The following is a 136,552-nucleotide window of genomic DNA, read 5'->3' as shown; positions in this document are numbered from 1 at the left end:
ATGGAGGGATGTCATATTTATTTATTCACTGATTTGCAAAGCAATAGGGTTTGGACAACCTTTGTGTGAGTGTGTGTGTGCATGTGTATTTGAGTGTGTTTGTGTGTTTGCATGTGTGTTTGTGTGTCTACGGGCATGTGTGAAAAAGCATGTAAGTGTGTGGGTTTCATTTCTAAACTGTTAGTGAAATTAAATAGGTTCCAGCTTATGTAGGAGTGGAAAGTGACAACAAAAAAGATACTATAACTAGAATTAATAGACACTGCATACAAACTATACAGGCCTATATAAATACATGCATCATCAACATATATGGAATTTTCATACATGTCTGTTATCTTATTACCTAAGCAGCAAATATGAATGTGAATTTGCACAACCTACAGAGAACAGAGAAAATCTAAATCTTATGTGGATGAGCAGCATTAGCCAGAGTGTGTGAGAAACAAGCCATTGGATCTCCGGGTTCCCATAATGCCCTGGGCTACTGACAGGTAGAGCGTCGGTATGCTTCTCTCCTCCCCGACACATTCTGTCAACAGAAAAGTCTGTCCACTATGAGGACTGACTCCCAGCGTTGGGTAACCCAGCGTTAATGCCCTTCTCCTAGTAGTAAGCCAGCATTAGTGCCCTGCTCCCAGGGTAACCCAGCATTAGTGCCCTACTCCCAGGATAACCCAGCATTAGTGCCCTACTCCCAGGGTAACCCAGCATTAGTGCCCTACTCCCAGGGTAACCCAGCATTAGTGCCCTACTCCCAGGGTAACCCAGCATTAGTGCCCTACTCCCAGGGTAACCCAGCATTAGTGCCGTACTCCCAGGATAACCCAGCATTAGTGCCCTACTCCCAGGATAACACAGCATTAGTGCCCTACTCCCAGGATAACCCAGCATTAGTGCCCTACTCCCAGGGTAACCCAGCATTAGTGCCCTACTCCCAGGATAACCCAGCATTAGTGCCCTACTCCCAGGATAACACAGCATTAGTGCCCTACTCCCAGGATAACCCAGCATTAGTGCCCTACTCCCAGGATAACTCAGCATTAGTGCCCTACTCATAGGGTAACCCAGCATTAGTGCCCTACTCCCAGGGTAACCCAGCATTAATGCCCTACTCCCAGGGTAACCCAGCGTTAGTGCCCTACTCCCAGGGTAACCCAGCATTAGTGCCTTACTCCCAGGGTAACCCAGCGTTAGTGCCCTACTCCAGGGTAACCCAGCATTAGTGCCTTACTCCCAGGGTAACCCAGCATTAGTGCCTTACTCCCAGGGTAACCCAGCATTAGTGCCCTACTCCCAGGGTAACCCAGCGTTAGTGCTCTACACCCAGGGTAACCCAGCGTTAATGCCCTACTTCTGGCAAGAGGCCACGTCCCCTACTTCCGCAAACGGACCCAAATCACAAATCACAGTGGCTGTCAACATGTCAACCCTGACCCAACATGCTCGTCAAGCCACAGAGTCACCTTGTATGGATACTGAGAGCTGGCCCCCAGGACAGAGAGGAGCTGCCACTGACTCAAACAAAAATACAAATGTCAACTTAGTAAAATAACTAAGCGTTCACACGCTGCCGCCCTACAGCCAGTCTGTTATTATTTCCATATGTATTTATACACTGGCCACTATATTGCAATGTGCACAAATAGCATTACAACACCCATGGTTGAGTGACATTATATAAACCTGAATTAAAAATAACAAAAATGTTGTTTTCCTTGATACAGTGGAATCTTGGTAAATTCCACACACACACACACAAAAGTTGAAATAAGATAATCCCCTTTGCACCACCTCTTTGTAAAGTTGTTCAATCACAGAAGACACGCTTGGCGAGCAGTGGCATTGTCTCCACAGCAGGGATGTGTAATCTGTCTTACCTTAAGTCCCAGCCCAGGAGAATTTACGCACTCTGTAAAAACAGCGCTCCACAATGCCGGCTTCCTCTGGTATCAACCTTGAAAAGAATGTCATTGCCTGCCGCTGGGACAGGTGCGGAGGATGAAACAGATCATGCATAAAAGCCATTTAATACCTGTGCCTTGACTGACATCTAGTGGCTAGGCGTTTAATATCGATTCATCACACTGCACGGAGCCCTTCATGTTTGCAGGTGCATGTTTGGGTGTGAATATTACGCTCTTTCAGATGTGCCACCTCTTACATCAAGCCCAAATGATTCAGGCGGTAATAGGGACGGAAATGAATGCTGTTCTTACCAATTTTCACTCCAATAATTTAACAAAGCCGCCCAAAATTCTTCTCATATTGAATATTGAAAACAGAGCATCTTGCATTTAAGTGCAATGACAGACTGAACCCTGCTCTGTCTCAGTTACTTTATTGTATTTCAGAACATTAACAGTGCTATTCAGAGAGAGGAGGTGGGGGCAGTGCAGAGAGAGAGAGAGAGGGAGAGAGAATTGGGGGGAGGATAGGGCAGAGGGAGAGTAAAATAGATAAAGAGAGAGTGAGAGGGGAGATGAGACAGGGGGGGGTGATGGGGCAGAGAGAGAGAGGGAGAGAGAGGGGGAGGACAGAAAGGGAGGGGGGATGACAGAGAGAGAGAGAGGGGGAGGACAAGGCAGAGAGAGAGAGGGCAGAGAGAGAGAAGGGGGGATGAGGCAGAAAGAGGGGGGGAGGGCACAGAGAAAGAGGGGTGATGGGGCAGAGGGGGGGGGGAGAGGGCAGAGAGAGAGAGAGGGTGGGAGGGGGTGATGGGGCAGAGAGAGAGACAGAGGACTGGGCTCACAGACTGATGGTAGGTGTCTCTCTAACCCAGACTCTCTAACCCAGCTCTCTAACCCAGACTCTCTAACCCAGCTCTCTAACCCAGCTCTCTAACCCAGACTCTCTAACCCAGGCTCTCTAACCCAGCTCTCTAACCCAGCTCTCTAACCCAGGCTCTCTAACTCAGGCTCTCTAACCCAGGATCTCTAACCCAGACTCTCTAACCCAGCTCTCTAACCCAGACTCTCTAACCCAGGCTCTCTAACCCAGGCTCTCTAACCCAGCTCTCTAACCCAGACTCTCTATCCCAGACTCTCTAACCCAGCTCTCTAACCCAGGCTCTCTAACCCAGCTCTCTAACCCAGCTCTCTAACCCAGGCTCTCTAACCCAGCTCTCTAACCCAGACTCTCTAACCCAGCTCTCTAACCCAGCTCTCTAACCCAGGATCTCTAACCCAGCTCTCTAACCCAGCTCTCTAACCCAGGCTCTCTAACCCAGGCTCTCTAACCCAGCTCTCTAACCCAGCTCTCTAACCCAGGATCTCTAACCCAGCTCTCTAACCCAGGATCTCTAACCCAGCTCTCTAACCCAGCTCTCTAACCCAGGCTAACTCTCAGTGACTCACATCTCAGGCGGTATTGGGCCCAGGCCAGAAGCAGCTGCCAGCAGCGTGTCTGATCATAGCACCTCCACTGCCAGTCTTTCTGTGCATAAAGCATGAGAGGTCACCACAGACTTCACCTGAAGCTCCACGCCCTGCCAACGAGAAACCGTAAAGCACAAGCCCTGGACCCACATTACTGTCCATCTCTCGGCACCATTAGCCGAGAAAGCTAACGCTAAACCCGCAGAATACTCCTGTTCATGCAGAATAAACACAACACATATTTAAATAATTGGCAAACCTGTAAACTGCTACCAGAAACCTTTTCCGTGCATCGTCTGGGATAATCAGATGCCACTGTGTTTTGCATACAGGAAGATTAAATCTACTGGCCCCTGAAGCGTCTGGTTGTTTCCACAAGCTGCTGTTTGATTCATTCCAAAGTGGTAATAAATCATAACCAGGGCTGCCAGTTTAAATCACTGCAGGTCACACGGTGGAGACAAACTGGTGGCCCAAGTCATTGCTCTCTGATGCCATGTTAAAGGCCACACCCTCACACCGGATACAGGTGTATTTTTGGGGGCATAAATACAGGTGACGTGGCTGAAAGGTAGAGCAGCAGGGTTTTGACCAGAATATGCGTCAGGATCAGGAGTCTTACCTCACCGATCTCTCCACGGTTCTGACCGCACATCCTCCCGAGATGGTATCAAAAAATGCAGGCCTCAAATCCTAATGTCAGCAGGCCTCGGCCTACCTGATGCAAGCTGTTCATTTCACACAGCACACAGCGCAGGGCACATGGCACAGAGCACACAGCACAGGGCACACAACACAGAGCACAGGGCACACAACACAGATCACACAGCACAGGGCACACTGCACAGATCACACTGCACAGGGCACACAGCACACAGCACAGGGCACACAACACAGATCACACAGCACAGGGCACACTGCACAGATTACACTGCACAGGGCACACAGCACACAGAACAGGACACACAGCACAAGGCACAGAGCACACAGCACAGGGCACAGAGCACACAGCACAGATCACAGGACACACAGCACAGGGCACAGATCACAGATCACACAGCACAGAGCACAGGGCACACAGCACAGGCCACAGGGCACACAACACAGGGCACAGAGCACAGGGCACACAGCACACAGCACACAGCACAGGGCACAGAGCACAAAGCACAGAGCACACAACACACAACACACAACACACAACACAGAGCACTGAGCATCTAGCAGCACAAGTTTTACAGAGAGAGCAGAGATGATCCCTCATGGCCTGATGGAGATGAATTATGATTTCGGTTTTCCTGAGACACCCTTTCCAACCACAGGCCACATCCACCATTACAAACCAGAGGAGTGCATGCCTTCAATTTTCAATTAATTCAAATATAAATAAATGAATTTAAATAGCTAAATAACATAAATGAACAGCAATTGATCCTTTCTCTGATTGCATCAGAAAAAAAAGGGATTATGGCTACCATTTTACACAGACTTCTAGTGAATCATTAATAAAATATTATTGGCACTTATTAACATTATTAGACTGAATGTCTGTCATTAACAATAACCAGAATAAATGCAGTCAATGCTCATTATTAACCGCTTGTTAATTAAGGGGCACATGGTGGAGTGTTGGTTAATTTTATCATGTTCTTATAAGAGTTAGTCATATTATTATCCTGCACTTTGACAGCTACATGGCAGCAGGGCGAACGATAATTAAGCCAAGACAGCTGAGCCATTCGTCATCCATCTGAACTGGAGGTAATGTTTACAGATGAGTCAGATCATCAAGTTAGAGACTGAGAAGCCATGGAAATGAAATGATATATCATATGGCCATAAACCTATAACCCTGGTTGATGTCATTAATTTTCAAATAAAAACCATTTACTAGTACAGTGCCATTTTTCACAATGTAAAATGAAGTATACAACCAGGACAACAGGCGCCATAAAGAGGTGTTGATAATGAAATCCTGCAGAGAAAGGACCGGGGGGATGGGATGAGTACTCAGAATGGACCGTGTAAGGGTGGTGAGAGGGGGCAGTTCCCTGTAGAAGGGGTTGAGAGAGGGGGCAGTTCCCTGTGTAAGGGGTGGAGAGAGGGGGCAGTATCCTGTGTAAGGGGTGGAGAGAGGGGGCAGTTCCCTGTAGAAGGGGTTGAGAGAGGGGGCAGTTCCCTGTGTAAGGGGTGGGGAGAGGGGGCAGTATCCTGTGTAAGGGGCGGAGAGAGGGGGCAGTTCCCTGTGTAAGGGGTTGAGAGAGGGGGCAGTTCCCTGTGTAAGGGGTGGGGAGAGGGGGCAGTTCCCTGTGTAAGGGTGGAGAGAGGGGGCAGTTCCCTGTAGAAGGGGTTGAGAGAGGGGGTAGTTCCCTGTGTAAGGGGTTGAGAGAGGGGGCAGTTCCCTGTGTAAGGGGTGGGGAGAGGGGGCAGTTCCCTGTGTAAGGGGTGGAGAGAGGGGGCAGTTCCCTGTGTAAGGGGTGGGGAGAGGGGGCAGTTCCCTGTGTAAGGGGTGGAGAGAGGGGGCAGTTCCCTGTGTAAGGGGTGGGGAGAGGGGGCAGTTCCCTGTGTAAGGGGTGGAGAGAGGGGGCAGTTCCCTGTGTAAGGGGTTGAGAGAGGGGGCAGTTCCCTTTGTAAGGGGTGGAGAGAGGGGGCAGTTCCCTGTGTAAGGGGTGGAGAGAGGGGGCAGTTCCCTGTGTAAGGGGTGGAGAGCAGAGAACACCTCACTCTCATTTTTCCATCTTCAAATGAATCGTGCGATGCCATTCTTCTTCGATCTGTTCTCGGACGTATTTGTATTTGTGGAGGAATAAATAGAGCGTATACAAAGACACATGCAGAATATAAAGAGTCCTGTCACTCTCACCCTTGAGGGTAAATGAAGACATTCAGTATTTTGCTCTGAAATTGTGTTTATACCCGAAGTATATAAACCGAATATAAGGATTGATTGAGACTTCACCTTATTTTGGCTGTGGGACGAGTGTGCATTGGAAGTGAACAGGGAGTCTAGTAAGACTGCATTCCTGTTCCATCTGTGCCTTCAGCAAAGTGTCCATCAATCCCAGAATTCTGGGCAGAGCTGGACCCAGCGCACGTGCTCTACGGGAGCTTCTTAGCGGCTGTCGCCAAGCATTTTGAAACAGGAAAGAAATTAGAAATGAAATGCTTTGCTGGCCAATGGCAAGTGTATATTTGCTCTTAGTGATGATTTAAAGTAAAACTGGGGAATAAGTGACCGATATTACATTGTCAATAAAGCACCACCCTTCATACTGACGGGAGCTTGCAAGCCTGCACCATGACAACAGAAAACAGCTGCACAAATACAGCCAGGTTTGGTTTGTTTACATTTGGTCATTTACCCCAGTGTAATTTACTGTGACGTAAATGAAATTCTCTCCCGTTTCTACATTTAATGCCGTTCAGCTTTGGCCGTTGTCGCCACCTGGAAGGTGAACTTAGAGCATGCAGTCGCAACGTCTCCCTCAGTTCCTGGAAGTAACTACATGCCCAGCTGAATCGCTCCAGTCGTTTTCCTGTAGATGTCAGAATCAGTGTGTTTTCCCACACAATTCTCCAGGTTCTGCCAGCTAGCCAATTAAACAATAATGTGAGACTGTTTAGTGGTTGTCAATCAGAAGTAAATCTGTGATCAATACAAAAGGCCACACCCCCTCAGGCCTCAAGTTCACCTGTTCAGAAATATTATACGTTCATATTTTTCCATTTATAATACTGGAGAAGTTAGGTCAACATTTGTTTCACATGATGTTGACCTACCTTTAAAAAAACAAACTGACAATGATAATGATAATGCAATCACAAAATGCTACAGATTTGTAATTGTTGCTAGGTAAGGTAACTAGTAATTCATAAACACAACAAAGTCTGGAGATCATTGCCACACCCGACTACGTCTGTCCGTCAGGTTCAAATGCTTCAGGTGCAGAGGCTCTGAGAGAGAAACCTGTGCGAAGGAGGAATATCAGAACAAAGAGGGGTCACTTTTTGAAGGAAATTGCGTAAATAATGAGAAATGTTACAGATTGAAAGAATCATACAGAAAGTAACTGAGCCCCTGATTAGCAGTCAGTGGACACCTCCCCGAGGGCGACTCTCAGCATTTAAACTGCACCGCCTGGAAAATAAGGATAGAAAAAGAAAAAAAAAAAGTGCAGTGAGGAGCATTGAGAAGTTTCTACACGTCCACATTTTAATGCTGAGAAATATCAGTAAGGTCATAGCAATTAAGCAGGCTTATGTCTGCTCATTAAAGGCATTTAGAAATATCAAGACCATGAATTATGTGAAACTAGATGTCCAAAAAACTGTACTGAAATGCATGATATATGCTACTTTAAAATTCTGGCAAAAATTCACCATCCATAGAAACTAAAATATCTCAATTGATTCTTGAAGATCAGGATTTGTCCATAATACCTGATGGTGATGTTTGCCTCAAATATGGAACAAAAATCTTATGCTTGTTTGGCGATATGATACTGGAAACTTATGGCAGGTTGGTGCCACAGTCTTGACATTTTAGACCTGGCACCCCCTACATATTTGGGGGGGGGTGGGGGGTGGCAGCATCTTTTTTGCATTTAATTTAATGTATGAGCAGCACATTTACTTAGTGTGGAGATATAACTGCAATTCAGGAGGTGCAGGAGGTGGAGCCAGCAGGCCAGTGGTTTCCACCCTCCTGTTCTCCCCTGTCGCCAGAATGTTTACATCTACCTTAAATGAATTTGTGTTTATATATTTTGTCTTGGTTATATGTAAACTTTAAACTTATATATTTAACCTTTAACTTTTTTATTCACTTTTGTCTGTAGTTATTCACTTTGCATGGAAAGTGGTTCAGAAACTAGCTTTATGACGAGCCATTATGAACATTTACAAGTACATTATCTAGGGAAGAATTAATGTACCAGACTTATTTTAGTATTTATTAATTTAAAGATTTAAATATTCTTTGTTTGTTATATATTACTTGTGATGCTCTTCCTGTTCTGACCTCAGGGGTTAGTCTTGTGATGCGCTTCCTGTTCTGACTTCAGGGGTTAGTCTTGTGATGCGCTTCCTCTTCTGACTTCAGGGGTCTGTCTTGTGATGCACTTCCTGTTCTGACCTCAGGGGTTAGTCTTGTGATGCGCTTCCTGTTCTGACCTCAGGGGTTTGTCTTGTGATGCGCTTCCTGTTCTGACCTCAGGGGTTTGTCTTGTGATGCGCTTCCTCTTCTGACTTCAGGGGTCTGTCTTGTGATGCACTTCCTGTTCTGACCTCAGGGGTTAGTCTTGTGATGTGCTTCCTGTTCTGACCTCAGGGGTTTGTCTTGTGATGCGCTTCCTGTTCTGACTTCAGGGGTCTGTCTTGTGATGCACTTCCTGTTCTGACCTCAGGGGTTAGTCTTGTGATGCGCTTCCTGTTCTGACCTCAGGGGTTTGTCTTGTGATGTGCTTCCTGTTCTGACCTCAGGGGTTTGTCTTGTGATGCGCTTCCTGTTCTGACCTCAGGGGTTTGTCTTGGGGTCAGCAGCTTGTGTATTCCTGTCTGCATCCTAAAGGACCCAATTTCCCCAAGAGAAAAATTTACACCTGCAGAGAAAATTGAAATGTTGGCGTTAGTGGGGAGTCCAAGGAGAGACACATTCAGAAGGGAATCAAAATTGAATCTTAAAATGGCAGTCACTGAAAATAGGCATACATCTGAAAACAAGCAAAAGCAAATTGATAGCGAAGGCATTTCAGCAGGTAATAATCACGCAGAAGAGATAAGAGCCCAGGATACGCAGCAGCTGAAATGAAGCCTGAACAGAATATAAAGATGGAGATGAACCATTAGACCTCTCTGTGGCTCTGCTAACTTTTTTATCGGTTGCATTTGAGTCACCTGCGCTGATGCAGTGCATGCTGGGAATTCTGTAGATCCCTGCTACACTCATCTGACTGCGGCAGGCCTGGTCTCCCCAGCAGGCACTGCACCTCCTCTCTCCCCAGCAGGCCATGCACCTCCTGCCCCCCCCAGCAGGCACTGCACCTCCTGCCCCCCCCCCCAGCAGGCACTGCACCTCCTCTCTCCCCAGCAGGCCATGCACCTCCTGCCCCCCCAGCAGGCACTGCACCTCCTCTCTCCCCAGCAGGCCATGCACCTCCTGCCCCCCCAGCAGGCACTGCACCTCCTGCCCCCCCCCAGCAGGCACTGCACCTCCTCTCTCCCCAGCAGGCCATGCACCTCCTGCCCACCCCCCCCCCCCAATAGGCACTGCACCTCCTGCCCCCCCCCCCAGCAGGCACTGCACCTCCTCTCTCCCCAGCAGGCCATGCACCTCCTGCCCCCCCAGCAGGCACTGCAGCTCCTGCCCACCCCCCCCCCAGCAGGCACTGCACCTCCTCTCTCCCCAGCAGGCCATGCTGTCCACACGCTGAACTTAACATGCTGTCCACACGCTGAACTTAACACGCTGTCCACACACTGAACTTAACATGCTATCCACACGCTGAACTGATTGACAGGTACGCCTGAGCTGTCCAGTCTCATCTCAGAGGCCTTTTCTGTGTGGAAACAGGCAATGCTGAGTACTGAAGAACTCTCCTGCCCCCCTGTGGCCATACAAAGACAGTACCTGACACACATTCAACAGGACAGTAGATTTCACAATCAGGATCTTAAACTGCCTACTGCACATTATTCATACATAGCTCAGTTCTTCCAGTACTCACTTCCTATAATGTCCTACAACTCACTAAATCCTGCAGGTTATTTGGCAATTTCTTCTCTGCTGTTAATAGTGTAGTTTATGTATCATTTAGCTCATACTGAGAGTGGTTTACGTACGATAGAACTCATACTGAGAGTGGTTTACGTACGATAGAACTCATACTGAGAGTGGTTTACGTATGATAGAACTCATACTGAGAGTGGTTTACGTACGATAGAACTCATACTGAGAGTGGTTTACGTACGATAGAACTCATACTGAGAGTGGTTTACGTACGATAGAACTCATACTGAGAGTGGTTTACGTACGATAGAACTCATACTGAGAGTGGTTTACGTATGACTGAACTCATATTGAGAGTGGTTTACGTATGTGTGTGAGATTTACTCACTCTCAGCACCTGTGTGAGAAATTTACTCTTCCTGCACCTGTCAGTGAAATTTACTTGCTCATTGGCACAGTGGTTAGCACTATTGCCTCACAAGGAGGTTCCGGGTTTGAGTCCGAGATCCTTTCAGTACGGTGTTTGCTTGTTCCCCCTGTGTGGGGTTACTCCAGTTTCCTCCCACATCGAAAGACATGCATGTCAGGTAAGGTACACTCCAGCCATTGCCCTTGACCAAGGCACTAGCCAAAGAACTGGAGTTGGTCCCCAGGCAATACACTGTGGCTGCCCACTGCTCCTAAGGATCAAGGATGGGTTAAATGCAAAGGACAAATTACCATACCGGTTCGATAAAATACATCATATCTTAGCCAGCAGAATTTCGCCAAAGGATGAATCAGCTGAAGTTTGCCAAGGGGATGAAAAGTGACACGGAGTTGGCTTGTTTTCTGTTAGACTCGGTTTGAGGTCTCGTCGGGGCAACGTAATGTTGGGCTGGAGCAATTAATTGGAGAAATTTACCAGTAGCGCCCAGTGAATTTGCATGTCTGTGACTGGGGAACTCAAGGGTGAGTGGGCGGGGCTGAGGAGGGTTAGGGTTAGGGGAGGAGGCTTCTTTGACTGTAAACACAGGCAGAAAGGCTAAAGAATCCTGCATAGGCCTTTAAGGTAGCACCTTGGCTCAGTTGCCTGCATAAATTTCCCCACCAATAAAAACGATGACAAGAATGCTTAATGAGACCTGACAGTGAAATGTGGAGAACGCAGACCAAACGCATCAAATGCAGCAAAGAAAAAAATGCCCCGCAGGAAAACAAGAAAATAAGCAGCCAGCATTACATTCCACTTCCTGTCTCCTGCAAGCACCTCCTGTTTAAAAAGGGTTACTGGAGCAGACACTTCCTACCTTCAAAAGGAAAAATCTGAAGCCTGATTTTACCGGGGTGCATGGCTGGTGATAAAACAGATTTGATGTGCAGAACTTGAAAGGATTCATTTCAGCAGAGCAGACTTTCATCCAGATGGGAACACGGATTTCAGTTTTACGTACCTTCCATTAATAGAAAAGAATCCAGGAGTGCCCCCGGACACCAGCAGAGTTTCTTAGGACAGCAGGACCAGCTGAATCACCCCACCCTGCAGGATCAGCCGCCTCACCCCCACCCTGCAGGATCAGCCAAATCACCCCACCCTGCAGGATCAGCCGCCTCACCCCCACCCTGCAGGATCAGCCAAATCACCCCACCCTGCAGGATCAGCCACCTCACCCCCACCCTGCAGGATCAGCCACCTCACCCCCGCCCTGCAGGATCAGCCACCTCACCCCCGCCCTGCAGGATCAGCCAAATCACCCCACTCTGGAGGATCAGCCACCTCACCCCCACCCTACAGGATCCTGCACCCCTCCCCACCCCTCCCTAGCCTATAGTTCAGCTCACTATACCTAGTTAGGATAATATGATTATGTTAGTGTATCTGGCAGGATTGTTTTTGTCTGATTAGGTGTGATTAGATGTGATTCCAGTGCTAGTTTGTACTTGGTAGGATTCTTGCTTGCTGAACAAGCTTACTCTACAGGGTTGGAGTCCTGATCGCTGTGGTCACTTCTGGCACTACGATCCTTACTTCACTCTAGTGTTTCTTTTGCACCTCTACATCATGAACCTATGCACTTGTTGTACGTCGCTCTGGATAAGAGCGTCTGCTAAATGCCTATAATGTAATGTAATGTAATGAAGGGCCCCCCACCCAGCCTGCCCTCGCCTGCCGGCGCCCCACCGAGCCACCCCTTGCCTGCTGGCCCTCCACCCAGCCCCCCCTCACCTACTGACCGTCCCCCAGCACTTGCTCTCCTCTACATTCGTCCCCTGATGGAGGACCTTCCCCAATCAGTCTGGAGGGCACATTCACTGGCTGTCTTCACTGACGTCTAAACGCTCACCTTTTCCCACTACACCACGCATCCATTTAAAAAATAAATAAAAAAGAACCTGTCTTTTCATCTCACAGGTCTGGAGTCGGGCCCAGAAAGTGAGATGTTCTCCAGCTCGAGTGGCGTTCGCTTCTGTAAAATGCACTTCTGTAAATCGCATTGGCTAAAAACGGATTCAAAGTGACAAAACTGTAAATGGCCGGTTATTTAACTGAAGCAATTCAGGCTTGACCAAGAACCAAGTACCTTGGTCAAGGGTAGAACAAAAAAAAATTGTAAACATGGAAATTTAATAAACATTTATACTAGGATATAAAAAATATACCCAGCAGATGTATTTTGTGAACAACTACATGTCTATGTAACTTGTAGTTCATAGTTAGAACTGGAGGTTTGTGTTTTACCATCAGAGTTCAGTGCATCACAGTGGTGTGGAGTCAGGCAAGATCATGTGAAAGCTTGTTTCAAAGCATTTTTCAAAGCATGTCAAAGCTTGTTCATTTATTTCAGTTTTTGCTTGCTGTGGTTTTGTTTTTTTATAGAAAATGGAAAAGAAAATGCCTTGTACAAACATTTAAAAATGACTAACAGAAAGAGGCTGTACAAACGGATGAGGGAGAGAACCGCGGGACAGTTCAGGCACTCTGACCAGGCCTGAGGCGGAGCGCCTTCTGGGCGAGGCCAGCGGAGGCGGGGCTGCATTAGTGTTTGAGCCAATCGGCCGCCAGCGTGTTGCCGGGGGAGATCCTGCTGGGGGCGTGGCTCCTCAGGCACCCCTTCTGCCCCGGACACTGTCCACAGCCAATAGCGCTGTCCCTCCTGTCTTTCCTCATCATCATCATTAATTCTTATTTTCATTATTAGCATCATCATCTCAACTACTATCACTGTTATCACCGTTATGACCCCCCCCATGCTGCCCCAGTACAGTGCTACCCTTGGAGAGAAGGCCCCGCTGGGGGGGGCCCATTTTCTGAGGCAGGGCACATGCCCCTGGTCCAGGGGGCAAAGCCTCAGTGGGCCTGTATCAGGGCTAGTGGGTGGAGTCAGGGTGCAGAAGTGCTATTTATTGCGCAGAAGCTCCAGCTGGTCCTGGTACTCCGTGAACAGCCTCTGGAAGCGCAGGTTCTGCCCGATGACCGGGAGCACCTCCAGCAGCAGCTCCCTCTTCCGCAGGCCCTGCGCAGAGCAGACACAGTTAGAGCCAGACTGCGTCTGCGCAGAGCAGACACAGTTAGAGCCAGACTGCACAGTCCTGCACAGCACAGGCCAGGAAGTACACAAGTCACTTTATTAAACAGACACAGTAAATAATGAATTTATAAAGCATCTTGTAAATAAGTACAAAACCACAGACAGAACCGTCATCTCTGTGCTCCATGTCCTAGCAGGGCTGACGACCAGCCAATCAGATTACGCTCACTGCAGCAGGCCCAGAGGATAATGGATAGGCCTGGATCGGTGCAGAGGGGCAGGGCCCGCTGCATGCTGGGTAACAGTCAAACGGAGCCGACTCACCAGAATAGAGGCGTCCCATGCGCTGCTGGTGGACCTGTGCACCGGGCCCAGCAAGTCCTTACACAGCTCCCTCAGCCTGTGCTCAGGACCTGAAACACAGCCATCAATCACTGAGCCGTCAATCACACAGAGCTGTCAGTCACACAGAGCCATCAGTCACACAGACCTGTCAATCACACAGCCGTCAATCACCGAGTCTTCAATCACACAGCCGTCAATTACACAGCTGTCAATCACACAGAGCCATCAATCACACAGAGCTGTCAATCACACAGCTGTCAGTCACACAGGGTCCCGACACAGCTGTTCCACCAGGAGCAAGCAGTGGCGTGGGGCTCACACAGAATCATGCGTAGGTCCAGGTCAACTGGACACACTTTTGGACCATTTGGCATGCTTATTCAGTCTTGAGAAAACCCTGGAACCGAAATTACACTTTACAACCATTTCTCTATGACCTGGAGTGATGTAGACACGGTAAATCAATGTCATTGAGTCATGCTCTCAAACTTTTTTTTTCTCTTAAAAAGGATCAGAGATAAGTGTGCTTTTGGTTTGAGGGGTTTCTTATAAGACCAAATAAGCATAGGTCTATAAATGTATGGAAGTAACCTGGGTGTACCCCAATGAGATTGAGTGCCCCCCACAGCAGTGCCAGGGGTGGGCAGCAGCGAGGCAGCAGCAGGGCTCACCTTCGTTGACCAGGAAGCGGGCGTAGATGAGCAGCCAATGGCGGTACTCCTCGCTGGAGCGCAGGGCGAGCGCAGACGCCAGCTGGCTCTCCAGGTACGCCAGAGTCACGCCCTGCTGCAGGTGGAGCGGCACCGAGCTCAGTCTGGAGGCAAGACGGCCTGCACTGGAGACACACACGCACGCACACGCACACGCACGCACACGCGCACATGCACACGCACCCACACGCGCACATGCACACACACCCACACGCGCACACATACACGCACACGCGCGCGCACACATACACGCACACACACATACACGCACACACACACGCACACACATCAGTGTTTCCCACAGGATTTTGTGAGACTATGGTGGGTGGACCTCGGACCCTCTAGGGGGGTCCGGAGGCATGCTCCCCCGGAAGAAAATTTTGTACATTTTAAAGTTCACCTCTTCAGGCTGCACCTCTCCCCATCCCTCCCTACCTCCCTGTAATCTCTAAATTGACTGTAAGCTTAGGGTTGTAACTTGGTAGCTGTTTCGTAGGTGACTTAGTTAATGCACTCGTCTTTACTGCTTGTATTTTTGCATAGACTGCGTTGTTGCTGTTCTCGTTTGTGTTAGTGTTAATCAGTTTATCCTTCAGGGTCCAAGTTGAACTATGCGGTTGTTCCCTGCACTTGGACCGGTACTTCTCTCTAGGGTTTTCGACATACTTGTTCCTGGTTATGGTTATACACTTTGTTGTACGTCGCTCTGGATAAGAGCGTCTGCCAAATGCCCGTAATGTAATGTACTTCGTACGAAGTATACTGCCTACTTAAGGGTGTGTGTGTGTGTGTGTGTGTGTGTGTGAGTAAGGGTGTGTGTGTGTGTGTGTGTGAGAGTAAGGGGGTGTGTGTGTGTGCATGTGTGTGTGTGAGAGTAAGGGGGTGTGTGTGTGTGCGTGTGTGTGTGTGAGAGTAAGGGTGTGTGTGTGTGTGAGAGAGTAAGGGGGTGTGTGTGTGTGCGTGTGTGTGTGTGAGAGTAAGGGTGTGTGTGTGTGTGTGTGTGTGTGTGTTCTTACTTCAGAGTGCGGCCCTGCATGAGGGCGAGAGGTCCGGTGGTAACCATGGCGTCCTGAGAGGGCAGGCAGGTTCTGTAGTCCGCGCACTGCACCAGCAGGTCCTGCTTATCTGCTATCAGGGCCCTGAGGGGTGGAGCAACAACCCGCCAATCATTCACAGCATCCCACTCTTCATCTGACCCCTGACCCCTGTGCCCAGTACCCAAGATGCTCGCTAAGGATGATTTCACAGAGAGTAGATTAGTGGTATTGGTGCTGTTGCTGGGGGTGATGTGTGGGTGGATTAGGGTGGTATTGGTGCTGTTGCTGGGGGTGATGTGTGGGTGGATTAAGGTGGTATTGGTGCTGTTTCTGGGGGTGATGTGTGGGTGGATTAGGGTGGTATTGGTGCTGTTGCTGGGGGTGATATGTGGGTGGATTAGGGTGGTATTGGTGCTGTTTCTGGGGGTGATGTGTGGGTGGATTAGGGTGGTATTGGTGCTGTTTCTGGGGTGATGTGTGGGTGGATTAGGGTGGTATTGGTGCTGTTGCTAGGGGTGATGTGTGGGTGGATTAGGGTGGTATTGGTGCTGTTGCTGGGGGTGATGTGTGGGTGGATTAGGGTGGTATTGGTGCTGTTGCTGGGGGTGATGTGTGGGTGGATTAGGGTGGTATTGGTGCTGTTGCTGGGGGTGATGTGTGGGTGGATTAGGGTGGTATTGGTGCTGTTGCTGGGGGTGATGTGTGGGTGGATTAAGGTGGTATTGGTGCTGTTGCTGGGGGTGATGTGTGGGTGGATTAGGGTGGTATTGGTGCTGTTGCTAGGGGTGATGTGTGGGTGGATTAGGGTGGTATTGGTGCTGTTGCTGGGGGTGATGTGTGGGTGGATTAGGGTGGTATTGGTGCTGTTTCTGGGGGTGATGTGTGGGTGGATTAGGGTGGTATTGGTGCTGTTTCTGGGGGTGATGTGTGGGTGGATTAGGGTGGTATTGGTGCTGTTGCTGGGGGTGATGTGTGGGTGGATTAGGGTGGTATTGGTGCTGTTGCTGGGGGTGATGTGTGGGTGGATTAGGGTGGTATTGGTGCTGTTGCTGGGGGTGATATGTGGGTGGATTAGGGTGGTATTGGTGCTGTTTCTGGGGGTGATGTGTGGGTGGATTAGGGTGGTATTGGTGCCGTTTCTGGGGGTGATGTGTGGGTGGATTAGGGTGGTATTGGTGCTGTTGCTGTGTGGGCTGGGCTCTGTAGCCATAAGGACAGGAGGCAGAGCTCACCAGGTCTCCAGGGAGGAGCTGAAGCAGTAGGACTTCCCGTTAGACAGGCTGATCACAGGCACGCCCTGTGGGGTGAGCAGGGACTGGGAAACTGTGCTGTCCGTGCCTGTGCACAAACACATCATACGGCCCGTTCAATGAGCTGCCTCTCCACGACCCTGTGACCCCACGATGACCCCATGACCCCAGAGATCTACTAACCTGATAGGATGGTCTGTAGGGACTCATTTTTCACAAGAACACTCTGCTTCTGTACGTCCCTGTAAGAAAATAAACAAACATATATTCGAACCGGACAACTGAACAGAAAAAATTGCTGAGCTAAATGTGACTGAGAATGAAGTTAAATGTAGTATCCACAGGAAGTATCCACAGATATATGAGTAGTGTTACTGTGAGTAGTGTTAGTGTGAGTAGTGTTACTGTGAGAAGTGTTAGTGTGAGCAGTGTTAGTGTGAGAAGTGTTGGTGTGAGTAGTGTTAGTGTAAGCAGATGTATGAGTAGTGTTAGTGTGAGCAGTGTTAGCGTGAGTAGATGTATGAGTAGAGTTAGTGTGAGTAGTGTTAGTGCGAGTAGTGTTAGTGTGAGCAGTTGCGTGAGTAGTGTTAGCGTGAGTAGTGTTCGTGTGAGCAGTGTTAGTGAGTAGCTGGGAGGTCTGTGGTTGCGGTCAGTGGGGAGGCAGGGGGAGGAGTCAGGGTGGGGGTGTGGTCTTACCAGACGGACAGCGTGGCGCAGGCGGTCAGCGCCATGACGAAGGAGGCGGAGCAGTGGAGCGCAGACATGGGCGCCGGCAGCAGGATCGCTGGGAGGAGCCGCCGCCCACAGGCAGAGAACACCGACAGCATGCGGTCCTCACAAGCCACTGCGATGACATCACTGCACACAGAACACACGCCACCGCCATGACATCACTGCACACAGAACACACGCCACCGCCATGACATCACTGCACACAGAACACACGCCACTGCAATGACATCACTGCACACAGAACACACACCACCGCCATGACATCACTGCACACAGAACACACGCCACTGCGATGACATCACTGCACACAGAACACACGCCACCGCCATGACATCACTGCACACAGAACACACGCCACCGCCATGACATCACTGCACGCACGCACGCACGCACATACGCACGCACGCACGCACACACACGGGGCGGAGTCTCAGGCGGTACTCACCTGCTCCCTGCTGCAGTCAGGATGCGGCTGGCCAGCAGCGTGTCCCAGTCCCGCCCCTCCCGCGTGCAGCGCAGCCGGCTGAACCGAACCCCGCCCACCGTCGACACCTCGTTCTCCACCTCGATGTACAGCGAGGGCTCAACGCTGATCTGCGCGCACACACACACACACACACACACAGGTGAGTGATCTCTACAAAGCTGTTAGCAGTATTTGTCGTACAGGTAAGACAGAGGAACGAGAAGCTGTGGCTCGACAAAGATGGCAAACAGTTTAGTTTTGTGATCATTTGTGGAACTGAAACGGTGGGATCATTTGAAACGGATGTGTCACGACTTCCCTTATGGGCATGGCTTGTTGGCTAAGGGGTGTGCAGGTGTGCACATGAACAAACTGACACACGTTCATAAGGGCAGCACAGCCGAGCATGTGCTTCATGCACAGCTGGTTGTGTCATATGTAGACAGACAGAGAGAGCAGACAGACAGACAGCCAGACACAGCAAACTCACAGGAGACAGACAGACAGACAGACAGAGCAGATGCAGAGCAGAGCAGACAGACAGACAGACAGACAGACAGAGACAGGCAGGCAGGCAGACAGGCAGACAGAGACAGGCAGGCAGACAGACAGACAGACAGACAGACAGACAGACAGACGCAGAGCAGACAGACAGACAGAGCAGATGCAGGGCAGGCAGGCAGGCAGGCAGGCAGGCAGGCAGGCAGACAGACAGACAGACGCAGAGCAGACAGGCAGACAGACAGACAGACGCAGAGCAGCAGGCTAGCGGGCTGGCTCAGGCTCACCTGCAGGGAGAAGGCCTTCTGTGGCGTAGGGGTGGGCAGCTTAAAGAGGGCCACAGGGGGCGCCACACGCACAGACTCCTTCTCTGTGGACGGGGGGGCCTGGGGATACATCAGCAGCCTCAATTACCCAGAATCCACTACTCAGTCCCAACAGTCACTCAGTCCCAACAGAGATTGAGTTTAAATGCTCAGATTGAGTTTAAGTGCTCAGCACCGGCAGTCGGGCAGGGAGCGGCACTCAGCTCACCTGCAGCAGGGCCTGCTGGGTCACCGGTACGCCCATTTTAGAGTCTTTCCTGGGCCGGCCCTTCTTCTTCTTCTCCACCACCTCTGGGCTGTCCAGCTCCGCCTTTCGCTTGTTGAAGCTCAGTGATTTGACGGCAGCAATTTTGTCCTCGCTGTCGCTGCTGGTGTCGTCCTTGGATTTGGAATCCTTTAAAGTGCTGACGTCTTTCACTCTGCTAAATAATACCTCAAATGTAATACTCTGTGCAAATGTAATAATCAAAAAAGGAATAAACAGGGTTTCCTTACATTAATAGCACATTTATAGATGTTGGTTAGGATACGAGTCCTGCCCCCTTACCTGTCCAGCGAGCCTACACTAACGGCAGAGGAGATTGTCACCCCCGGTGTGGCCTTTGACCTCTCAGTAAATCGGGAATCCAGCGCTTTCATCGGCTCCATCTTGGCTGCAGAGGTTAGCAGAAGGCTAGTCTTCATGGCGGTGGAGTTCACTGCTGGAGCAGAGGCACTAACACTGCTGGAGAGAGAGACCGTTTCAGAATTCCCCCACCCAATTTAACCGCCCCCCCGCCCCCCCACCCCACACACACACACACACAGGGTTCTCCTGATTTACCCCCGAACTGCTCATGCTACCTGGCTCCCATTTAGCTCCCAAAGAGCAGCCTTTCCAAGCTGGATGACAGGGAGGATGCAGCCAAAGGAAATGATAATGCTAATGTGCGTTAATGTTAATGAGCGCTAACGCTAATGTGCGTTAATGTTAATGAGCGCTAACGCTAATGTGCGTTAATGTTAATGAGCGCTAACGCTAATGAGCGCTAACGCTAATGTGCGTTAATGTTAATGAGCGCTAACGCTAATGTGCGTTAATGTTAATGAGCGGTAATGCTAATGAGTGCTAGCGCTAATGAATGCTAGTGCACAGTACATTTAAATTTCCTAAACTGTTGTAGTTCAGTGCCCCCCACCCCCCCCCAGCATTCTGCTCAATGGCCCTGAGTTACTGACCCATCTTTGGGCTCCTCTGGGGGCTTTCCAGGGGGGGCAGAGGGGGGGTCCTGGGCGGGGCGCAGGCCCAGCGAGTTGGCCGTGCTGGAGTCAGAGGAGAGCTGGGGGGTCAGCTGGGACGACATGGAGGAGCCGGGAAGGATGGGAACGCTGTTGAACAGGGCAGGCGAAAAATCCCTGCAGGAAAAAACAGACAACACACAACTGCATCAGTAACTAAACTGAAGCTACACACGGCACACACTAATAACAGTCATGAAATACAGTGAAGCAATTACAAAACAATGCTAATAATAGTTACAAACTACACTACAGAGAGAGAAAACATTGGTGCATCAGGGTGCAGAGAGAGAGGGTGCAGAGAGTTGGGGTGCAGAGAAATGGGGTGCAGAGGTGCATCAGGGTGCAGAGAGTTGGGGTGCAGAGGTGCATCAGGGTGAAGAGTTGGGGTGCAGAGGTGTATCAGGGTGCAGAGAGATGGGGTGCAGAGAGAGAGGGTGCAGAGAGAGAGGGTGCAGAGAGTTGGAGTGCAGAGAGATGGGGTGCAGAGGTGCATCAGGGTGCAGAGAGATGGGGTGTAGAGGTGCATCAGGGTGCAGAGAGTTGGGGTGCAGAGAGATGGGGTGCAGAGGTGCATCAGGGTGCAGAGAGATGGGGTGCAGAGAGTTGGGGTGCAGAGGTGCATCAGGGTGAGGAGTTGGGGTGCAGAGGTGCATCAGGGTGCAGAGAGATGGGGTGCAGAGAGTTGGGGTGCAGAGAGAGAGGGTGCAGAGAGTTGGAGTGCAGAGAGATGGGATGCAGAGGTGCATCAGGGTGCAGAGAGTTGGGGTGCAGAGAGATGGGGTGCAGAGAGAGAGGGTGCAGAGAGTTGGAGTGCAGAGAGATGGGGTGTAGAGGTGCATCAGGGTGCAGAGAGATGGGGTGCAGAGAGTTGGGGTGTTTACCCGGTATCCAGCTGAGCAATGCAAAGCGGGGTGATCCGTCTCCTCCCGTCCGCCGTCCTCGTCTCAACCTGTTTCTTCAGCAGGTTCTACAACAATCCAGCAAATTTAAACAGTCAACTTAAAATCCAGCTAACAAGCCCCCAAAATGTACAAATACAACAAATTGGGGATTTAGAGGTTGGGATTAAAGGGTATAGAGGTTAGGGGATAGGTTTTAGGGGTTTAGGGCTTAGAATTTAGGGGTTAGGGGTGGCACAGCCCTACCTTACGGATGTCCTCCAGGGACTCCCCGTTGACCACGCTGGTGAGCTTGGTTGCTTGCGCCTCCAGGCCGGGGGCACTGCGCCGGGCGGCCGGCTCCTTGTCCTGCTGGTACTTCAGCATCTCGGGGTTCTCGATGATGGTGGTGGACAGCTGGGGTTCGGTGGTGATGGCCAGGCTCTTCCCATAGATGTTCTGGTGAATGGAGTTCTGACAGGAAAACAAAGAACTTCCTTACACTGGAGAAGGAGAGAGGAGAAGATTCTGGAAACACAATGTTCAAGGTTCAGGTCCTCAGTGAGACCCTGTAAGGACCCAATAAATCCCTGAAGACTCAAATGAGTGAACATCATGCGGAAGACACACATCAAGCAGTTCTCAGGTTTTCTGTGTAATTACATGCTGGTAAACTGTAAACACTTGGCACAGAGGACTGCATCTCAGGATGCACACCTTGGTAACAGTTGTCAAGTTGACATGACCTCACATCTCACATCAAATGAAAGCCTGTACACACGGCGGACAAACAACATGAAGACAAAACATTCTTCAAGGGGTCTGCACCTTAAGACAGCCCCTCAGAATCCCACCTGAGCAGGGATGCTGCTTTATACAACCTGGGGAACATCTTTCCCACACGACAGCAGCGCTACACTCCGGTACCTTCTCGTCTTCATTTAGGGGGTCCCCCAGCTCGTCCTGAGAGAAATCGAGGAACGCCACTGTGCCATCCATGGAGCACACCAGGATGCCCAGGCCATTCAGAGTCCTGGAGGGAGGGGAAACACACACCTGTACACTAGTATCCGATCCTGTGCACACACATGCACACACACGCGCGCACGCACGCACGCACGCACGCACGCACGCACGCACCCAAGCAAGCACACCTGTACATGAGTATCCGATCCTGTGCACAGGCACACACACAACAGTGCACTGACACACAGGGAGTAAGCCTGGCACCAGCACACAAACAGCAGCAGGCTGAGAATGAGAGGCTTACCATGTGATATCCATGATAGACTTATCAAACAGGTCATGGATCACCACTAAGGGGCGCTTCAGGGATGTGAGCTGAAATAAATAAAACCAGGAGTAGAATTAGCAGTCATTCATTATTCATTCTGACTGACATGCCAGAGGCTCATGGCTGCTGGAGACCAGAGCAAACCCACGTGGTCTCAAACAAGGAAAAGCTTTACATGGTGCCACATCTTTTTTTATAACATAAATACTTAACTGACTCGATAATACCCAATATACTCTGCTGCTACTCTCCTGCTCTAGGATTCTCTGAGCTGGTACATCCTGCTCTAGGATTCTCTGAGCTGGTACATCCTGCTCCAGGATTCTCTGTGCTGGTACATCCTGCTCTAGGATTCTCTGAGCTGGTACATCCTACTCTAGGATTCTCTGTGCTGGTACATCCTGCTCTAGGATTCTCTGAGCTGGTACATCCTACTCTAGGATTCTCTGTGCTGGTACATCCTGCTCTAGGATTCTCTGTGCTGGTACATCCTGCTCTAGGATTCCCTGTGGGGACTGGCAGCGTTCCTGGCGGTATTCCTCTTACCCAGACGGAGACGGAGCGGTCTTTGCTGCCCACAGCACAGCAGCAGTACGGGCAGCTGGGTTTGGGAGAGCTCCCGTTCTTCTGCTTCTTTTTAAAGATTTTGGGGTTGAATTTCTGCACAGAAAGGGCGTTAGCGTTTAGAAAGGCTAAAGACTTCTCCACAAAAAAGAGGAAAATAGCAGCTGAGCAGAGCCTTGGCCTCTGATTGGCTGATCACTCACCACCACAGTCACAGCCTTGCGGTGGCCCACAAAGTCCATGTTGGTCTTCCAGCCATCCCGCTCGATGATCTGCGCCGTGGGGCCCGAGTTGTTCATGGCGTGGGCGGAGACTAGATACTGACCGTCTGGAGACCAGCTGAGCCTCAGGACATGAGTGGTCCCTCCGCACTGACACACACACACGCACGCGCACACACACACACACACACACACAAACATAGACACACACAGACACACACGCAGTACTCAGATGTCAAACATACATGTGATAGATTATACATGCCTGCATAGATGGGCAGCCATCTATGAAGGATAAGCATCCAGTCATGTGACTTATGGGCGCTTATTGGGGCTAGCAGTTGCAACAATCGTTTGCTCGCAGGCTATAGCACTGTACCAGCACGCAGGCTATAACACTGTACCAGCATGCAGGCTATAGCACACTGTACCAGCACGCAGGCTATAACACTGTACCAGCACGCAGGCTGTAGCAGCACGCAGGCTATAGCACTGTACCAGCACGCAGGCTATAGCACTGTACAAGCACGCAGGCTATAGCACGCTGTACCAGCACGCAGGCTGTACCAGCACGCAGGCTATAACACTGTACCAGCACGCAGGCTATAGCATGCTGTACCAGCACGCAGGCTATAGCATGCTGTACCAGCACGCAGGCTATAGCACACTGTACCAGCACGCAGGCTATAGCACACTGTACCAGCACGCAGGCTATAGCACTGTACCAGCACGCAGGCTATAGCACTGTACCAGCATGCAGGCTATAGCACACTGTACCAGCATGCAGGCTATAGCACTGTACCAGCACGCAGGCTACAGCACTGTACCAGCACGCAGGCTGTACCAGCACACAGGCTATAGCACTGTACCAGCACGCAGGCTATAGCACTGTACCAGCACGCAGGGTATAGCACACTGTACCAGCACGCAGGCTGTACCAGCACACAGGCTATAGCACTATACCAGCACGCAGGCTATAGCATGCTCGTGCCACGCCCAGCCTCACCTCATTGAAAGGCTTGGTGATGTTGGTTTCCAGCTGCCAGTCCATGGTCCTCCACACCTTCAGGCTGTGGTCGTCAGCCTGGGAGGCGATGTACTTGCCCACGGGGTCCCAGGTGAGCCCCTTCACCAGGCCGGTGTGGCCCTTCAGCGCGGTCACCATCTCTGGGGTGGGAGGGAAAAGCAGCTTCCTTTCCGGTTAATAAGCCAAGATTCTGCAGAGAAACCTGCTCCACTGCAGCCTCAGAGCCTGTTCCACTGCAGCCTCAGAGCCTGTTCCACTGTAGCCTCAGAGCCTGTTCCACTGCAGCCTCAGAGCCTGTTCCACTGCAGCCTCAGAGCCTGTTCCACTACAGCCTCAGAGCCTGTTCCACTGCAGCCTCAGAGCCTGTTCCACTGCAGCCTCAGAGCGGTGCAGACTGCCTGCAGCACGCATCCTTATTTACAGCAGATCGGCGCGGACATGCTGACGCTGCACTTTCTCTAATTAGAACGCCATGGTTACCTGGGCCAGCGCCGGCCTCCGATCGCACAGAGCAGGACGGGCTACTCACCGGGGAACTTGCGGGCGTTCCAGATGACGATGGTGTTGTCCACGCTGCAGGACGCCAGCCACACATCATGAGGGGACCACGCCACGTCCATCACATCTGAAAACACACACACGTCCATTATGTCTGAAAACACACACACACACGCCACGTCCATCACATCTGAAAACACACACACACACACGTCCATTACGTCAGAAAACACACACACACACACACACACACACACAAACACACACACACACACGTCCACTACGTCTGAAAACACACACGTCCATTACGTCTGAAAACACACACACACACACAAACACATCCATCACATCTGAAAACACACACACACACACGTCTATCACATCTGAAAACACACACATACGTCCATCACGTCTGAAAACACACACACACACACACGCATCACATGTGAAAACACACACCGCTAACACTGTGCCTAAGCAATAACCATTACATGGGTTTTCACCCAGAGAGGTGCTACTGTTTCATAAGGCTGTGCAGCTCAGCTCACTAATTCTCACTCACTGTTCTAAACGAGCCAGCCAGACTGTGCTGAACAACCCAGCAAGACCTCGCTGAACAACCCAGCCTGACTGCGCTGAACAACCCCGCCAGACCTCGCTGAACAACCCCGCCAGACTGCGCTGAACAACCCAGCCAGACTGCGCTGAACAACCCAGCCAGACTGCGCTGAACAACCCAGCAAGACCTCGCTGAACAACCCAGCCAGACTGCGCTGAACAACCCAGCAAGACCTTGCTGATGAACCCAGCCAGACTGCACTGAACAACCCAGCCAGACTGCGCTGAACAACCCAGCCAGACCGCGCTGAACAACCCAGCCAGACCGCGCTGAACAACCCAGCCAGACCGCGCTGAACAACCCAGCCAGACCGCGCTGAACAACCCAGCCAGACCGCGCTGAACAATCCAGCCAGACCGCGCTTGAACAACCCAGCCAGACTGTGCTGAACAACCCAGCCAGACTGCGCTGAACAACCCAGCCAGACTGCGCTGAACAACCCAGCCAGACTGCGCTGAACAACCCAGCCAGACTGCGCTGAACAACCCAGCCAGACCGTGCTGAACAATCCAGCCAGACTGCGCTGAACAACCCAGCCAGACAGCAACTAGTCAACAGTCAGAAATGTGTGTTGTTCACATCCCTTAGTCCTAAGAGGAAAAGAAATTTAGGAGCACTTCTACTAACTGGAATGCATTTGTGTGCTCCTCAGTTTTTCAGCTTAGGAGCACATGTGTGTTCAGAGAGCAGAGCCCTGAAACAGGGCTAACACAGATTAAGGAGCCCATTCCCTGTGATGTCACAAGCTCACCCCCTGTATGGTTCCTCAAGATAGTCACACACCGCCACTGCTCCACATTCGCCAGTTTGCTGCTCGACCCGAACACCGTGCTGGGTCCAATATACCTGTGGAAGTTTAAAACACAACAGATACATGTCAAAATGCTACACTCATAAATGTTACAAAAATAAAATACATCAATGATAAAAATTTGATTTGATAATTATATGGTGGTGAATATTCCAGATGCAGCTTTTTATAGGCATTTTGAGAGGCTCAGATATTATGCTGCAAACTGAATGGCCCATTTAAAGGGTACGTTGGATAAATATAACATCCAATACAAAGATCAAATTATGCAACTCTGAATAAAGTTCAGTCTGTTTAAAAATGAAGAGCCTGCGCAGAGAGGAGGAGGTGTAAGGTCACGTACGCTGCCCTCTTCCACACCATCACCAGCTTGTCGTCGCCTCCAGAGGCCAGATACACGCCATTGTTGGACCAGCGCACACAGTTCACACAGGCTGCAGAAAACACAGTCATCGCAATCAATCAGATTTTTTGCACATTTTCTATGAACACACCATGCACCACACTAAATTTGTGATCGAAAAGAACAGAAATACACTGCAACGAGAGAGGACATACCTAAGTGATTGTCCATCTGGCAAAGCATCTTGGGAATGTTCTCATTTTTTTCATCCTCCTCCCGGAGGACTGGGGACATGTTCCATATCACCACCTTTCCAGAATCCTCTCCTGTCAAACACAGTATGAATATATGCATCCATCCAAACCATTTAAAAGTTTAAACTTCTGAGTATTTCTCATTCTTCAAAAATGATGGCCACCTAAAATGTTTTCATATTTATTTTCCAGCATCTTTTTGACGATGCTCAGGTTTCTAATCCTAGGAAATAAGCACACAGGAACTCTGCGTGTGCCCATGCAATGCCCCTTACCCTGCCCGCCAGTAGCAAACTTGGTTCCTTCTGGATGGATGTCCACAGAAAATATAGGCTTTCCTGAAAGAAACACAGAAATAGGTTTACGGGCTTCACCAGTTAGATTTTTTTTAAATTAGGATTTTTAAGTGATCAACCTAGCAAACTACCCAGAGAAACAAATTATGACAAAAAACTCTCTGATCATGATAAAACCAAAACTAGCAAAAAGGTGTTTTTTAATGTAATTTCAAATCTTATTCTTAAATCCTCTTCAAAATTGTGTTTTCATGAGTATAGGAACCTATTTGTATAGATATACAACAGTGGCAGTCAGTGTTGTGTGTTCATTAAAATACTAAACACGACAAACATGACAAGCAACACCATAGCCATAAAGTTAGAAACTGTTTTCCAGTTTAGCTTTGAAACTCGTGTTGATTTTGACAAACTGGGAACAATGATTCCCACCATTTTGAATTTGCTTCTCGGTAATGTTGCATTTTAAGCCAGTTTGCGAGAGAATCGAATGTGCCTGATCTTCCACTTCTCTCATCACTTGGTTACAGTTTGTTGACATCAAATCCCCAGAGTTGGTTAAAATGAGCAACAAACAGCAACCATCGCGCTTTTTAGGCGAACTGCTTTCTCTAAAAAATGTTTGTAACACTGTAGTTTACTGACGTGAAAACAAGTTCGGATCATAGTATACGATACGAGCTCATTCAGCTTGTTAATGCAACTTCAAAATGGATCGTTTGCCCGTGGACGGTTAGCGGACCTTGTGTGACATTTGTTAGCTGACTAGCTAGCTACAAACAAACGTGGACACAAAATACGATATTATATGTTTTAAACAAAATTACTGACGAATATGGTCGTTTCTGTTAAATATACTAATGCAAATGCGCTTTTAAGTAGGCGTGCATTCTAAACAGGTGTCCAGCACTCATAATCTTAAAGTGCTCTCTACTCTAGCTAGCCTGTACGCTGGCTACCAAAACAACAAAAGCGCAACTTGGGTCTAAGATTCCAGCACTTACCATTGTGACTGACCCAACTTGGTTTCAATAGCTTCATTTCCAGCGCGTAGCCCTGAAAATAAAATAATATCTTTGGAGCCGGCTGCGATATTCCCCCCTTCCCTTCTGTGTTGCTCTGTGGCTGTCCTCACACGATACCCACTCTTGAATTTGTGTTTAGTTTGTAGGAAAAGCCGTCCGTTACTTCTGTCTTTAGTGAAACTCCATTTCGCTCTCCCTCTTTCGCATCCCTCAGCTCCTGGCAGCAGCCGCAGCAGCAGCAACACAGGAAGTATCCGACCTTTCACGGTGTTCCCCTGGAAACACATGCCCTGCGAAAGGTCAGGTCCGTGATCTCCCCTTCACAGGTTTTTGTGTAACGTCTGCTGAAGTTCCCTAGAGTTGTGTTTTGTTTGATACAAAATAATGCGCTCTAAAATAGATGGTGTTATCTGATCGGACGACTCTCTCATAATAAAAAAGTAATAAAGCCAAATAACCATACCAATTACAGTACAAATAATATTTTGCTTAGGTTTATAACTCAGATTATTCACAACGGTATTTCGCTGCTCTTCGTATACATTATGCTTAGGGACACATCACAAGACAGTTATTACCAAACGATGCAAGCAAACAGAACCAATGCAATAATAAAAATGCATAAATGTCCAATCTCGTGGTAGCTTTGGACTATACGTTATTAATGTGGCATACGGATTTGGCACGTACTAAAATTCCACCACTAGTTAGGCAGCTATCGTGAAGTTTTGCTTCAGTCGTGTGGAACTCAACATGCCACGTGTTGTTTTCTGTCGGATAAGGTCGACTGTGGCACAAGGGTTTAACTTGTGGCGAGTGTATGGAATCAAGAGGACAAAAGGTCTTGTAATTCGTGGCTCTGTTAATACGCATCGTTGAAAGTTAATATCATATGCACTGCTGAATTGAGTCTTGACATATCGACGAGCTAGCTAGTTATTCCTGGAAACATGTCCACCCTTGTTTCACGCACGGTGACTAAATTACTCTCCAGACAATGTACAACATGGTGAGTTCTGACGAATTGAACGTTTTGCCAAGTGTAAATATGTATCGCTGTTAGGTTATTTTTGGTGAAGCTCAGTAACTGACTGTAAAGATGTACGGGATGTTATTACGTCTGTGTAGATCGCATGCGAGCACGATACTCGTGCATCCGAGTGCATTGTGACTGCCAGTTACATCGACAGCCGTGATTGCAGTAACCTCTGCTTTTTTGTTTTTGTTTAGCCCATTGACAAGATTTGATGCTCATCTCAGATATAGCCACTGGTTTCCCTCAGTCATGGCCCTTAAGACGTCTCCCCCTTTAAGGTTTGTGTGGAAATGTCGTGTTCCTATAGTAAATCAACGTTCCAAAGTTAGCCATACCTGTTCATTCTATGGAGGAAATCACGGTAAATATTTAAAATGTAAAAATGTTTTTTGGCTTCTACTCTAACCCTCGTTGTAATGTGAAAATAAACAGAGCAGAGCCCACAAAGAAGAAAAAAGTAGACCCAAAGCGCGAGCAACAAAGGAAAGAGCGCCTGAGGAAGAAGATCAAGAGACTGGAGAAAGTCCCCCCTGAGCTCATACCTATCGATGACTTCATCACTCCAGTCAGATACCGCGATGAAACCAGGTGTATATCACAATCTCACCCATCACATAGACCAGGTATATATCACAGACTCACTCATCACACAGACCAGGTATATATCACAGTCTCACTCATCACACAGACCAGGTATATATCACAGTCTCACTCATCACACAGACCTGTCCTTAACTCTGTGACTATCAGTTACAGATTTGTCATCGGTTTGCATTTCAGGGTTCGTACTCCACCACAGCTGCCGTTTGAAGAGAGGGAGCGCAGGGCTCTGCTCCTGAAAGAGTGGTCCAGGTACAAGCAGTCTCAACACGAGGCTGAAATGGAGGCCATCACCCAGGCTTTGGAGGCCCAGAGGGAGGCCCTGGAGGAGCTGAAGCTGGAGTCAGAGGAGCTGTACTGCGCTGCACTCAAACCAGACCCATTACTCCTGCCTCTCCATCAACAAGGGCCGAGCTACACCCCCCCCAAACACAGCTATGAGCCACCCGAAGGCAAATACAATGACATCACCAAAGTCCACGTCCAATAGGGAACACTGACACTCTTCTGCATTTATGTGACCTTTTTTACAGCACAAACAGCATTGAGACCTACATTACATTCCCAGACATATTCAGCCCACTTTGAAGAAACCTTTGCGGTTGCAGAAACATGTGGTTGAAGCTGCAAATGAATGCTTGCAGAAGGCTCAATAGCGTAGGAAGGTTTCAAAGGTGCTCAACAGTGCAAGCCAAAACTTAACAACGTATACTCATCCTTACTGTTCAAGGTGTTCATTTTGATTCAGTAAAAAAAAGAAATGTGACTGTCTCAAATTTGAGAGTAAGGGTAAATTAAGGATGCCTGTTTAAATTGTATTTATTGTTTTGTATGATGTAAAACGCACTGTACACAAGGAGTCTTGTGAAATAAAGAGCCATATATCCTGCAACAATAATTACAGAGACCGTAACCTCAGTCTGAAGTGACCATTAACATGCAAGACATGTGAACTCTGGGGGACTTTACCCTGAAATTGAGAAGCAGAAATTGTTGTACATCGAGTGGAAGAACATTTAAATAAGGGGGTTACATTCACCATGGTCCTTTGCCATTTTGGCTGTCTTGACAAACTGTACAAAAATGAAGTGGATGGGCACACAGGATCTTCAGGTGCGCAAGGATTCATGAGTCCTGGGGCGTGTCCTGGGGGAGAGGCAGGTGCCAGTCTGCCGGAGGTTTCTGCCGGAGTTTCCACACAGGAGCAAACGTCCTCTGCCTGGCCACCCGTGCTCTCTCGCTCTGCTGCAGCAGGGCCTGTAGCAGAGGGACCAGTTATGGGAATGTGCATCAACTGAAACATTCTCCGTCCAAAAGGCTCAATGTACGACACAGTCTTTGCGGTCACAAGCCCACTGGCATTTTCATTTTGGCTCCTTTTAAGGTACTGTTGTAGCGCATGGAGGAGCCTACAGTCTGGTAACAAATCCAGACCACGCTAGTGTCTATTGTGGCACACCGTCACACAAGCCAACACACAACTCACAGCTCACTGGGCACCAGTGATCCCCAATGATTGATTGGGTGCCAGTAATTTCAAACTGAACGCGAAATGTCTTCCTCTGACTTATGTCTGTGTAAGGCCAATTTACAAACCGTGGTGTGACATCACCTGCTTCAGAGGGAAGCGCATGCTTATCTGAACCCTCCTGAGCTGAGAGCAGAGGCTGTGATGGCTGTTTCAGTGTGAGCAACCTGAGCAGTACCAGGGCAGGTGTGTCCTCACCTTAGTCTCAGCACTGGGGCTCTTCTCCCAGTCACAGCAGGCGTAGTAGTCATCCTTCCACTGCTGACAGCTGGGGGTGGAGCCGAAGGTGTAGTAGTGGTGGAAGCGATTCCACAGGCTTCTGCAGTGTCTGAACTCACTCCAGTACTCCTCACAGGACCGAGGAGGCTACGGGACGGAAATAAAGCTTTTCTTTAGGGACAAACTTTAAGAGACAAGCTTTGATCAAATCTAGAAAATAAGATGTATAAATGAGCCCCTCCCATCGGGATATTGAAGGTAAACACCTCCTTAATCACCTGTGATAATAAATATAAAAACCCAATTATCTGTACTACCAACAGAAATGATTTTCTGCACGGGGAGCAATTTAAAAAATAATTTAGTGGGTGAACTGTTGACCATTCCGAAAAGAAAGCAAATCAGCTCTCTGTCCTGTGCTTCAGTAAAGATAAAGGCAGCAAGGGACAAGGTCAGGATTATTTCATACCCGGATCTGCACCTGAAGAAAACTGGCGAAACATGTATGGTGCTTAAAAACGTATATAACCATAACAGCATGACCACAGGCCCAATCTGAATGTTGTGATAAGCACATAATAAAAACGGTTCAAAGCCGACACTACCATTTTGCTATTGTTCTGCAATGTTTCTGCAATCACAGCTTTGTTTCGTCGGGGCCATGCCATAAGGTAGGGAGGCCACACAGCGCATTTTTAATGATAAATCACCATACAGCCAGCAGGAAAACTCAGCAGGCTAACAGGAGAAAAACACTGAAAGAGGTGCAATGACAAAAGATACGAATTAAAACAAGAGTAAAGAGTAACAACAGACAAGAGTAATCTGTATACTCTCGGTATACTGGAACGCCTTTGTCCGACTACGTCAACAATATACAGCTAGCAGGATAACTAGCCAGCCCGTGCGACGCAGTGGGAATTATTATACACTGTTCAAACTTCAACTTCGAAAGGGATTAACGTTACTGTCAAAATGTGTGAGCATTAAGCTAACGAACCACACACACTTAGTGAGTGGATCACGTCCGTGACATGTCACAACATCAAACAGATAGCTGGCATGCTAGTAAGTGAATTATAACACAATGATTAAATGTTTAACTGGTAAGAAGCCATGTAGAAAGTGGGCTACATTCAACTTAACTCCTCTATAGACGTTTACTCCGGAAAGTAACTGTGACTGCCTTAATCATCGTGGTTTTTAAAGGAAAAACCATATCTTACCCTCCAGTGAGCATTAACGCCTGCCATTCCGACAGGAACAACATACAGCAAAGACCATAGAACAACGTGAACTAGCCAATCAACGACTCAGAAAACATGTTAAGTCCTACCTCTTCCTTGAACCATGTGTTGTAGTTCTTCTGGCGCTAATTTGCGGAGTGAAAGCAGGGAGAACAAGGAGCTTCATAAGACTGTTCCATACAAGGGATAACAGCAAAGAGACAGTGCGATTTTATTTCCTTCGAAGGGAACTGAATCTAATCTCTTGTCATTCTGTATTTTCTGACAATATAGGACAGACGTCCGTTTTCTTTTAGTAGCCAATGAGGATGTCTACCAATCACGGAATACGTTGGTACTACGAACGGTAGAATACCGACGGTAATTGGGAAATATTTTATAGCAAAACGTCCGGGGGCTATCACCGTCATAAATGTAGAATTTACTGTTATTGTGAATGTATCCATGTAGATGACTTGTACGTATTTCTTGTGTATTACTTTAAAAGTGGAATACAATAATTATAATGGAAAAATAATAACTGAAATTCACAAAAGAAAGTCGACCCTATATATTAATTCAAACATTTTCTGGTTCATGTAAGCCATGAAAATGTATTTATGTAAGTACTTGCTAAGTTTGTTACTCAAACTTAATAAAATCATTAGATGAATCCTTATCTGAATCTGGGCCCAACAATCACACTGAATAATCTGTTTTGTATGAGTAGAACAAGGGCTATGAAAGCACAGATTTACTCCTCTAGTTTTATTCAAAACACTCATTTATTGTATTGTGTGCATATACAAATAGTACATTTTCCCCTCGTTTTCAGCAATTGGTGATCTGGAATATAAACTTGATAAATAACACCAAAAAAAAAAAAGATTATTTTTTTAAATCCCAAGGCTGCTCCACTTCCTTCAAGGATACAGCTTTTCTCAAACATTTTAATAAACTTACCGGACCAATGCTAACCTTTAAAAATGCAGTCATATTCTCAAAGAAGAACTGCACTGTTCTGAAGGATATAGAGTTGTATTAACAAAAAATGAAAATGAAAATTAATCCGTTAGGTGAGAAAGAAAACGTATTTTGTTTTAGGGTTCTGAGATTACATGAGGAATTTCTTTGTTATTCCATGTAGCGATTGCAGTTGCAGTCTCTGGTCAGCCTGTGCACAGTTGTGTCCGTAGCTTCTCTACGGTTTCCTTCCTTTCTTGCGTAGAGACTGTCCCTCCCCAGAGAAAGCGATGAAACGGCTCATGGTGTCCTCCTGCAAAGCTCACAGACACCAGTCAGTTACTGTCAGTAGAGTCAAAGCACAGACAAGTGCCCCTTATTTACCGACTATTGCAACCAACAAGCATGCAGGTGCTAAACAGGAATGTGCTTCAGGAAAAACATTTAAATATTTAGCAGCTTAAGCTATATTTGCCCTGTGTCATATTCCAGCTGTTGGTTCAAACTTCCAGGTTCGGCTTCTGCTAGATTATTATTTTTACGTCACCGCCATGCATACATCATCAGTCTTCTTGGGCTGAGGTCGTGAATTCCTGATGAAGGAAATCCGCCCGATTTTGTATTCATAGTTGGGAATCCCCCTGCAGAGGAAAAAGGGGCACAGGCTGGGTTCAGGACATTTCACAGCGTTCCCACTGAAACCGTAAAAAACAGCATATGGATGACTTTCCCTTTGTGTGAAATCATTGATGATTCTAAAGAGCTGGATGAGGGAAGGCAGCAGGGGCGCAGGAGAGATTTTTGAAGTGGGGGGGGACCAAACTGTGAGCAAAAGAAAGATCTCAACTTTTAAGCTTATACAACTACCCCGATCCGGGGGGACGAATAGGGGTCCCCACGAAACTGGGGGGGACGTATCCCCCTCGTCCCCCCCGCCATCTGCGCCCCTGGATGGCAGTATATCTCTGACTTTTTCAATGGCACACGAAAACCCTGAGAACAGAAAAAAACATCTGGGGCTCAAGATCTCCAGACCTTCTGATGTCACTGGGATCGAGGGGAGCGGGACTGGGCTCAATGCCTTTCTTCTTGCCATCCAGACGATTTCCCGAGCCAGTGAATGCCTGAGGAGAAAGCAAAATAAACCAATAATGCCAGTTCAGTTAACTGTGAGCTCAGCTATAATACACTTATTATAAACCAGCTCCATCTCCAGTCCAGGAGGACCACGGTGTCTGCAGGTTTAACTGCAGTTCTCATGGGCCACTGTGCCTGCTGGGTTAACTCCAGTCCTGGAGGGGGCGCTGTGCCTGCAGGCGTAACTCCAGTCCTGGAGGGGCCCCCCGCCATAACATCAGTAGAATTCCCTTCCCCTCCCAAAAAAGCCAGTCACTTGTCTTAGCCCTTGTAATGTCTTGTAATTCTATTTATTTAATCATAACATTACTTCTCTCCCTCTTATCTTGCAGGTCTTGAAGAAAGCACCTTGATGGTGACGCGTAATTCATTGTAACCTTGCCCATATCCATCTCTACGGTGTTTGCTTACCATGTGAAATACATTGTTGTAAGTTGCATTGATTATTACACCTGCTATACAGAGTAATTCTTCACATGTAAGATCATCATAGGCTATGTGTAATGCTTTGTCGTGCTTGTGCACTTCAGGGACAAACATATTTTTAACTTACACGGAATCCAAGGTCCATTTCGGCATAACTGCTGGGGTCACCCTCTTCCTCCTGTGGAGGGAATGAGGAAGAAAGATGCTTCATGAAAAATCCAACTAACCGATCTTTGTATGGAATTATGTGGCAGGCTGGCACATGCAGACTGGCACGGGCAGACTGGCATGGGCAGACTGGCACGAGCAGACTGGCACAGGCAGACGGGCACAGGCAGAATGGCACGGGCAGACTGGCATGGGCAGACTGGCACAGGCAGACGGGCACAGGCAGACTGGTACAGGCAGACTGGCACTGGCAGAGTGGCACAGGCAGACTGGTACTAGAGGAGTGGCACGGGCAGACTGGCACAGGCATACTGGCACAGGCAGACGGGCACAGGCAGACTGGTACGGGCAGAATGGCATGGGCAGACTGGCATGGGCAGACTGGCACAGGCAGACTGGCACTGGCAGAGTGGCACAGGCAGACTGGTACTAGAGGAGTGGCACAGGCAGAATGGCACAGGCAGACTGGTACTGGCAGAATGGCACAGGCAGACTGGCACAGGCAGACTGGCACTGGCAGAGTGGCACAGGCAGACTGGTACTAGCAGAGTGGCACAGGCAGAATGGCACAGGCAGACTGGTACTGGCAGAATGGCACAGGCAGACGGCCACAGGCAGACGGGCACAGGCAGAATGGCACGGGCAGACTGGCACAGGCAGACGGGCACAGGCAGAATGGCACGGGCAGACTGGCACAGGCAGACGGGCAAAGGCAGAATGGCACGGGCAGACTGGCACAGGCAGACGGCCACAGGCAGACGGGCACAGGCAGAATGGCATGGGCAGAATGGCACGGGCAGAATGGCACGGGCAGACTGGGACAGGCAGACGGGCACAGGCAGAATGGCAGTGACGTACTGAAGGCTCTTCAGGATGCTGGGAGCGGCGTTCTGGCTCTTTATAACCCAGCGGTGCATCAAAATCCACCTGCATAAAAACACACCCAACGAGGTTTAACCCACAGAACATTCTGTTAAACTCTTTATGTATTTTCATTCATTCTATTTCACTTCACAGCAAGCAGGAGGTCACACTGCTTAGTTCCATTTAAACATTTAGTTTTCTAAAGAATAATCTTCCTCTTTCTCCATAGTTAGGACTATTTGACACATATTTTATTTGTAAGTGACATAATCTGTGTACTTACATTCATATCACACTCAATGATGGATACTGCCTTATCTGGCTTGGTCTCCATAACCCGCAGTTCATAGATCTAAACAGAGAATGGGTTAGGGGTTTGGGTGTGAGACACACAGATACCAGCACAAAAGCCTTATGTTCTCTGAAAAACAATTTTCCAAACCACTCCACTCCTGAACTGCAGAACAGTATGAAAACTGGTCTGTACAATGACCGTGATTAAAGAAAGGTCCTTGCGAATTTCAGAAAACCATTTCCATGGCCAGGGATTGTACTCCATCTGCCCATCAATGATACCATCTTTGGGGTGCTACCTCCTCCCCATTTCTTCCACTCGCAACGCAACAATACCTTTTCATTGTAGTTTATTGCAATAACATCCCCAGTGGTCAGGCATGCAAAGTTTCTTAATGCATTTTCCAATCTACAGATGCACAAGTTATGGAATAACACTGAAGCAGCAAACAGAAGAACAAGCATCACCCTAGAAACTCAGACAATGACATATCAGAATTACATAAGCATGAACACACATACTTGTACGTACTGGTAATTCTAAATAAATGAAACAAATGCTGAATTACAACCAAACAGTGGGTGGTTTTAAAACATTCTTAGTATAATGGAAAGACTAACGCTCAGTAACTACCTATCCAGTAGTCCACAGTAATCTGGGGTTAATCCCTAGTGGGGCACCATTTCTGTGCTTAACCTGTTGTGCTATGCTTCAGTAAGAATCCAGCTGCCTAAATGTGTAACATGTAGTGTTGAGTGAGGTTGCTGCTTTAGACGTGTTAGGCATTAGTGTTGAGTGAGGTAGCTGCTTTAGATGTATTAGGCATTAGTGTGGAGTGAGGTAGCTGCTTTAGATGTGTTAGGCATTAGTGTTGAGTGAGGTAGCTGCTTTAGACATGGGGTAATAGTTAATGGTTTCAATGCTCATATCATTCAAGAAGCTGAGAAAAGGATACACTGCTTTGGGGTTGGTGATGTCCAGGAAATCTGGACTCTGGGGCTGGAATTTGGAGTATGTGGCCACCATGAGGTTAACACTTTCCACCTGCACCAGTCCACCCTCTTCCAGCAGCAGGTTCTGCATCATCTGTGGGGGAAAATGTGACACAGAAGAACCAGCAGTGTGCACATCCATCATAGTTACAGGTACACAACAAAAATATGTTGGTAATGTGTAGAAATAGCATCCACAAGCTGTGGCCGGCAGTAAATCGTGCCCGTTTACTGCAATAGCTGCAATGCTCTTCCTAGGTCCTGTTCTACTGCGTGAGCAGCCATGCTTCCACCACACCAGTCTGTCAGGTTCCCGGTAGAGACCGGACTGAAAGCACCTTGAAGCTGAGGTACAGGCTGTGAGTGTGTGGCTATGTGCACATGCACAGGGGCGTAAGAAAGGCTTTATCGCTCCCACATTAAGCGATGAATAACATGCTGGATAACATGTTTCCATCATACAACAAATAATGAAAAGTCATCATATCACAAACAAATTCAAGGACTTGAATTAAAAAATTATGCTCAACAACAATAATGCTTGCAACCTCAAAAAGCTACCAGAGATGTGACAAACCATGTTGATAATGTGAAACACAATTTATGCACTTGAGAAATCTGCAGTGAAACTGTGCCGCTCACCCAGTGAGGAAGGTAGCAAATTCCTTCATCAGCAACAAACTCCAACACACCGCAGTGAGTCATCCGATCTGAGTTCTTATTGGTCAGCTTGAACAACATTGGATATGTGATGTTAAGACGGCCTGCAATAGAAAGGATCAGATCGTATGTCATTTGTGATTATAAATTCAAAACCATATTAGAAAGCAAACGTTAACCTGAGATGTCAAGCTCTGTATACTTACTGAGCTGGTCAAGTGCAGAAGGGGGCATGATGACTGAAACGAAGAAAGATCATGTCTGCAGGAGTATTACTTGCACAAACACAGTGGCTGGCACTACATGCAGAAGGACTGTATTCAAGATATAAAACAAAATTCCCTAAAATACCATGCAACAATAACATAGCGCACTGATTTCATATCATACATCACAATCAATAGTCAACTCAATTGTTTCTGCGCGGTACAAATAGCTGTAAGACAAAGGCAGTACTTTTTCCTCCCTTTTCCACATCAGATCGGTCATTGGGTCCAGCCAGCATGGACACAGAGTAGCAACGGTATTGCGTGGAGAAACGGTTTTGGAAAGCCCGCGGAATTGGGTGGTCAAACATGTTGAAGGAGAACTGTCAAATTAAGAGAAAACATTATCAATAAAAACATATTGCATCCAAAAGCACGAACGTGAATTAAGTTCGCTATTAAGCAACTTCTCAACTACCTAATGACAGCTAGGCACATGTTGTGTCAAGCAGGCTTTTCGCAAACAGACATTTCTTTTCATTTTTGTAAAAATATGTTAGAACGTTAAATGTTAGTACGTTCAATTAGCTTCCGAGCTAGGTGAGTAGGTGGACTGTAGCTAGGCTGGCTAAACAACCCCAATCGATTAAGACTAACATCAGCAATGGCACAAAATATCGATAGCGAGCTATCCTGCCTAGAATCCGTCCAGGTTCGATCACCTAGTTTTCTATTTATCACTTCACCAAACTTGCAAAATGACCGCTTGATTTTTATGTAATGCAAAGTTAGCTAGCCAGCTAACGATACATTTTTGTCAACGGTGACAGTGCATCTTTTTCTTTATTAGTTCTTCGCGACAATACAAACTATACCTGTTAAACTTTGTACACCGGTATAATAATTCTATAATTAAGCACATACCATGTTGAAAAGTTAATTACGTGTAATGAACAATGTAATTAACGAGTAACTGTGGTAGTCAGATCCTCCGTCCCTCCTGAAACCAGCTCTATCACACTGTCAGGAATGCGAAGCTAAAGATACTGCCACCTTACGGAGCGCCTGCGCTCTGCAGTTTGCAGGAAGCTGTCCGAGACGCAAGGAAATGACGACAAAGACATAACAAACTAGGCATAGCCAATCATAACAGACAAGCACAAAATCCCCCTCCAAATTTTTGCTCAGAGTTTCACACGATTGGTTTAAACGTTTGTTTTTGGTCGACCATGCACTACAGAAATGTATTCAATTGGATAGATTAATACCTTCTTTGTACCACAATAGGTCACATAATTGACAAAGCGGTTTCCCATTGGTTATTTTTATTTAGTTTAAGCCAATGTGAACATAAGTAAATTTGGCGCCAGAGTTTTAACAAGAAGTGTCCAGCTAGCTACCAGCGGACGTAAAGTGGTAACATGTTATAGCGTTTTTATTCTTCGTTTGGCGTTTATTTTACACAAAGAAATTACGAGTACCGAGTCGTTATCAATTTAAACTAACTTGTATCCAAAGGCTTAAACAGTGAACGAAGATAAGCAGACATGTTTGTGACTGATATTCGGAAAGAATTTTATGACGTTGTTGTCAACCAGGTGAGTGCTGTGTTCAGTAATTAATAAACGTTGGCAAATGTACTCCGCTTGTTTTGTGAGGTTTAATATTTTCCCCCACAATTTTCCTTGTTTATAGCGGGTCGCGCTCTTGGTATCGTCAGATATCGACGCTCTGTGTGCGTGCAAAATATTGCAAGTAAGATTGGTGTCCTTCTTTTACACTGGCCATAACGTTATTTATATTTTATTCTATTTAACTCACTAGTAGTAAAACTGATATAGGAAATAACATTTCCATTGCACAGGCCTTATTCCACTGTGACCAAGTTCAGTACACCCTGGTGCCGGTGACAGGCTGGCAGGACTTGGAAACTGCGTTCCTGGAGCACAAGGAGCAGGTAAAGTTAATGTAGCCTACTGTCCTACCGCGTCTCTTCCGCTGCGGTGTCTTGCAGTAGCTTGCACAGTTAGCTGCTTATTTATTTCTGGTCTTATTTCCATTCGTTTACCTATGACCTGATTGAGCGCGTGTTCTGTGGCGCTGTGATATCACATTCCTGCTTCATTACAGTTCAGCTATTTCCTGTTGATCAACTGCGGAGCGAATGTTGACCTGCTGGAGACGCTGCAGCCTGACGATGACTCTGTTTTCTTCATCTGCGACACGCATCGGCCGGTGGACGTGGTGAACGTGTATAATGACACACAGGTAGAAGAGGCAGCAATGCACCGAGGAAGTTTATGGGTTGTGGGACCGTAAGCAGCACAAGTTTAATCACTTCATTGAAACTGCCGACCCTTCTACACAGATTAAGTTGCTCATCAAGCAAGATGACGACCTAGGTGTCCCTGCCTATGATGATATCTTCAGAGACGAGGAGGAAGAGGAGGAAGGGGAAGATTCTGGAAATGAGAGCGATGGTGGCTCAGAGCCTTCTGGGAAAAGGAGGCGTTTTGATGAGGTGGGCGCAGGTTTGCGACGGGGCGGCACTGCTGTGTTTAAGCCATCCTGTTGTCTTCATATTATGTCTTGAATTGAATTGAATTTTAAGCTCTAAATCAATATTTTTCAACCAGGCTCCCATCAATTATTTGATGAATAACAGTTTTCCAACTTCCCAGTCCAGAAAGGCTGTATGTTGTCAGTCTTTACCACTTGTTTTACTACAGAAGTGACCCTAACCCTACGGAACACATCATAATAGTTTTTTTGTTTGTTTTTTGCTGTAATTGATGTTGTGCCACTTAACTTTGATTATGACTTCTGATTTCATAACTGCAGGGTAAAAAAGACTTGAGACCATCTTTGTACCCTGATTGTGTACCGCTTTTATAAAAAAAACTGGTTGGGTCACTCCAGGGAAGGTCATCAAATTTCAAGCTGAATAAATTAAATTTCAAGGGTTTTCATTGCTTTTAAGCTCAGGTCAGTGAATGCGCTGTGCTGTTGAACGCGCTGTGCGGTGCTGTTGAACGCGCTGTGCGGTCCGGTTGAATGCACTGTGCGGTTGAACGCGCTGTGTGGTTCTGTTGAACTCGCTGTGCTGTTGTACACCCTGTGCTGTTGAATGCGCTGTGCTGTTGTACACCCTGTGCGGTTGAACGCGCTGTGTGGTTCTGTTGAATGCGCTGTGCTGTTGTACACCCTGTGCTGTTGAACGCGCTGTGCGGTGCTGTTGAATGCGCTGTGTGGTTAAATGGTCGTGTTCGTCTGCCGTAGGGCGCTTTGGAGAGGAGGATTGAGCGGCAGAGGGAGCGACGCAGTTGGGAAGCCCGGAGGTAAGCGGCTCACTGCATAACAGTCTGACTGAATCGCCCGCTGCATAAGAATCTGACTGAATCACTCGCTGGGTAAGAATCTGACTGAATCACTCGCTGGGTAACAGTCTGACTGAATCACTCGCTGTGTAACAGTCTGACTGAATCACTCGCTGGGTAACAGTCTGACTGAATCACTCGCTGGGTAACAGTCTGACTGAATCACTCGCTGGGTAACAGTCTGACTGAATCACTCGCTGCGGTGTGATTGAATCACTCGCTGGGTAACAGTCTGACTGAATCACTCGCTGGGTAACAGTCTGACTGAATCACTCGCCGTGTAACAGCCTGACTGAATCACTCGCTGTGTAACAGTTTGACTGAATCACTCGCCGTGTAACAGCCTGACTGAATCACTTGCTGTGTAACAGCCTGACTGAATCATTCGCTGCGTAACAGTCTGACTGAATCACTCGCTGCGGTGTGATTGAATCACTCGCTGTGTAACAGCCTGACTGAATCACTCGCTGTGTAACAGTCTGACTGAATCACTCGCTGCGGTGTGATTGAATCACTCGCCGTGTAACAGTCTGACTGAATCACTCACTGTGGTGTGATTGAATCACTCACTGTGTAACAGCCTGACTGAATCACTCACTGTGTAACAGCCTGACTGAATCACTCGCTGTGTAACAGTCTGACTGAATCACTCGCTGCGTAGCAGTCTGACTGAATCACTCGCTGCGTAGCAGTCTGACTGAATCACTCGCTGTGTAACAGTCTGACTGAATCACTCGCTGCGTAGCAGTCTGACTGAATCACTCGCTGCGTAGCAGTCTGACTGAATCACTCGCTGCGTAGCAGTCTGACTGAATCACTCGCTGCGTAGCAGTCTGACTGAATCACTCGCTGCGTAGCAGTCTGACTGAATCACTCGCTGCGTAGCAGTCTGACTGAATCACTCGCTGCGTAGCAGTCTGACTGAATCACTCGCTGCGTAGCAGTCTGACTGAATCACTCGCTGCGTAGCAGTCTGACTGAATCACTCGCTGCGTAGCAGTCTGACTGAATCACTCGCTGCGTAACAGTCTGACTGAATCACTCGCTGTGTAGCAGTCTGACTGAATCACTCGCTGTGTAACAGTCTGACTGAATCGCGTGAGTGTTCACTCGCTGTGTAACGATCTGATGATGCAATTTTGTTTCGTTTAGGAGGGAGATCTTATTTGAATATGAACAATACGAGTATCACGGAACTTCTGTGAGTATTGCTTGATCTTTAATCGTTCTGTTGTGCTTACTTAAATGGAGATGGATGACCATGTGAAATGCATTTTTGTAAGTTGCTTTGGCTGAAAGTATCTTTTAAATGGCTTAATTATGAATGGATATGATGGGGAAAGATCTTTCTCTGAAAACTTCCTGTATTTTCTAGTCTGCCATGGTGTTATTTGAGCTTGCATGGGTCATGACTAAGGATACCAAAGATATGCTGTGGTAAGTGAGAATCTGTGATTCTCATTCTCATTTTTATTCATATTGTAAGTCATCATTATTCAGGAACACAGTGTGACCAGAATCTGGAACCAGTGTTTTTAGCCTTTGGATAGAATGAGCTGTGGTGAGATGTAATGATAGACATGCAAAGTTAACTATACAGACCAGCACCCCTTCTGTAAGGCTAAGCTTGTGAAGCCCCTGGAAGTAAGCCAGTACTGCGCGTGTTGAGGGCAATGCATTGGAGCTCCATTAAAGTGAATGTACTGGATTTAATGAACTGTGCTTCTGTATTCTTTAATTGTACTTTTCCTCTTACAGGTGGGCCATTATTGGGCTGGTGGATCAGTGGGTGCATGATAAAATCACTCAGTAAGAATCTCCCATTTATACACTCCTCAGGCTAACTGTCAGTAGTGGGTTAATTACTTTGAATCCTGGCAATGTTCCAAAAAGTGCATTTTACATGTTCAGCAATTAGACGGGAAGTCATTTTTACCAGCGTGTTACAGGCTGTTACCAACTATCTAAGCACCGAAAAGAAACTAGATTGAAATGTGTGTGTGTTCTCCATCTTGACTGCACGGTCTGGCTGCCTTCCATGCACTATAACAATTTTTTTCTGGTTCTTTTTCTAACTTCTGAATAACACCTGATTGGTTGCGATGGTTCTCTGTCCTGCAGTATGAAGTATGTAACTGATGTAGCCAAACTGCAGCGTCACGTCTCGCGACACAACCACCACAATGAAGATGAGGAGAACTCCCTGTCCATCGACTGCATGAGGATCTCCTTTGAGTACGAGTATCCTTCCAGGCCTGGTCCAGGCTGTGTATGAGTATCCTATGGTCCTGGTCCAGGCTGTGTATGAGTATCCTATGGTCCTGGTCCAGGCTGTGTATGAGTATCCTATGGTCCTGGTCCAGGCTGTGCATGAGTATCCTACAGGCCTGGTCCAGGCTGTGCATGAGTATCCTACAGGCCTGGTCCAGGCTGTGTATGAGTATCCTACAGGCCTGGTCCAGGCTGTGTATGAGTATCCTACAGGCCTGGTCCAGGCTGTGTATGAGTATCCTACAGGCCTGACCTTAACTCCCTGTGCAGTCTGCGTTTAGCCCTCTATCAGCACTGGTCTCTGTACGAGAGCATTTGCAACTCCTGCTACACCTCCTCCTGCTTCAAACTCTGGTCTATGCATGGCCAGAAGAAGCTGCAGGAGTTCCTTGCTGACATGGGGTGCGTCATTCCTCTTAGCAACCTAACACTCCACATATGTACATCATTGTGATTAATGCTTTCCAGCTGGTTACAGTGAATGCACTAAAAGTAGCATGCTCTTTGGTTCTTAGTGTCTAAAGCAATTTGATCTTAGAAGCCATATTTGAGCAGCTGAATGAGGATAACCGTGCATTTCCTTTTCCAGCCTTCCCCTTAAGCAGGTCAGGCAGAAGTTCAGCTCCATGGACATGTCCATCAAAGAGAACTTGCGGGAGGTCATAGAAGAATCTTCCAGTAAATACGGGTAAGAGCAGGGCTTACCCAGACTGCCTCACGCAGCACTCTGTCAGTGTCATCGCAGGTAAATCTCACCTGTGCCAACAGAATGAGAGATATCCGCATCCAGACATTCGGAGTCCATTTCGGCTTCAAGAACAAGTTCCTGGCCAGTGATGTGGTGCATGGTGCTGCCGCCCTGCTGGAGAACGTAGAGAAGGATGAGAGCGGCAGCGACAACTTTATCAAGGCTCTGGACTGCCTCTCCAGGTACAGCGCTGGGGATGTGGCTCTGAGTGTAATGTAATGTAATGAGAGTGTGGGTCAGTCGATCAACAAGGTTTTTGGTATGGGTGGGGTTTGTTGGTTTGAGCGGTGGTTGGTATGGGTGGGGTTTGTTGGTTTGAATGGTGGTTGGTCAGGATGGTTTGTTGGTTTGAGCTGTGGTTGGTAAGGATGGTTTGTTGGTCTGAGCGGTGGTTGGTATGGGTGAGGTCTGTTGGTTTGAGTGGTGGTTGGTAAGGATGGTTTGTTGGTTTGAGTGGTAGTTGGTATCGGTGTGGTTTGTTGGTTTGAGTGGTGGTTGGTATGGGTGAGGTCTGTTGGTTTGAGCGGTGGTTGGTAAGGATGGTTTGTTGGTTTGAGCGGTGGTTGGTAAGGATGGTTTGTTGGTTTGAGCTGTGGTTGGTATGGGTGTGGTTTGTTGGTTTGAGTGGTGGTTGGTATGGGTGAGGTCTGTTGGTTTGAGCGGTGGTTGGTAAGGATGGTTTGTTGGTTTGAGCTGTGGTTGGTATGGGTGTGGTTTGTTGGTTTGAGGGTTGTGGGCGTGTCTTGTGGCTGTTTTAGATTTTGTGACTCTGCTTCCTGTAGGAGTAATATAGATCGCCTGCACCGGGGCATCGATTTAGCCAAGAAGAAGCTGATGGCTATCCAGCAGACTGTGGCCAGCTGCATCTGTACCAACCTCATCCTTTCCCAGGGACCTTTCCTGTACTGCTACCTGATGGAGGTGAGCCTGTCTGTGGTGATTTTGATCCTGAATGGTAGAATACTGAGGACCTCCAGCATATGGCTGTGCTGTTAATGCCTGATAAGTAATCTAATTATGTGGTTCCCTTGCCCTGTGGAAGCCTTTCCTGTGCTGTTGCACTGAAGTGAATATCAGGGGAATATCCAGGCCTGAGTGTAGGATAAGGTGAGGGGTTTGGGCTTGTAGGGTAAGGTGAGGGGTTTGGGCTTGTAGGGTAAGGTGAGGGGTTTGGGCCCGTAGTGTGAGGTGAGGGGGTTTGGGCCCGTAGTGTGAGGTGAGGGGGTTTGGGCCCGTAGTGTGAGGTGAGGGGTTTGGGCCCGTAGTGTGAGGTGAGGGGGTTTGGGCCCGTAGTGTGAGGTGAGGAGGTTTGGGCCCGTAGTGTGAGGTGAGGGGGTTTGGGTCCGTAGTGTGAGGTGAGGGGGTTTGGGTCCGTAGTGTGAGGTGAGGGGGTTTGGGTCCGTAGTGTGAGGTGAGGGGGTTTGGGCCCGTAGTGTGAGGTGAGGGGGTTTGGGTCTGTAGAGTAAGGTGAGGGGTTTGGGCCCGTAGTGTGAGGTGAGGGGGTTTGGGTCTGCTCTGGGGGTGAACGTGCCCGTTTGCAACTGCAGGGGACCCCAGATGTGAGGCTGTTCTCCAAGCCCATGGCTCTGCTGCTGCTCAGCAAGTACCTGCTGAAGGCCTTTGTTCGCTCGGTGAGTTCCACCATCGTGTGTGTCAGCCGTCATTTTACCCCCAACGCCTGCTTGTTCATTTCACTCTAAACACAGATGTAAATACCTTCTGGATAATGCTGTCTCCAAATGTCTGCCAGCTAAACATGGGCCTGCCTTTCTTCATAGACTAGGAACAAGCGTTGCAGGCTACTCCCACTGGTCATGGCCGCTCCTCTGGACGTGGAGAAGGGGACAGTCATAGTGCTCGGGATTCCACCAGAGTCTGAGACGTCTGACAAAAAGAAGTAAGGTGTCGCTGTGTATGTCAGCCATGACTGTAGACCCCTCCGTTTCTCTCTGTTCACAGCTTGGTTACTGTTGCTGTGGGGAAAACGGGAGAGGTGCTGCAGTGGGAAAGCTCACTAGAGAATGTACAGAACAGGAGCACAGGCTCAGTGTGAGCTCTAACAGGAGCACAGGCTCAGTGTGAGCTCTGACAGGAGCACAGGCTCAGTGTGAGCTCTGACAGGAGCACAGGCTCAGTGTGAGCTCTGACAGGAGCACAGGCTCAGTGCGAGCTCTGACAGGAGCACAGGCAGGGCATTGTGTAACGCAGTTGGCTCTGTAGTTTTTTTGGCAGGGCGTTTGAGAAGGCTGCAGAGAGCACCAGCTCCAGGACGTTACACGACAACTTCGATATGTCCAGTGAGTAAGCGGATTACCTTCATCTTCAGTTGCAGTTTTATTACTATAATGCTGGAGGAGTCATGGAGGTTCTTAAATGGAAAAATATATAACCTTTTAACTGAAGTACTTGTGTTCACTTCCATATTTCACAAATGGCATATTTTAGACGTTAAAATAAATGTAACCTGTTTTTACAAGGTCATTATAACTGTTCTGATTACTGTCTGTTGTACTGTGGTGCATTTTATATGTAAGATGGCCACTGTGGGACATAGGGGGGTCTGTGACCTTGCCCCTGTAGAGCTTTAGTTTCTCCCTAAAATTGGCTACAAATTCAGACCCATGGCCAGTGTAGGGGGGTGTGAGTTTAGTCATGTTGGGAACCACTGTGGTGTGAAACCATATTTTCTGTAACAAGCAAATTATTTATTCCAAAAGGCTCCAGTAGATGGCAGCCTACTCTCAGAACTTCCAGCTTGCCTGAGAGGAGGTGTCTGAACTTCTGATCTGATTACTCACAAATGCGGTTTCATAAAATGAACAGAAATAATGGTTACCAGAAAGCATGTGTTGTGTGTGAATGGGTATGGGTTTGGGTTAGGGTTTGGGTTCAGGGTTGGGTTAGGGTTTGGGTTTAGGGTTGGGTTGGGTTCAGGGTTGGGTTAGGGTATTGGGTTGGGTTCAGGGTTGGGTTGGGTTCAGGGTTGGGTTAGGGTTTAGGGTTGGGTTAGGTTTGGGTTCAGGGTTAGGGTTAGGGTTAGTGTCAGCCTGAGCTAAAGCTTGTTTCCCTGCTTCTTGTCCCGCTCCAGTTATTGAGCTGAAGATGGAGGACAGGAGCAAGTTTCTGGATGCACTGGTCACCCTGCTGTCCTGAAGGTGAGGCACCGTCGCAGGCTATGCCCGCCCGCAGCCAGGCCAGAGTTTATTTCAGCTCAGCCCTGCAGTGTCTGCTGGAGTGAATCACAGCAGCAAAATGCAGCTCTTACTGCAGCTTTAGTGTTCCTGAACACTGCTGCAGTCACTGCACACGCTCCACTGAGCTGCAGCTTTAGTGCACCTAACCCTGCAGAAAACATCCGCTTCACATGGTGTTATGTGTTCATTGCTCTGGTGTTGGTGGTCTAATGTAATATTTGTTTCTCCTTTCTTTCAGGTCTTTGTTCTGGAAAGTTTGTCTGTTTATTTTTGTGTTTTTATTTTTGTGTTTGTGTGGGGTTGTTTTTTTTCCCATTTTTAATCTGTTTGTGTTCTGTAAATAGTGATTTTTTTTAAATTGTCATGTTACAAATGTTTGAATAAATGATTTTATTAACCCAGAAATCTTTTCTCACTCTACATACATTAAGATTACAGATGTGTCCATCCCGGGCTCTGTTCTTAGGTCACGTGTGGAGCTTGCGCAGCTGGGTGTTTGCTGTAGGTTTGTGTGCAGCTGGGTGTTGCTCTAGATTTGTGCGTAGCTGGGTGTCGCTGTAGGTTTGTGCGTAGCTGGGTGTTGCTCTACGTTTGTGCGTAGCTGGGTGTTGTTCTAGGTTCATGCATAGCTGGGTGTTGCTGTTTGTTTGTGTGTAGCTGGGTGTTTGCTGTTCGTTTGTGTGTAGCTGGGTGTTTGCTGTAGGTTTGTGCGTAGCTGGGTGTTGCTGTTCGTTTGTGTGTAGCTGGGTGTTGTTGTAGGTTTGTGCGTAGCTGGGTGTAGCTGTAGGTTTGTGCGTAGCTGGGTGTTGCTGTAGGTTTGTGCGTAGCTGGGTGTAGCTGTAGATTTGTGCGTAGCTGGGTGTTGTTGTAGGTTTGTGCGTAGCTGGGTGTAGCTGTAGGTTTGTGTGCAGCTGGGTGTTGTTCTAGGTTTGTGCATAGCTGGGTGTTGCTGGTGAGGGTGAAGGCTGTTGTATCATTCCTAGGCATTCTTACCCAAGTGCTGTAGGTGCTACCTGTTTGGTGGTTTGTTACTTGTTTGCTGTTATAAAGTTCTTATGCCGACTCCTCATGGATTGACCCAGCTGAGACCACCAGAGAGCTGGTGACTTTCCAGAACCTCTCATTTCTCTTTCACTTCATCCAAAATCATTTCAGTTCACTCAGAGAACCAGAGAGTAATGCCTAATAATATGAGCAAACTGTGGAACTGCAGGCGGATGGACACGTCCACAGCACTGCAGCAGGCTGAGACGGTGAACTGCTTTTGTGTGTAATGTGCTGTATGGCATTGGGTTGAGGGGAAATTAGCCTGTTATTAATATTCTAGCGTCTGCAGAATGGGTTTCTGCTAAATCTCCTAAATATTCCATTATTCCTGCTGATTTGCCCTGGTCCTTGAAGAGGGCCATGTCTACCGTGCTATGTAAAGTGTGCACGTATATGACTATATTAACGGCACGTTAGAATGAGGTGTCATGAAAAGGGTTAAACTACTCCAAAGACCCTTTGTTTACCTCCCCCCCCCCCCCCCCCCCCTCCAAATTTGTCTGATTACAGGGTGGGTCTAGTTTACTTTCTAGGGTTGTAATTACGTTTGGAGCAGAAGGTCCAAGTGAGCCAAATAATTGTTTACTTGCACTTGGCTTGGAAACGATGTGCTTACGGAACTGTGCTGCTCTCTGCCACAGGGGAGCCACCCCCACCCTGTGTGTGCACAGGATTGTCTCTAGTGCTCTTGTCCTTACAGGGTGTGGGGTTCAGGGTGCCCTTGTGTCAGTTCTCTTTAGTGTCCACTCTCCTTACCCTGTCTAATTGAAGCTCCGCTGCCTGACCCCAAGAAACCTCCCGGGCTCCCTGATGCGTACCCCCCTTCCCAGATATTCCCAGCGCTTCTGAACCCCAAACACACTCGTCTGGTATTTTCAGTAACGGCACTGAGCATTTTCCTACAATGTTTGAGTGGAGAATGCATTTGTAGGGATGGTGTTCTCCATACAGAACGTCCCCAGACCTCTGATATGCTTGGGTTTGCCCTGGTGGGCTGTCCTCTTCCCTTCAGGCCTCAGGTTTTCCACAGGGTTTAGGTCCAGAGACTGATTGTAAAACCCCGATTTTGTTTTCACAGAACCATTTCCACTTTGATTTTTTTGAGGTGTGCTTGGCGTTGTCATTGTCCAATCGCAAGCCTCCTGTCAGGCCACCTGGCTGTTGTCCACATGCCTGGTGGAGTTCAGTAGGTCCCCTGCACCAGAGCATCAGAGGTCCAGCCTCGTGATGTGATGTGGGGACGAGGTGCTTTTCCTTGTATGCATCCCTTTTCCTCATGCAACCCTTCCAGAGAACGAGCTGGTGTGGAGACAAAGCTGTTGGGAAGGAGAAGCAGTTTTATGGTCGACATTAAAACTGACTGAAAGATGCAGCTAAACTGTGCAGTTCTTGAGCTGTGATCCTTTTTGATTATTTCCATTACGGTGTCTAAGTGTTCATGCATTTCTGCGATCCCATCAGCTGATTTCTGTACACCAAAGACCATCTGTCTTTTGATTTGACAGTTCATTCAGTTCATTTGTCTTTCCTGGTGGTGATGGGTTAGGTGATTTTGTAAGCGTGTTGTTTCCTTTTCTATACCAAGTGATCCCGGAAGTGATGAAAGGGCATATGCTCCTTAACACTGGATGAATTATAATCTTATAATGGATTTAACTGATTTTATTTAAACAAATATTCAGGATAGATGCCTTCATGTCCTTTTATATGGCCTTTTCCCCATATTTACATCAGGCTGTCAGTAATTCTGCCCCTGACGGACAGTCACATCTGGCCTCGGTTTGGTTCTGTTTTATTTCTGCTTCTCCAAGTGTGGCTGTGAAAGGAGGTGTGCTGTTCAGTCAAAATGTGGCTGGTTTACATTCAGCAGGAAATTCCAGTAAAATTCTGAAGCACGGCAGAGGTTTTGGGGGGAAGCTGTTTAATGGCCATGGGGGTCTAGGTGTGTTTGCTGGGAGTTTCCCATTAAAGGCTGGGGGGGGGGGGGTCTTGGCTGAATTAGCGAAGAATAAAAGTGCAAACCTGTGCAACAGTGTGAGGCGGCCATTCTGTTTTGTTGAATCCAGGTTCGCTGTAGCGTCAGGCTTTAGCCCGTTCCGCTGGGTTTCTGACTGTGCCGTGAGTCACTGTGCAGGAGGGAAAGTCTGAGATTCCTCATGGGATTAGTGACACTCATGTCTGGGACAATGGAGCGCCCCCCTGCTGGGCACCACACGGGGCTGCTTTTCTGCTGTTTCCACAGCACACAGCCCGTCTGCGTCCCTAAACCTGGCCCCCAACAGCAGCTGGAGAAACTCCACTATCACCACTCCACTCACTGAGGTCCACGGGTCCACTATCACCACTCCACTCACTGAGGTCCACTATCACCACTCCACTCACTGAGGTCCACTATCACCACTCCACTCACTGTGGTCCACAGGTCCACTATCACCACTCCACTCACTGAGGTCCACTATCACCACTCCACTCACTGAGGTCCACTATCACCACTCCACTCACTGAGGTCCACTATCACCACTCCACTCACTGTGGTCCACAGGTCCACTATCACCATTCCACTCACTGAGGTCCACTATCACCACTCCACTCACTGAGGTCCACTATCACCACTTATGTTCACAGGTCCTGCAAATCATTTGAATACACACCTGGTTTGTTATTGGCTCTCCAACTGGAGCAAGCTGTGTGATTGGCTGTCTAGCAGGACACAACTAGAAAACAAAATTACATAAATATACATCATGCAATCTGTGCTATCCTGTGCTATTTAATAATTACTTATGAAAAGTGACTTACTGACCATATAAGCTACTGTTACTGCTAGATGTCATAGAGACTGTGTAGTGCATGACATTACATTACTGGCATTTAGCAGACACCCCTATCTCGAGCGACACAGCTTTTGCATTTAGCGGAATATATACGAAACCAATTTAGGTTAAGTACCTTCTTCAAGGGTACAATGGCAGTATCCCATATGGGAACTGAACCTGTAACCTTTAGGTTATGCTCACTACACACCTCCACCTTCAGTTCAAAGCCATTTTATTTGTATAGTGCTTTTTACAGAGGCACTGCCCCACTGCTTTGCAGTACAACATTAGGCAGAAAATGGGCCATAGTTCAGATCTGATCTATGATGAATATTATGCAAATGAGAAGCATTAAAATGGGCATCCTGACCGAACCCAACCGGGCCCAAAGGCAGGCTGTGCTCAGGCTGGCCTGTTTTCAGATTTGTGATGTTCCGATTGGGCACTGGCCCACTGCCAGCCCAGAAGTTTACAAATGGTAGCCTAGCAACACATCTGCCAGCTGTCAGTGACAATTGACAACAATGATGCAATGCTACCAGTTTTTATTGTGTTCCTTTATTCTCAATTCAAAAATTAAAAAAGCCTTGACAGCACAGAAGCAATGAACTTATTCATGTAATGATTAACAGAAGGAAAAATGGCACAACAGCTTGCTGGCTAGCCTGTTCTGATCATTATGAACATTAAAATATGAATTATTCCTCAATTATTCCTGCACTTCCTTAAAAATAGTCTAAAACCCAAAATAAGTATTAACCCTGATTAAGCAGTTGACTGGCTTTTTCAGGTGGCTTTGCTCTTGAAATTCTGGTGAAATGTCACACCATTAACATTGTGAGCTAAAAATATAGCACTGTGAATAGTAACATATTAAGAGTTTCCTGCAAAGTGCAATTAGTGTCAAAACAATGCCCACATTTTCGCTCCGGATCCTGTCTGCGTGCTTCAGAACTGGTTTGTTATTCATTTTCCCCTGATTGCAGTTTCCCAAGCATTTCAGAACGTGCTTTCCTCCCTCCCCCACTGAGAACATGGGGCTGCTGTAGTTCTTTAATGAATTAATATTCATTATTAATTCATTAAAGAAAGAGACAATTACGTAGAGTGATGTGATTTTAAGTTTTAAAAAAAAATTAAAATATAAAATGGACACAGTATCTGCTACTGGATTCAGGACCTTGTTAAAAATGAAAACTGCAGATGCCAATGCTCTGTGCAGACCTGTCAGGAGTCGGGCTTGTGTGTGTGTGACAGAGTGGGGCTTGTGTGTGTGTGTGTGACAGAGTGGGGCTTGTGTGTGTGAGATGGAGTGTGACTTGCGTATGTGAGACGGAGTGGGACTTGTGTGTGTGTGTGTGTGCGACAGAGTGGGGCTTGTGTGTGTGTGTGTGACGAAGTGGGGCTTGTGTATGTGTGTATGTGTGATAGAGTGGGGCTTGTGTGTGTGTGTGATAGAGTGGGAGATCTCACTTCAGATTCATTACTGCTCACACTGCTGGACCTCAGCCCCCCCACCCCCCAAGCTCCCCCCCATCAGAGTGAGATCATCAGGAAGGGTGAGTTGACCCTGAAAGAGAGAGCGTACTAGTGCGGTACATGCATGTGCATGACAAAAAAAAAACCACGCCCCACCAAGCCCCTTCCTTCCTCCCCTCTGTCTCATTCTCCCTCGGTACAGAATGTCTGATTACACTCTTAGGCTGTGACAAATCTCTGAGTCACAGCTGGATGACTGCCTCCCTTAACACCACTGCACCTGCTGTTTGGACAACATCCTAATTTTGACACCCCCCTCAGTACCACAACCAGAGTTCAGAAAATTACCACTCTACCCCCACACGTGTAATACCAGGACACAAACCGATCTGGACCAGGCTCCTTTCTTCTTCATATGAGTGGTAGTGGATATGTTGAAGTCCAGTCAGAACTGAAAGTAAATGATGTTTTGATTGGTGTTTCTGTTTTGGGCCTCTCAGACCTGGCCTGGACCTGCACCCCCCCCCCCCCCCCCCCACCAAGCAGCACTGTGTTCCTAGACACGCCCGGGGTGTGAATCGGCCAATGGAACTGGCCCCCAGCAGGAGGGGATGCCTGAGAGATGACATCATGGTTTGTCAGCAGCAGTAAGTGACTCTTGGCCCTACTGACCAGTCTGAGGTCAAAGGTCAATGCCCACGTCATGAGAAACAGTCAAATCCAGCCCCTCTCCCAAGCTGCCAGGGTCTTCCAGGGTCAAGTTTACTTTTTAAAAGGCTGGCCAGCCTCGTAACAGTGGCACTGTTTTACAAACAGGTTCAGGAAACAGAAAATACATAATTTATACTCTATTGTTTCTGTATAATTTGTTTTTGAACTTGCTTCCTTAATATCAAACTACATGTGATTTTGTCATGAGTATAATAATAATTTTATTTATATAGTGCTTTTCAGAACATGGCACTCAAAACTTTTCAAACCAATAGAAAAAAACAAGGAAAAGATAAACCAAAGTAACTCATGAAGGTAAATCTGGACCAACAAAACATGGACAGCTTGAAAAGGATAAGGGAATATTGAAAAACACAATAAAATAAAAATAACATAAAATGAAAACTTAATTCACCTGATGGCCAGTCAAAAAAAAGCGTTTTTAAAAGTGACTTAAAACTGTCAACTGTCTCTGCCTGTCTAATGTTAACAGAGTGAATTCCCGAGCTTGGGAAGCTTCAGAAAGAAAGATCAGCTTTAGTTTTCAGTCTGGATCACAGGACAGTAAGGGTGTTCACCTCAAATTCTTCTTGAAAGGAATCTGCAGCTTGTGTTTAAAAAGGATACACTGTCATTACATCATTTAAATAATAACAAATTCATTATTTATTACTTATGGCTTTCACTTAAGATGGTTTAGAGCTCCTTCATGCCTTTCAGCGCCAAATACAACTAATGGATGCGACCGCTTCATGAAGCAGGCGGCAAAATCACACAAAAACTCTGCACAATATGCCCTGCTATGGTAGAGAGAGCTGTGTCCGGGTGTATGAGTCTGGGTGCTGGGTGATGCCTGTGTAAAAGCATCATGCTCGGGGAGCTGTGTCCGGGTGTATGAGTCTGGGTGCTGGGTGATGCCTGTGTAAAAGCATCATGCTCGGGGAGCTGTGTCCGGGTGTATGAGTCTGGGTGCTGGGTGATGCCTGTGTAAAAGCATCATGCTCGGGGAGCTGTGTCCGGGTGTATGAGTCTGGGTGCTGGGTGATGCCTGTGTAAAAGCATCATGCTGAGTTTGTGCTGTACAGGCACAGCTCTGTACTGCTGTGGGCCTGACTGTGGACCATGGGGGCGAGGGGGGGGGGGGTTCAAGGGGGGAGGGGACAATATCTGCCCAGCAATAAAGTTTATGTTTGTGCAGAACACTATGGTTATGAATTAAGGTTCAGTGGCTGGAGTGTGCAAGTGTATGTGAGGATCCTGAAAAGACGAGCAGGAATGTCTCTGGAATTTCCTTTATTAAAAAAACCCATATGACCACATTAGTCCCTGTAACTAAGCAACTGCAGACTCTTTACAGTTGCCATGGCGAGGAGCCTTTCAGTGACGTTGTCACACTGTTTGCCTCTTTTCTCTCCTCCACCAAAAAGCTGGCGGGAAGGCTCTTTTAAAGATGCCTGACCCCCCCCCCCCCCCCCCCCCCCCCCGCTTCTGCCCACCCAAATGACTAAATGCGAATAGACTGGAACTAACAGCCACACAATAAACACTCAAACTGCTGGTCTCTGCCACAGCAGATAGGATGCAACCATGTTTGGCCTGAAAATTCAATGGATGCAACCTTTGAAAGCCAATTATAGAGTCTAATTAAGGGGAGATTGTTATTACATCCAGAATATTACAACAATACTGCAGTGAGAACATGTGTTTTGTTTTGCAATCTGCATAGACCATGGCTTTTGACTTCCACTGACCACGTGGATATGCTTTTTCTTTCCCTGTTTATTGTTGAGTTCTGTTCTCAAAGTGTTTGTCCTTTTGTCGTGCACATTTTGAGCCTAGGCTACATATAGGCTAACAGAGTGGTGTGTTATTAATATGTGATATGCAGACAGTGGACAGGTATTTGAACTCGTGATTGGAAAAGATAGGAGTCATGGGGAAACACCATAACTGTTGGATTATAATTTCAAAATACCCCATAATTGCAGTTTATGCAGCACTGCCACGTAATAATGACTTATTGTTCGTTCATAATTGTTCTCAAAGGTCGGCGTGTTTTCTGGTTTAATGAGGGCATATGACTGGCTAAGCGTCTTATGTGGTAGTCTTAAATATAATGCGCTTTGAATTTTGTTCAGAAGATTTAGAGCAGGGCACATTTATTACTAGCAGGTGTTTTACCCACAATAAAACCGCGCCATTTCGAAGAATATTTTTCTCAACTTAAACTTAACAATACTATTGTTAATTACACACATTATGCGATGCTACATTATTTCCCTTATGCAGACGCTGGCGTCGGATCAATTGCTTCTTCGCGTGCTTGAACTTGTTCTACTTTTTACCAATTTACACTACGTGAAACGGCGACGTAGCCAAGAGCGAGCAAACGCACGGTACTGACCATGTACATTTCCGAGAGGGGTCGAGTAAACGCTATAATAACAGCAAATAGTATGATGGGGGAATTTGTAATGGAATCTGGTGTAGATGATATGGGGAGGTGCTTCCAGCAAATTCTAAAAGGCGTCTCGCCTCTTTCACTCTCGCCTCTTCAAGTTGCATGGGGGATGGGAGGGTGTTCGGTCGGGTATTGTGCGTTATGCTGAAGAATCCTTTGAGTGAATGGGTATTGTCATGCGCGTTTTTATGGCTTACCGAAATACTTTCTCCTGCTGACAAGGGGGTCAGAGGGCCCGCTGTGGGAATTCGGGGCACTACTTTAGCGTCTGTGCGAATCTCTGGTTAAATAATAGTGACTAACAAAGTCAGCCATATTGAAAATCTCAGGGAATGGATAGGCAACTGAAAAACTTTTTTGAAAAACATCAGTTTGCCCTATGGGAAATGTTACATATTTCAAAACTTACATCAATTTCTGTATATTAAATGTACGCAGACTCCAGTTTTACCATACCCAGCGTAAAAACTTTAATACCATTCCAAGCTGAAGTACCAACCTGATAAAGTAAGCTACCCTGATAGTTGTTTGACTGTTGTATCCGCTATAATGCTTATTTTTAGGAGAACACTATTCTACATTATCAGCCTAATCCGACCCAAACCTGACCACTGCTTTCTTTTCTGTTTTCATTATTACAACAAGCTGTTTTATTTATAATAGGCTACTAGTTTATGGTATATATTTTTTAAATATAACAGCACAGCCCAAATACACAAACGGGTAATTACAATGTATGTTTATTTCTAAAAAATAATAATAACACCACAACCAAATGAGTCCGAAGTACAGCATAACTTTCGTCAGATACAAAAATAAATGTTTCCGGAAGAGAAACAGAATGCAGTTTGCTGGAAAGGCCTGAACTACAGACAACACAGTTGAGTTTTTTTTTTTTTTTACACATTCGGCATTGTATTCCCAATTTAAACAACGCAAGTAACCTAGGCTATATGCTTGTGTATTTTTATCCTACAATAATACTTAACAACATTGTTTGCCATCTTCTGGTAAAAGAAAAGAAAAATATACTTATGTATTCCCCGTTATTTTAAACATACCTGAGGTTTATACTGAATTGCAAATTAATGTCGCTGTCTTGATCGCGACCCTATTGGATATTCATTAAAACCTTTGGAGGGAAATCCTGAACACACAAATTCAGGCAAAAACAGATCCCTGTGGGCTCCAGCCATTACGGACATTATATTTTATCTCAGAAAATCCATGTGAAATATAAGATATCTATTTGCTGCGAGAAGCTGTACAGCGTAGGCTATTCACGTCGTGGCTGTATTCACAAATGCATATAAAATGAAGCGGATATATGTTCTTTCAGCGTTGACCCCTTCCCCTTCTGAAAAGAAACATCTCGAATAGTCTGTACAAAGGTGAACAATTCAAAACGCTAAAGCTAAAATCCAACAAAAGTTTCTATGTAACATGCATGACACGAGCTCTGCACTAGAAATGCAGGTACCTAAAATACAAACATCTGTGTTTCTGTCATATCACTACTGTATGGATATGCTCGACATATAGTTGGACAATCTCCAAAACGTGTCTACTATAAGCGGGTTACAACGGTCTCCGTAATTTTGTATATTATAATGCGAGTTGGCTGAACTGTAAAACTTTACATAATTTTCAGTTCAAACAGTTCAAATTTCAGGTGCAAAACGTTGAAGATCATTTTATGTCAAAAGATGAAACGGATAGCCACTAATTAAACAGGTGCCGGAGTGAAAGCTAAACATAATTCCTTTTATCATAGTCTCCATTCGGCGTGGCTCTTTTCGTTGGCGCATATTTGACTGAATAAGAGGAGTTTTCAGACGCGGGGCAGGAGCAGCACAGCATCGCACCGCCAAGCAGTAGCAGTCCGGTGGCCGCCCATCCAATGTAGAGCGCGGCCCCAATCTCTCGCTTCTTCGACGTTGGGACATTAGGATTGTAGAAGTCCGAGATGATGTTGTTAGCCATCCAGCACAAAGGGACCAGGGCGAACACTCCGCTTATGATGTAGATCACCCCACCGGCGTTTACCACTCTAGCTTTCACTGTTTCTGCTTTGATGCAGTTTGTGCACTGCGCACCGGCAATCGTGACCATCAAGCCCAATACGCCCAGTACGGAGGAGATGATGCTGAGTGCTCGCGCAGTCTGTAGGTCAGTGGTGAGCGCGAGCACCGAGTCGTACACCTTACATTGCATTTGGCCCGTGCTCTGTACCACGCAGGACATCCACAGTCCTTCCCAGCTGGTTTGGGCGGTGACGATGTTGCTTTCGATGAATGCTGACACTTTCCACATGGGCAGACCGCATGTCACCATCACAAGTAACGAGCCGATAACGCACAGCGCTAAACCCATGATCTCCAAACCCGCGGAAACCATTTTCACTTTATATTGTTTTGTTTTTTTGTTTTGTTTTGTTTGTTTGTTTTTAAAGATTTGAATGGTTCTTGCTTCTCTCCACGGGTATTGTATTAACCAGATACTTCTTCAGTGAAATCACAACTATTTAAAATCTTCTTTCCTCAGTTGTGAAGAACGTGTTCCGTTTAATTTAAGGGCACATCGCTCTCCCGTATTTGTTTCCTATAATGCAGCTCTGTCTTATTCGCTCAAACCAAGGTGTATTTCAAACTGGAGCACAATGATAAAGAACTCCGGATATTTAGTTGGTGGGGTGGGCGACACTGCAAGTGTTGAACACAGAGGAAAAACTTATGACCAATCAGGTTGTATCGTATCCCCTCTTGGCCAATGAAAGGGCAGAGGTACTAGAAGAAAGGGGACAAAGGGAGGTTGCGCTGGAAGAGAGCGGTTACTTGACAGTGAATAACGGCGCCGGCCGTGCAGCCGCAGGACGGGCACGAGACGCGAGGATGAACTTTACAGCGCGCGGTCCTGGAATTTACTCAGCTTGTAAAAACATTCTCTGAAAGAGGGGTTACATCCTTGCCCACTTAATACAATAATGACGGCTAATTTATATTTACACTCACTGCATTATTGCTAATGTCGTTTAAACATGCAGTCATAGCAGACAGGAATGCGTTTGATACAGCACAACTATATAATCAGCTGTTTAACTGATTACATGTTTTTTTCTACTTGAAACATTTAATTGTCTGCCTCAAGCACCAGTCGATATTAAACAAATAATGATTAAAATTCTTAAATAGTTTAGCACCATCTTCAGAAGTTCATCCTAGTGTACAGATGTACAGTATGTTGCTCATTATGATTCATGTAGCTTTGCTTTGTAACGCAGGGCTTTGTCTTCTCTAAACCGCATCAGTTGTTTTCTTGTGTGCTTAGAGCCCATCAAGGGGAGAAAATGATCTCAGCCTGCTCTATACCCATGGGAAACAAGTGCGTGCGATACATTGCGCTGATATAATAGTTTCATTTAAACTGCGAATATTTTAATATAGCCTACTCATTTGTTTAATAATTCAATACATTTTAGTAAATACATTTTAATATCTTTAATATCTTTTACGAAGCGCCCTGTGGGGCAGCCGAGAGTGTGACCATATTACATAATGTCCTCAGCATGCAGTTCTGAAACTGACAGTGGAGGAGTCGCCAGGAATATAACACTTGATAAATGTAACACGGTCAATAACTTAATGAACAATGTCCTTTTGGGGAGACCTTAGACATTTTAAATGATGTTTAATATTTATTAAATAAATTAAATGTACACTTCAACGTGTTTGAGTTTTTAATTTAGTTCAGAGTTTAATCTTAAATATGTTCAGCGAATTAGCTTGCTGCGTTGACATAGCCTGATCTTCTGGATGCTCCCAAGTGATTAATGGAAAAGAAACAGCTTCCTTGTAACAGACACTTATAATACGCACACACCAGATTGGTCTGTATGGTGGGTTATTTCCTTCGCAACAACTGGCCGTTAAGAAACAAACAAAAGCAGCTTTTCTCATCGATTTGGATGGTACTACAACTCGCTTCACTGTAAAGTACTAAGTTGCTTGTACGTCAATATTTATATAGGCATAGTCTTTTTTCATCAACGAGTCCCTATGCTTCGTAATCTGATGATATGGCTGGTCTCACGTTACCATTGCAAATGTATTTCCTTGATTTTTTCTTCTCCTTAGTCGCCTTTGTGGTCTCGGAGCTCAGTTGGTCAAATTAAATTCTACCTATAGGAAGAAGTCTAATGTGTAAGGTTAGTAAATTTGTGAATTATTAGAAAAAGAGATAGTTCAAAACAGTGGTAACCAACCCTGTTCCTGGAGATCTGCCGTCCTGCAGATTTTAACTCCAATCATAACAAAGCACACATCATTCATTAGCTAGAGATTTCATTGAGCTGCTGATTAGTAGACTCAGGTGTGCCAAATTAGAGTTGAAATGAAAACCTACAGGTTGGCTGATCTCCAGGAACAGGTTTGGTTACCACTGGTTTAAAACATTATACGTGACAAGGGACACTAGGATGAATCTCTCTGAATTGTCTGAGCTTATTAAATATGTAAGAAATGTTGGAAAACATTCCAGTCAAATTTTCATTTGGTTGTAAGATTGTATGATGAAAATATTCGCCACTCTTGGAATGCATTTTATGCATGTACTATTCCTAAACGGTTCTATCAAAGTCAGAAATGTTGCATGAACATTTACTAGGAACATCCCTCCTGGATTTCGGATACCTTTAGCTCTCTGTGTAAAAGAAAATCTCTAGGATTTTTACATCAGAGGCATTTCTGGAATATATTTTGCCTGGCTTTTGTTAGTTTGCTTCCTGGTCACAAATGAATTCCAAGCTACTCGTAAGCTTACCTTAACCTTTGTCAGCTGTTCGACTATATTTTTATTATTATAACATGCGTTACATAAAATGGATCAAAGAGAGGAATTCAGCATAACACACAATCTCTGGGTTTTTTATTAATGTTTGTGATCACAGGTTTCCATTCCATCGGCATGTGAAAGATTTCCTGCTGGAATAAACAGTAAATATTCTGCCACTGGTCAACAGGGGGCGCTGTGGGGAGACTGAGAGAGGTGTGTTAAAAAAGAACCACTCCCACAAACCCTTCTATACTTGTATTTAATAACTGATTATTTATTCCTGTGGTACATCCTGTGCTTCTCCGGCCAAAGAGCCTCTAGGAATGAACTGGTGCATTTCAGTGTTTTCAATGCAGGTGTGAAACTAAACAGGATGTTGTTACAATCAGAAAAGCTCAGCAGATGCCCTAATCCAGTGGAGCTCCACTGTTCCCTATAAAGATGCACACCCCACCCCGTCACAGTCTTACAAACCTACAAAGCTTACAACTTAGAATTTCTCATTCAAATGGAAGATTTTAAACTCTTAAACACTGATCTTTTTAATACTGCTTGTACTTATCTAATTTGATCTACTTGTTGTCTGATGTGTGATTGCTGTATGTTGCTGTAATCAGGGGTGTAGCACAAAATTCTGGGCCCTACACATAAGAAGTCTCTGTGGGCCCCCATTTTTGTTTATGACGGTGGATTAATGCTATAAAATTAATCTGTTCATGTGTACAGCCTTTGGAAACATGGCACTATACAAACGGTTTTGGAGTTACTTCGAATGTATTTCCTTGCTTCAAGCGTAGGTTCTTGCTTTGAGTGTACTTTCTTTCTTCGAGTATATTTTCTTAATGCGAGTGTATTTTTTTTGCTTAGGGTGCATTTTCTTTCTTACTGTGTATTTTCTTGAATCGAGTGTATTTTCGTGATCACAAATTCCCTAATGCCCTTTTACCAGCCAGGCTAATGCCAGCTGGTTGTCAGAAACTTCTGTAAATATCTACAATATCCTTCATTGCACGCGAAAACCGTGCCAGTCGAAAACATACGCTAAAACTGTAACCGTATGATATTTAAATTTAAAAAAGAGAAAGTACACTTCTTAAAAATTTCGTGTAGCTACTTGATGGCAATTGCATGCCTGATCATATCGGAATGATACAAGGAGACACGACCAGCAAAGTATTCGTACTTCCATCAGTTTTTCAGATAAAATGCAGTATGTTCTGTTAAAGGCTATTAATGAATGTTATCAACAAAGAATATCGTCGTGGTTTCAAAAAAAAAAAAAAAAAACCATACCAACATACCGAACTGCTGGTTTCGTTATTTGGAAAGTGGCTTATGTGTGTATTGTTTTTGTCTCTTGTCTTGCTACTCTGTAAAGTGCCTTTGTGACAGTTCTCTCAAAAAAAAAGCGCGATACAAATAAAATTGAATTTTATTCGCTTATGCATGCGTGTAAGTGACTGTAGACTGTGGTAACATTTATAAATACTCAGACGTTTGATTGCGAAAGTGGAGACTATGAAAGCCATATTGGCTCTGAGCTCCGTCTCCTTAAAATGGCATCGCCTTCGGGTTTAGAGCCGTAATGGCTTCAGTCTCTCGACATTCTTTACTGTCCCACCCACACGAACAGAAAATGGGCATTATGGGATAAGGGCGGAATATATCTGGGAGGTTCCGGATCCCTGGACTGGCCTGGGATAGACTGCAGCAGTGAGAAAAATCTAATCTAAAGTAATTTATTTACGTATACATTCCCAGAGGTAAGGATTCAACACATTAACCAAGTTCATTTGGATTGCTGTTGTTTGCAGCGTTAAGAGTAACACACAAACTTGGCAACAATGTACACTTGTGTAATCAGTTACTGCTGCGGCGAGAAGTTGAAGCTGTCCAGGAAAACTTTTAAGTGTATTCATAGAAATGTTGAATGTTGCAAAATTCGCTACACTGATATTAAAAATAGACCTATAAGAGTGTTTTCTTTCTTTTTATTTGAATCTATTGTCCTGAAGCGCGTGGCGTTTTAGGATTGCTCAATTTGTCTTTATATAGTGTTTTTTCTTTTCTCCCGAAACTGGGTGTGGACGTATTTTGGAAATTTTAAAGTGTTTTTGGGACCAAATACTGTGTACCAGACCAAAATGTCCATAGTTATGTCCATATGTTAACTATGGAGCACCCCAAATCTAAAGGTTGTGACAATTTTGAGATTTCAGTATAATTGGCAGAGTAACCACTGCGCTATAACTGTTTATATGTAGAGTGCTAAACGCGCTCGGTCGCTTAAGGTAACCGTAACTTTCAGACGTAGGCTGTTTTGCGGTAATAGGTTCTTGGAATTGGGATGTTGATTTGGCGTTGGCGCAATCGTACCAATGGTTTGATAGGACTGTCAATTAATAATACCTCTGCAATTTGGCAGCAGTTAAGTGACATTTATCGATTAATGTGCCCATTTCAGATAATTTCGAGGAAACTACGTCCATAGTCTGTTAGATTTGCTGTGCCATGGCTAAGGGCCTCTTGCAAATTTCTGTAGCTTCTGTGCGAGTTAAAAGCATCCAGTGCGAGAAATTCCTTTGGCTCCAGATCACCCTCCCCAGTGACAGCACTAAAATGGTGAAAAAACGCTTTAAAATGAGCGAATCGAGTCTAGTTTATCTGTGTATCTCGGATCACGACATTAAATGTAATTGACTGCATTTTTAGGAGACAGTAAAATAGTTTTGCTTCATATCTCAGCCAATTGGCATAATTACTGCAGACTGTCCTCATAGTCACTGGTGCATAGCTCCTGTTTGAGTGGGATGATTCGGCTGAATCAGGGAAGCCCCTTGGGTCGCGCAAGCTGCTTATTGTGTTCTGGTCCATTCTTTCCTGTCCCTTTATGTACACTTTTGTAGTGACACCCTTTCATGTACTAAATGTTCTTACTGAGAAAGAAACCAACCTGGTAAAGAGTGATAAGTCATTTGCTGTTGCTTTAATTAGATTAACCTAAAAAGAGCTCACAAATGATGAAGACATCTTTTATTTGACAAACCCCTTAAACTTTCTCTGAACCCCTTATTTTCTGCATGTTATCAGCATGATCGGGACAAAAGTGTGAAAGGAGACATCTTTCACCATAAATCAAAGAGTGTCATTTCCCCTCCCTCCTTTTTAGAGGAGAAAAGGAGAAAGCAAAGCATGAATTAGATTTCTGTCAGTCTGTTTGAGTCGGGCCAGTTTTTCACCTTGCTTGCTTAGTTCTGGATCAGGACTATTGTACTAATTAAATTTTTTTTTTACCGCTGGTCATTTGCATGCATGAGCTAACATTATGCTGGGAGGGAACATAACCTTGCTGTATTGTTTAGGGTGCAAGGGCACATAACCTCGCTGTATTGTTTAGGGTGCATGCAAGGGCATATAAACACACTGTAGTGTTTAGGGTGCATGCAAGGGCATATAAACACACTGTATTGTTTAGGGTGCATGGGCATATAAACACACTGTAGTGTTTAGGGTGCATGGGCATATAAACACACTGTAGTGTTTAGGGTGCATGGGCATATAAACACATTGTAGTGTTTAGGGTGCAAGGGCATATAAACACACTGTAGTGTTTAGGGTGCAAGGGCATATAAACACACTGTAGTGTTTAGGGTGCAAGGGCATATAAACACACTGTAGTGTTTAGGGTGCAAGGGCATATAAACACACTGTAGTGTTTAGGGTGCAAAGGCACAACTTCGATATAGTAATTAGGGAACACATGAGGTCTCGGAGGACTTCCAAGGGGAGTGTTCCACCTGAACTCTTGATTGCTAAATTTGGTGAGGTTTTTTGACAATGTAACATGCAGTGATAAGTTATTTATGCATGACATTTTGTAAGAATAAACTCCAGAAAGCATTTTACTTTACAGTCAAATGAAGGAAGTCTCCCACTTCTGTGCTTGTTGTGAGTATATTGTCAGTGTGCATTGATTGTTTCGGTGAAAAATGCAGCTCAACGTGCCAGCTATGCCCTGTTGTGCTTCACCTTACAGGCCTCAGTCATCATAAGTGGATGTAGTCTGCTTGCTTAAAGTCAGTTTACTATACTTAAAGTCCGTTTGCTACTATAATGCAGCTAGTTTATTAGCCGACGTGCTAATGAATACAATGTAGTTTGCCTTTATGCTGGCTTAACCCAGTATGCTAACTCCTAAATCAATAGCCTAATATTGTGCCCTGAAAATCTTGCAATCTTTTGCAAAAGGCTTTTAAGTACAAGCTGTCACAAAAGTTTTAAATAATGTATTACTTATTTAATATCGACCGTTACCTATTTGCTTGTGACAACTGAGCAGTTGTCATCTTGCTTGAATCTAGCTAGCAAAAATAATTCCTGAGTGCTTTCGTTCTCATGTAGGCTCAGTCGGCCAAACCTGGCCTGCTTTTTTGAAGCTCACTTCATTTGAGAGATTGAAGACTCACCTCTTCAGGCTGCACCTCTCCCCATCCCTCCCTACCTCCCTGTAGTCTCTAATTGACTATGTAATCTTAGGGTTGTGGCTAGGTAAGCTGTTTATCTTAGTTGACTTAGTTATTGCACTTGTGCCTACTCAACTATTGATTGTTTTATTTGCATAGACTGATTTGTTGCTGTTTGTTGTGCTAATCAGATTAACCTACAGGGTCCAAGTTAAACTACGCGGTCGTTCCCTGCACTTGGAACTGTGCGTCCCTCTAGGGTTTTCAACACACTTGTTCCTGGTTATGTTTATACACTTTGTTGTACGTCGCTCTGGATAAGGGCGTCTGCCAAATGCCTGTAATGTAATGTAATGTAATGAGAGATGTTGCTCACTAGCGCCAGTGCATTTGGCTCCAGTCTAGGTGTTTCAGTCACCTGTTTCAGTGTAGTGTGCTTCTGCTTTTAATCCGCTGCTAATTCCTGTTCACACACCCGTCTCGTGCCAGTGTGTTGTGGTCACATGGTTTGTCTTTGTAACATAGCGTTTTATTGTAAAAGTAATTTCTGTCTCAGTGGGGTTTTTCTGGTTCAGTGAGGAAGGAATAAATAAATAAAGGGAAAGGAGGTGATGAACGGCCACAGTCCGCCCCTTTGGCATGTACCACAGTCCCCCCTGGCTGCTGGCCTGTCAGTCACCACAGAATTGGTCCTGTGGAGGGCGGACCTGCACCCCTGATTGCGAGACGGGGCGCGTGCTTTCCCTCTTAACACGCTGGAATGGGATGCGTAGGGAAAGATTGAGGAACTCTGCTGATAAACTCCATTGTTCTCCAGGAGCGGCGATGAAATAGACCCTCCGAGCTCCCTCTTTATCAGCACTCAGGGACCAGCCTGACACGGAACCCACATCTGTGCCAGGGGTGGGGTTGGCACTGGGGGGTGGGGTCGGTGCTCAGGGTTCGGGGTCACTGCTGGGGGTAGGGTTGGTGTATATTTTGCTTTGGGGCGTGGGTGCTGGGGGGGTGGGGTCGGTGTATATATTTGCTTTGGGGTGTGGGCGTGTTCTGACTGCCTGTGTGTTTGCAGGTTCAGGGGACATGTCTCAGTCTGGAGAGAAAGGGAAGGTGAGTAGGACTGGGACCCAAATCCAGCCACCTGAGCAGAGCTTCCTTTATCAACACCCATTTGGACTGTTTGTGTTGTTCATTTCTATGTGGTTTCTCTTTGACATAAGAGTTCTGGATACATATCGTATGAATAACAAGCTCAGGGAGGGAAGGAGCTTCAGGCAGACGCTAAATCAGGACTAGCAAAATATTGAGAAGTTTTTTTCAGAAAGTGGAAGCGTCTGCTTGCTTTTAGGAATTGTTCACTGAATAGTTTTGAAAGACTTACTGATGGTTATTTGACTTGGAATGCCTCATGTTGGTTAAATGTGTGGCATGGTCTGAGTGCAGCTGTAGTGAAGTGTAGGGTGAGGGTTAGGGTTGGGGTTGGGGTAGTGTAGAGATGGGTTGGGGTTAGTGTAGAGATGAGTTGGGGTTGGGGTTAGGATTAGTGTAGAGATGGGTTGGGGTTGGGGTTAGTGTACAGATACTCCATTGCACCCTGTGTTTCCGGCAGTTTCCTGAGGCAGCAGGATATGTGGGCTTCGCTAACCTGCCCAACCAGGTGCACAGGAAGTCTGTGAAGAAAGGCTTTGAGTTCACGCTGATGGTTGTGGGTGAGTCTGGACCTCCCCTGTGTGCTATCACTATAAACCCCTCCCCTATGCGCTATCACTATAAACCCCTCCCCCAAGCGCTATCACTATAAACCCCTCCCCCAAGCGCTATCACTATAAACCCCTCCCCCAAGCGCTATCACTATAAACCCCTCCCCTAAGCGCTATCACTATAAACTCCTCCCTCATGTCCTATCACTATAAACCCCTCCCCCAAGTCCTATCACTATAAACCCCTCCCCCAAGCGCTAACACTATAAACCCCTCCCCCAAGTGCTATCACTATAAACTCCTCCCTCATGTCCTATCACTATAAACCCCTCCCCCAAGCGCTATCACTATAAACCCCTCCCCCAAGTGCTATCACTATAAACTCCTCCCTCATGTCCTATCACTATAAACCCCTCCCCCAAGTCCTATCACTATAAACCCCTCCCCCAAGCGCTATCACTAAACTCCTCCCCCAAGCGTTATCACTATAAACCCCTCCCCCAAGTCCTATCACTATAAACTCCTCCCCAAAGCGGTATCACTAAACTCCTCCCCATGCACTATTACTTTAAACCCCTCCCCCAAGCCCTATCACTATAAACTTCTCCTTGAGTGGAGTCTGGATTCATAGGGGTTGAGTGGGGTTTGGATTCATAGGGTTTGAGTGGGGTCTGGATTCATAGGGGTTGAGTGGGGTCTGGATTCATAGGGGTTGAGTGGGTTCTGGATTCATAGGGGTTTGAGTGGGACCTGGATTCATAGGGGTTGAGTGGGTTCTGGATTCATAGGGGTTGAGTGGGTTCTGACTCATTATGCCCCCATTCTCTTGTAATCACCATTCCGAGCTCTGCCTATGTCCTTGGCTCTGTAGGGGAGTCCGGTTTGGGGAAGTCTACTCTGATCAACAGCCTGTTTCTGACGGACCTTTACCCTGAGCGCTATATCCCCATCGCTGCAGGTAAGAGGAATCTCTTGAAAAAGAGTGTTCATTTCAGTAAGATTTTCCTGGTTAAATATAGGTGAATAATAGTATGCAAGTCTTCCCATAAAATCAAAAAAGCAATTCTTGGTTATTGCCTGCTCAACAATCCACCAATACTTTTGCATCTATATATACATGCATACATACCTATGTACACATTTTATAGTCATTGTGTTACACCTACTGTTAGCTTGCAAACATAAGTACTACATTACATGAGCTCATGATGATTTGAGTCCTGCTCAAACTCAGGTAGCTGGAAGCTACCATTTTGTCCATTGTGGATGGTTAGAGTTTGGGGTTAGGGCTAGACTTAGAGTTTGGGGGAAATGTATAGGGATATGGAGGTGGGGTTAGGGTTAGGGCTGGGCTTAGAGTTTGGGGGAAGTGTATAGGGATATGGAGGTGGGGTTAGGGTTAGGGCTGGGCTTAGAGTTTGGAGGAAGTGTATAGGGATATGGAGGTGGGGTGTAGAGATGTTACCCTAACTGGTATGCGCTGCTTTGCTGGCCTACAGAGAAAATTGAACGGACCGTCCAGATTGAGGCGTCTACTGTGGAAATTGAGGAACGGGGGGTGAAACTACGCCTCACAGTGGTGGACACGCCTGGTTATGGTGATGCTATTAACAGCCAAGACTGGTGAGCCTTTTCTGGATCATCAGTTATCAACAATAAACCTCTCTACTCAACCACTTAACAACAATTTTCTTCTCTCTAATCATATGCCTCTTTCTGACCAACCATGTAAAAACTGTATGTAAGAACTTTCTGTTCAAATGCACTTAACAGCAGTATACTCTTTAACCATATATCTACTACCAACCACTTAGCAACAATATCCCTTCGTGTAACCAACTAATTCAAGACAATGTGCCTTTTCTATGCCAGTTACTTCACAACAGTATTCCTATGTTCGTCCAGAGACAGATACCTAAGGGGCAGATGTGGTATGTAAGGGGGGCAGATGTGGTAATAAGGGGGCAAATTGTGCACCTAAGGTCAGCCGATTAGCTCCATTCATTGATTGATTCATCATTGCCATTTTCCTGCTTTTGCTGTAGGTTATCATTTCTAATGTCAGTTTAACGTGCATCGCCTCCCAGCATCCTCCCTAATTTCCATCCCTGCTTTGCTAGCGTCCCCCCCCCCCCCCCCCCCCCCCCCCCCACCCCTGCAGAATGTGCTGGGTCTCACCAGCGTCCTCCCCCCCCCACCCCACCCTTGCAGAATGTGCTGGGTCTCATCAGCGTCCTCCCCCCCCCCCCCACCCTTGCAGAATGTGCTGGGTCTCGCCAGCGTCCTCTTAAGAATGTCCAGCACCTCGCTTTCCTTTCAGCCTCGGCATTAAGCCGTGGCACCATGGATAAAGGTACAGGCCCCCCCCCACGGCTCCCCTCCTCACCAGCTGTGTGTGGGGAATTGGAGCATTTGCTAAAATAGTTTGTGCCTACATATGTGATTAAAACAACTTTATTAATCTAGCAGTGCTTTCTTCCCACCAACACTGGCCAGGAGCCCTTTGTGTTATAGGAAAGGTCTCCCACACAGACTAAAGGAGAAGCACACTCATCAGCAGGTACCCCTGCAGATTGCACTCACTGTGCTTTATATGAGAAACCTGACAGCCTGAACTAGGAGCCAGCCAGTTCTGCACTGAGGCCCCCACAGAGACTACCGGGGAAGCAGACCAGTGATTGACAGACTGTGTGAACAGACCCAGAAAGAAAGATGGAGGGCAGACGGCAGGGTAGTGTAGAGGTAAAAGCACTCGCTTACCACCGCAGAGACCCGGGTTCAGCCCCTGGCAGCGGTACTTCCGGCTTGGTCAGACGTTCCTTCGAACACAGTTGGCAGTGTTCACGGGTGGGAAGCCGATGAGGGTACGAGTCCTGATCATTGCATTAGCGACTCCTACTGGTTGGTCGGAGTGTAGCACAGTGGGTAAGGAACTGGGCTTGTAACCGAAAGGTTGCAGGTTCGATTCCCGGATAGGACACTGCCGTTGTGCCCTTGAGCAAGGTACTTAACCGAAATTGCTTCAGTATATATCCAGCTGTATAAATGGATACAATGTAAAATGCTATGTAAAAAAGTTGTGTAAGTCGCTCTGGATAAGTGCGTCTGCTAAATGCCTGTAATGTAATGTAATGTAATGGTCGGGGCACCTGTTCAGCAGGGAGGGGATCTAGGGGAGATAGCGTGAACCTCCACATGCGTTACGCTCTCCCTAGTGAAACTCCTCGCTGTCAGGTGAAAAGAAGCGGCTGGCGACTCCACATGCATCGGAGGAGGCATGTGGTAGTCTACGCCCTTCCCAGATCAACAGAAAGATGTGCATCGACCAGGACCGTGATACACACGGGGAATTGGTATAATGACTAAATTGGGGAGAAAATGGGAGAAAAATGGCAAGAAAAAGAAATATGGAGCGAGTGAGAGAGGGGTATGTGTTGGGGGGGGAGTTGGAATGGGATCTGGCAGAAGCGTGGATCCCCCCTGCCCCCCTGCCCCCCAGCCCTCTGATGGCTTCAGGCAGGAAGTTTTGTTTCAGTTGCAACTTCCTGTTGATTGTCCTGAAATGGCTGTTTATTCCTTCGGCCAAGCCTCAGCCAGCCAATCACATATCTCTGTGGCCGTAACTATACCACAGACCAGCTAATCACAGACCTCTGCGCCCCTAACCATACCACAGACTGGCCAATCACAGCCAATCTGCGTCCCCTAACCATACCACAGACCAGGACCAATACCGATAAAGCATCTCTGTGCTGATCGAGGATCAGGTTTTCCCTGTTTACTATCCTTATCCTCTGTGAGTTAAAGCTGAACCTGCCACCAGATCAGAATTCCTCTTCCCAGATGATTTGTGGATGTGGGCCGTTGACTTGGCTCAGCTGGGACAGGTAACAGGACAGGTTCTGTTTGCAGTGCCTTAATAGTTCATGTACCATGGGGCCCATCCATGCACTGGAACTACTGTTCGCACAGATATATGTTTAATATCTTTGATTTATTTCATATCTGATTGGCTTTGTAAATTCTGGGACAATAAAACCAACATTTGGACCTTCAATGAAGTCCCTGCAGCATATTTTGGAGATGGTACTGGTGCTGTACCAGGACAAAGTCCACTAAAGTCTGTTTGAATGGACAGTCTATGATAACCATGATATTTGGCCAGCAGCTATACCACCACGCACTCTGCTCCTACCGACTGGCTGAAGCTAAGCAGGTGTGGGCTTGGTTAGTACTTGGATGGGAGACCACCAGGGAACACTGAGTTGCTGCTGGAAGTGGTGTTGGTGGGCCAGCAGGGGGCAATCTTCCCTCTGGTCAAATAAACCCCAATGCCCCAGTGCAGTGATGGGGACACTGTGCTGTAGGAGATGCTGTCTTTGGGATGAGACGTTAAACCGAGGTCCTGACTCACTGTGGTCATTAAAGATCCCACGACACTATTCGCAAAGAGTAGGGGGTTCCTGGCTAAAATCCCAGATCTGGCTCTCGAAAAAACTTAATCATCCCCTGATTTAATTGGCTAAAAAAATGTTCTCTCCCTCCAGTGGAGCTGCTCAGTGGCCAACAGTAGAGGATTTTGGTTGTACTGCGCAGCTCCCAGGTGCGAATGTGTATGAGTGTGAAGCAGGGCGTTCCTGCAAAAGAGCATCCGTGCTCAGTGAACCTACCCTGGTTAAATAAAAAAGTAAAAAATTAGTCCAGTAAACTCTGCTTAACCTGTCAGTATTATTTAACCACCATGTGAATCCATTCAGGCCTACTCAAATGGCCATGGCCACAACGAATACTACCCTTAAAAAAAGGACACATGGTTTAACCTTCATCGGATTAAGCTCATTATTCCTGCCATGTGATTTTGAAAGACTGTACCCAAAAACAGGCCCATCGGTGTTTCTGCTGGAGTGGGGTTTGAATCCTGTGGTCACCTGCAGGAAATGTGCTATTTTCTTCAGTTGATTAGGGGTTTTTGCTCTCTGTGTCCATTCTGTGTCCCTAGCTTTAAGACCATCATCCAGTACATTGATAACCAGTTTGAGCGCTACCTGCACGACGAGAGCGGGCTCAACCGCCGGCACATCGTGGACAACCGTGTTCACTGCTGCTTCTACTTCATCTCACCCTTCGGACACGGGTACGAGCTGGGGGCCACACCTGCCCAAACACACCTGCTCGCTGCATGTGTGTGCTGCTGATGATGATGCGTGTGTGTGTGTGTGTGTGTGTGTGTGTGTGTGTGTCTCTCTTCTCAGGCTGAAACCCCTAGATGTCGAGTTCATGAAGGCCATTCACAGCAAGGTGAACATTGTCCCCGTCATCGCAAAGGCTGACACCCTGACGCTGAGAGAGCGGGATCGTCTGAAGAGGAGGGTGAGTTACAGCTCGCACACATACACACACACACACACACACACGGACACAACATAATCCGCTACCATAAATGCCTTCTCACGTGACCCGGCTCAAACCCCCCCGCCCCCCCGCCCCGTTTCCTCCTCCTTAAGTGACCCTGCTTCCCAGGCACTGCTGTTGATGGCTCCTTCAGGTCGATCATTTCCTCTTGTACTTGGAATCATGGTTCAATTGATTTAGTTCTGGCAGTGATTCACTGAATTGTTTTCAGAATTTTGGTACTCAGGCAATGCAAGCAGTGTGAAGGGTCACCACTTCATCATTTATATATGCTGGCAGTGGCCACAAAGTTGGAAATACTTCGCTAAATGAGGGACAAAAATATATTTTTCCTGAGTGAATTGCATAGTTAACATGCTCATAGCCGTGTGCAAACATGTTGTGCAAGTCTGTTTGCCTGTAATTATGGCTAGAATGGCTGGAACAGAAGCCCTCAGTGAATGAGAGAGTTGCTGACTGTTGTGATATGTTTGGAAAGGGCATCAGTGCTGAGGATGTTTCAGTTTGCAGATGTTTCATATTGAACTGAGTCTAAGGTAGAGTGGAATAGAGTCTAAGGTGGAACGGAACAGGTCCTGCTGGCTGGGTTCTGTAAGGGTAAAGATTAGGCTAAGGGTTTGGTTTAGGGCATGTTGAGGCCCTGTGGTCCTGTCCTGCTGGCTGGGTTCAGTAAGGAGAAAGGTTAGGTTAAGGCTAAGGGTAGAGTATGGAATGCAGGCCTGTGGGTAACCTGATGATAGAATCTGTTTATTTCCTGTGAAACTCACTGTCCCAAACATTGCAAACCCACAAGGACAAGGCTTTAAGCATCGGGACTGTTGTAGTGGCCTTCCTGCCACCAGTTTAGCCACCCCTCCCCCTAGCTTAAACAAGGAAGTCTGAATTGCATTGCTTGCAATCAAGCTAATCTTGTATCGTATAGTTCCGGTGTGTGCTGTCCAGTGCAGGGAATCATTAGCCTCATTTTCAATTTCATTCGATGCTCTTATACAGCAGGATATCACTGCTCTTATACAGCAGGATATCACTGCTCTTATACAGCAGGATATTACTGCTCTTATACAGCAGGATATTACTGCTCTTATACAGCAGGATATTACTGCTCTTATACAGCAGGATATCACTGCTCTTATACAGCAGGATATCACTGCTCTTATACAGCAGGATATTACTCTGCTCTTATACAGCAGGATATCACTGCTCTTATACAGCAGGATATCACTCTGCTCTTATACAGCAGGATATTACTGCTCTTATACAGCAGGATATCACTGCTCTTATACAGCAGGATATCACTCTGCTCTTATACAGCAGGATATCACTGCTCTTATACAGCAGGATATTACTGCTCTTATACAGCAGGATATCACTGCTCTTATACAGCAGGATATCACTGCTCTTATACAGCAGGATATCACTGCTCTTATACAGCAGGATATCACTGCTATTATACAGCAGGATATCACTGCTCTTATACAGCAGGATATAACTCTGCTCTTATACAGCAGGATATCACTGCTATTATACAGCAGGATATCACTCTGCTCTTATACAGCAGGATATCACTCTGCTCTTATACAGCAGGATATCACTGCTCTTATACAGCAGGATATCACTCTGCTCTTATACAGCAGGATATCACTGCTATTATACAGCAGGATATCACTCTGCTCTTATACAGCAGGATATTACTGCTCTTATACAGCAGGATATCACTGCTCTTATACAGCAGGATATCACTCTGCTCTTATACAGCAGGATATCACTGCTCTTATACAGCAGGATATCACTCTGCTCTTATACAGCAGGATATCACTGCTATTATACAGCAGGATATCACTCTGCTCTTATACAGCAGGATATCACTGCTCTTATACAGCAGGACATTACTGCTCTTATACAGCAGGATATTACTCTGCTCTTATACAGCAGGATATCACTGCTATTATACAGCAGGATATCACTCTGCTCTTATACAGCAAGATATCACTCTGCTCTTATACAGCAGGATATCACTCTGCTCTTATACAGCAGGATATCACTCTGCTCTTATACAGCAGGATATCACTGCTATTATACAGCAGGATATCACTGCTCTTATACAGCAGGATATCACTCTGCTCTTATACAGCAGGATATCACTGCTCTTATACAGCAGGATATCACTCTGCTCTTATACAGCAGGATATCACTGCTCTTATACAGCAGGATATCACTCTGCTCTTATACAGCAGGATATCACTGCTATTATACAGCAGGATATCACTCTGCTCTTATACAGCAGGATATCACTGCTCTTATACAGCAGGACATTACTGCTCTTATACAGCAGGATATTACTCTGCTCTTATACAGCAGGATATCACTGCTATTATACAGCAGGATATCACTCTGCTCTTATACAGCAAGATATCACTCTGCTCTTATACAGCAGGATATCACTCTGCTCTTATACAGCAGGATATCACTTTGCTCTTATACAGCAGGATATCACTCTGCTCTTATACAGCAGGATATCACTGCTCTTATACAGCAGGATATCACTCTGCTCTTATACAGCAGGATATCACTGCTCTTATACAGCAGGATATCACTGCTCTTATACAGCAGGATATCACTCTGCTCTTATACAGCAGGATATCACTGCTCTTATACAGCAGGACATTACTGCTCTTATACAGCAGGATATCACTCTGCTCTTATACAGCAGGATATCACTCTGCTCTTATACAGCAGGATATCACTCTGCTCTTATACAGCAGGATATCACTCTGCTCTTATATAGCAGGATATCACTCTGCTCTTATACAGCAGGATATCACTCTGCTCTTATACAGCAGGATATTACTCTGCTCTTATACAGCAGGATGCCACTAAGATCCAGAGTTGAGCCTGTGTGATTTTATCGTAATTTGGGAAGATGTGGCGCCAAATCTTTGGTCTCCCACCATAGCACCTTCTGAGCTGTGATCCCTTCTCTGTCTGTTACCCTCTCTGCTTCCTACCTATCTTAATGAAACAAAATATACAAAAAGAGGCTGGACATTCCATTTTCCTTTAACAGTAAAAATTAAATCCACTGTATTTAGCATTTTTCATAAATGAGACGAGAGCCCTTTAGCACAGCATCCATTCTGGAAAGTCCATTTTACACCTAAAAACACAACCCAAAGGCTCTTTACTGGAAAAGAGTGGATTATTCTTAGCAGGTCCTCCTTCACATATTAGTCTATAGTTACGTTCCCTCATTAAACAATGAAATATTCCTGATAGTTTTTTAATGAGGTCATTCATGGCCCTGCTTTGGGTAAAAGCCGCAGCCTCTGCGCCTGCCATTGTCAGAAGACAAATGGGCACATTGTGCTTGGGCTTCTGAGAGATGGATTTATTTTCCACTGGCCACTTTCTCACCATTTCACATTGTTGATCTCAAAGCAGAAGATGAAAAAGTGCCCCCCTCCAGCACCACCACTTCATTGTTCAGTATTAGTGGGGAAACAGCTTGTACAGAACAATATACATTTCCTGCAATGTGTCGGGCGACTCTGCAGAGAAGGCACGGCCGTCAGCAATGTGTGTGTTCAGTGCCTTGTTCTACAAGCCACTTACCTTCCTGGAATGTCAGCTTGTAGCTCCATTCACCCTCCCCCACCCTTCAAACCCCCGCCTGCTTCTGGGCCAAACGGAGTCTGATGCAGGTGTGTGCTCCCAACTTGAGGCTTCATGTCTGCTTGTGGAGAGTGAGTTTTATGAGCCTTAGGCAGTGAGGGGATGGATGTGCACGTGGCTGTGTGTCCTGAGCTTAGTGAGGGTTGGATGTGCAGTGAGGGGATGGATGTGCACGTGGCTGTGTGTCCTGAGCTTAGTGAGGGTTGGATGTGCAGTGAGGGGATGGATGTACAGTGAGGGGATTGATGTGCACGTGGCTGTGTGTCCTGAGCTTAGTGAGGGTTGGATGTGCAGTGAGGGGATGGTTGTACAGTGAGGGGATGGATGTGTAGTGAGGGGATGGATGTGCGGTGAGGGGATGGATGTGCAGTGAGGGGATGGATGTGTAGTGAGGGGATGGATGTGTAGTGAGGGGATGGATGTGCTGTGAGGGGATGGATGTGCAGTGAGGGGATTGATGTGCACGTGGCTGTGTGTCCTGAGCTTAGTGAGGGATGGATGTGCACGTGGCTGTGTCCTGAGCTTAGTGAGGGATGGATGTGCAGTGAGGGGATGGATGTGCAGTGAGGGGATGGATGTGTAGTGAGGGGATGGATGTGCGGTGAGGGGATGGATGTGCAGTGAGGGGATGGATGTGCACGTGGCTGTGTCCTGAGCTTAGTGAGGGGATGGATGTGGAAGGAAGTAGATGGTAAGGAAAAGGTTCTGATGTTTAGGAGGACACACGCACACACACACCCAGTAAAACACAGGTGTGGGGAAACATCCTGCTGAATGCTCTGTGGGTTTTATGTTTTCAGTGAGCAGCACTGCAGGTGGTGGGGGGGGCCCAGGGAGAGCCGTTCCCCCCACGCAGGAAGCTGCCCCCCCCCCGATGCAGGAAGCTGGCCACCCCCCCACCCCCCCGCCCAGGCAGCAGTATTTCAGCCTGGCTGCTCCTGTCAGCCTTTTCCCCTCATTGTTCCACTCTGTTTGTTCTTCAGGGCTGTGCTACCCTGATAGTCAGCCATGTGAATGTAGCACAGAATCAACCGCAGATCTTACCCACCCCCCCTTTCTGTCCTTTACCCACCCCCCCTTTCTGTCCTTTACTCTCCATCCCCCCTTTCTGTCCTTGACTCTCCATCCCCCCTTTCTGTCCTTTACCCACCCCCCCTTTCTGTCCTTTATTCTCCATCCCCCCTTTCTGTCCTTTACTCTCCATCCCCCCTTTCTGTCCTTGACTCTCCATCCCCCCTTTCTGTCCTTTACCCACCCCCCCTTTCTGTCCTTTACTCTCCATCCCCCCTTTCTGTCCTTTACCCACCCCCCCTTTCTGTCCTTTACTCTCCATCCCCCCTTTCTGTCCTTTACCCACCCCCCCTTTCTGTCCTTTACTCTCCATCCCCCCTTTCTGTCCTTTACCCACCCCCCCTTTCTGTCCTTTACTCTCCATCCCCCCTTTCTGTCCTTGACTCTCCATCCCCCCTCTCTGTCCTTTACCCCCCCCTTTCTGTCCTTTACTCTCCATCCCCCCTTTCTGTCCTTTACCCATCCCCCCTTTCTGTCCTTTACTCTCCATCCCCCCTTTCTGTCCTTTACTCTCCATCCCCCCTTTCTGTCCTTTACTCTCCATCCCCCCTTTCTGTCCTTTACTCTCCATCCCCCCTTTCTGTCCTTTACCCACCCCCCCCTTTCTGTCCTTTACTCTGGATTTATTGTGTGATTGGCTTAGATGTGCATTTCTTTGGCATGTGAGCAAAAGCTCAGAATTTCAATGAAGCAAATCCATTTAGTATTCTCAGAGGAAACTCGCAGTCAACAAAATTTAACTGCCACCCAATGAGGAGACGTGAGTGTCAGGATATATTCACATTTTTTGGTTCTTGTTAGAACCCTAGAACCTGCACTGTGTATGTTAGAACCCTAGAACCTGCACTGTGTATGTTAGAACCCTAGAACCTGCACTCTGTGTGTTAGAACCCTAGGACCTGCACTCTGTGTGTTAGAACCCTAGAACCTGCACTCTGTATGTTCCACGGTCAGATTAGTGCAGCCAGGAGGAAAAGCATTACAGTAGTCCAGCTGAGAAATTTTAGAAACATGAGCCTTTTTTGGCATCATACAGGGACAATTTCCCTCCTCAATTTGGACATATTTATTCCTCAAAGTTTGGAAAGCTGGACATTTTTGCTTGGTATAACCGACAGGCTAACACACACTGTTAGAGTGATCAGTATGCCTTAGCCCGTCAGAGTGATCAGTGTGCGTTAGCCTGTCAGAGTGATCAGTGTGTGTTAGCCCGTCAGAGTGATCAGTGTGTGTTAGCCCGTCAGAGTGATCAGTGTGTGTTAGCCCGTCAGAGTGATCAGTGTGTGTTAGCCCGTCAGAGTGATCAGTGTGTGTTAGGCCGTCAGAGTGATCTGTGTGTGTTAGCCCGTCAGAGTGATCTGTGTGTGTTAGGCCAACATAAGTCTTACCTTCATTGGGTGGCAACTGCTCTCAATGGCTCGAGGCAGACTAAGTGAAGTGTTTTGTTGCCTTTAGGATAAAGGGTGTATAAACAGGGCGTGGCCTTTAGGATAAAGGTTGTAGAAACAGGGCGTGGCCTTTAGGATAAAGGGTGTAGAAACAGGGCGTGGCCTTTAGGATAAAGGGTGTAGAAACAGGGCGTGGTCTTTAAGATAAAGGGTGTAGAAACAGGGCGTGGCCCTTAGGATAAAGGTTGTAGAAACAGGGTGTGGCCTTTAGGATAAAGGGTGTAGAAACAGGGCGTGGTCTTTAGGATAAAGGTTGTAGAAACAGGGCGTGGCCTTTAGGATAAAGGGTGTAGAAACAGGGCGTGGCCTTTAGGATAAAGGGTGTAGAAACAGGGTGTGGCCTTTAGGATAAAGGCTGTGGAAACAGTTGGCTATGTGAAGCAGCAGTGCAGGGTTAAGGGCAGTGTGGGGCCTGATTTCGTGGGGTGGGTTTATTTGCCCTTTAGGGTTGATTGTGCCTTTGTAACACAGCAGCCTCGTGTGTTTGAAGTGGAAAACAATGAATATGGGTTTCCGATCAGTGAACTTTTTAAACCACCAGACTGCAAACGCTTTGTAAAAATGTGTTTAAAAAACCCCATCATGCTCAGGTTTAGGCATGTACCCTCTTTTGCCTCCACAAAATGGCGATCACATCTTCATCCTGAGACTTCCTGACAGTGCCTGACATATAGAGCCTCGAATCAGAACACTTGCAGCCTGTAAGGTGGGTGGTCCAGGGGTTTCTGGGAAAAATAACTGCACGGTAGACTAGATCACCCTGTAGTATGTGTTCTTTTTTTGATTCCATGGTTGCCCTGGTGATGGTGAGTCATGCCAGTGCCTCTGTCCTGGGTAATTAGAGGGTCCCTGGGGCTGAGCTTATCTGAGGCAGGGAGGGGTAGGAATGTGCCCACACAGCCCCTCCCTGCCCGCCATGCTCCTCCTGCCCCTGGGGCACCCCCACTGCACTCTGACACCTCCCCCACCAACCCCCACCATCAACACAATGATCATCTGTTCATCATGAAAGCATCCTGATAAAATTGCTACTGCTAAGTCAACACAATGATCATCTGTTCATCATGAAAGCATCCTGATAAAATTGCTACTGCTAAGTTAACACACTTATTCTCTGTTAACTTATGATTATGGTTTCAGGTGATCTCATCTTGATGTTGAAAATACGGGCTAATTTTTTTACACAATATACCCACATATTGCTTTTAGACCTGAGTTGTCCTTTTTGTCTTTTACTTGAGGTATTTATCATTCTTTGTGCGTGTGTTTGCCTCATTGTGTGCAGTGAGGTACTGTGCTGTGGGTTTAGAGTTCTCGAGAGAATGACACGTTCATGCGTCAGTGCTGCTGGGAAGGCACTGCTGGAGGAAAGCATGGAAGAGCACAGCTGAGCGTTTTATTTACCTGCAGTGTGTAATGTGCTCCTCTCGTGGAAGAGCACAGCTGAGCGTTTTATTTACCCGCAGTGTGTAATGTGTCCACTCCACAACTGCGCATAGTCCCTGCACATATTTAGTATGGACACAAACTACCTGTGCTCTGAGAACTTGTTTGTTTTTGTTGACTGTTAGCCCTGTCTTATTTTGTTTTCTTATGTATTTATAGTGGTGAAAATGGCTTGTGACCTGTGGTTTGTCTGGGTTAAAAATTCCGTGAGACAGGTTTGTGTACACGTGCACGCATGCAGTCTGTCAGCAAAATGAAATTGCTGTTTTGGGTTATGGGTGTATCATCAGTGGGGATCTTAATTACGGGCGTACTGGCAACAGGCTTTGGCACTGACTCTTCCTCACCATAACAAGACTGTGCCTGTCTCTCACAGTAAAGCAGACTGTGCCTGTCTCTCACAGTAACACAGACTGTGCCTGTCTCTCACAGTAACATAGACTGTGCCTGTCTCTCAAAGTAAAGCAGACTGTGCCTGTCTTTCAAAGTAAAGCAGACTGTGCCTGCCTTTCAAAGTAAAGCAGACTGTGCCTGTCTCTCACAGCAACACAGACTGTGCCTGTCTCTCACAGTAAAGCAGACTGTGAACTTTCATGAAATTTTATTTCTGTAAATGGCTAAAAATTGCTCGCTGCCTAGATTTCTGGTGTTGGTACTGGTTCCAGTGGTGATGCAAAGGCTAAATTAAGCTTAATTAAGCTGTATGTGGTGTGAATATTGGCTCCCTTATGCCTTGGAACTGGACCCAGAACTTCATTTGTCCTTTTGTGTCTGGTTCTGGCAGGAAAAAAGGTGTAATAGGACCTGGCTTTGGAACTATTGGATATTTGTTCCATTTGGAACGGACCTCTGGCCTTTGACTTTTGGTCTCTTCCTGTAGCTTGTCCTCTGCTTCTGATTGGCCAGCCATGGAGGTGTGCCACCCAGCCTGCCCTCTTTTTCCTTCACCTGCTCTCCTCCTGCTCTGCTCCTCCTCCTGCTCTCCTCCTGCTCTGCTCCTCCTCCTGCTCCTCCTCCTGCTCTCCTCCTGCTCTGCTCCTCCTCCTGCTCCTCCTCCTGCTCTCCTCCTACTCTCCTCTTGCTCCACCAGCTCATGACCAGATTGTATTTGACATCCTATAAGACACAGATTATAGTAAAGATCACAGCTGCCTTCCTTTTTCACTGATTATGCCCCGAAAGTCTGGTGCTATTGTTGTTCTGCTTGTGTGGATGGACTGGCTGTAGGGCAGCCAAGTTAAGCAGACCAGCTCAGAGCGCTACCCTCTCTTCCTCATCTCCGGCACCCTCTGACTCACTCTAGAGCTACTCCAGCCAGTTCTCTGGGTTCGCTTTTATTTCCTTACAGGGATTGCCTCTCCTGCCTGGCATCCCCAAAGCAGAGGCAGAAGCAGACGATCTCCCTGATGGTGATGAAATTAGAACTGTACTATGATGGACACAGTTTGTGTTCCTGAGTCCCTTTTTAAAAAGCTGATACAGGGCAGATTTAGCCAGCAGTGGTGTTCTGATGGCTAGTGAAACAGGGCTAGTGAACTCTGCTTCCATTCAGTTCTGTGCTGTGAGCCGATGAGATCAGTTTATTTCCTTCTTTCCCCCATTGTTCATGTTCTGTCTATTTTCTTTTGCTTTGTTTGCCCTTGTGCAAACTCCCCATCTCTGCATGATCGCGTAGTGAGTCTGCCCGAGCCGATCTGAGGGTCCTGTGGCAGGGCGACTGACTGACTGTCACCATCTCCTGGGCAGCGAGCACGCAGCCTTTGTTTTCAGTGCTGCTCGGCAACAATGGCTCTGCTGCCGATGGCCGCGGCTCTCCAATGTGCTTTGAATTCACGATACAAAAACAATCTGTAGTCATAACAAGCATTTTCTTTTGAAATAATTGAATAAGCTCCCAGGTTCCTGCTAGTTTCAAAACCGTCCTTTTTATGTGAAATAATTCCCAAAAGTGGCAGGAAAACATTTGTTGTACATTTCTGGCATTGTTTTAAAATGCATTGTAACTGTGCTTCTTAAATAAACAGGGCTTTGATGTTAAAACATAAATAATCATATCTGCTCCTGTGGTATTTGTAGAGAAAAGGACAGTTTGTTTTAGCAGTGGTGCTTAGTCAGGTGCAGAACAGGAAGTGTAAGATCCTTTTATGCCAGGAAGGAGAGCTTTAGACCTTAGTCCTTCCCCTAAGAGGTTAAAATAGAGGAAGCGTTCATGCACTCCACCCCCTCTCCCCCCTATTTTAATTAGAGTTCTTCATGCCCCACGCAGGCTGTTCCCTGGGTTTCATTAAAAGCTGTTTTGCTTGATGAACTCCCACATGGCCTCAAATGGCAGAACACTGCTCTGTGCTGGATGTAATGTGATTACAGACAGACTGGTCTGTACTGTATGTGATGTGATTACAGACAGACTGGTCTGTACTGTATGTGATGTGATTACAGACAGACTGGTCTGTACTGCATGTAATGTGATCACAGACAGACTGGTCTGTACTGCATGTGATGTGATTACAGACAGACTGGTCTCTACTGCATGTGATGTGATTACAGACAGACTGGTCTGTGCTGCATGTAATATGTGATTATGGGCAGACTGGTATGTACTGTGTACAGTGTGATTAAGGGGAAAATGGTCTGTACTATAAGTAATGTGATTATGGGCAGACTGGTATGTACTGTGTACAGTGTGATTAAGGGGAAAATGGTCTGTACTATAAGTAATGTGATTATGGGCAGACTGGTCTGTCCTGTAAGACTTAAGATGCTTAATCTCTTAGTAAAAAGAGACTTATGTGCGATTTGATTGAGGCTTTTAAATTTGTAAAAGGGATTAACAGAGTGAACTACAAGAGATTCTTCAGGTTGAGTTCTGTTAGTAGAACGAGGGGACATACATGGAAATTAGCCAAAGTTAAATTCTGCGCAGACATTAGGAAGGTTTTTTTCACACAGAGAGCAGTCAATGTGTGGAATAGCCTGCCAGGTCACGTAGTCGACTCTGAATCTCAAGGCCAGGCTTGATATGGTGCTAAATACTATCTAGTTAGTAGGTAAACTGGGGTACCTTTAATGGTAGGAAAATGGCGAGCAATATTGGTCTGTACTGTAGATACTGTGGCAGATAGTGGTCTGTACTGTAGTTACTGTGGCAGACAGTGGTCTGTTCTATAGTTACTGTGGCAGACGGTGTTCTGTACTGTAAATAATGTGGCAGAGAGTGGTCTGTACTGTAGACACTGTGGCAGATAGTGGTCTGTACTGTAGTTACTGTGGCACACAGTGGTCTGTACTGTAATTACTGTGGCAGACAGTGGTCTGTACTGTAGCTACGGTGGCAGAAAGTAGTCTGTACTGAGTTACTGTGGCAGACAGTGGTCTGTACTGTAGTTACTGTGGCAGATAGTGGTCTGTACTGTAGATACTGTGGCAGATAGTGGTCTGTACTGTAGTTACTGTGACAGACAATGGTCTGTACTGTAATTACTGTGGCAGACAGTGGTCTGTACTTTACTTACTGTGGCAGAAAGTGGTCTGTACTGAAGATACTGTGGTGGACAGTGGTCTGTACTGAAGTTACTGTGGCAGATAGTGGTCTGTACTGTAGTTACTGTGGCAGACAGTGGTCTGTACTGAAGATACTGTGACAGACAGTGGTCTGTGATGTAGTTACTGTGGCAGACAGTGGTCTGTACTGTAGTTACTGTGACAGACAATGGTCTGTACTGTAATTACTGTGGCAGACTGTGGTCTGTACTTTACTTACTGTGGCAGAAAGTGGTCTGTACTGTAGATACTGTGGTGGACAGTGGTCTGTACTGTAGTTACTGTGGCCAACAGTGGTCTGTACTGAAGATACTGTGACAGACAGTGGTCTGTGATGTAGATACTGTGACAGACAGTGGTCTGTACTGAACTAAGCTCTTATTTTAGTACTTGGATGAGCATCACATCCAATGGGGCTTGACTGAGAGAATGACATGTATACAAGTTCATGTGTGAACTGTACTTATGGTGCTGTGTGACATTGTGGTCTGCAAATGGAACGCTTCCTTTGCCAGTAATTTGGCCATTTGTTGTGTTGTGTGGAAGCTGACCTCATTTAATTGACAGATTGCTTTGTTTGTAGATTTATACAGTTGCAGGAAAAAGTTGGTGAACCATTTTAAATTAGAATTAAGACTTGAAAGGTGCAATTGATTGTGTGTTATTCGTTTATGCGGAATGTGTTTGTCTGTTATTGTAACTTAAATGAAGATCAGACCACATTTAATGAGTAATTCAAACCCTACATGCCAGCCAGATCCCTCCGTTCTGCTACCTCAGGACGCCTAGCACCTCCCTCTCTTCGCACCTGCACTTCCAGAACACGTCTCCTGTCTGTTCTGGCCCCACGATGGTGGAATGACCTCCCTGTGGAGGTCAGAACAGCTGAGACTGTGACCCATTCCAAACGACGACTGAAGACCCACCTCTTCAGGCTGCACCTCTCCCCATCCCTCCCTTCCCCCCTGTAAATGACTAAACTTAGGGTTGTAACTAGGCAGCTGTTTCATAGGTGACTTAGTTGATGCGCCTGTCTTAACGACTACTTGTATTTTTATTTATTTTTATTTTTCCATAGATTGCGTTGTTGCCGTTCTCGTTGTTAGTGTTAATCAGTTTAACCATCAGGGTCCAAGTTGAACTATGCGGTTGTTCCCTGTACTTGGACCGGTACTTCTCTCTAGGGGTTTCGTCATACTTGTTCCTGGTTATGGTTATACACTTTGTTGTACGTCGCTCTGGATAAGAGCGTCTGCCAAATGCCTGTAATGTAATGTAATGTAATTAATGTAGAAATCCAGGTAATTTAGAATGGTTCACAAACTTTTTTTTTGCAACTGTAGATTATAGGCTTTCCAAAACAAACAGCTGAAATATCTTTACATTGCAAAATTCAATTTAATTAATTTATCATTTATGCTTTTTGCCAAAGAAACTTTACAAGAATTACAGCAAACTCTTAATGGAGTGTGAAATGGTGAATGGGGTGCAGAGTGTGGTTCCTAGGTGTTTTTTGTCTTCTTGCAGATCCTGGACGAGATTGCAGAGCACGGAATTCGCATATACCAGCTTCCAGATGCAGATTCAGATGAGGATGAGGAGTTCAAGGAGCAGACACGTGTTCTGAAGGTGAAAGATGGACTGAAGGAAACAATTTTCCAACCATGCAGAATCTACACACTGCTTATTTGTGTGGGGTGCCCCCCGGTGGTGACTCACTGGTCACGTGGGGGACTTGGTGACAGTAAAACACCTGCTGAAGTGAAGTTCCTGTTACAGCAGTATCGCAGAAACCTCTACTGTCTGTTGGATACAAACAGCATTTTCTGCTTGTTGAATTTTATGCTGAATAGTTGAGTAAAAGACATGATGAGCTCTCATACCTGATACTTCTGCATCATTGTAAGGGTTAGAGTCCAGGTCAGGGTAAGCGTCAGGGTTTGGGTCAGGGTCAGGGTCAGGGTCAGGGTCAGGGTTTGGGTCAGGGTCAGGGTCAGGGTCAGGGTCAGGGTCAGGGTCAGGGTTAGAGTCCAGGTCAGGGTTTGGGTCAGGGTTTGGGTCAGGGTCAGGGTCAGGGTTAGCATCAGGGTTTGGGTCAGGGTCAGGGTCAGGGTCAGGGTCTGGGTCAGGGTTAGGGTCAGGGTCAGGGTCAGGGTCAGGGTCAGGGTCAGGGTTAGCGTCAGGGTCTGGGTCAGGGTCAGGGTCTGGGTCAGGGTCAGGGTAAGCGTCAGGGTTTGGGTCAGGGTCAGGGTTTGGGTCAGGGTCAGGGTCAGGGTAAGCGTCAGGGTCAGGGTCAGGGTCAGGGTTAGGGTCAGGGTTGTTAGGGTCTCTGTTGTGTTCCTGTGCTGATGTCCCGTTCTGCTGCTCTTCCTCTCTCTGTTCCCAGGCCAGCATTCCCTTTGCCGTGATCGGCTCCAACCAGCTGATCGAGGTGAAAGGGAAGAAGATCCGGGGACGCCTGTACCCTTGGGGGGTGGTGGAGGTGGAAAACCCCGAGCACAATGACTTCCTCAAGCTGCGCACCATGCTTGTGTGAGTTGCTGTAGCAACGGGGTCAAAGGATGCTGGGTGATGTCATTGGGGTGATGTTGAAGAAGGAGGGTAGAGTCCTGGCTTGAACCTTAACCTCAGTTCCTAACTGCCTCCCATCAGAGAGTGAAAAACCGTGGTTTATACTCGGCTTTAAATAGCTTCAATTATGCGGACTTACACTCTGTTATAACTGATATTCTTAATTATGTAAGCTTAACATAGACAATCTTTTGCTTCCAGAATAACTCTTAACTCTTTTTTTGGTATTTAATTGTAATTGAACAGATCTGTGGGTTTTCTGCACAGACTCAGAGCGGTAACTGTCTGTCAACTCTTCAAACTCAGTTGTGTAATGCTGCACTTTGTTAAACTGCACATTGTTAAACATTATTGAAACAATTTATTGTCATGCTCATGTTAGCTAATGTTAATGTTTGTGAGCCTGCTGTCTGTCTACTATGTAAGGCACACTAGAACGTTGCTATCGTAGCTAACCATCTGCAATACTAGCAAGGTAGCTTGCTGTCTAGACAGTAGCTAGCTAGCAAGAGGCAAATTAAGTGACTGCCTGCAGTGGCAAGCAAGATGGATGCCTGTTGTGTTTTGCTCAACATTTTTATATCCCCTGAGAAGCGATAGTTTGGAACAACTGTTGGTAAAGATCAGTGAATAATACAGATCGGTGAACTGTGTTACCTGGGGTGTGTTTTGCTATAGAGAGGATTGTACGTGAACCTTGAATTTAAGGCTGCGGTAGTGCTCAGGGTGATGTTGTGCTACCCTCTGGTGTAGGAGTTTAGTAACAGCAGCAGGAGGACTAATTAACATCCAGTAGACATCCTGCAAATGTGCTTGAGTGTATGTGTGTTTTTGTTTGTATGTATGCATGTATGTTGTGTGTATGTATAGTGTGTGTGTGTGTTTTTTGTTTGTATGTATTATTATTAATTACATTTATATAGCACTTTTCCAGATGCTCAAAGTGCTTTACAGTGAAGGGGAACTCACCTCACCCACCACCAATGTGTAGCACCCACCTGGGTGATGCACGGCAGGCATTTTGCGCCAGAATGCGCACCACACATTAGCGAAGGTGGAGAGGGAGAGAACATTTATTTAGCCAATTAAATCTGGGGATGATTTTTAGTGGCAAGTTTTTGCGAGAGCCAGATCTGGGATTTGGCCAGGACACCGGGGAACCCCCTACTCTTAGCGATAAGTGTCATGGGATCTTTAATGACCGCAGAGAGTCAGGACCTCGGTTTAACGTCTCATCCGAAAGACGGCATCTCATACAGCACAGTGTCCCCGTCACTGCACTGGGGCATTGGGGTTTATTTGTACCAGAGGGAAGATTACCCCCTGCTGGCCCACCAACACCACTTCCAGCAGCAACTCAGTATTCCCTGGTGGTCTCCCATCCAAGTACTAACCAAGCCCACACCTGCTTAGCTTCAGCCATTTGGCAGGAGCAGAATGCATGGAGGTATGGCTGCTGGCTGGCTAATGCATATATGTTGTGTGTATGTATAGTGTGTGTATGTCTGTGGCATTTAAGTGGCGTAATGAAGGTGGTGTAAGTATCCTGAGCAGGTCTCCCTGTGGTTCTGCAGGACTCATATGCAGGATCTGCAGGAAGTCACCCAGGACCTGCATTACGAGAACTTCCGCTCCGAGCGTCTAAAACGAGCAGGAAGGCAAGTCCCTCTTCTACCCCCCCTCGCACCTGACCCCTGACCCTAATCCCTAATATTGTGAGGATCTGAAATAGACAGAAAAGTGATTCCCCCACATTCTCTTCTCAAACAGAGATATGATTCAGAAATCTTGGTGTTAGGGTTATTTTGGTTGATGAATGCAAGCATGTTCCGCTGTGATTATTTTTCTTTTTGAGCATATGTGTTTTTAGTGATGGAAGATGTGTACTGAGCTGGTAATAGAAAAGCCCTGAGGCAGTGGCTCTGTTCCTGCAGATCGTCCGGCCTACAGGCTTTCATTTCAACCCTAACAAAGCACACCTCATTTAACAGCTAGAGATCTGCCAATTAGTAGAGTCGGTTGTGCCAAATTAGGGTTGAAATGAAAACCTACAGGATGGTAGATTTCAGTCTTCTGTAATTTTGGCACTGATCTGTGTGGAGCTGGGGCTCATAGTGTCTCTGCTGCCCCCTGCAGGGCAGTGGAGGAGGATGTGGTGGACAAGGACCAGATCCTGATGCAGAAGGAGGCAGAGGTAAGGACTGGGGAAGGGGGGGGTGGGTGGGGGTGGTTGGGTGGTGTACTGTTCACTGCAGAGTTTAGTGGGTTGGAAAGTAGGTTTTCTTTTGAAATGCTTGATCATTTCAATGTATCACAGAACCCAAATACATTAACATAATTTCATCAGATCTTTAACAGTAGTTCTGTGGAATTAAGATGTTGTTGTAGAATGAATATCATCCACCCGCCAGTGCTAAATCTTTTAGAGGAACAGTAAAAGTTGTTTAAGTTGATGTTGAATATGGAGAAATCTCTTTTTAGAGTGTAAGAAAATGCTAGATCAGTGGCTTGAAATCAGTGTGGGGTTCCTTTTCTTGTTACCTGATCTTGTAACCTTGAGGGTTTTCTCCCCACTGAGAGGTATTTACAGAAAATATGACCAGTTTCATTATAAAAAAATGGAAGGATTTGCAGTATGTGCAGATTTTCAGGGTTAAGGTTTGGTGTGGGAAGTGTCCTTGGCAGTGGAGTGAGCTCCAGTCTAAAATAGGGGGGCTGAGAAAGTGGCAGTTATCCTGCTTTCCCAGGCCTTCTCTGGAGGCCACCCCAGGCTTCCTTCTGTTGTTTGGTTTCCATCTTGGAGCGCAAACCATGAGAATTACAAATGGCCACTGCATGCCTTCAACATGACTGCACTGTTGCTCTTTCCTGGGGCTGATGTATCGCAGAGACTGGGCAAGGCCTGTATGTTGGTAAACACATCTGCACAGGAAACATTCTCGCTTTCCACTGATAGCATGTTCATTGGTCTGGCCCACTTTACAGAGAATGGCATGGGCTGTGTGTATGTGTGTGTGTGTGCGCGCGTATGTGTGTGTGTCTGTGTGCACGCGTGAGTGCGAGTGCCATGCCTTTGAATAAATATCATATACCTGTATTTATTGGCTTGGTTTGTACTCCAGTATGCATTATTAGCGTTGTTCATGTGAATAGTCTGACTTGGTTGCAGATCAAACTCGATATAATTTATTTTAAATTATATTATCTATTATTTATTTTAAATAAATCTGAATTGTTTTCATCTAATGATAGCGTTGATGAGGTGTAGGAGGTGTTTATTTCTGTGAAGGTAACAGTACATTGCACTAAATTATTTGAAGGTGATCGTAGTCAGTCTAAACTCTTCCTCCGTCAGATACACAGTGCATGTGTCTGTAACAAAACACAACTTTGATCAAACCTGGCTGTTTAAATGTAATTTTGTAAGTATGAACAAACAAAAGTTTGCTTCATTTGTGACAACCTGGTCTGGGGTCAGTCCATAACAGGAAATGGGATAAGGGAAGTGAGTGGGAAATGGAAATGACACTGCAGACCAATGAGCAGCTCCGGTCCCCGTCTGCTGATCCAAAACAACTAACCTGGCCTCCGGTCCCTGTGTGTGTGTGTGCGCGCGTGTGTGCGCATGTACGTTTGTGTGTGTGTGTGTGTTGCTCCTCCAGCTACGCCGGATGCAGGAGATGATCACTCAGATGCAGGCGCAGATGCGGATGAAGCCTGCTGATGAGTGAGATTGGGCTGGCTGTCCCGGGACGGGGTCCTTCTGCACGCCCCGTACAGGTGAGTCATCTGAACCCAAAATCCTCTGCTATGCCACACACACAGTGGCCATGGGCAAACAACTCCACACCCCTCTGTAAACCCACCCAAAGTAATGGCAGTCAACAAGGGTGTCTGTATCAGAACCAGTCCAGGTCAGGACTGGGTTTGGACTGGGATAGGACTGGATGAGGCCTGCATGTGGACCTGGTGCTGACATGCTGCAGTCCAGGCTTGCTGTGTTGGGGCAGTGAAGGTTTTGTGCGTACGCACTTTCTGTAAAATGCTGCTATGCTGTTACTACAGCCCAGAAGATCACTAACACACATCTGCCTGCCCTGGAAGACATCTACAGCTCCCGTTGCCTGCGGAAGGCATCCTGCATCTTAAAGGACCCATATTACCCTGCCCATCACTTGTTCGTCCTTCTGCCCTCAGGAAAGCGCTACAGGTCAATCAAAGCACGCACCAGAAGATTAACAAACAGTTTCTACCCCAAAGCCATCACCACACTGAACTCTGCACTGAAAGTACACCCCCCATAGACAATATTTATACTGTACAATACGTCTGTGGAATACTGATATTTATTCATATTTATCTGTACAACACTTATTTATTCTGTGCATTCAGGTACTCTGTGCTTATTTGGTGCATACATAGGCATTATGGGTATGCGTGTGTGAATTTGTGTGCATGTGTGTCAGAGTGTGTATACGTGAGTGCACGCGTGTGAGCAGTATGTAGAGTTTTTATTATTCATTTTTTATCTTTTATATTTTTATTACCTTGTTTTATCTTGTATATTTGAGCTCCGCTCAGGCAGTGCACATTGTACGCACCAGTACAACGACAATGAAATTCTGTTCTATTCTAAAATGTTCTGAGTAATGTTAATGGCAGTTTCTTTCCAAATCAATGGTGAATTCAGGATGAGTGCTATTTTAACACATAAGTACACGATGGAAACACTTGCTAGATGTGGTGAAGACATAGTTTTATTTATAAATGTGTGGTTAGTGTGGTACAGATGCTGAATGTGTGGTTAGTGTGTGATTAGTGTGGCACAGAAATGCTGAATGTGTGGTTAGTGTGGCACAGATACTGAATGTGTGATTAGTGTGGCACAGATACTGAGTGTGTGGTTAGTGTGGCACATATGCTGAATGTATGATTAGTGTGGCACAGATGCTGAATGTGTGGTTATAAATGTGTGGTTAGTGTGGTACAGATGCTGAATGTGGTTAGTGTGTGATTAGTGTGGCACAGAAATGCTGAATGTGTGGTTAGTGTGGCACAGATACTGAATGTGTGATTAGTGTGGCACAGATACTGAGTGTGTGGTTAGTGTGGCACATATGCTGAATGTATGATTAGTGTGGCACAGATGCTGAATGTGTGGTTAGTGTGTGATTAGTGTGGCACAGATTCTGAATGTGTGATTAGTGTGTGATTAGTGTGGCACAGATGCTGAATGTGTGGTTAGTGTGTGATTAGTGTGGCACAGATGCTGAATGTGTGGTTAGTGTGTGATTAGTGTGGCACAGGTGCTGAATGTGTGGTTAGTGTGGCACAGATACTGAATGTGTGGAAAATCAGTACAGCAAAAAGATTATTGGCTGGACCGCAACAGTGGGGCCAGCCCTACAAACGTGAATGTCTGTGACTGAGTGACTGAAGTGATCTGACTGAGTGATGAAGTTACACCATTGGTCGGCCGAGTTATGAAGTTACACCATTGGACGGCTGGATGGTGTGTTAGGTCCAGCCATATACTAGGTTTTGACCTGGTCTTGTTTGTATTTTTGTTGAATCTGGTCTGTGGGATGCCTGCACTGTGCTGAGCATCCCCACATGGTTTGTGTGGCCTACAGGTGGAACTCTAACTGTTGCCTGTTTTTATTTTCCAGAGCCTTCATCATCCATTCATCCCCCGACCCCTCATGATTGACAAGCATTCAGACCAATAGCATCGGTTCGCTGCCACTCCCCTGAGCCCAAGTGCCTGCCCACACAGTCTACACCATGCTGTGGAATACTCTAACCCCCTCCCTGAATTCCTGTCCCCTGCTCTGACCCCCTCCCTGAATTTCTGTCCCCTACTCTGACACCCTCCCTGAATTCCTGTCCCCTACTCTGACCCCCTCCCTGAATTCTTGTCCCCAGGGCTCCCTGGTCATTCTACAAAAGCAGCCTGTGATTTAGTCCTGAAACAGGATGATCTGTTTACTTACAACCCCGCAGTAACTGAGTTTGATGATTTCAGGGGTGTCCTAAATAGATCACCCATACTGTAGATTTTATTTTAAAAAACCAAAAAGGCTGAGTTCTCAATCTTGGTCCTGCCCCCACCCCTGTCCCATGTGTGCTGGTTAGTGTTTCTTCATCAAATTAGGTTGTTGAAAACTCACGCTGAAGTTCTTCCATAATAATAATTTCTCTACACATTAACATAATGCAGGTTTTGCCATTTACTTTGGCTTTGCTTGGATGTCTTTGTTTCAAATATTTCAGTGACCAGGTTTCCACACTTTCCACTGATTTCATCAGTTACTCAGTGATGTAAGACACAAATTTAACCTTAATAATGCCATAATGCCTATTTAACCTTAATGTCTTATTGTGCTGTATTGGCCGTATACCACATTAAATTAATGCATTGGTATGCTTTTGATTCCCCTTTATTTTAGCTACTAAATGAGACTATTTCTTATAACATTTCACAAATAAATTCATGCAGAAGAAATGTTGAAAAACTTGCAGACATGGGGCCCCAGGACCAAATTTGTGAACTCTGGTCTACGGTACACACCTCTCACATCAGGGACTAATTAAGCCACAGACATGACCTGTCTGATGTAGGTGCTTGTCATTGATGGGCTGTTTACTATGTGTTCCAGGCTGTCTGCATTGTCCCTACTAGATCTATGTAAGAAAAGGGTGTCAGAATTGAATAGAAATTTCACTTCAGCTATTACTGCAACATTGCAGTAATGTCTATGCAGTTCCACATTTATAAATATGGCACTTTAAAGAACAACGGGTGTCCACCTCCATTTTTAAATCTTCCTCTCCCTTGTTTTCTCTCAGTCCGTCCAGAGGAGACCACATCCAGGAGTCCTTAATAGACTTTTTCACATTACTGGAGGCAAACATGCCTGCAAATTTTAATTAGCGCCTGGAAACAGGCCCGATCTTGCAGTTATGTTTAGGGAACTCTGGCTCATAGTAACAGCTGAAAGGGGTGCAGAGTATTCTATCACACAGCACCCTGGACAGCTCCAGCTACTTGTACATGCATTTACAGAGGAAACAAAACTTTTCCTGACAATCTGCCATCTGTCTGACCCTCCATATCTTTCTTTACCTTTTACTGCACTTTTAAGAGTCTTCAGCATTTTCATTTTGCAGTGTATGCCTCTCACTCTTCCCTGTGCACTCTCTACAGTCTCCATCACTGTTCCCTGTGCACTCTTTCCTGTACACTTGCTATCTTTAGGCCAGTTCTTGGCTCCAGGTTTTTTTTTTTGAGGAGCAGCATGTGTGCTGTAAGTATTGAAATAATGTCTAAAAATAGACAGCGCTGCAGCTTCCCTGTGTCAGTGTTGAGAAATGTTTCACTATAATAATTTTTTTCTTCATTGTTGGTTAATCCAGGGTAATGGTGCTAGTCTGAGGTACGTCCTCTGCTTTTGTACGCTGACTGAGCGCATTGAGAGCATTGACGTTGTGTAATATGCTGCCTGGCTATCTGTAATTGATGCTGCAGTTTAGCAGAAAATTTAGCTTCCCCTGTTTGGACTTCCTGCCTCTGTTAGGTCTATGACATCACTCCACTGAGAGTCTTAGCACAGCACGTTCACTACCAGGAAGTGGGAGTGTGTTGTGCAGGAAGTGGGAGTGTGTGGCCAGTGGTGGAAGTGAGTTTTCACTCAGGTATTACCATCTTTACTGAGCGCCTTGAGAAGACGATAACTTGCACAGTGGATTTAGGAAATTTATCTGTTTACAGACCTGTCCTACAGAGCAGAAATGGAATAAAAGCTGTGTTTTATTGTAATTCTCATGACTGAAAAAGGGATAACCGAACAACTATGTAATGCAGTTGTGTGTCTATAAAGTCCTGTGAACCAGGATCTATTGGGTTAAAATGGGGGGGGGGGGGGGAATTAATAGGTAAACATAATGATTAACTCACACTTCAGTTGACAAAAATGTTTGTGTTCATATTTCTACTTACCTTAGTTCTCTCCATGTGATTAATTGGCAAGAGTTAATGTAGGCATTCAAGAGACAGACTATTTGATGAAAATGTAATCAGAACCAAATCAAATACTTTAGTGAATAATGATATGGTTATTGTCCCCTCAGCTCACATTTTGTCTTAAGAAAGATGCACTGTAATCTAAGAAATATCTAATTTCCTTATTCTGGATAAGAGTGTTCATCTTATAGTATGTTATTTTTACTTTTGTTGAATTTGGCTTTGGGTCTTTTCTTGATGCATTGGTCTAACACTATCGTCAGCTCTATATTCAGCCTTTGTGACAAGATCTCAATCTTTGAACCATATTAAGAAACGTGGGCTTTTTCCGAATCATTTTACTTGCCTGGTACTGACTATACAGGTTGCATACAGCTTGCGTACTCAATAGTAGGCCAGTGAACTGCCCTTGACACAGCCCTTGCTTCCCCAAGACATTCATTCTGCTCTGATGTCTAAGTGAAACTGGCCTGTCAGCTTTCTCACAGGCATTTTAGCAAATGGAGATTTGATTCCTGACAGAAAGGCTTCCTCAATGTGTTTTTAGTACAAACCATTTGTTATATAATACTCTTTTTGTACTACGGTTTTACATGGTCATTAGTAAAAATAAATTTTGGCAGAAACATTTCAGTCCCCGCCTTTTACTGCTTTCATAATTTCATCATCCTAATTTCTGATTGGAGCGTTTTCTGCATAATGCCTCTGTCGTATGTAATATTGAGTGCAGCTGCACATATATACACAACAGCAAAGACAGCCTGATCCATAATTAAGAGCTATTTATCTGTTTGCTGTTTATGCCTTTATAATTTTGCATTTAAAAATCCTATACATAACAGAAATGGTGTGGTGCACTTTATTACTTAATCATATTACTACTGCTTTTGATTCAAAGCAGTGTTGTGCAGCTATCTTTCCTGCCTTTCATTCATTCAAATGTTCCAAAGTCCTAATTGTGTATAATTTTTTTAATTGGGAATCTAGAATTTTTAGAAGGCTCATATCTATATGCATAGGTTGCTAGATGTCTAGTTCCCTTGTGTTTAACAGAAAATAATACATCTAATACTAGAAAATGATGAACATTTTTACATTAATGATTTGAATTTTTTATTTAATATTTGTGGACCCTGAACACTGGTTATTTCCAATATTGGATTAGACATTAAAACTATTTGTTATTTAGGGGAGGGTCATATAGCTGGCCTAACTGAAAGCATTCAGCACTGGTATAGGTGTTCCAGGGAATACCAACGCTGTATGAAATTTGCTGTAATGCAGGTATCATTCAACTTGTAAAAACTACAAATAAACGCTGCTATGTTGTACAATTAAAGAGCATAATGCTGTCAAATTAGCTGTCTGTGTGTCCTCTAGGGGTAAGTCAATCATGACGTTATTCTGCGCACGATTGGGTGGCACAAAGAAAGGCGGAGTCTTCGTGCTTTCCACCCGCCCCCTCCTCACTAGAGGCCAAGTGAAGACGGATAGATTACAGTTTCATCGTCGACCGTACGGACGTGACAGTGAAGGAGGACAGACGAAATGACTACCAACATTAGATACAAAAGCCGGATGATGAAATCGGGTAGGTCCAAGGATACAGGAGCTACGGGGAATGTACATGTATGATGTAGCGAGACGAGTCTTCCAGCTTCAATGTTTCTCATTCATTAATGTCCCCCCTCTCTCTCATGTTCGGTGAAATGCCGGGACATCGTTTCCCACTCTTGCACCTGCGGTTATGAAACAAAAATGGATATCAACAGAAGATGGGGAGGTAAGAGAACACGCATTGTTTCAATTTCGCGCAGCGCCTATTTCACATCGGCGGTCGGCAGCGAAGCCCTATTTACAGCTGTTTTCATCATAAAACCATAAATTAGCTACGAGACATAGATGAGCATCCGTTTACGTCGGCACTAGTGGAACTCGATAAATATTTTGGAGAGAATAATTGGGAAACATACTAGACTCCAGAAAAGGTTAGGTGTGTCATATTTTGAAATCACGTTAGCCAATTCATTATTATTCGTGCGTGCGTGAACGTTATAACCTATACGCCATAGCATGTACGTACATTCTTTGTATTTTGAACATTATTGTCTGGCGTGGTTTTAATGTTTTTGTTGCCACATCTTTGTCACCCACTGAACAATACCTTGTTTTGCATAATAGAGCGGGTCATGCCCGGCGAGATGCGCAAGTATTAAATTGGGGATGGGCGTTTGAGGTTCTTTTCGGATCTGACTGTTCGTTGTTATCTGCACTCAACAGTACACATGTATGTGTCACTGATTCGAGTGGTTATTTTCTGCTATAATTATGAGAGACTGTTATTTCTGCTGCTTTCTACTCTAAAAGGCTTTGAAGTATTTACACTTTATTCATGTTTCATTAGTGCAAGGTCTCCACAGGACCTGGTTTGTCACTGACACAGTGTGTCTGTTGTCTTGTGCTAACAAATGAATGAAAAGCAAGGAGGTGGTGTTGGCTGTGCAGGCTGCTGGGTGAGACGTTCCAGCTGTGCCCTCATCATAGGTGCTCAGCTGTTGCCCTTACCTGCCTGTGGAGCAGTCAGGTGACTCTGAACTGTCAGAGAGGAGGCTGTGTGGTGATGTCACGGGCCAGCTCCAGGGATTGGGTGCACCATTTTTTTTATAAGTTTGTAGCTTGATTATTGAACAAAGCCATAATAGAAATCTTTTTGCATTAACGTTGCAAAAGGCCGACACCAAACTATACGTCTCTGGCTCCGTCTCACATTAGCCATTAGCCATGGTACCTTACACAGAGGTCGCTGTAGATGCATCTCACATTAGCCCTTAGCCTTGGTACCTCACACAGAGGTCGCTGTAGATGCATCTCACATTAGCCCTTAGCCTTGGTACCTCACACAGAGGTCGCTGTAGATGCATCTCACATTAGCCCTTAGCCTTGGACCCTCACACAGAGGTCGCTGTAGATGCATCTCACATTAGCCCTTAGCCTTGGTACCTCACACAGAGGTCGCTGTAGATGCATCTCACATTAGCCCTTAGCCTTGGTACCTTACACAGAGGTCGCTGTAGATGCATCTCACATTAGCCCTTAGCCTTGGTACCTCACACAGAGGTCGCTGTAGATGAGAAATGGGCATGGTTGATATAAGAGGTCAGTAAATGTTCTTTGAGATTAAAGATGTGAGCGATCTGTTATTGGAGCTCAATGGTGTCCATGTCATGGGACATTCTCTCAGTGGTTAGCTAGGTGGGATCATGTGCCATTTCTCACATTAAACTGAGTTCAGTAAAATATTTTATGGTGGTGTGGACTTCAGTGGGGCCACAAATGCACGTTACACATGATTTTCCAGCAACTTCTCTGCAGAAAAGCAATAATAATGTCAGATTGGGTGTATGGTTTAGAGTGTAGGGCTAGGTTTGTGGGTTTTAGTATAGGGTTAGAGTGTAGGCTTAAGTTTGTGGGTTTGAGTATTGGGTTAGGTTTGTGCGATTGAGTGTAGTGTTTAGAGTGTAGGGTTAAGTTTGTGGGTTTTGAGTGTTGGGTTTAGAGTGTAGGTTTTAGGGTATAGGGTTTTGAGTGTAGGGTTTAGAGTGTAGGGTGTAGGGTTTAGAGTGTAGGCTTAAGTTTGTGGGTTTGAGTATAGGGTTAGGTTTGTGGGTTTTAGTATAGGGTTAGAGTGCAGGGTTAGGTTTGTGGGTTTTGAGTGTAGGGTTTAGAGTGTAGGTTTTAGGGTGTATGGTTTTGAGTGTAGGGTTTAGAGTGTAGGTTTTAGGGTGTAGGGTTTTGAGTGTAGGGTTAGGTTTGTGAGTTTTAGTATAGGGTTAGGTTTGTGGGTTTTAGTATAGGGTTAGAGTGCAGGGTTAGGTTTGTGGGTTTGAGTATAGGGTTAGAGTGCAGGGTTAGGTTTGTGGGTTTTGAGTGTAGGGTTTAGAGTGTAGGTTTTAGGGTGTAGGGTTTTGAGTGTAGGGTTTAGAGTGTAGGTTTTAGGGTGTAGGGTTTTGAGTGTAGGGTTTAGAGTGTAGGTTTTAGGGTGTAGGGTTTTGAGTGCAGGGTTAGGTTTGTGGGTTTTGAGTGTAGGGTTTAGAGTGTAGGTTTTAGGGTGTAGGGTTTAGAGTGTAGGGTTTAAGGTTTAGGGTGTAGGGTTTAGAGTGTAGGGTTAGGGTTAGAAGGCCCTCAGGCTTAACAGGGCAAATTATCTGCTGATTGGTGGGCAGCCCTGGAGACACGAGAGATGGGTTGTTGCCAAGCAACAGCCCTCCACCATCCTCTTTGTATGGCACTCATGGGAGAGCAGGACAGAAAGCATGAAGCCTCCTACCTGCACGTCTCTATACCTGCATATCTTCTTACTTCAATTCAATTTTATTTGTATAGCGCTTTTTACAGAGAACTGTCACAAAGGCACTTTACAGAGTGGCAAGGCAAGAGACAGAGCAAAAAGAGAAAACAGAGCACCCACCAGGCCTGAACCCCCAAATAGCAGGTACATAAGGTACATAAGGGGGAGCCCAACCTCCACTGGACAGCCTGGTGTAAAGTAGCAGACAGCAAATAAAATGGGTAGAACAGGTTACAGCTGATGTGAAAGCTAACAGGAATAGAAGACGACCAAATGATCAAAACTGCTATAAAAATAGATAATAATAATAATAATAATAATAATAATTATTATTATTATTATTATTATTAGAAAATCTGATCAATGCAACAGATTTGAAATGTCTCACGTGTGTCTCAAATGTCTCATGTGAATTTCTAATAATAATAATAATAATTATTATTGTTATTGTTATTGTTATTATAGCAATATCCAAATAGCAACACACAGCACTTCACACAACCTGGTATTTCAGTTTCTTTTATATCCCTAGCTAAAATAAGCATTCAGGTTGTTCATGTACATTTGTCACTGACTGTACTCACCTTACTGTTGCTGTGCCTTAGACAATATTAGACACAACATTATATTGTGGGTCCTCTTTTATCATAGTGATTCCTTTGCTTTTATTAACATTGTTTACAGGCTGCTTCCTTGTCCGCATGCCCACTGCCTCTCTCCTTCCGACTAATGTTGCTAATGCGACTCCACCCCACTAGCAACAGCTGGCACAGGGAAGAGAGATTACGTTTGAAAAGATGCACTGGGCTGCTCGTCAGGGCGTCTGTTATTTAATTGTGTGTGTAGATACAGCGGCAGAGTCTGTGCATTTTGTCATTGCACAGCTGAATGTAGCAGTGTCATGTAGCATCACTAACATACCCAGTGTCCTTGTGCTGATCAGTAGGGTTTAATCTGGGCCACGCTAGTCTAATACAGTGTATAAGACTACACAAATGATGTTTCACAGTGGCAGCATGCGGTCAAAACCAGGAGCAATGATTCTGCCTCCTACTACATGCCCGAGGCTGGACTCTCTGGGCTCTGCTTTTGACCTTTCCACAAAAGAACTCAAATTAAAAGAACAATAGCCTTAAATGCTTCTCTATTTCTCTGTAGCTGACAGTGGGGATATATCCACCCACAAACGAGCATGATTGCTGGAAGGATAATTTGTATGAATAAATTATTTGGTATTTATTGGTACATCAAGATTCTAAATGAAAAGGTTAAAATGATAACAGAAGTGAAACAGTGAGGCTTATTACATTTATAAGGGCAGTGCCCCCCAGCATGGTGTTATTATTTGGTTATTCACAATGTTTTCATTAAGTTAATCACACTTTATTATCATCATTAGGCTAGTCATACTCTGTTATCATGATGCTAGTTGCATTGTAGTATTATAAGGCTAATTACACTGTGTTATCTTTAACTTAATCATATTACCATTACGCTAATTACACTGCTATCATTAGGTTAATCACAATGTGATATTTCATTTTAAAGTGTGATGTATTTACATATTCCCTGTTAGTGTGTAATAAATTAAGCATAGCTTTGACTTTTTTAAATTACAGGCATTTGGCAGACGCTCTTATCATGAGCCTACTACCGTTCGTCCTAACATGAAAACCTAAAGCTCAAATATTTGAGTAACTATGTTTGTATTTAGCTTTTCAGAAGGTTTTGACTGTTTAAAACTGTCATGTCATGCAGTGTGTGTGTGTGTGTGTGTTTGTATGTTGTGAGAATCAAGATTGTTACTTTGAGTATGTGGGTAGCAGTAGAAACAAAGCACCTAACTTGCTGCTGTTGTCATAACAGTCACGCTTGCCCACCCAGGTTATACATCTCTGCCAATATAGGGTAGCAGTGTCACAGTGCAAGAGAAAGTGCCTAATGGGCTGCTGTGCTGTAAACTGAACCTCTTCAGGCTTGGGTTTCCCTACAGGGCTCAGAGAAATCTACCCCCACACCAGCACTCTAAAGCAAGCAGGTGTTGATGTGGGGGGATTGGTCAAAGGCCCTACTGTGGCCCACCAATCACACGCTCCTGCATTTACATGCAAAAGAGCTTCACCCACCAATCACATGCTGCTTCATTTGCATGTGAAAGAGCTGGGGAGCCAAGGATGCTGTGAGCTGAAAGGACCGTGTGGAGGCTCTGCACTCTGTCTCTGTTCCAGCACAGGGACCGTCTCTTCTCAAGCTCACGATGAATTACTCAGGAGTGGAAGGCTTTATGTCAGACCTAAAGGCCACTTTACTTACGCCACATTAGACAGGGGCATTGTGAACCAGAGCAGGAACAGTCTTTGTGTCTGGTGTTGACTGTTGGTCCAGTTGCTTACAGTCAAATGGCTCCTAGAGGGTCAGAAATGACCTTTACAGTGAAGATGCTCTGGCATTTCCCTTCCATAGTGTCCATGAGGGAGTGGGAGCTGAAGGGTTGTAGTTCAGCTGTATGATTAAAGCTGTGGTGGATGTTATTGAATAACTTTAGTGTTTAATGCTGTTTAGTGGATTTGGACAAGCAATAGTATCACATTGTAAAACAACTCTCCAATTATCAGTCTAGTCCCTTAACCATAATTCCATCCTGCTACCTAAACCTGGAGTACTGTAAGCATAGTGCTTTATATCATGTCTAAGTGCTGTGCTGGTGTGAGTGAGCACTGCTCTGTGGAATGACTCTTTAGACCCTGGACTGCTGTTCCCTTGCCCTTCATGTATATGAGTTTTGATGTGAAAGAGAAGTCTCTTTATCAACCCTGAACAACCTTTGTAGGCCCAAGCACCGATCGCAGCCCTCTCTCACCATTGAGAGTTGACCAAAGAGCTCCAATAAGTAGTAAGTGATTAAGAGTCGGGGTTAGGGTGGGAGTGGGGGGGTTGGGGGGCTGGGGTGAGAGTCGGGGGTTAGGGTGGGAGTGGGGGGGAGGGGGGGGGGGGGTTGGGGGGCTGGGGTGAGAGTCGGGGGTTAGGGTGGGAGTGGGGGGGAGGGGTGAGAGTCAGGGGTTAGGGTCCCAGGTGCTGTGGCACTGCAGCAGCTGGGGGGCTAGAGGCAGTGGGAGGGGCTGAGCGAGGTGCTGTTGGAGGGTTGGGGGAGGGGGGGCATTGTGTCACCGTCAGACATCTGTTCCATTCAGCCCCTCCAGACCTTGTGCTGGTACCCAGGGGGGTGGGGAAAGAGCCCAGACTAATGGATCTGATATTGCATGCTAACCCCCATGATCCCACAGTAACCCCCCCACTACCATCACCAATCCCACCGTACAGACCCTCCCCAATCCCACCGTTCCCCCCCCTCCATTGGGCTGCTGGGTTCCCTCTCCAGTCCACAGCGGTCTTTAATCTCTGTCCCACAGAGCTCCCGAACCCGGGACGGGTTTCTGCTCCATGTCTTACCCGGGACGGGTTTCTGCTCCATGTCTTACCCGGGACGGGTTTCTGCTCCATGTCTTACCCGAGACGGGTTTCTGCTCCATGTCTTACCCGGGACGGGTTTCTGCTCCATGTCTTACACGGGACAGCTCACTTCTCCTGAGCCTCAGTGCTCATAAATACTTCACTGTAAAAACTTATCCACCCAATTATGGTGCATAGAGCATTTAAATGAGCTTTCTGTCACTGTTACAGCAGCCAAGATTCAAGGAAACAATGGTGAAGGGTATTTGTTATATTGTGTTGTTCCTTGTATCCTTGTGTTATATTGTGCTCAAAATTATCGCAGAGCAGCCCAACATTTAAGAAGCATGATGAAGGATTCCACAAAGCAGCATTCATGGTAAATGTATAAAACGCAGAGTTTATAGTGTCAGGCCTAGCACTGACCCTGATTACAATGAAGAGATGCTGCATTCTGCACTAACCTTTTTCAAAAATGCGCCTGTTTTTGGTACTTCGTACTAAGCTTGTATTTCTCCTGTTCTTGCAAATGAAGCAACAGTTGCAATTCAACATCATCCTCTTCCAAACATTGTACAAACTTAATTAAATCATTGAAATTGTTGTTCAACCAATCTGTTGTTTTAAGCCTTTCAACTAGAAGTTCAACAAACCTTAAATCGCTCAAAATTCTAAACCACTTCTGCTTGGCACCTGCCATGGAATCTCACACGTCACACCAAGGGAGGACACGGGCGCAGAATGGAAAATCATTAATGGCAATTCGAACGAGTGTTCACATGACCATTAGTCACTAATATTCTCGTCCTGGCAGGATTATCAAATGTTTATACCACCCGTCTTATACTGAATGGACCTGTCAATTCTGATTGAGATGCTTACATGAGACATTTGAATTCTAATTAGGCTATTGTTCAGATTAACAGAATATTAGGCTCCATGTGAATGCATATAGTACTGGCAGTATTAAGTGTAACTTGTTGTCTCCCCCATGTGGAAGCATTGCGTATTGCAATGCAGAAACTCTGTTGCCAGCGCGCGCGCACACACACACACACACACATTACACGTGCACAGCAGTGCGCACACACACACCACGTATGTGTACGCACATATCATAAACACGTCACTATAGTTTCTTCTCCTTTCCTCTATCTGTCCTTCTCTCGGGCTCCTGGTGCCTGCGGCACTGTTGGTGTGTGGGAGTCCCTCCCCCACCTGCCTGAGCTGGGACTGCAGCAGGAGCCTGGAGGTGGGGCTGAGAGAGCGAGAGAGAAGACGAGAGTAAGGAAGAGAGAGAAGACAAGAGTAAGGAAGAGAGAGAAATCCAGAGAGAGTGAGGAAGAGAGAGAGAGATCCAGAAAGAGTGAGGAAGAGAGAGAGAGAGAGATCCGGAGAGAGTGAGGAAGAGAGAGAGAGAGATCCGGAGAGAGTGAGGAAGAGAGAGAGAGAGATCCGGAGAGAGTGAGGAGGAATCACAGAAAAGAGTCCGGGAAGGAGTGAAGACGAGAGTGACAGAGGGACAGAAAGAGCGTGAGCACTTACATGGACACGATTCGGCAGGAGAACCTGGCGGAACGTCTGCTGGTCCCCCGCTTTAGGACAGCCAGGGTTAAGGTAAGGGGGGGGGGGGGGGGGGGGGGGCGGGCAATGTGAGGGACCCTGTGAAAGACACAGAAAAGTATCTGACTGAGGAGAATAAGGAAGGGTGTTGAGAACTCGTAATATTCTGTGAGAAAGTGAAGAAGGTTGTTAACATGGAGTGTTCTGGAGAGGCGGGGGGTGTTTGGGGGCCCATACTAGTCCTGCAGAAACCCCAGAGGGAGGAGAAGACAGACCACACAGTGGGGGGGGGGAAGCTGCTGCCTTTCTGGATGGCGGATAGCAGCACACGCTGCCTTCCCCCTGAACGCCTGCCAAACACCCGCTGCCTCTCAGCTGGGCTGGCCTGGAACGGGGTATCTGACTCAGGGCATTCCTCAAACAGCAGCAGGCACATCACTCAATTTGCCTGATCTCTGCATTCCTACACTTCAGATCCGTTCATGAGAAGCATCATTCTCTGATGTGATTTAGGGTTGGAAAACATTACTGTCAATGACACTGTTCTGAAACTAGTCCCCCAAATGGTGGAGAAATGTGCTTGCTAATATTTATCATTATATACCTTGACCATCTTGTGAGACATTTCCTTGAACTGGTTTTGTTTTGTGGGATGAGGGGTGCAGGGTTGCACTCCGGTTGTCGGAAATGTGGGTGAGGAGTTATGACAGCCATGATGGGACCCTGCCGATGCTGGGGGGGGGGAGGAGGAGCTGGTGAAAGGGTCTTTCAGGCCTGGTCAATAGAAGCACTGTTTGGTTTCCCCACTGGGCTCACATTCTGTACCAACAGCCATGAAGGCCACAGCATTTGTTTCCCTTCAGTCTGGACTGATGTGGGGTTATGGGCCTCCCGTTTGACGGGACTGAAGAAGAAGAAATCTCACAGACATGCTTGGTACAGCCCTGCAGCTGGAGACCCTGGGCCATGGCAGTGAATCAGCATGGCGTTCAGCCCTCTGCCAAGCCATTTATAAATGTGCTGTACTGTCCATTCCACTGCAGAACACCCTTCTTTATTAGTGCTTTCACTGGCCAATGAGTCAAGCACATTCATTACTTTTTGTTGGATTACGGATTTGTTCGTGTCTATGGGGAATATAATGGAGTACAAACAAAGTGCCTTTCAAATGAAATCAATCTATTTGACTGAAAGATGGCAAGAAAATCCTTCCTTCCCAGTTCCCAGCTGAACTGGAAACTGCATGACTGTGACTCATTATATTGTGACTACCTGTTCTCTGGTCCCTTGCCGTCTCTTTCTCTTCCTCATCTTCCCTCTCTCCTCCCTCTCTGTCTCTCTTTCTCTTCGATATCTCTCTCTTTCTCCCCCTCTGTATTCAACTTTTCTCTCCTTCCCTCTTTCTCTCTCTCACTCACAGGATAAGCAGTATGTGGGCTTTGCCACTCTCCCTAACCAGGTGCACAGGAAGTCTGTGAAGAAGGGGTTTGACTTCACCCTCATGGTAGCAGGTAAATAACAGAATGTTCCCAGAGCCGACACCTCCCCCTACAACCTAACCTCCCCCTACAACCTCACCTTCCCCTACAACCACACCTTCCTCTACAATCATACCTCCCCCTACAACCTCACCTTCCCCTACAACCACACCTTCCTCTACAATCACACCTCCCCCTACAACCTCACCTTCCCCTACAACCACACCTTCCTCTACAATCACACCTCCCCCTACAACCTCACCTTCCCCTACAACCACACCTTCCTGTACAATCACACCTCCCCCTACAACCTCACCTTCCCCTACAACCACACCTTCCTCTACAATCACACCTCCCCCTACAACCTCACCTTCCCCTACAACCACACCTTCCTCTACAACCACACCTTCCTGTACAATCACACCTCCCCCTACAACCTCACCTTCCCCTACAACCACACCTTCCTCTACAATCACACCTCCCCCTAAAACTACACCTTCCTCTACAATCACACCTCCCCTACAACCTCACCTTCCTCTACAATCACACCTCCCCCTACAACCTCACCTTCCCCAACAACCTCACCTTCCTCTACAACCACACCTTCCCCAAAAACCACACCTTCCCCTACAACCTCGCCTTCCCCAACAACCACACCTCCCCCAAAAACCACATTTCCCCACATCTTCCCCTACAACCATACCTTCACCTACAACCACACCTCCCCCTATAACCACACCTTTACCAAAACCCACACCACCCCTACAACCACACCTTCACCAAAACCACACCTTCACCCACAACCACATCTTCCCCTACAACCTCACCTGCCTTCTATAGCCACACCTACATCCTATCAAGACATGTAACAAATGTTATTGAATATATTGCTTAATTTTAATAAGTGTTTTTTTTTACACTATCAAAGATACATTCTAACATAAAACAACACTGTATCCCTCTACCCAGAATGCAGTGGGGAGGGGTGATTATGTGCTATGGTCTGAGGCTTTGACACAGTGCCACTGGCTGTATTGCAGGGGAGTCTGGCCTGGGGAAGTCCACGCTGGTGAACAGCCTGTTCCTCACAGACCTGTACAAGGACAGGAAGCTACTGAATGCTGAAGGTGGGTGCTTTATTCTCTTCTCCCAGGGTCCTGCCTTTAACAGGCCATACCTGCTCTTCTCCCAGGGCCCTGCTGCCATACCTGCTCTTCTCCCAAAATGTGTTACCATACTGTCGCGGTGTGCAAAACCACATACCATTAAGTGAATTCATACATGTATACCTAAAAATAAGGTCTAGCCACCCAGCCCTAGCACAGACATATAATTACTCACCTCAAAACTAATAAACATCTGTTAGACCAAACTGGGCTGAGTCCTCCAGTGTTACTGAAGCATCTGACTGTGGTGCCTCTACAGAGCGGATCAGCCAGACGGTGGAGATCATCAAACACACCGTTGACATTGAGGAGAAGGGTGTGAAACTGAAGCTGACCATTGTGGACACGCCTGGGTTTGGAGATGCTGTGAATAATAATGAATGGTGAGCTGTCCTATCAGGGCTCTGACACACTGCTGGTGAGCCGGGCATGTGTGTTCATGTTGGGAACACAATAGTGTCTGGATGTGATCCTTGCATGAAGCAAAGAATGTGACTAAACTGGAAAAACATGACAGTTGTGTTGTTGTGGTAGCAGCCTGATGTCAGGAACTTACTGATGGATTTGTGCATTTATTCTGTAGTTCTTGACTGCGCATTAAAGCTATTTGAGGTATATTGTCTTTCTTACAAGGGCATGCTCTGAATCCTGCTCTGTACCCCCTATTAGCTGGAAGCCCATCACGGACTACATTGACCAGCAGTTTGAGCAGTATTTCCGTGATGAAAGCGGCCTCAACAGGAAGAACATTATGGACAACCGTGTGCACTGTTGCCTCTATTTCATTCCACCCTTCGGACATGGGTACTGCAGGCTCGACCTCTGACCTGCCTCTCTTGCCCACACTCTGACCCTACCTCTCTCGCCCACACTCTGACCCTGCCTCTCTCACCCACACTCTGACCCCGCCTCTCTCACCCACACTCTGACCCCGCCTCTCTCACCCACAGAGAATATAGTATGGAAAATAAGCATATCATAAATCCCACCCACCAGAGGATAACCCGAAGGATTCTCTGCTAGTTTTGGGTAACAGATACTCATAGAACTGCAACTTACAGCTTACATTTGGGTATTTAGAAATGCCCCTTATCCAGACCCACTTGCACTGGTTATTGTAATTAGACATTGCGAAGACTTCAGCTCACTAACATTTCCATATCATTAGCATTTCTTAAACAACAGACTGCACATTATTATTTGGCTACCAACAGTGTTGAGCACTGGGCTGTTTCAGATGGCTGAGCACTGTGGAACATACTTGTTTAGTGCGTATTGGGAATAGTACATGTCACAGTTCTACGATCTTGTGAATGTCCACATTACACTAGCTTAAATCACAAAAAAGTCCCACTGGGGAGCTTTTGCCTCACTTGCTTCTGGGGGGTTCAGGCCCAAACCTCCTTCTGTCTCTGTAAAGTGAGTTTTTTGACAGTTCTTTGTTCGAAGTGCTGAACAAAATAAATTGAATGGAATTGAGGTCTCAGTAAAAGTGCTCCCAGACTGGCTGTGGACCCTAACCCTAAATCTAAGGAGAACCCTAACAACTTCACATCATTTTACTGCCATAGACTGTAGCAATAATGCTAAGGCATCTAACACTGCTCAATAATATCATTGCTGCACTATGGGGGCGACAGGAGGTAAGAGTGGTTGTCTGGCAGTCGGAGGGTTGCCGGTTCAATCCCCTGCCCTGGGCGTGTCAAAGTGTCCCTGAGCTAGACACCTAACACCTAATTGCTCCCAACGAGCTGATTGGTACCTTGTATGGCAGCCTTTCACTGTTGGAGTGTGAGTGTGTATGTGAATGGGTGAATGAGAGGCATCACTTGTAAAGCGCTTTGGATAAAAGCGCTATATAAATGCAGTCCATTTACCATCATACAGCCTCCCAAATGCTACTCTGGGCCAACATTTCGAAGGTTGCATGATGACAGCAATAATAGGAAATCTGAAATTTAGAGCTTGCTTTTGTGTTGGGGAGGCTTTTGTAAGAAATAAGAAGAAAGTTTGAGTATAATAACATGATGATGTCATAGGGAGTAACAGGATGTTGGATCTGACCCTCAGACTGCGGCCGGTGGATGTGGAGTTCATGAAGGCTCTTCATGAGAAAGTCAACGTGGTGCCTCTCATCTCCAAGGCCGACTGCCTGACACCCATGGAAATCAAGAAACTTAAGGACAGGGTGAGCTCAGCACCCAGAGGGACTGGACTGTTTTAGGGATCAAATCTAGCCTTCACCTAAACACTTCTCTTAATGCTCTTACTTTTTAACTGGCAATAGATTGTTACTACCTGTAACCCTTTTGTATAACCAGATAATTTTCTTTAATGAGAGTGGGACAATCTGGCCTCCTTTGGTATTTTCTTGTATATTTTGGGGGATCAGAAACACACCCACATGGAGGAATCACATAGAGTTGGCCACCCTACGGACTTCGCCACACCTCTTGCCATGTGAGGGGCTCTAAAAGATAAAAAATCCATGAATGTAAATCTAGAAATGTCAATCTCTAAATAAACAGCTGCAGTACTTGGCCAGTCACTCGTATGTTACAAACCCATATTGACCATGTACAGCTGGGCAGTTGTCTGTTAAGCTCAGTGGGAAAAAGCATCATCTGCTGCACTTTGATTCTTGCTGGCAAACTAATAGGCACTTATCAAGATTCCTGGGACATTATACAATGCAACAATTTCAGACAACTTGACCCTGAACATGTTTGGATGTTAATTGCTGAATTTTTATTAATTGTTTAAAAGCTGCTGTCTGCTTTCTATCTACTTTGCATTCCTCATTTACTCAAGTATTTTACCCTCTACCTACATATAGAAATGCAAATAAAAGAAACAGTTACTTAGTAATACCCCACCTTTTCCAGGTAAGAGAGGAGATTGACAAATTTGGAATTAAGGTGTACCAGTTCCCTGACTGTGACTCTGATGAGGACGAAGAATTCAAGCAGCAGGATAAAGAACTGAAGGTGAGAGAAAGTTGCTATGCTAACCCTAACCCTAACCCTCCCTCTCAATCAGATCTCTCTTCTGAGACTCATATACAGATCTTACAATCTCACATATTTATCAGCTTAACTAGTGCCTGCTGCTATTTCCTCGAATAATCATTGCATTATACTTGTAGGTGCCTTAAGATTCACTGAAAGATTATCAGTCCTGTTCTTCATCTGCATGCATATATAGGCGGGGCTTTAAATGGATAGTTAAAAATAATTTTAGAAACTAGACGTTGCATTTTAACTACTGGATGCAGGCAACCGCATAGATTTCAAACCAAATATTTTGTATCTTTTGATGAATCAACAGCCATAACAGCCAATGTGTACCTGTCTAGAACCATGCCTAGGACAAGGGGTGTAATAAAGTACCAAATAAAGTGCCTGTCCAATAACTAATCTGTCTAATTAGGAAGTCCTAATGCATATCCTTATATTCATTGTTGCATGAGCTTTAATTTCTGACATATGTGGCCTGATAGGGTGAATCATCCCTTCGTTAGACATCAGCAGTGAATAATTAACTGCCCAGTGCATTCTGGGATGTTCCACACTTGGCGAGAGGCCACAGGCCTGGTTTTAGCATGAAACTTAGCATAGGCGATGAGCTGGGTTAGCATAGGCAATGAGCTGGGTTAGCATAGGCAATGAGCTGGGTTAGGGTTAGGATAGGCGATGAGCTGGGTTAGGGTTAGGATAGGCGATGAGCTGGGTTTGGGTTAGGGTTAGCATAGGCGATGAGCTGGGTTTGGGTTAGGGTTAGCATAGGCAATGAGCTGGCTTAGGGTTAGCATAGGCAATGAGCTGGCTTAGGGTTAGCATAGGCAATGAGCTGGGTTAGGGTTAGCATAGGCGATGAGCTGGGTTAGGGTTAGCATAGGTGATGAGCTGGGTTAGGGTTAGCATAGGCGATGAGCTGGGTTAGGGTTAGCATAGGCAATGAGCTGGGTTAGGGTTAGCATAGGCAATGAGCTGGGTTAGGGTTAGCATAGGCAATGAGCTGGGTTAGGGTTAGCATAGGCAATGAGCTGGGTTAGGGTTAGCATAGGCAATGAGCTGGGTTAGGGTTAGCATAGGCAATGAGCTGGGTTAGGGTTAGGGTTAGCACAGGCAATGAGCTGGGTTAGGGTTAGCATAGGCAATGAGCTGGGTTAGGGTTAGCATAGGCAATGAGCTGGGTTAGGGTTAGGGTTAGCATAGGCGATGAGCTGGGTTAGGGTTAGCATAGGCAATGAGCTGGGTTAGGGTTAGCACAGGCAATGAGCTGGGTTAGGGTTAGCATAGGCAATGAGCTGGTTTAGGGTTAGCATAGGCGATGAGCTGGGTTAGGGTTAGCACAGGCAATGAGCTGGGTTAGGGTTAGCATAGGCAATGAGCTGGGTTAGGGTTAGCATAGGCAATGAGCTGGGTTAGGGTTAGCATAGGCAATGAGCTGGGTTAGGGTTAGCATAGGCAATGAGCTGGGTTAGGGTTAGCATAGGCAATGAGCTGGGTTAGGGTTAGCATAGGCAATGAGCTGGGTTAGGGTTAGCATAGGCAATGAGCTGGGTTAGGGTTAGCATAGGCAATGAGCTGGGTTAGGGTTAGCATAGGCGATGAGCTGGGTTAGGGTTAGCACAGGCAATGAGCTGGGTTAGGGTTAGCATAGGCAATGAGCTGGGTTAGGGTTAGGGTTAGCATAGGCGATGAGCTGGGTTAGGGTTAGCATAGGCAATGAGCTGGGTTAGGGTTAGCACAGGCAATGAGCTGGGTTAGGGTTAGCATAGGCAATGAGCTGGTTTAGGGTTAGCATAGGCAATGAGCTGGGTTAGGGTTAGCACAGGCAATGAGCTGGGTTAGGGTTAGCATAGGCAATGAGCTGGGTTAGGGTTAGGGTTAGCATAGGCGATGAGCTGGGTTAGGGTTAGCATAGGCAATGAGCTGGGTTAGGGTTAGCACAGGCAATGAGCTGGGTTAGGGTTAGCACAGGCAATGAGCTGGGTTAGGGTTAGCATAGGCGATGAGCTGAACTCACTGGGTTTCCGATGGCGCTTCTCCTGACTTCTAACATGAACTGTTGGGTTTCAGGAAAGCACCCCGTTCGCAGTGATTGGAAGCAACACAGTGGTGGAGGCCCGGGGCCAGAGAGTGCGTGGAAGACTGTACCCCTGGGGCATTGTGGAAGGTGGGCAGGCTCTTCGCTCAACCAATCTGTTTTTTTTCATGTCTGCACTTTGCTCAAGAGGGATCAGAAAAACATCCTGAGTGAAAAAAACACGTCATAGCGTTATTTTCCATTGAAAAGGAATTGACTCGACTGAAAGGTATGCAGAAACATAACATTCAGGTTTAGGTTGTATTTATTGGTGCCAGACAGAGCAGTTTGTGGACATGTTGAGACCAGTGGATTGAAGTTTCACTGAGTAACACTCTCTTGTGTGTGTGTGTGTGCGCGTGCGTGTGTGTGTGTGCCTGCATGCGTTTGTGTGTGTGTGTGTGTGCATGTTTCTGTGTGTGTATATGTTTGTGTGTGTGTATGTGTGTGCGCATTTGTGTGTGTGTGTATGTTTCTGTGTGTGTGTGTGTGTGTGTGCACGTGTTCATGCATGCGTGTGTGTGTGCATGTTTCTCTGTGTGTGTGTGAATGTTTCTGTGTGTGCGCGTGTTCATGCATGCATGTGTGTGCATGTTTCTGTGTGTGTGTGTGAATGTTTCTGTGTGTGTGTGTGTGTGCATGTTTGTGTGTGTGTATGCATGGGTGTGTGTGTGTGTGTGTGAATGTTTCTGTGTGATTGTGCATCTGTGTGTGTGCCTCTTTGTTCCCCTAGTGGAAAACCAGTCACACTGTGACTTTGTGAAGCTGCGCAATATGCTAATCCGTACACACATGCACGACCTGAAGGATGTGACCTGTGACGTTCACTATGAAAACTACCGGGCCCAGTGCATACAGCAGATGACCAGGTCAGAGGGGCAATGGGCAGTACACTGTATCTCATTTGGGTCTGCTCAAAGGCAGGCGTGTATGTATAGTGTCATGTACCTTTACATTTGCACGTGTATGTTCACAGTACATATAGTGAGTGACTGCTGCTGTGTGTAAGTGTCCATGTGTGAGAAATTCAGGCAAGGAGTGACACTGTATATTTGAATCATGGTGAGACCATGTGCTCTACAGCATGCGGGTATGTTTTTGTGTGCGTGTGCACGTGTTTCATTTTTTTAACAGTTTAACCCATTCAGATCAATTCAGTTTTATCTATATTGCACTTTTACAGACCATATCACAAATAGGCTTTTACAGAAAACAACAAATATGATAAACTGGGGGGAGTCTGGCTCCTGGGCAGGTGCTTATATTCTTGAGTGGTGCGTGTGTACGGACCTGTGTGTGTATGCTGCTGAGGTGGTGTGTGTGTGTGTATGCTGCTGAGGTGGTATGTGTGTGTATGCTGCTGAGGTGGTGTGTGTGTGTGTGTATGCAGCTGAGGTGGTGTGTGTGTGTGTGTGTGTGTATGCTGCTGAGGTGGTGTGTGTGTGTGTATGCTGCTGAGGTGGTGTGTGTGTGTGTGTGTGTGTATGCTGCTGAGGTGGTGTGTGTGTGTATGCTGCTGAGGTGGTGTGTGTGTGTGTATGCTGCTGAGGTGGTGTGTGTGTGTGTGTATGCTGCTGAGGTGGTGTGTGTGTGTGTGTATGCTGCTGAGGTGGTGTGTGTGTGTGTGTGTGTATGCTGCTGAGGTGGTGTGTGTGTGTGTATGCTGCTGAGGTGGTGTGTGTGCGTGTATGCTGCTGAGGTGGTGTGTGTGTGTGTGCGTGTATGCTGCTGAGGTGGTGTGTGTGTGTGTATGCTGCTGAGGTGGTGTGTGTGTGTGTGTGTGTATGCTGCTGAGGTGGTGTGTGTGTGTGTATGCTGCTGAGGTGGTGTGTGTGCGTGTATGCTGCTGAGGTGGTGTGTGTGTGTGTATGCTGCTGAGGTGGTGTGTGTGTGTGTGTATGCTGCTGAGGTGGTGTGTTTTTTCTCTCTGCCAGTAAATTGACGCAGGACAATCGCATGGAGAGTCCCATTCCCATTCTGCCCCTGCCAACCCCAGATGTGGAGACAGAGAAACTGATCAAAATGAAAGATGAAGAGGTGAGCCTGAGACTTGTCTGCCTGGAGCTAGGCTAGGGACAGGATCAGAGGCTCTTAGCAAATGCAATGTAATGTAATATTGTATAATGTAGTGTAATGTCAGGACCAGCCTTGAAATTGCCATAAGAGAATATTTAGTAATTATTTCAGGTTGTGCAAAAGCTTACAGTTGCTTATAAAGCACAAAAAATGAAAATGCAGCTTGTGCCTATACAGCACATAATGTCCTCAGTCTGTTGGTTGCATTACTGGGTTTTCCCTTTGGCTATAGGCTAGGTTCTGCACAGAAAGTGCATTTGAATGCAGAATTGCAAAGGGAAAATTGTGTCCACAAGGTGGCGGTGGAGGACACATTTAGTGAACCTGACCTCAGGACTGTGGTTCTTATACAACCTTTTTCCCTTTCCAGCTTAAGAGGATGCAGGAAATGCTACAGAAGATGCAGCAACAGATGCATGAGCATGACCAGTGATTCTGTGATTGGCTCCCTGGATAATCATGGAGAACGGGCAAACCTGAGAGTAGGGCCTTCTTCACAGTGAGGCCAGTAAGCCACACAGAGACTGAAAGTGATTCACCACAAGAAGAAAACATTCTGCTATAAAATATTTTTTTTGGTGTAAGTTGAACAGCCACTCTAAAATACAGTGAAATTTGTTCTTGTCCATGGTACTAGCCAGGAGCATGTCGTGTATGTGGTGCAATGGAGCCCCTTAAAAGAGGGCCCACAGAAAATAGTAATGTTGAAGCACTGAAACATTTTTATTTTCCTTGATGTTCATTTTAAGCCTATTAACAATATTAATGGTAATAATGTATGGTATACTATTTAAATGACAGTATCTATTTATGAATATGCTTGAATTGTTTATGTGCATTCATGGATGTACATGTTTCAAAACATTTAATTTGCAACTTTGGCTCAGACCAATTTTTTTTGTTACAGTTTTTGTACACTGCAAAAAAGAAACTTTCTTACAGAGAGATTCATCTCAAGATTTTTTCAATAAAAAATAATAAAATTACTTTTGAGAACAAATTGTATTATTTAAAATTGTTTATATTGATATTGATTAGAATATCACACAAGAAAGAATATGAAATATTAACAAGAGACTTAAGCAATTAATCATGTATGTTATTCTTTTCAATAATCATAAAGGAAATTACTTTTTTGCAGTGCGAGTGTAATGGTGAAAGTGTTACTGAGAGGATTCTAGGGCTAGGCTCAGTGTGCTGTTCGCCAAGTTGTGGGTGGTAAAATTAAAGCAGTTTAATGTCTGAATAGGAGTGTTAACTTTAAAACAGTCAAGAGCATTTCTTCTGTTGTAAGCACTATTTATTTAAGTGAGCTGATCAGCCTCTGCTGTTGAGCTGGACAATCAAATGTAACATTTGTCCTTTCTTGAAACAGGCTTTTGGTGTAACACAAAATCTAGCTGACTGCTCAACTTACTGGCCGGAAATAGGTGAATACTTAACCGAATGTCTTAAATTACTTAAGCCAGAACAACATTGGAAACTACCATTCGATTGTTGTACTGAAATGTTTGATTGACATGCCACTCTATTGACTGGCTTTCTAAACACTTTCTACAGTGATAAATAACTGCACCTATAGAAAATACCTTCCATCTAAATAATGCACATCAGCCTCTCTCACCCTTATTGGATCCTGAGACAACATCATGTGAAATGATTTCCCTGGTTCAGGCTCAGTGCTTACAGTAGCAGAATAACTAGAATAATGAGGGAAGTCACCAAACTGTGACTGTGTGTTGTGCATGTGGCATTATTCTCATGCCCTTTGGATTATAAGAGCTGTCTTGTTCCCTTGATTAGCAGTCTCCATGGCTTTTTATAGTGTTAGTGCTATACCAACATGAAACTCATGCACAGGTTATGACCACAAAATAAAGGCTCTCCATTCAGACACAACACTTTCTGATTGTTCTTTATGCTTGAGGAATCGATTTGAGAAAGGTGGAGGTCCTGGCCTCCCTGGCTGGCCTGGGTGGAGGTCCTGGCCTCCCTGGCTGGCCTGGGTGGAGGTCCTGGCCTCCCTGGCTGGCCTGGGTGGAGGTCCTGGCCTTTCTGGCTGGCCTGTCTCCAGTCCTTCTGGGAAAAGGTTGCACTTGTCTCCCTGACCGCAGGATGAAGGATCCCAAAACTGAAGCGCTGAGTCACTCCTTATCTGCAGGTCCCCTGCTTCCCCTGCAAAGCCCCCCCCCCACGCTATCGCTAAATTGTTGTCTGTACAGGCCCATGCTGAGAGAGAACCAACACTACAACTAGCTATAACACTAACACCAATAGCTAGTCTTAACAGCTTTATTAGTTTAATGGAAGAGGTGAATCCTACACAGTAATGACACATTTATGCAAATGCTTAGATCTGTCAACATTAAGGAAAAACCTGTCTGCAATGGTTTCATTCATATACCAGAGTAATTACAAATTCAAAGTGTAATTATTATACATGTAAGCATATGGGCAAATAAAAAAAAATCTTCTGGCATATCCTCATCTGCAGAACAAACATCTGCATATTTGTAGTGGCAGCACATCTGCTTCAAGGTTTTAGTAAATAGAGCTGAAACAGAAAAAGGTCTTGGATACCCTAACCCTAACCCTCGCCTGTTCGTATATGAACTTGTAAAGGGGTAAATTACAGGATTCAGTTCAACACACCGTCCATTCTCAGCCTGAGAAGACACTGAAGAGACCAGTACTCACAAAGAAGGGTTTATAGGTCCTGACCACAATTAACCTATCCTTGTGTCTTAAGAGCAGGTAAAAGTATACACAGGATGAACCCCACATACATGTACTTACACTGGGTGAATACCACATGCATGTACTACTAAGGTTCTAAAAGTCTTATACACGTCTTACACAATGAGCACCATAATTCATTGGACAGTGACACGTTTTTTTGTTATTTTGGTTCTGTACTCTAGCACTTTGAGTTTGAAAGGATACAGTGACTATGAGGTTGAAGAGCAGACTGCCAGCTTTAATTTGAGGGTATTTTCATAAATATCGGCTGAACCATTTAGAAATTATAGAACCTTTTGTACAGTCACCCCCGCCCCCCATTTTAAGGTACTCCAGGTATTTGTTGAATTGGCTTCACAGATGTGTTTCTTTAGGCATGTGTATTCATTTGTGTCGTTAGTGAATGCAGAAGAGGGCTGTAATGATGTCTAGTCTTGATTCTAGACTTTGCAATTGCCTTTGGAGATTGTTGTTGGGGTGTGACAACATGAGGAAGACAGCACTGTCGATGCAAATTAAGCTGGCCGTCATAAGGCTCAGAAATAAAAATCAATCAATCAGGAACATTGCAAAAACCCTGGCCATGCCCAAGTCAACAGTTTGGTTCATCGTTAACAAGAAAAAAACAACTGGTGAACTCAATTATGTCAAAAGACCCAGTAGACTGAGGAAGACCGTGGATGACCAATGAATTGTGGTGCTCACTGTAGGTGGGGCTCACTGTAGGTGGTGCTCATTGCAGGTGGTGCTCAGCTGTGGGAATAGAGCTTGAACTCTCTTGGCAATAAGGAGTATAATGTAAACAGGTCATGTCCTCAGATAATTTCCTATAATATGCTTTCACCATATTCGTTGCACATTCTGTCACTGAATAAAGGACAAACTGTCTCCCTTTCCTACTCAGTTTGATTTTGTTTTTGGCAAATAGAGTTGCGATGTTCATTGCAGCATTGCAGTGTCACTGATGTGTTTTGGTAGAATACTTCCTGTTTCCTTTCGCCCCAACAGAGGGCATTTTATCAGTTGGTTGCAGCTGTGACTGCAGTGTCTCTGTGTGACAGGGAACACGTTGTCCTGCTGACACCTACACAAGAGGTAAGTGCTGTTCTTCTCACCGTTCTCTCTGTAGTTGAGCTTGGAAAGGTCTTCACCTGTCCGTTTTCTGGTCACCTCGATAGATGTTGTCCATGCAGGTGTCGTGTGGTGCTAGTATCCATACTTCATTCTAATTTTTTGTTTAAAATGGATATTTTCATATTTTACATCTCTATTACAAAACAATACAAAGGATTTTCAGCTGGCATGACTTCCGTTCAAGTGTGTGTGATATGACATTGACTGTGTGTACAAGCATACAGTACATTAATGGGTGCAATTATTTGTGGATAGGTTTGCAAGATTCAATATTTATTTAATAGGCCTCATGTCTAATTTTTATCTGTATTTATGTATTCACCCCCACCCCTTCTGTAGTGTGAATGTTTGTATGTTGTAAAATAAACTTAGTAAATATAAACATCCTTTCTGGAGGAATAGCCTTTATTTGGGTATTGACCAGAAGTTTCATGCATTCATGCCTTGCATGAGGAAATTTTGGTTTTTATACACTTTGATGTGAGAAACTTTGAATGACGGCATTGACTTCAGATGGTAAGATTAAAATAAAAAACACAAAGTTACTTGAAACAATTTAGGAAACATTGGGTTGCATTGCTTTGGAATAGAGCTTGTTTAATTTGTGTGAGGCAAGATAGCCAATATTTTTTCATGGGTGCAATTTTGATATTCATTTTTTTAATGGCAGGCCTAGATTTGAAGTAATGACTTAGACAGTGCTTTGTGTGTGTAAGCAACTTGGCATTTTTGTATGTTGAAAATGTGTTTTTCATCAGAAATTTCTTTTGTACTCTGTTATGAGTTAGTGATAACAGTAATTCATATAAATGTAGGCTATGAGAGACATGCATACACATACATGCATGCCAAGACATATTCTAGCTGAAAGAAATACATAGGCATGGATTCAGGGAAAAAACTCTGTGGAGGAGAGCTTTATCAAAAAGAGAAAAAAAATATTAAATTACTGCATCAACAAGCAGTAATTTAAATCTCACTGCAAAAATATATGGCTGTTGGAATGAGTGAGTCCCCGTCTCTCCTGGTTAGAGAAGATAGTGGAACCTTTATGAACTACTGCACCCCGTTTTCATGCACCTTCAGAGAACGCTTCTTTCTGATATTAATATTCACACTTGATTGACAATTGTGCAAGATGGGCTGTTTATAGATACAAAAAATGAGAATAACATTTTCTATCTCAGTGTGACTGTGACTAGTTCCTGTCCACAACTGCCATCTTCTTCAGAACCTTAAAATGAGGAGCAGCCACCTACATCTGATCCAGCTCCTGTGTGTATTGCTCCCCCTGCTGGCCAGTGAAGGATGTCCCACCCACTGCACATGCCACAAGGGGGTGGTGAACTGTGGCGGCCGCAGGCTCACCAGTGCCAGCCTGCCCTCTGCTTTCCCCCCTGATACCACCCAGATCCATCTCCATGACAACCAGCTCACCTCTCTGCCCAATGGGCTGCTGGATGGGCTGGCTCAGCTACGCTGGGTTTCGCTGCACGGCAACCCCTGGGTGTGCGACTGCGCTGTGCTCTATCTGCGCAGCTGGCTCCTGAAGCACAAAGAGCACACCCTCTACCACAACATCACCTGCAGTTCCCCACCGGGCCTGCAGGGGAGGCTGGTCATGTATCTTGTGGAGGAGGAAGTGCTGGACTCCTGCCAGTACTGGTATTGTAACCTAGCCCTGGCCTCTCAGATCGTGCTGTTTCTCTTAATCGGCGTGCAGGCCATCCTGCTGGCCTTCCTCATTTACTTCCTTCGCCGCTACGAGAGGCTGTCGCGCGTGGCCCGGCGCACTGTGGAGGAGAGCTTTGCAGGCGGGGAGGCTGAAAATGAGTATGTCCCACTGAAAGACAGATCGGCCTGAGGGGGGTTCAGGGTTAAGGCAGCACATGGTGGTATAAGCAGTTGCCTAGGGTGCCATCAGTATGAGGGGGATGCCAAATGTAGGGAGAAAAATGGTGTCTCGTTGCATTTATGGTTGTCTTTGAAACCCCTTGCTCTGCAATCACTACCCCCCACGTTCACAATGATCACTGCCCCCACTCCACAAATCACACCCCCACTCCACAACCATCACTGCCCCCACACCCCCACTCCACAACCATCACTGCCCACACCCCCACTCCACACACCCCACTCCACAACCATCACTGCCCACACCCCACTCCACAACCATCACTGCCCCCACACCCCCACTCCACACACCCCACTCCACAATCATCACTGCCCCCACACCCCCACTCCACACACCCCACTCCACAATCATCACTGCCCCTACACCCCCACTAAGATTGTCACACACATCAAATTGCACTCAACTTCCCTTCTTCCCATCTATGCTTGCATAAACGCTGCTCATGTTTTATTTAAAGTTTGTACCATTTGCATTGTTCTGTTTGTCAGTATGGTGCAGTGACATTTTCTCACCATTTTCATCCTTACAGGTTTTTTTGCTTTTCTGCCCACTGAAATTTATGTTAGATACATTATCAAATGTCAACAGTATTGAAATTGTCTGGGAAAAAAAAAAAAAAAAAAAAACATTCTGTAAAAATGCTTTAGTGTTGCCCCACAATGAATCTATTGATCTGCAGTTCCATAAAGTGTAGTAGTGTGTCCTTTTTATTACATTTGTCCCCATTATTTTTTATGTCTGGGAAGGGGGGGGGGGGGGGGCAGCTGGGGATAATTTTTTACCATATGTCTGTCATGTATCACAGCTGAGTTGACATATCCCATTGATTGTTAAGTATTGTAGCCAATTTCATTTAGTTTACTCAATGCAGAAAATCAATTAGTTTTGCTCTGCACATGAATAAAATGTGAGACAATTGTGGCCTGTTTTGCTCGGTTCTGTTCAACCCCTGGGCACAGATGCCAAATCTGGGCAATTGACACCCATTTATGGTTCTTGGGAATCTTTGTGTGGAACCTCGATGCGCAAAGGGATACTCGCCACGGTCCCACGACAAGCGTTCCGTACGAATCTCAGCGAGACAGCCACAGCTGAGGGTTTAATTATTCTGTTGAGAGGTGTGGTGATTGCCATGTGTGAACATTCCCAGGAAGGAATGTACATTGCACAAGACTTCCTGGGGACACCCAAATGTAATGTAATGTCTGCTGCCAGTGACACCCCTTTGATCTGTGGCTATTGTATATCCTTATAAGCAGTGATTGAACTCTATGGCCCTGTTCAGACCTGTACTTTGTATCCAGATATATCCAGATTGTGTCTAGATTCAGTCGAGACTGTGTGAGCTCACACCTGGCATCAGAATGCATCTCCACATGCATCTCGAGTGACCACTTGTGTTCGGATATCACTTCCCTGCTCAATATGCAAATAAACACGTACATCATACGTGTCATAGACATATATACACCTGTGCCTAGTCTGCCGGAAATTAAAAGAAAATAATATTTTTAATGTAACTTTAATATGACACCGTTGGCACGCGAATGAGTACATAATTCCGCTTACGCAGAGGACGTCAGTTGACTAGGCGGTCCTTCAATGTGGCCCAGGACGCATGTGTGTGCACACTGCTAAAAGAATGTGGCCATATGCGACCCAGACCACCTCCGAATGTGGTCTGAGTGTTCGCATCTCAATGCATCCTCAATGCGTCTTCGGTGCATTCACACCTGTAGTTAGAGCTGTCTACTTGTGATCGGATGCATTTTAATGCCAGGTCTGAACAGGGCCTATTTGTGGCCATTTGTCTCTAAGAATGGGAAGCAGTTACAGAGTGTGAGTGTGGGAATGTGTATTCAGAATGAAGTTAAGACGCAGAAAGCAACTTTATTGTTCAAACCTATCAGGGGGCTGCAGATGTGAGTATCACAGACTTGGAAAATGGCTGAAATGAAGCAAGACACTTGTACCATTTACAATACTAATTTAGATTAGATTATATTCATAATTTGGGTAAAGTATAGTATCACTTATCACACTTTTTCAGCGACAGTATTATTTTTATAGACATTGCCCAGCTCTACTTGATATCAGTACAGTATACAATGTACCTGAAAGCTTGTTTTTACTGTTTTTACTGTTTAGGCACTAAACACCTAAACAGTAATTATAGCAGAAGCAGTAATGCTGAAAACATAAAACAATCACTCAGATGTGGATATACAAATAATGGAGAGTACTGTAACAGTTGGTACAGTGGCACAGTACTGTGCATAAATATGGAAGTTTAGTACATTAGTGTTTTACAGTAATGTATGTAATTTAGTAATCATGCAGCTTTTTAGCTCTGCTGCATTTGGCCACATCTAATTTCTTCATTTGCAAGGCATTGCTGTGGAATCTTTGAATACTTTATCCACCTGAGCTGAAGTAGCCTGCTGATAAGGACAGTAGTCTGCCAGTCTAACACCTGGTATCACCTGAAGGATTTTTTTGAGTTCTCATCGAAATACTTAAGGTAAGAATAATTGTTTTTAAACTGTTTTTTAGGTCCATCTTTCTCCTGCATGCCCTGGTGGTCTTTTCCCAAAACGCAACAATTTAGAGGGGTGAAGAAATCTGAAAGAGCCTGAACTGGTTTTGGTTAGTCAGATTCATGCGTGTAGTGCATGATGGTCTGGTGTGAGAGGGGTGCTAGCCACCAATAGAAAATTGGGCACCATTCAAGGTCTGTGGCCCCAGACCACCACACCCTGCGTGCTGTCCAAGTGGACCCAGGGGGGCTGGATATTTACCTTGCTAGACTCAAGTGGTTTTTGTTAGCACCGCTAGGTAGCCCAACCACCCGAGTCAAGCCTGAGAAGGGTCTACATCTTGGGGTCTGCTCCAGTCTCCCCCAGATCAGATATGAGCGATACGTACCAGTCTGGGTTAACCTAGAGATGGGGGTGATTAGGGAATTAAAACAAAACAATCAGTGGGTAAAGTGACAACGGTATGAACTGGGGAATCACAATTACAATCGGGGCCCCGCCAGGAATAGTCTGTGGCTGCATAGCTACTAGGACAGGGATCGAGAGCCCATGAAGTCATGAGGGTACAACCATACCCGCCTATCAAGAGCCAGCCCGTGTAAAGTGGGGTCACAGCTGATTGACAGGACCTCGTCGCTCCTGCTAGCTGGAAGCGGGCCAGAGCATATTACTTCCCAACACATCTTTTTAGCCACTGCGCATGAGGATTGTTGAGGTGGACAAAATGTGGAAATTATTCTTCTCTGCTGAATTAAATGGCTGTGGTAAAAATCTCCAATCTCCATGGGGCACCCGGTAAGAATGTATGAAAACTTCTGTCTGTTCAATATAGTTGAATACAACCCGCTTCCTTTGTCCACAGAGATGGTGTGCGTGTGTGGTTCTATAAACATACAAAACAATGGCATAACATCAATCACAAATGTACTATAATAATAATGCTCCATTAACAGAATTACTATTAACATACAAAAAGGGAATATTACATGTGTCATTCATGTCATTCACACATTTAATTAACAGTGAACTCCAATATTACATACAAGCAATATGAAGCTCTGAAACTAACCAGTACAATGGATCACAATTATCAGCGAGTAACACTCTCAGTTTAAGATAATAATCAGAGTAACTGACAACAATGAATAAAGGTAACGTATAAACGCGAACTTATATTCGAATCATTACTCTAGAATAGAAGTAAACTCACAAACTGATGCACGCACACGGGTCTCTGACTGACGCTGTGCAATACTTCACCGAGAACAGCAATATTTCTAATATTCAACAATGGATGCTGCAGATTCTGAACTTCGCTTCTCCTAACTTTTCCTGAACTGTGCATCTGATTGTATCGTCGCTACTATTTCGCGTTTCGGGTAAGCGTATCTTTACTTAATTTGTTTCTGCTGTTGTTAGTTAGAGAACATAGTTGTGCGTTAGTTCAGATAGTCTCTCTTTAATTTGTCTCAGCTGTTGCTAGTTAGAGAACATAGTTGTGCGTTAGTTCAGATATTCGCTCGTTAATTTGTCTCAGCTGTTGCTGGTTAGAGAACATGATTGTGCGTTAGTTCAGATACTCGCTCTTTAATTTGTCTCAGTTGTTTTTAGTTAGAGAACATAATTGCGCTTTAGTTGAACAGTGTATGCAGTCACGTGATACTGTTAAATAGCCCTGTATTGTCTTGCTAATAGCAAGAATTTGCTTCACCTGGTGCCATTCTGCCCTAACGAGCTCAGTGCAATTACGTAATTGCCACCCCCTATTTTTGAACTCCAACTGAGGCTGCCGGAGGCGTAGGCAGTCTGGTCGTCAGTTTGTCACGTGTCTAACCCTGATTCCCTTGTGCCCGTTGCCTCGCTGCAGACGGGTCATCTACCGCAGGCGCAACATGTCTAACCTGGTCTACCCACCCCTGTCCACATCTCAGGAACTCGCTGTTGTGGGTGGACTATGGAACTGTCAGTCAGCTGTCCCAAAAGCTGACTTCATTACTGCCTTTTATGTCTATATGTGTGATATGTTGTTTTTATCTGCTGCTGTAACACCCAAATTCCCCCACCTGGGGATTAATAAAGTCTATCTTATCTTAGCCAAAACAAAGTCTCTTGACTTCCTGGCTCCCAGAGTAACCACAATTGCAGTAGGAGAATTTCAACGGATTGTTAATTTTTCTTAATTGTGCATTTGTTGGTCTGAGGGATTACTTATCCTGACAAGAAATGGCTGTAGATGCCATGAAGAAAAAGCCACATTCACATAAAAATGAACAGTTTGTTAGAATTGCGGTATTGCATTTGAGCTTTGCAAACAACGTGCCAAACCGGACAGGATAGAGTTTGAAAAGCACTGGTCTGCAACATCAGTAGCAAGCAATCACTGCATTGTTAATTCAACATCAATCCCCACATTACCACTGAAATAAGCAGAGAAACACTTTGCAGGTTCATAAAGACAGAACATCGATTACAGCAGGGCGAAGCACGATTAAATAATTTTTTTTCTGCCGAAGTAACGTGCGCTCTGAGGATCGACCCATATCTCTGACACGTCAGGTGCTATCATAGAGAAAAAAAAGCAAACTAACAGAAAAGTAAATCAGGAATGTTAAGTCTACATTTAGTAAAAGGCTGGTTGGAAAATAAAAAGCAAGCAGAGTAAAAGACCAGTACAAACAGTGAGCCTGAAGCTGATTTAGGTCATTTTCATTTTTATTGTATATAAAAGCAAAGACAACATTTTTAACAGTAAGACTTTTGGCAGCGAGGGCGAGCTCCGGGTCCAGCAAACTCGTCGGACCAGGAGCGGCGGGAGTCGGCCACCAACAAGGTCCCGCGGTACCGGATCAGGATGTCAGATCTACTTCCTAGAGGCTTCATCCACATCTGGAAACAGACCAGAGCAAGTCAGCAAACCAGCTCTAACCAGGGAGCCCCATCTCCTGACTCTGTAACCAGGGAAGCCCACCTCCTGACTGTCAAACCAGGGAGGTATCAGACAACATTCCATGCCTGTTGTGTAAACCTTCAGCATGAAAATATTGAAGTATTTTAAAGGCCGAGCAATAGCAATATTCTCTTTGAAGCTCTCACGGGCATAAGTGAACATGAAAAACACAGACAGATACAGAATGACAAAAAAATGAGTAAATGTGAGGGCGGCTCACATTTCTGGTAGCGTGCCACAAGAGATCTGGAGACGGCCTGGTGGATTGCTGCAGAGAGAGAGAGAGAGAGAGAGAGAGAGATAGTGGAAATTGCGATCTCAGGGGTCACATCTCTCCTGCATCCTGTCAACAATTAGGCTGTTAACAATCATTCTGATTATCAAGACATTTTATAAAGCAATAACTGTGACAGACAGCTACAATACAATATAAAGCTTGCAACAGGCACACCCTGGACCACATTGACGAAGTTCTCCTAGGCGGCAAGATTGTTCTTTAAAATGGTGCATATGACATGTTGATTGAGTGAAATTGTAGCTGTGTGCAACAGACTCCTTGTGAATGCGTGCATTACTGGAAAGTACACAGACTGTCAGGCTCTCGCGCCGACCTCCCTGACAGTGTGTCTTTATTGGACACGGAATAAATAAAATAAGAGATGCAATGAAAAGTCTCGTTAGGGTTATGTCTGTATTACTTAGGTGAACACATCTTACACATCCATGATACTTTTGGCGTAGCAAATAACGTTAGGTAGCTACCTAGTAAGTGTTATGCATAAGAGTGGCTAACAACAAGACTAAGGTGGTGATAAAATTTTTCCCGACCGTGAAGAACGCCTTACTCGTTTACATTTTGAATAGATGTGGCTAGACTGGCTAAATCTATCGTGGTTTCCGTGGCAGCACTGTCGACACAAGCAATATCGGAAGGGAATTTTGACTAGGTAGTTAAGCAAAAACTTGAAGGACAGCTAAGGCTGATATATAACGGCGGTTAAGAAAGCATGTTACAATGTTGTAGGTAGAGAATGAAGAGCAGATGAAGCACACAGCATTACCCAACGTTAGACAGATAGTTAATGTTAGCGACCATGTAGAACGGAGGCTAGTATTTGAGGTTAATTAGCATTAGCTAGTGAGTCAGTTAAGAGTTGTTTTCTTACCTTGGTAGTTGCAAAAATACACATGTCATGTAATGAATAGCCTTTCTCCAATTTGCCGGTTGAGTGTTTAGTCGTTGTGAAAATCCTATGAAGGCGAGTGATGTTTATATTTGGGAGCTCCTATTGACAGCGGGTGTAGAAGGTCGCCATTGCTAAACCGGGAAGAACCGAGCAGTACTAATTACGGGAGCTAGCCTGGAGCTATGAGGCTAAGGGCACGTCATCGTTGATGATCCTTGATAGTTTACCAAGCAAGCATTGTAATCGGTGGCACGGTGGCTCAGTGGGTAGCGCTGTCGCCTCACAGTCCGAAGGTCGTGATATCGAATCTCGGCTCTGTGCGGAGTTTGCATGTTCTCCCCGTGTCCACCTAGGTTTCCCCAATCCCAAAAACATGCATACAGGTTAATCGGAGATACTAAATCGGCCACGGTTGTGAGTTAGAGGCAGGAATACACTTTGAGTGTATTCCTGCCCCTCGCTCAGAACCAGCTGGGGTAGTCCCCCCCCAGCCATCTTGCTGAGGTACGGTAGATAAGGTAGGGTCGTTTTTTGAAATAGATCCATAATAGACATAGTCTAGATCCGTGTTTATTGTGTATCTATGAGGTGTTTGCCATACTTCCCAGCGAACGCGAGACGTGCAGACGATATGTTTATTGCGTTGACTTATTAACCGGCTACAATATTGCAAAGGAATGTGGATTGAACGTGAGCTCTTGTGCGCTTACCGGCCGGCCTGTGTTGTTCTTAGGACAACGGACAGGTTTGCTAATGATATTTGACGCATTGCATAGCTATGTCATGGTGCTGCACTAAGAAAGTGACAGTGTGGTGAACCTCCGGTTGAAGGATTGAATCCCGCCTCGCACTCAGGCAGATAATTTCCTCTTTTACACTAAGGTTTTCTTACGCTTATATATGCTTTAGCAAAACTCACTGACGGCCACCCATATGCATTTCATGACGGCAAACGTATTCCTTTTATTAAAAAGTTACCAGTTCACCACTCTGCCATTTCTACTAACTACATTTCTTCACTTGGCTACCGTACAAAACCTTATCGGCAAACGCCACGTTTCTACACCTCGCCCTGTTCTCTATCTATCTGTACGTTGTGCAACTCCCCATTAAAACATTACATTTAAAATCAAGTTTCACCCAAAAGTATAGCTACTAGTGCTGAACATGAGAAAAACACAACATCTCTCTTGTTACTTAACCGTTACAAACTTATAGCGACTGTTATATATACCGCTCGATAAGGATTAAAAGCTCGCTCATGGTTAGATTAGGCCTACTCCATTAACTTGGCACTATGCTCCGTGATCATGTCAACCTTCACCTACATGTCCATCCTGCTGAAAACATATTGTTTCAACTAGGCAATTTGATCATTTCGTCCTAATTTCTCTCACACTGTTGTTATTTCCTCATATGCAAAGCCTGCTGGGACATATGCGTCTGCTCCTATTCTCCACAATCAAGTTTTCCGGTTGTAGCTTAGCAAAACAGCGAAGAGGATTCCCACCTGAAGATAAGCCTATGAAAATGGCTTATAAACCTTAGGAAGACTGAAAGTGCATCTCCAGGAAATAACAGACAACGGAGCAGGACAACAGGCTACAGAAATTGCGACCTAGGAAGCTTTAATTCTACGGGCTTGCTGATTGTTTTCTCTATCAAGGCTCGTTGGATGGCCGGCAAATCCGTGAGTACAACATATTTCAGCTGCGTTTCTGTTGCGTTTAGACGCTTTGTGACAGCCACTGTTTGTATACATAAGATGTATTTGAAAGCAATGCTACCCAATATTTGCTGAATTCTTTCAAGTGACTTGGCCCTGTGTTTTGTAACAACGTGACTCACTGCAACAGAATAGCAGGTGAACTGAGGGTAACGGCTTGGTGCTTCGGTGCTAGCCAGCAAGCTAACAGAGACACTCATTCATGCTAAAGTTGGGTATACATAAGTGCGTTTGAACATGATTATTTACAAGACTACTGTACAAAATCCCACAGGCTATTTACAGTTAAGCAGCGCTCTGTAGGCCTACATGCAAACAGTTTGGCTATTTACAACAATAATATACATTTCATGCAACCCCCCCCCACATTGCTTTGCAGCCCCGCTAGCTAGCTAGCTAGCTTGCTTAGTCTTTGTCAGGATCGCCACAATATTATTTGTGACTGTGCGGCTATGCTAACTACAAATATTGCACTTCGCTTAGCTGCGACGCTAGCTATGGCCTATGTGGAACGTTTGTGGAGCACGTTGTTAATGTAGATTTCTATCTTTCAATGCAAGTGGGAACAAGTTGTAGCGATCCATCGATGTAGTTATATCAGCCATTTGGCTGACGATCGCTGTGTTAATATGGATTCCTTACAATAGAAAAGACGTGTCATTTCATGCCATGCTCTACATGGCCGTACGTTCTTCATATGGGAACGATAAATTTATAAGTGGTCCTCTGCTGCCACCCTGTGGAATGTTTTATGAACTGCAGGTAAGCTGGCTTATTGCACTCTAGACGGCCAAACGGTCATCGCATGGGAACAATGCATTTGTAAGTGGTCCTCTGCTGCCACCCTGTGGAATGTTTCATGAACTGCAGGTGCGCTGGGTTAGGGTTTACAAAGTTTGCATGACATTGTGAAACGGTAAGATTACAAAACACAGGGCCAATTGACTAGGAAAAAATTGAAATACTTTGAAATACATGTCATGTCATTTGTGTGAGGCAAGGTAGCCTATATTGTTTGTAGTACTGTAACATGGCGTCATTGTGATATCAGTAGTTTTGAGTAACTTGGCATTTTTGAATGTTGAGAACGTGTTTTTTATGAGATATCATGTGTTTTTGCAAAGAGTTTTATTATGGAAGTGAGAAATGTGTCCCCGTAAGAAACGGTTGTGGATTATGACTGTCGTTGTGTGAATGTGTATTGCCTGATGAATGTGTGCTGTTTAGCAGTTTATACATAAGGGTATACATAAGTGCGTTTGAACATGATTATTCACAAGACTACTGTACAAAATCCCACAGGCTATTTACAGTTAAGCAGCGCTATGTTGGCCTACATGCAAACAGTTTGGCTATTTACAACAATAATATACATTCCATGCAAACCCCCCCCCCCCCCCCCCCCACATTGCTTTGCAGCCCCGCTAGCTAGCTAGCTAGCTAGCTAGCTTAGTCTTTGTCAGGATCGCCACAATATTATTTGTGACTGTGAGGCTATGCTAACTGGGTCATTCTACAGAAATGGTGGCATTTGGAATTGCAACATGTCTTGAAATGCATTTAATTTTACTTAATCAAAACTTATTGTACAATATTAATGAACCTCTTGCCTTTAACAATCCACAAAAATGAAAGCTTAATGTATTTTAATTATTTTTATACATTGACTCAAAGAATGCTTGTGCCATCTTTTTGTCATTGGTATTACTCATACCAAAAACAACATTAAAAGCTTATCAGAATAGTATTTCTCTATTCAATCTGCACATATACTCAAAGACATAGTAGGTTGATAATAATTTAAAGAAAAATGTTTTATTATTTATTTATTTATTTCAATCAGGTATGTGTAAAGTTGTATTGTGTGACATGTTTTCATTTACGCCATCAGGTTTTTGCTATAATATCAACAATAACCGAAGGACAGTCTCAAAATGGAATGATACTATCCTTAAAATGCCAACTGATAAATAAAGCAACAATCAACAAACACAAAATTATTATAAAGTCAAAAACGGCCCCTTTAATATCAAATCAGCAAACAAACATGCAGTAACACCAGTGACACATTATAAGACCAATGACTTGGTATAGTCATCCACCTAGAAGCCTCCCAGTCTGCTGCCTTCCTAGCACTACTTGACTCCTTTGACCTCTCCCTACAACACTCTCCTCCAACCCACAAGGCAGGCAACCTCCTAGACCTGATCTTCCTGAGGACCTGCTCTAGCTCCAATCTTACGGTTACCCCCCTGCATACGTCTCAGCATCATTTCATCTCCTTCTCCCTCCCCCTCTCCCCACACCCTCCCTCTCCCCCTCCCTCTCCCCTCCCATCCCCACTGTCACTGTCCGCCGTAACCTCCGCTCCCTATCAGCCTCTTCTCTTGCTCCCAGTGACTGCTTCCCTCCCCCCTCTTCAATCATTTTCCAAGCTCCCCACTAACTCTGCATCCTCCACCCTGACGTCATCTCTCTCAACACTCGACTCCCTATGCCCCTTAGTCCCTAGGCCAGCACGTTCATCCCCTCCCAGTCCATGGATGTCTGACATCCTACGCACCTCCAGGGCCAGCCTCTGTGCTGCTGAGAGGAAGTGGGACAAATCCAGGGACCCATCTGACCTCTGAGCCTATCAGTCTCTCCTGACAGAGAAGAGTTGACGAGGGTTAGAAATGGAGTTATGAATTTTGGTTTGGTAGAATTTTGCCTTAGCGGCAGTGACAAAAGAAGAGAAGTCTATTTTCTCTTCTCTCCTCAGCGTGCCACCTCCTCCACCCCAGTCTTCCTTCACTGCAGATGACTTTGCAGCATTCTTTGAGGAAAAGATTGCAGACATCCGCAGCTCCTTTGCCCCCTCTGCGTCCTCTGCCCCCTCACCCCCTCTGCGTCCTCCGCCCCGTTTCTCCACATTTTCTCTCCTCTCAGACGCTGAAGTCTCCCAGCTTCTGCTCACCCACCGCCCTACCACCTGCGCCCTCGACCCTATCCCCTCATCTCTCCTTCAAGCAATCACACCAGACATCCTCCCTTTTGTGGCCTCCCTCGTGAACTCATCCCTATCTTCTGGATGTTTCCCCTCATCCTTCAAGAAGGCCCACATCACCCCGCTGCTGAAGAAATCCACACTAGATCCTTCAGTCATTCAGAACTACCGGCCGGTATCTCTCCTCCCTTTCCTATCCAAAACACTTGAACGTGCTGCATCTAACCAGCTCTCTGCTTTCTTCTCTGAGAACAACCTGCTTGATCCCCAGCAGTCTGGCTTCAGGCCTGGCCACTTGACCGAGACTGCACTCCTCTCGGTCAGTGAGTCACTCCATGCCGCACGAGCAGCCTCCCTCTCTTCTGTCCTGATTCTTCTAGACCTCTCCGCTGCATTTGACATTGTGGAGCACTCTACCCTCCTGTCCTCCCTGGCAGCAACAGGGATCCGCGGCACAGTCGTTGACTGGATTGAGTCCTACCTCTCTGACCGCTCCTTCCAGGTTGCCTGGGCGGGTAAGGTATCACCACCCCGTCCCCTCACCACCGGAGTTCCCCAGGGCTCAGTCCTTGGTCCCCTTCTCTTCTCCATGTACACCAGATCCCTTGGCCCTGTAATATCTGCCCATGGCTTGTCCTATCATTCCTATGCCGACGACACGCAACTCTTTCTCTCCTTCTCCCCATGGGACACACAGGTCCCCGCCCGCATCTCCGCTTGCCTGAGGGACATACAGAGCTGGATGGACAATCACCACCTGAAGCTCAACCCGGGAAAGACGGAGCTAATCTTTATTCCTGCTCCAACCTCTCCCCTCCTCGACTTTTCCATTTCCTTAGGGGACACCGTAGTGACATCATCACCCTGCGCCAAGAATCTCGGAGTGATGATGGACAACAGGCTGTCCCTCTCCAACAACATTGCAGCAGTAACCCGGGCATGCAGATTTTTCCTATACAACATCCGCAGAATCCGCCCCTTTCTCACCAGCTACTCAACCCAGCTCCTGGTCCAAGCAATGGTTCTATCCCGCCTGGACTACTGCAACTCTCTTCTGGCTGGACTACCGGCATCTGCCACCAGACCCCTGCAGCTCATTCAGAATGCTGCGGCTCGTCTGGTCTTCAACCTCCCCAGACACTCCCACGTAACTCCCCTGCTCACTACCCTCCACTGGCTGCCTGTTATAGCTGGCATCAAATTGAAAACATTGGTCCTAGCATACCAGGCAGTCAAGGGATCAGCCCCAGCATACCTTCAGAAGATATTCAAACCCTACATGCCAGCCAGATCCCTCCGTTCTGCTACCTCAGGACGCCTAGCACCTCCCCCTCTTCGCACCTGCACTTCCAGAACACGTCTCCTGTCTGTTCTGGCCCCACGATGGTGGAATGACCTCCCTGTGGAGGTCAGAACAGCTGAGACTGTGACCCATTTCAAATGACGACTGAAGACCCACCTCTTCAGGCTGCACCTCTCCCCATCCCTCCCTTCCCCCCTGTAAATGACTAAACTTAGGGTTGTAACTAGGCAGCTGTTTCATAGGTGACTTAGTTGATGCGCCCGTCCTAACGACTACTTGTATTTTTTTTTTTTTTTTTTTTTTCCATAGATTGCGTTGTTGCCGTTCTCGTTGTTGGTGTTAATCAGTTTAACCATCAGGGTCCAAGTTGAACTATGCGGTTGTTCCCTGTACTTGGACCGGTACTTCTCTCTAGGGGTTTCGTCATACTTGTTCCTGGTTATGATTATACACTTTGTTGTACGTCGCTCTGGATAAGAGCGTCTGCCAAATGCCTGTAATGTAATGTAGTCAGGGAGCACTGTATTTATTAAAGCAATATCTTTAATATAGATATACAAAGTTCATAATCATGGCAGTTAATCCCCAAACTACACAGTGTAGCTTTATTATAATAATAATAATAATAATAATAATGATAATAAGCTGCTTGGCCACATTATTGCAGCTTGCAGCTTATTTTTTTTTATTCAAAGCTACACTGTGTAGTATGCATTACTATGCTTAAATAAATCCTTGTACTGTGACATATTTTAGTCCTGATATCTGAATTCCAGGTTTGTTTGAATACGCTTGTAATTTCCTATATACATAATGGGTTTCATTCACTAACGGTGTAGGGTAAACGTCCCTATTAAGCCCACCAAATCCGCTTTTCAGACATTTTTAATGTATACTGCCCCAATTTAAGTGAGAACATTTTAGTTAAAATGAAAGTCTAATCTCTCATTTGAAGTGTCAATAATTCATTTATACCAATTTCTAATGTTTTTATTGTTTAATTTGTCAAAATATGTCAAAAGTCTGGCATGGGGTTAATGGGTACCTAATGTACCCTTTAAGCCCATGGGTGTTCCAAATAAGCCCACTTCATGATTTGTTGATAAATAAATAAATATTTAAAAAATCTTAACAATACAAACTTGTTCTATTCAAATCTGTAATCTCTTAGCTCTCAATAGCTATTTTCATTTAGTCTCCACTCCTATCCTATGGCCTGTAAATGGCATTTGAAATAGGCATGACCAGCCTTTCTGCTGTGTTGTCAACACAGAAAAAGCTAAACTTACAACATGTCTTCTTTGGAATGTAGCCAAAAAACTATTTACGAACAAAATCAAAACTATAGTGGAAATTACTCTTCAATACTTCATCTTTCAATATGTGTTGTCATTTTGTCTGTATCTCTATCCTATGGTGTGCTGTTGGCATTTGAAATTGGCCAAAATTTCTGGTCCAGTCAGCTGGTTGAAAGTGCAGGTGTTTTTATGAAGATTTCTGAAGACCGACTGACTGAACGAAAAACAATTTCAGGTTCAATATTAATGTTCTAAGGATAGTAAATAAGTCAGTTTCAGGATTTACAATTAAACAATAACTTTTCAAATGTTAATCACATTTAGGATAGTAGTTTGAAAACATTGTAAAAACACATTTTAAAACCATTCAGTTCATTGTGGAGTAACATTAAAACATACAGTTCATTATGAGGAGACATCAGTCATAACATATTGAAGCTCATGTATCATTAGCCTATAACTTAAACAAAATAAACAAGAAAGATGTCAACATTTCTGCAATTTCTACTTTCTCCTAGACTAAACGTAGGCCTATGCTCTTTGAGGTGATTGTATCGTTTTAGTAAGGCTATCATTTGCTCCATGCTCCATCTTAGTAGTGTAACATAACATAGGTTATAGGGTGGTCTAAGCTTTATTTTATTTGTTTGTTTCAATCTTTTGCCCACGTTGTGGTTGTCTTTGTCTTATGCTAACAAGTCGTTCATGGCTTTCATCTTGTTTTTGTAGATTTTCAACGACCTCATGATTGTGCAAATAGAATGGTCCAGGTCCCTACAGCCCTGCTTTGCATAGGATGAACTTGCGCTTCTATCATGTGTGGGCATGAACTGTAGTTCTTTTGTGTTTTAGTCATCTTAAACTAAAACTCATCTGAAAAGTAAAGATTAAAAAATTATTGCTAATGTTAAGATAGAACACAGGCCTATCCAGAATGAATTGACCTATGCAATATCACTGATATTTAAATGTGGGTATTAATTATCTGAATTATGGAGCTGATTCATCAGGTGAGGTCAAAATTAGGGAGGAAAATGGTTCAAAGTTCAAAAGGGAGAAAATCCCCATTGAAACACAGTAAAGTGGGCTTAATGGGAACAGGTGGGCTTAAAGGGAACATCAGTGAATTTATGATTAAAAGACAGAATATTTTATTCTACTCACATGACATTAAAAAACAACTATATGAAATAAATCTATATATGGTGCACTAACATAATTATGAAAAGTATAAATTGATCATGTAGAGAAGTAATTAGCTATACTCATTTACATCCACCTCACTCAGTGTGATTTTTTTGCTAGAGTCCCCTTTAAGCCCACCAGGTAAAAATGTTGATTAAAAAATAAATAAAGATAAACATACACATTCATTGTCTATTTAACAGTATAATAATATAAACTGCATACAAAAATATAAACTATACATGCTTATCATGCTTTATGTCATTGCAATGAACCATACTATGTAGCTACTGTATTGATGCAGCATGTGGTCTGTTTGCTAGCGTGCTAAAACTCATATTTTGATTTCAAAAGACACAATATTTCTAATTCAGGTAATATTCCAACATATGTCTCATTCAAAACACTAATCACTTAAATTTTGATAACAAGTGAGTACTTTCCAAAAACAAGAGTAGAAATATACTAAAAATGTTATTTTCTGAGGGTACCAAAATCACCTACGTTTTTTTGCAACTTCACACATGTGCTTCGATAACTCAATATCGATAAATGTGATTGACTTACAATAAAAAGTGTCATTTACGTAACAAGCAGCTTCATTTGAAAAAACATCACACAGCAAAAAGTGATGATGTAGTTTTTTTTAATTTGACTCAGAAGTTGCAAGTGGGCTTATATGGTATGTGGGCTTAATAGGGACATTTACCCTATATGCAAAGATATTCAATTGTTTATTTTGGTTTATCTTTTGATTTTGAATCTTGGTTAAGCAAGAAGCCCTTATATGGGCTTTTCTGGAGCGTGTATTATGCTAATTGAAAATGACCTGCACATGCAAACCACTTTACAATAATAGTGAATGAGACCCAATATCTTCAGTTCTACCTTGAGATGCTGGGTTAACTCCCTGGAGATGATGGGGGGGTCAAGACTGTCTCTCCTGCTCTCATGTGTTGCCTGTGTCTTGCCTGGTTGACTCGCCATGCCTTGCGCTGACCTCTCTTTGCCCTTTCACTGAGATCATTTATGTTGTGTCTTTTTCCTGTTGCTATATCATTAGCATAACCCTGTTGCCTTTTCACTAAATACTCTGCTCTACGTGTAGGGTCAGCATCCCTGCGCTGTCTATAAAACCTCTGCTTCTCAGCTGCACTCAATTTCGCCATACCTGACAAAAATAATAATAATAGAAAGTTATGAAAAAGAAACAATGTGCTATTTTGCTTTAAATACTTATGTTGAAGCTTTTATAAAAGCTCATTTACACAAGAATGTCATTGGTGTTACTGATTGTCATTGGTGTTACCAGGAGGAGTAGTAACACCAATGACGGTAACACCAATGACAATTTGTCGAACAAATGGTTCTTTACAAAATGGACACCACAGTACCTCAAACCACATGTCTTCAATCATATTAAAATCATTCAAATATATAATTTAATCCATTTCTATTATCTATTTCTAATTCCCCTTCCTATGAATGACTAACACCAATGACATATTTAAAAGCCTCATGTAGAATTAACACATAAATCATCAAATTTATAACAAATGAAGAGAGACAGCAGACTCACCATGTGCATATGTTGATCACACTTCTTCCAATGACCTCTTGAACCAAAAATTACTTATAAAAGTCATTTCATTTTTTTCAAAATAAAAGTTTTGTGAGGCAGCAACACCAATGACATGATATGGGGTGACCACTATTACCGTTATATTATTTATAATTTCAT

At 45.6% G+C, this 136,552-nt stretch overlaps 9 protein-coding genes and 2 long non-coding RNA genes across 18 annotated transcripts in view; 6 read left to right on the top strand and 5 right to left on the bottom strand.

Annotated features, from left to right (window-relative positions):
- Positions 1-12,902: 12,902 nt before the first annotated feature.
- Positions 12,903-28,375, bottom strand: LOC118237523 (protein HIRA). Of its 4 annotated transcripts, none has more exons than XM_035436329.1 (25): positions 28,068-28,375; positions 27,043-27,105; positions 26,729-26,839; positions 26,514-26,604; positions 26,111-26,205; positions 24,772-24,867; positions 24,222-24,382; positions 23,198-23,365; positions 22,977-23,090; positions 22,407-22,477; positions 22,064-22,169; positions 21,404-21,610; positions 21,140-21,225; positions 20,196-20,372; positions 19,525-19,701; positions 19,186-19,399; positions 18,939-19,037; positions 18,130-18,278; positions 17,649-17,810; positions 17,136-17,194; positions 16,935-17,040; positions 15,682-15,804; positions 14,627-14,790; positions 13,935-14,023; positions 12,903-13,595 (listed from the first exon to the last, which is right to left on the bottom strand). In XM_035436329.1, the coding sequence occupies exons 1-25, from the start codon at positions 28,102-28,104 to the stop codon at positions 13,479-13,481; spliced, it is 3,042 nt and encodes a 1,013-aa protein (XP_035292220.1). In that variant the 5' UTR covers positions 28,105-28,375; the 3' UTR covers positions 12,903-13,478. The 4 variants fall into 4 exon arrangements, with proteins under 4 accessions (XP_035292220.1, XP_035292223.1, XP_035292221.1 ...); XM_035436332.1 differs by having other exon boundaries at positions 19,186-19,396; XM_035436330.1 differs by having other exon boundaries at positions 19,525-19,698.
- A 469-nt stretch (positions 28,376-28,844) lies between these two features.
- mrpl40 (mitochondrial ribosomal protein L40) lies at positions 28,845-30,622 on the top strand. Its single transcript, XM_035436337.1, has 4 exons — positions 28,845-29,097; positions 29,319-29,402; positions 29,557-29,712; positions 29,905-30,622. Exons 1-4 carry the CDS (start codon positions 29,039-29,041, stop codon positions 30,212-30,214), a joined length of 609 nt encoding a protein of 202 aa, XP_035292228.1. The 5' UTR covers positions 28,845-29,038; the 3' UTR covers positions 30,215-30,622.
- Positions 30,528-32,776, bottom strand: c10h22orf39 (chromosome 10 C22orf39 homolog). Its single transcript, XM_035436338.1, has 3 exons — positions 32,698-32,776; positions 31,451-31,618; positions 30,528-30,981 (listed from the first exon to the last, which is right to left on the bottom strand). The coding sequence occupies exons 1-3, from the start codon at positions 32,722-32,724 to the stop codon at positions 30,850-30,852; spliced, it is 327 nt and encodes a 108-aa protein (XP_035292229.1). The 5' UTR covers positions 32,725-32,776; the 3' UTR covers positions 30,528-30,849.
- Positions 32,777-33,463: 687 nt separating this feature from the next.
- Positions 33,464-39,490, bottom strand: ufd1l (ubiquitin recognition factor in ER associated degradation 1). Of its 2 annotated transcripts, XM_035436336.1 has the most exons (12): positions 39,333-39,490; positions 38,659-38,791; positions 38,409-38,441; positions 38,185-38,306; positions 37,506-37,636; positions 36,886-36,958; positions 36,539-36,607; positions 36,250-36,318; positions 35,351-35,401; positions 34,696-34,784; positions 34,220-34,301; positions 33,464-33,973 (listed from the first exon to the last, which is right to left on the bottom strand). In XM_035436336.1, the coding sequence occupies exons 1-12, from the start codon at positions 39,333-39,335 to the stop codon at positions 33,899-33,901; spliced, it is 930 nt and encodes a 309-aa protein (XP_035292227.1). In that variant the 5' UTR covers positions 39,336-39,490; the 3' UTR covers positions 33,464-33,898. The 2 variants fall into 2 exon arrangements, with proteins under 2 accessions (XP_035292227.1, XP_035292226.1); XM_035436335.1 differs by lacking the exons at positions 38,185-38,306; positions 38,409-38,441; positions 38,659-38,791; positions 39,333-39,490 and having other exon boundaries at positions 37,506-38,178.
- Positions 39,491-39,955: 465 nt separating this feature from the next.
- On the top strand, positions 39,956-48,329 carry cdc45 (CDC45 cell division cycle 45 homolog (S. cerevisiae)). The gene is made up of 19 exons (XM_035436334.1): positions 39,956-40,006; positions 40,104-40,163; positions 40,273-40,365; positions 40,539-40,676; positions 40,777-40,929; positions 41,688-41,746; positions 42,938-42,986; positions 43,161-43,222; positions 43,544-43,594; positions 43,907-44,026; positions 44,327-44,458; positions 44,646-44,744; positions 44,825-44,986; positions 45,587-45,725; positions 46,352-46,435; positions 46,583-46,701; positions 47,025-47,101; positions 47,893-47,959; positions 48,237-48,329. The coding sequence occupies exons 1-18, from the start codon at positions 39,956-39,958 to the stop codon at positions 47,955-47,957; spliced, it is 1,713 nt and encodes a 570-aa protein (XP_035292225.1). The 3' UTR covers positions 47,958-47,959; positions 48,237-48,329.
- An 8,907-nt stretch (positions 48,330-57,236) lies between these two features.
- On the bottom strand, positions 57,237-59,201 carry cldn5a (claudin 5a). Its single transcript, XM_035435753.1, has one exon. It carries the CDS (start codon positions 58,907-58,909, stop codon positions 58,262-58,264), a length of 648 nt encoding a protein of 215 aa, XP_035291644.1. The 5' UTR covers positions 58,910-59,201; the 3' UTR covers positions 57,237-58,261.
- Positions 59,202-62,954: 3,753 nt separating this feature from the next.
- zgc:63587 (uncharacterized protein LOC393431 homolog) lies at positions 62,955-95,310 on the top strand. The gene is made up of 13 exons (XM_035436132.1): positions 62,955-63,105; positions 66,875-66,912; positions 67,412-67,511; positions 68,374-68,460; positions 69,002-69,125; positions 72,502-72,636; positions 72,755-72,872; positions 85,616-85,717; positions 86,475-86,620; positions 88,234-88,317; positions 88,796-88,853; positions 90,322-90,439; positions 92,329-95,310. The coding sequence occupies exons 2-12, from the start codon at positions 66,886-66,888 to the stop codon at positions 90,388-90,390; spliced, it is 1,050 nt and encodes a 349-aa protein (XP_035292023.1). The 5' UTR covers positions 62,955-63,105; positions 66,875-66,885; the 3' UTR covers positions 90,391-90,439; positions 92,329-95,310.
- An 813-nt stretch (positions 95,311-96,123) lies between these two features.
- sept5a (septin 5a) lies at positions 96,124-115,753 on the top strand. 3 transcript variants are annotated; one of them, XM_035436129.1, is made up of 12 exons: positions 96,124-96,273; positions 96,455-96,465; positions 105,464-105,554; positions 106,562-106,648; positions 106,947-107,070; positions 107,357-107,491; positions 108,758-108,875; positions 109,573-109,674; positions 111,772-111,868; positions 112,512-112,647; positions 113,713-113,815; positions 114,225-115,753. In XM_035436129.1, the coding sequence occupies exons 1-12, from the start codon at positions 96,231-96,233 to the stop codon at positions 114,285-114,287; spliced, it is 1,110 nt and encodes a 369-aa protein (XP_035292020.1). In that variant the 5' UTR covers positions 96,124-96,230; the 3' UTR covers positions 114,288-115,753. The 3 variants fall into 3 exon arrangements, with proteins under 3 accessions (XP_035292020.1, XP_035292021.1, XP_035292019.1); XM_035436130.1 differs by having other exon boundaries at positions 96,129-96,273; positions 96,458-96,465; XM_035436128.1 differs by lacking the exons at positions 96,124-96,273; positions 96,455-96,465 and adding an exon at positions 103,843-104,097.
- Positions 115,754-117,576: 1,823 nt separating this feature from the next.
- On the top strand, positions 117,577-120,560 carry gp1bb (glycoprotein Ib platelet subunit beta). Of its 2 annotated transcripts, none has more exons than XM_035435604.1 (2): positions 117,577-117,688; positions 118,959-120,560. In XM_035435604.1, the coding sequence occupies exon 2, from the start codon at positions 118,968-118,970 to the stop codon at positions 119,589-119,591; it is 624 nt and encodes a 207-aa protein (XP_035291495.1). In that variant the 5' UTR covers positions 117,577-117,688; positions 118,959-118,967; the 3' UTR covers positions 119,592-120,560. The 2 variants fall into 2 exon arrangements, with proteins under 2 accessions (XP_035291495.1, XP_035291494.1); XM_035435603.1 differs by having other exon boundaries at positions 117,582-117,688; positions 118,915-120,560.
- A 4,310-nt stretch (positions 120,561-124,870) lies between these two features.
- LOC118206796 lies at positions 124,871-127,031 on the bottom strand. The gene is made up of 3 exons (XR_004761250.1): positions 126,293-127,031; positions 125,347-125,394; positions 124,871-125,065 (listed from the first exon to the last, which is right to left on the bottom strand). It is a non-coding gene; the product is annotated as an uncharacterized LOC118206796 (long non-coding RNA).
- Positions 127,032-136,310: 9,279 nt separating this feature from the next.
- LOC118237410 overlaps positions 136,311-136,552 on the top strand; it is a 1,237-nt gene continuing 995 nt past the window's right edge. Inside the window, exon 1 of the long non-coding RNA XR_004767160.1 lies at positions 136,311-136,552. This exon is cut by the window's right edge and continues 320 nt beyond it. This is a non-coding gene — a long non-coding RNA (uncharacterized LOC118237410).

This window comes from Anguilla anguilla, chromosome 10, assembly GCF_013347855.1.
Source record: "Anguilla anguilla isolate fAngAng1 chromosome 10, fAngAng1.pri, whole genome shotgun sequence".
NCBI lineage: Eukaryota > Metazoa > Chordata > Actinopteri > Anguilliformes > Anguillidae > Anguilla > Anguilla anguilla.
Note: the sequence above shows the minus strand (reverse complement) of the source record. Positions and strands in the feature narration are given on the sequence as shown.

What these genes read in the sequence shown, in the direction of transcription:
- sept5a (XM_035436128.1), top strand. Translation starts at nt 104,026, where the DNA reads ATGGACACGATTCGGCAGGAGAACCTGGCGGAACGTCTGCTGGTCCCC. An exon ending in TCAAGAAACTTAAGGACAGG is followed by an intron (nt 108,876 to 109,572) that starts GTGAGCTCAGCA and finishes CACCTTTTCCAG; the next exon opens with GTAAGAGAGGAGATTGACAA. An exon ending in AGCAGGATAAAGAACTGAAG is followed by an intron (nt 109,675 to 111,771) that starts GTGAGAGAAAGT and finishes GTTGGGTTTCAG; the next exon opens with GAAAGCACCCCGTTCGCAGT.
- mrpl40 (XM_035436337.1), top strand. Translation starts at nt 29,039, where the DNA reads ATGTCCACCCTTGTTTCACGCACGGTGACTAAATTACTCTCCAGACAA. An exon ending in AAGACGTCTCCCCCTTTAAG is followed by an intron (nt 29,403 to 29,556) that starts GTTTGTGTGGAA and finishes GAAAATAAACAG; the next exon opens with AGCAGAGCCCACAAAGAAGA. An exon ending in AGATACCGCGATGAAACCAG is followed by an intron (nt 29,713 to 29,904) that starts GTGTATATCACA and finishes TTTGCATTTCAG; the next exon opens with GGTTCGTACTCCACCACAGC.
- cdc45 (XM_035436334.1), top strand. Translation starts at nt 39,956, where the DNA reads ATGTTTGTGACTGATATTCGGAAAGAATTTTATGACGTTGTTGTCAAC. An exon ending in GCTCTGGACTGCCTCTCCAG is followed by an intron (nt 44,987 to 45,586) that starts GTACAGCGCTGG and finishes TGCTTCCTGTAG; the next exon opens with GAGTAATATAGATCGCCTGC. An exon ending in GAGACGTCTGACAAAAAGAA is followed by an intron (nt 46,702 to 47,024) that starts GTAAGGTGTCGC and finishes TTGGCTCTGTAG; the next exon opens with TTTTTTTGGCAGGGCGTTTG.
- ufd1l (XM_035436335.1), bottom strand. Translation starts at nt 38,002, where the DNA reads ATGATGGAAACATGTTATCCAGCATGTTATTCATCGCTTAATGTGGGA. An exon ending in ATCACCAACCCCAAAGCAGT is followed by an intron (nt 36,959 to 37,505) that starts GTATCCTTTTCT and finishes GTGCATCTGTAG; the next exon opens with ATTGGAAAATGCATTAAGAA. An exon ending in GATCCCAGTGACATCAGAAG is followed by an intron (nt 34,302 to 34,695) that starts GTCTGGAGATCT and finishes TTTCCTCTGCAG; the next exon opens with GGGGATTCCCAACTATGAAT.
- zgc:63587 (XM_035436132.1), top strand. Translation starts at nt 66,886, where the DNA reads ATGTCTCAGTCTGGAGAGAAAGGGAAG. An exon ending in CTATATCCCCATCGCTGCAG is followed by an intron (nt 68,461 to 69,001) that starts GTAAGAGGAATC and finishes GCTGGCCTACAG; the next exon opens with AGAAAATTGAACGGACCGTC. An exon ending in AAGCTGCGCACCATGCTTGT is followed by an intron (nt 86,621 to 88,233) that starts GTGAGTTGCTGT and finishes GTGGTTCTGCAG; the next exon opens with GACTCATATGCAGGATCTGC.
- gp1bb (XM_035435604.1), top strand. Translation starts at nt 118,968, where the DNA reads ATGAGGAGCAGCCACCTACATCTGATCCAGCTCCTGTGTGTATTGCTC.
- LOC118237523 (XM_035436329.1), bottom strand. Translation starts at nt 28,104, where the DNA reads ATGAAGCTATTGAAACCAAGTTGGGTCAGTCACAATG. An exon ending in TCTATCATGGATATCACATG is followed by an intron (nt 22,170 to 22,406) that starts GTAAGCCTCTCA and finishes CCCTCCCTCCAG; the next exon opens with GACTCTGAATGGCCTGGGCA. An exon ending in AGAAGGCCTTCTCCCTGCAG is followed by an intron (nt 18,279 to 18,938) that starts GTGAGCCTGAGC and finishes GTGTGCGCGCAG; the next exon opens with ATCAGCGTTGAGCCCTCGCT.
- cldn5a (XM_035435753.1), bottom strand. Translation starts at nt 58,909, where the DNA reads ATGGTTTCCGCGGGTTTGGAGATCATGGGTTTAGCGCTGTGCGTTATC.
- c10h22orf39 (XM_035436338.1), bottom strand. Translation starts at nt 32,724, where the DNA reads ATGGCAGGCGTTAATGCTCACTGGAGG. An exon ending in GCGTTAATGCTCACTGGAGG is followed by an intron (nt 31,619 to 32,697) that starts GTAAGATATGGT and finishes TCCGTCCCGTAG; the next exon opens with CCTCCTCGGTCCTGTGAGGA. An exon ending in GCCCCAGTGCTGAGACTAAG is followed by an intron (nt 30,982 to 31,450) that starts GTGAGGACACAC and finishes CCTCTGCTACAG; the next exon opens with GCCCTGCTGCAGCAGAGCGA.